This window comes from Passer montanus, unplaced genomic scaffold (genome assembly GCF_014805655.1).
Source record: "Passer montanus isolate IOZ18808 unplaced genomic scaffold, ASM1480565v1 scaffold2, whole genome shotgun sequence".
Lineage (NCBI taxonomy): Eukaryota > Metazoa > Chordata > Aves > Passeriformes > Passeridae > Passer > Passer montanus.
Genome location: NW_024366591.1, coordinates 517,628 through 651,780, shown reverse-complemented (window position 1 = coordinate 651,780; position 134,153 = coordinate 517,628). Strand labels below are relative to the sequence as shown.

Here is a 134,153-nt window from a genome sequence, read left to right as displayed (position 1 = left end):
TTCGCCGTGTTTTCAAACCCGGTGGGCGGGCGCGATTGGCCGGCGTGCGCGGCACGTGACCAACGGTCGCGGGAAAGCCGCGGAGTCCGAACGGCGCGCGCGGCGGGGCCGTTCGTGGGCAGCGCGAGCCGAACCGGCACCGCACGCGGGCGCAGCGCGGGCAGCGCAGCGGGAGCCGCACGCGCGGAGCGGCCGCCATGAGCTTCCTCAGCCTGCAGCGGGCGGCGCCGCCGCGGCGCGTCTCGGCCCGGCGGGCGGCGGCCCCGATCCGGCAGAAGCTGCTGTTCCTGAGCGGCCACAGCGACTGCGAGGAGGAGGAGGAAGAGGAGGAGGAGGAAGGCTGCGGCAGCAGCAGCGCCAACAGCACCGGCGAGGACTCGGCGTTCCAGGAGGCGGACTCGCCGCTCTCGGCCGCGCGCACCCCGGCGCGGAGCGACCCGCCCCTGCTGGAGGAGGAGGAGGAGGAGATGGAGCCGGCGGCGGCGCCGCTGCCGGACGAGGGGGACTCGTGGGAGGAGGAGGGCTTCGGCTCCTCGCCGGTCAAGTCGCCCGGAGCCTATTTCCTGCTCGACTCGCCCTCGCCGCTGGCCCCGCACAAGGGCCGGCGCTGCTGCGAGCGCTCCCCGCCGCACCCGGCGGCCGGCGGGTACCGGGGGGCGCGGGGCGAGGAGCCCGGCTCGCCGCTGCCCGACTACCCGGGCACGCCGCCGCACAAGACCCTGCGCAAGCTGCGGCTGTTCGACACGCCGCACACGCCCAAGGTGAGCCGGGGCCGGGCCCGCCGGTCCGTTATGTAACGGCGGCGGCGCCGCTCGGGACCGCCGGGGGCTCCGCCGGGGCGGGGCGGGGCCGGGGGCGCCGCCTCCCGACGGGACACGGGCACTTAGGTGGTAGTCGTGTAGAAACAAAAAAGCTTTCCGAGTCTGGCAGTGCTTTGTGGAAAGCAAAGTGCGAGCGTAGAGTATCGAAATTCCTGAAGTGCGTGCTGGAGTGGGCGTTGGTAGGGGTGTAGCCGGAAAGTTAAAGCTCGGCTCGGGGTGTGATCCTGAGCGTCTCTCGGTGAGCTGGCGTGTCCTGGGAGGAATTTCCTCACAGGAAGGGTGATTGCTCATCGGAATGGAGTGCCCTGGGAGGCGGCGGAGTCACGGTCCCCGGAGGTGTTTAAGGAAAGCCTGGACACGGCACTGAGAGCGGTGGGCTGGTGGCACGGCGGTGCTGGGTCATGGGCCGGGCTCACGGTGGTCTCAGAGGCTGCTCCAGCCTCGTGGGCTCTGCTGTGGGGCTGAGCGCTGCTGCAGCTCCGCACCCCTGCACCCTGAGAGGCTCTGCTGGGAAACCGATGGAGTCCGGAGTTTAGAGGGAGAGATGGATAGCTCTTAACTCTGTCAATAGCAGGCTTTTGGAAGGCGTTTCAACTTTTGAACTCTACGCTGTGTAGAATCCCGTATAGTTAATTTAAATCTAGTGATAATTGGCTTCCTTTCTTCATTACTTTTCGTATAGCCCTTTAGAAGTAATCCTGGGATAATCCCCGGGGATAATCTCCCAGGGGTCTATAGACTATAGATGGAAAACAACTGACTTAAGGTGCGAGGAAGGCTTCCTTCTTAATTGGTTTTCTACAGCTTCCATCTCTAGTGAGGGTTCATTGCTAAAAATCAGTGGTACAAGTTTGTAAAAGTAAAATTTGTGATGATTTTACACCTTGTCAGGAGCAGATGCTTCAGCGCTGCAAAAGTTTTGTGGAATGTGATACTAAAAACAAGTTCTTAACACAGCAGCTCAATGGGATTTTTAAATTGGGTGGCCAAATTCTACATAGGTTATCTTTAGAAGAATCAGTTGGTTCAGGTATCCAGTGGAAGTACAGAAATGTGTCCTGAGAAGCACAGCTCTTCATCTAGGGCAGATTTGAGGATTGCAGTTGAGATTCCCATGTACTGAGTGTTCTTCCCTGTGGTGGTTTAGGCTTTAGTCCTGTCAAATCTTTACTTTGTTGTTAGGGTAAGGTGATGCTCCTGTTTGTGATCCAGTCATCCTTGCATCCTCACCAGGGTGAAGGAGACTCGGGTGCAGATTTCTCAGTGTTACTGGGAGAAGTTTTGTTGTGTGCCTAGAAGATGCCTGGTCTGGCAAATTAGCACCCAGAAGATCAGTTTTGGATATTTAACTGACAGTGCAGCCATGCTGCCAATTCTTGAACCATTTTTGTAGGCTCAGAAAACGCACCAGTGCATCAATATTAAATGTTGCATTTGTTGCATTAATTTTTTAAGATTGTCACTTAAATTTGTAGAATCCAAAGATCATTTCTTGTCTGATCTAACTTCCACATCATGCATGTGCAAATCATAGTGATACAGTACAGGACTGTCTTCGAGTTTCATCTTTACAAAGATTTGTCCAGGAAGTTTAGGTGATGAAATGATTGAAGACAGAAAAAAGGTTACTCTCATCATCTTTACAATCTTTTGAAAATAATTTTAATACTTATTTGCTTGAACTGTTTCTGTGTAGAGTACAAAGCATAGTAGTTTCTTAGAAAGTCTTTTTGATGCAAATGCAGATATTTAAACGACTGATGCTAACTTTAATTAGACAATGCTGTAATGATGCCTTCAGGCATGACCTGACTGTTTAATGTCTAAGGCAATATCAAGGCTAGAAATGACTATAAATATTTTGGTTTTGTTTCTTTTTTTTCAATACAGAGTTTGCTTTCTAAAGCACAAGGCTTAGGCTCCAGCTCAGTCAAACTTCGAGGGGGCTCGCTGTTTATGAATGTTGGGAAATCAGAGAAGCAAGAAGAAGATTTTAGACAAACACCTCATGTGAACATCAATCCCTTCACTCCCGACTCCATGTTCCTTCACAACTCTGAAGGCAAATGTCGTAGGAGGAAGAGGATACACTGGAATGAGTGAGTGGCTTGTAACTTCCTTTATAAAACTTGTATTTAGAACTACTTTTGGCTGCAAAAATTTTGTTACAAATTGCTAAGAAAGTATTTTTGCTTGCAGGTTGTTAGTAATATATAATACAGCTCTTAAAGCATGTGCTTCAAGAGGCATGATATAATGAAATAATCATTTAGCACTAGATCTTTTGATTGCTGTACAGAGAGGACAGACTAGGCTGTGTGCTGGTCTTTTTTCTATCATATAATCAGCCATGCACAGCCTTCTCTTAAGGAGGAAAAAAATGTATTAAACACAAGTGTGAAACATGAAGAAAGAAATGACAAAGATATTAGCATGGCAATTTTATGAGTTTGTGTTTATAGATGTCTAGTGTTCAATTAGCTAACTAGAATTAGATAGAATAGGAGAACTAGATCTCAGAAAAATTCAACAGCTTCTGGGCTTCAGTTTTAAGTTTACTTAAACCATGTTATTTCTGGTGTGTATTTCAGCTCTTGTGGAGAGGACATGGAACCAAGTGATGGAGAGCCTGAAGAGGAAACCATGAGACCTGCTAAGGTACTTCATCTTTCAGCCTTGATACTAAGGCTGTGTATCTGCATTTGTGTATCTGCAGATCTAAATATTTTCCTTGCTAATCTTTGCAGAGGATAACAATAACAGAAAGTAACATGAAGTCACGGTATGCAACTGAATTCCATGAACTGGAGAAGATTGGGTCTGGTGAATTTGGCTCTGTGTTTAAGTGTGTGAAGAGGCTGGATGGCTGCATCTATGCAATAAAACGATCCAAGAAACCCCTGGCCGGCTCAGTGGACGAGTGAGTACTTCCTGCTCTTAAAACTTAAGTCTTCTCTTGGTGTTTTTTCTTCACATGGCTCGTTGTGTTGGTGTCTAGAGAAGGCATTTAAGAGGAAAGTATAAAACAAACATGAATTAAAGGTACTGGGGAGAAGAGGCTGATTGGCCTCTCTCCTGCCAGATGTTTGTCCCAGTATTCTGTGTGGAAACACTGTTCTCAAAGTGAGAATAACACTTCCTTGCAAGGGTGGTTCTTTGAGAGATGGAAGGAGGGCACTATTCCCAACTCAGTCCTCATCCTTGTCAGCTTGAGTGGCATGCAGATGAGTTAAGTCAGTTTGGGGGTATTTTTTGGTGTTTGTGAATGAGCCTGTGATTCAGGACTTCTCCCCATACTTCAATAGTGTGGGGAATAATTGTTCAAATAGTTTATATTAAAAGTATTTGAACACACAATAGTGTGTTCAAATAGTTACAATATAAACCCCACAAGTCTGAGTTGCACAAAAATTGAGTTCAGTCAAACCCTTGGTTTATGAGCACTTTTATTTTTTGCCTAGAACTTCAGTCATTCATCTCAAAGTTTGCTATTTCTACTGGCAAGTATGTAATGCAAGTGTGGCTCCCACACCAAACTGGTTTTTTGATGTTCCATATATTAAGTCTTTTAATATAATGTAAATTATTTTAGCTGTTTGGACATAAGTACAAATGCAGCTTAGGGTGCACAGAATTGAATAGGAGTATTTTAATTAGAAGTACCTACTGTAATAAGAAATTATACTAATTTCACCTTGCAATACTCACATGTGCTGTTGGTTTTGTGTCTAACAGGCAGAATGCTTTAAGAGAGGTCTATGCACATGCAGTTCTGGGACAGCATTCTCATGTAGTGAGGTACTACTCTGCATGGGCAGAAGATGATCACATGCTTATACAGAATGAATATTGCAATGGTAAGTAAAGAAGATATCTATATCTATCTATGTACAGGTATCTACAAGCTCTTAACACTAGTTAGGAACTGATTACCCTATTAATAGCTCATGCTGTCTTTCTCTCAAGTGACTGACATTCCTTTCTTGAAAAGGCAATTCAGATGGATGAAACAAAAACTGTACAAAGTTGCAGACCAAGTCATGCATGTTTAAGCATACTGGAAGTACCGTGAGGTGTTTGTGAGCAGAAGAACTGTTCTTTCTTCTTACAGTAGTACAAGCTGGATTGGAGGAAATTGCTAGAGTTTCCATTCAAAAGGAGATTAAACTCGGTTCTGAAGCATTTTGCTATTGTTGATGCTCTGACAGCAATTTGGAAGAGAGAGTGAGCCCTTTCTCTTGTGTTAATATCTTGTTAGTGTGACAATTACAGGAGAAAAGAATTTCATTTTATTGTTATATGGCTAAAAAGAGGATACACCACTATATTTTACACTCATTGTATATTGCCAGCAAGTTCTTTGTGATATATTAACTTAATTTTGGGAGCTAGTTGTTGTTACTTTGTCAGCTGTTTGATGCAAAAATATAACTTGTTTTCTCAATGTTTTTTTAGGTGGCAGTTTAGCAGATGCCATAAGTGAAAATTACAGAAATATGCGTTACTTTACTGAACCAGAACTGAAGGACTTGCTGCTTCAAGTGGCTCGAGGTTTAAAGTACATTCATTCAATGTCCCTGGTACACATGGATATCAAACCTAGTAAGTTTGTAACTACTCTACTCTCTATTGACAACTTGCTCAGTTCATTTAATCTGCTGTAGAAAAATGAACAGTTAGCCCCACCTTACTAACTGTAAATTCTTCCCTGAAGCTCTGAATAGGAGCACAAAGATGTCAGTTATAAAATTGGCCAGCAGACCTAAACTGTTGAGTTTATCTTGGGTCCTTTTTGTGTAATTGACTCTACTTGCATAACACTTGGCAGCCTTCCCAGCAGAGGGGCCACAGCGAATCAGTTATAGCTTCTCATTCTTTGAACAGGGTTTATATACAAATAAAACTAAAGCAAACTGTACTGAAACTAGGTCAAGTAGAAATGGTACGGAAATGTTTCTTTTAACAGTTCTGCTCTTTTTCAGGTAACATTTTCATATCTAGAACATCAGTCCCGAGTATAACTCTAGAGGAAGGCGATGATGATGACTGGTCATCTGACAGAGTCATATTTAAAATAGGTGAGAAACAGCACACTTGTGTGCAAAAGAATTGCATCATATTGTTGTCTTCTGAAAAGTAACTTTCTTTTCTCCTTGCAGGTGACCTGGGCCATGTAACTCGAGTCTCTAGTCCTCAAGTGGAAGAAGGTGACAGCCGTTTCCTTGCCAATGAAGTCCTACAAGAGGTAACTCTTCTGTTAGTGGGAAGCAGTGGTGTTAGGCCTGCATGCTGTTTCATTTAGGAAAAAATGCTGAATTTATTTTTCCTGTTTTCTTTTCCAGAACTACACTCACTTGCCAAAAGCAGATATTTTTGCTCTCGCTCTGACTGTTGTCTGTGCTGCTGGAGCTGAGCCACTTCCAACCAATGGGGACCAGTGGCACGAAATTCGGCAAGGAAAACTGCCCAGACTACCACAAGTGCTTTCTCAAGAATTACTAGACTTACTAAAAGTAAGAACTCCTGTACTAGTGGCTCGCTGATAAGTGTAATTTATTGTTTTGCTGGCCTTAACCAAGGATGCCTTGTTTTCTTTTTTCCCCAAGGTTATGATTAATCCTGATCCTGAGAAAAGGCCTTCGGCTGTGGCACTAGTGAAGCATTCAGTGCTTCTCTCTGCCGCAAAAAAGAGCGCGGAGCAGCTCCGGATAGAGCTGAACGCTGAAAAATTCAAGAACTCCCTCTTGCAAAAGTAAGTAGGTCCTTGGGGTCCTTCAACAGGACTTCATTTCTAACAGGTTCTCACCTGAGAGTGATGATAAAACAGGAGTGTCCTTGTTTGTGGGTGAGATCCACAAATCTGTATGCATGTGCATACCTGAGAGTACAAAGTGGGTCATGGAACTTTAAAAGGAACTTTGTCCACAGAAAGAACTGCTTGAACACTCTAGGGGAATCTCAACAGCACTATTAATATTCAAGGCATACAAAACATTATGGTTTTAAACCAATGTTTCAGGACAGCACACACTTTTGTGGCAGGTATAGCCTAGCTTACATCTGTGTGATTTGAGTCTGTGTTTTCCTAGGTCATTTGTACATTGAAATTTTGGAAAACTACTTAAATTACTTGTTTTGAACCTAAATGGAATGGCACATCAGGAGTGTTATGGGACTAATTTGACCTGTACACAGCAGTGTTACTGGGTCACCAGAGAATAATTTGTATCCAGAGGTCATTTTGTCCTACCCCTTGCTCAAACACTCACCCTGAATTAAAGCTTGGAAAAAGAGATTGCCTTTAGGGAAGTCTGATTTCTGCCTAAATTTCAGAGAAATAGTTAGTAAATTAATAAGCAGCCATCTGACTCTTTCACTACAGTTATCTTTGCATGTGTTATGCATAGTGGGCAGGCTTTTATGAGGGAATATAGATCACTGATTTCTTTTTGAGTGGTATGTCTTGAATGAAGATTTAATTTCATGTTCAAGTTCACTCCATTGTTACCTGCTTATCTTGCCATTGCTAGTCTGACCACAGACAGATGTACTAGATTAGGTGGTTATCTTTATAATATTATGAATTACATTGAAAGAATAATCAGACAACTTGTGCAGGTTGCTAAAGGGCAGATTTGCTGAGATAAGTTGCTTGCTTGTATGAAGACAACATATTTTTGCATCACTTGAAAGAGAAAAATGGCAAAGCTAGTGTTTTGTGAAGATTCCTTCTGGCCTGGCAACAAGGATACGTCCTTGTAAATCCAAAAATTATTTAAAAACAACACTTAGCCACAGTAATTTTTAATGTGTGGCATAGTGCTCCATAAAATACTTCAGGTAGTTTGGGGAGGACAGGATTTTTTTGGTTTGGTTTCGTTTTTTATTTCTGCATTTGAACCATTTATAATACCACTTCTGTGTATAAGGAATCTTCAATGAAAAGAATCTTTTTAAGGCAGCTCAGCTTTTCTACTGTGTTGTCCTCCTCAGAGGAAGGAAGAATTCCACATTTCTAGGCAAGAACTCAAGACTTCTAGGGAAGAGTGGAAGGATATTGTAAAACTAAATTTCCTGGTAATGTGGTGTGGTGGTTGGGCAAGCACTCGAGTGTGTATTTGTGACTGATGCTCACAAGGAAGAGGACTGAAAATTGGTTGCATTCTCTTCCAGGGAACTGGCACAGTGATAATGTGGGGGTGATTAGATGGGGCACAGGTGTTAATGAATAATACTCTGGTTTAAAAGAATGGGAATTGCTTATTAAACATGTAGCTTAAAACTGAATACACCTACACCAATGTGTAGCAAGCTTGTAAAATTTGATTTTGCTTTGCAGCCAGATATGAAGTGAGATTACAAATACTCACTCTTACAGTAGAGAAAGTTCTTTAATGGATTGTGGAAGGAAGAGAGTATGGGGGAAGGCTGAGGTTTAGCCATATGTCAGTATTTGAAGAAAGGAGAAAAGCAGTGTATGGGGGGGGATCTTTATAAAGATAGCTGTGCTCTTTAGTTGGACTATTTTATAATTTCATCCTGAGTTTGAATGAAATTTTTCCTCAGGCTGGATATTGGTAATTCTGTGAAACAGAACAGTTGGCAGAATGTTGCACAGGGGCAATGGCCCGTGCTGCCTTCAGTGACTCTGCCTTGCAGGCTCCCATTTTTGTTAGGCAAAAAATGTGGAGGTGGTGATCAGCTTTTGATGTGGGTATGCAAAAGGGAAAGGATGCTTCCTGAGCTGTCTGTTGCCAGTTACCCACACCTGTGCTCATCTAAGTATCTGAGTCTCACACAGAAGTTCAGGTGTGGCTGAATTTGCTTCCTTTGGGCAAGCCTCAGTAATGAACTCTGACTTAACACCTGCCTTGTGCTAGGAACTAAAGCACCCTCCTGAGTCCTGGTAATTGAAGTGCTGAGCTGCTTGTAACAGGCTGGATTTCAGAATCTGAGTTGCGTGAATTTTTCATTTCCTTCCCTTGCTTTTCAAAAGAAAGAACATCTAGACAAGTAATGAGCATCCCACCTCTGCCCTCTGGTTGGAAACAGGCAGATGCGAATCATAACGCTCTCAGTATGACCCAAAACTGATCTAAGTCTTGCTCTGTGACCTGCTGTAGCTGGTTGGCCATCTCTTGCTGTGATGAGCAGTTTCCCCGTGGGCACTGCTGGGTGTGACCGTGTCCTGTGTTGCAGGGAGCTGAAGAAGGCCCAGCTGGCGAAGGCCGCGGCCGAGGAGCGCGCGCTGTTCACGGACAGGATGACGACGCGCTCCACGACGCAGAGCCGCCCGTCGCGGCTCATTGGGAAGAAGATGAACCGCTCCCTGAGCCTCACCATCTACTGACCACGGCTTCCCTGCCACACCCTGCCTAAGGAATTGAAGGAAGCCTTCAGTTCCTGTTTCCTGTCCTGTAGTCAGTATCACCAGTTTTACAGCTATTGCTTCTGGTTTTTACGTGTACTCCATGGCTGGTTCTGTATTAACCTTTTGGGTTGATGGACTCGGTTACTCTCCGGTCTGTAGAGGATCCTGGATGTTATTCCATAAGCCTTTCGGTTACACTGTTAGATGTTATCTTGTCCCAGGGTTAACCACTATAGTGGTGTGCTGCTTTGTAGTGTTACAGCATTGTAAGAAGAAGCAATATCCCTAATCTTTTAAGAAGGAGGGGAGGGGGCCTTACTTTGATAGTTAATTTTTTTTTTTGGAGCAGAGGGGGAATAAATTTTAAAAGACAGGCTTTAAGGCCACCTACAGTCAATGTACCTGATGTCAGGTACTTTTGTTGTGAATTTTTTTGTGTATTCAACTGGGAGCACTTTGTAGGCATTGCATAAACCACAGCTTAGGAACCTGTGGAATTAAGTGCCATGTGGAACTGCTGCTATTTTTAGTTCAATGTCCTTGCTGTAAACTGTAGCATTAAAACAATCATTATTGTGTTAACAGGCTTCTTGTTAAAGCAATTAAGTGAAACAAATGTAAGCTGCATTTTAGTGAAGGCAGCATTTTTCTCTCAAAGCTAGTGCATTGTGAAAAAATGCACCAATTTAATATTTGGACTCTGTATTAGTGTAGTGCAATTGTTAATGTCTTTGCTATTCATGTTTTGTTCTACTTTCTAATAAGGTTCTCTGAATGTTCATATTTTCTTCAGTTGCCCATTCTTGAGGCTCTTGTATGTTTGTTTTTTTATGTTGGATTACTTGTAAATAGTTGTTTACTGTGTTCAGGTTGTTTTTCATTGTTTATGTACATAAGTTTGATCATGCTTATAGTGTACTATACAGTAACTGCAGTCTGGGATGCCAGCAGACACAACTTAACTATTCAGTTTGAAGTTCCAATATGTGGAACAGAATGTGGCCATGGAACCAGTGCTGATATTGAACCTAGGCTGACAGAAGAACTGTTCTGATTACTGGCTTGTCTCTTCATTCATTTTACTTAAAACAATGTTTCCCTTTTGTGCTCTATTTGTTCTTACTAGTGTTGAATTTGAATATTAAAGTTAAAAGTTCTGTTTGTTTAATATTGTGTAACACTTATTTAACTTTGTAGTTACAGGAATAAAATACTGAGTTGGGAATACCCTATGGCAAGTCCTGATGAGATCCGCTTCCCACTCATGCCTAATGCTTGTGATTCCCTCTCCTGAGAGTGGGACTGAGGGAGATAAGAGACTTGCTGATAGTTAGGAGAGAAGGATCCTACTCCATGTGTTAGTGTCCACAGCAGTCTGTCTCTGCAGCCTCAGGAATGGGTTTGCATTGGGAAAGAGGAAACCCCTGGAAGAAGTGGAACTCATGACTGATGCTGCAGGAATAGAAACTATGGGAGAAAATAGTTGGGTCTGAGGTAAGGGAAAAAATGCAGGAACTACTGAGAATGGGAAGAGAGCTGCTGATTTAGAAGTTGGGAAGAAAACTGGGAGGAGTTGGAATATTTCAGGAACACAATAATGGCATGGCCTGTGGCATGCAGGTACATGTAAAGAGAGACATAGTAAACAAAGGTTTAATAATTAAGATCAGTCTATTGTGGAAGTTTTTGCCTTGTGTTAGAGCCACAGGTGACTCAGAGAAGCTGTGCCTGAATTCTGTGGACTCAAAATTCAGCTTTGCAATTAGCAGAAAATAACTAAGAGTTCTCAGTTCTAGTCGTATGACAGTGAAATTCAGAGTACTGGTTTAAGGTATATGAATACTGATAACTAAGAAATGTATATGCTGAAATACCTGCTTTAGGTTTTTGCTTTATAAGATAGCCCTGTCTTGTTTGTGAGAGAGTTTAAAAACATGGGTTTGTTGCAGTGTTTTAATGTTCATCTACCTTAAGTGAGACCTTTAAGCATACTTCTAAGCAGTCAGAAATACCAGGTGGTGCGTGGTCAGTGAACTTAAGCCTTTCTGTCTCTACAGTGTAAAGAAGTTGTTATACCTATTACAGTTCTGTGTACAGTTCTCATCCCCCATTTTTAGAGGCCTGTACCATCAGTAGAAGCATTGCTGTGCAAACAAGCTGTGCTGGGGGCTTGGAGAGCTGTGCTGGTGGCTGGGGAAAGAATGGCCTGGATTACTGGGCCCAGGGAGGTGGTGATGGAGCTGTATCCTGCAGGAGGCCAGTCACCAGTGCTGTTCCTCAGGGGTCAGAGTGGGGCCAGTCCTGTGTAATGTCTTTGTCAATGACCTGGGCGAGAGGACAGAAGGCTCCTTCAGTGTGACACCAAGGTGTGCAGGAGCGATGATCTGTTGGAGGGCAGAAAGGCTCTGCAGAGGGCTCTGGGTAGGCTGGATCAATGGGCTGAGGACACAGCTGCAGGAGGTCCAACAAGGCCAAGTGCCAGATCCTTCCCCTGGGCCACAACAACCCCAGGCAGTGCTGCAGGTGGGGAAGAAGTGGCTGGAAAAAGGCCAGGAAAAGGACCTGGGAGTGCTGCAACACAGGCTGAAGCCAAGTGGCCAAGGTGGCCAGTGGCATCCTGGCCTGGATCAGCAATAGTGAGTCTGGCGGGAGCAGGGCAGGGATTGTCCTCTGTGCTGGGCACTGGTGAGGCCACACCTCGAGTGCTGTGTCTGGACCCCTCACTGCAAGACAGACATTGAGGGATTGGAGAGAGTCCAGAGAGGGCAACAGAGCTGGGGAAGGGTCGGGAGAGGCCTGTGAAGAGCAGTTGAGAGAGCTGGGAGTTTTTAGCCTGGAGAAAAGGAGGATCTGGCGGGACCTTACCACTCTCTACAACTGCCTGAAGAGAGACAATAGCCACGTGGGTGTCGGCTTCTTTTCCCAAGTAACAAGAGATAGGACAAGAGGAAACAGCCTCAAGTTGTGCCAGGGAGGGTTTAGATGGGATATCAGGAGCCATTTCTTCACTGAAACAGTTGTCAAGCATTTGAACAGGCTGCCCAGGGAAGTGGTGGGTGGTGTCACCACCCCTGGGGTTATTTAAAAGCTGTGTGAATGTGGCACTTAGGGACATGGTTGAGTGGTGGACTCAGAAGAGCTGGGTTAACAGTTGGATTCCATGACCTTAAGGGTATTTTCCACCTAAAAAATTCTGTGGGTCTGTTCTAGGGCTGGTCACAGGTTTTGTGTGCCATTGAAGGGGTGCCCTGCTTAAACCATAGGACTGAAGTGACTTTAGATGTTTTAACTTTTCCCTGTGTGCCAAGGACAGTATTTAAAAAGGTGTTTCAGATTTCTAAAGTAGTTTATAGTAGGAATCACAGAATTTTATCTCGAGTTTTCATGAGCCTTTCTGATGCAGCTGGTGAGGCAGTGAATCCTGGCTGCATCAATGGCTAGTGGGAAGGAGCAGAGAATTTGGGAAGTGTGTGTTAATGCTTCCCATGAATATTCTCAGCATCCAGTGATTCATGATTCAGATGTTTACTCAGTAAGAAGTGGTATCTATTTTTACTGACATTGAAGGGGGTTTCTTTTTTTAATAGAAACAATCTTACAGAAATTTTTTTTGGCAGCTTACAAATTATTTCAAAAAAGAAGACTTGGGCCAAACTTATCTGTAGTTGAGCAGAACTTATCTGTAGTTGCCCTTTGCAGGTGGAAGGAGGAGCTTCTCACCTCTCACAAAAATGTAGAGTTGGGTATTAGCTGAGATTCAACCAAGCATGGTGTAACAGGATGAGCTTCAGCACTTGGAGAGGAAAGCTGCAGCTGAACTTAAGAAGCAAGCATTAGAGTTGGGTGGAAAATGTGTTCTTCAAAATAGCTACATTTAATGTTTAACCATATTTCTCCTGAATTCATCTGGCTGAAATTTCCCAAGCTTAACTTTTTTTCATCAGACTACAGGACTTCATGAAGAACTCAAAGTGAATGTAAAAATACTTGAAAGCAGGTATTTCATACCCCCACCTCCTCTAGATATTCGTCTGCTCCTCTGTCTTCTCCATCTTCTAATGATGCATTACTGGACAACACCACCTGCTTGGTCTTGCTCAGTCTTTCTACATCTTCTGGCCAAACAGTGGGTGGTGTGATGGACTAAAGCTCCTACAGACTCAGTTGCCTGTAACGACACAACACAGAAAAATTATTTTCAAGTATCAAGGACTGATTCACTGTTTGGATAATTCATCTTGCAATTCAAACCTTTCCATTGTCTGTAGAAATACTGATGGGCTTGCAGGCTAAACCATTGAATTGAATCATAAATGGTATACTTAAAAAATATTGAATCACAGCTGGTGTTCAAGTACTACATGAAATTCTGTTTATGCCATTATTATCAAAATACAATTGGAGGTCAAACATTTTTGTATTGTTTTTTGGTCTTCTTTTTTGTAACCCCTACACAGCAGTTGTCTAGGGGTTTTTTCTAGTTTTTATTGGATTCATTTTTCAGTTTCCAAGTATCCTGTTGCCCTATCAGCTGGAATAGATCTGAATTACTAAAATCTAGAACCTGAAATCTTACTGTCAAATCGGCTTATTTTGGAAGTCACAGACAAGTTTTCCCTCCACTTAGAAATGGAGTTAGGCACTGCTTGTATATTCCAAAGTAGGATTTCAATGTCACAACTTGCATTACTTTATAACACTGAAAAGTTTCATGAATAGAAGTATACTTAGGCACCTGTCCTTGCTGACCTGGGGCACGGGAGCACCATGTGTTTCACACCCTCCCAAAAGCTGGCCAGCTGGACCTTGCCTGAATGTGTTTTGTAGTCTCCAGCAACACCTGCTGGACAAAACTGTTAACTGTGCATTGAATTTTGTCTTTGAAGTGTCTGTGTGCTGGTATGACACTCAACCCTGATTGTTAGAAGGCATTGTCTTGTTCTGCAGCAGTGACTCAGCACTCTTGCCAGCAGTAGCTCAGGTAAGAGTGTTTTCATTTGTCCATCCCCATCCCCCTTTGGTTGTGTAGGCTTGGAAAGGGCACCCTCACCGTGTGTCTGTGTATGTGGTTTGGGGTGTGACGTGTGCAGGTGTTTAATAAACCCCTGTGTGTGCTGCCTGCAAACATCCCTGCTGTAACTGGGCTTGGGGAGCCGGGTCTAAACATGGCCAGTGGAGTCAGATCAGGGCTGAGCCCTGCTGAGCCCTCCCTTCCTCCAGTGAAGCCTGGATCCCTCGAGGGAGCTGCTGAGCCGAGTGAAGGCTCTCTGCTCCAGAAACACGGCAAGAGAAAGCAGGAGGAAACTGGGCAGGACAGCACTCAGGAAACAGCTTCTGTCTGAGAGCTGGAACTGGATGGAGAGTCTATCTTCCCAGAGTATAATGGGATTGGCTAGGGGAAAGGGAGGTGCCCCGAGGAGAGAATATTGCTGGGCCTAATTAAACAGGAAGCAATTTATTATTGTTTAACACGTCGCTCAGAGATCTGAGCTTGTACACGCCTAAAAATGAACTTGAGATTCTGGATAGTCTTGAAAAAGCTGAAGCATTGGCTTCAAAGATCTTCCTTTTGCCTGTCATTTAACTCCCTTACAATACACAATATGAGCATTTAGCATGACATCTGAATTATCATGCTGGTCTAAACTGATTTCTCTTTGAGTCAAGATGAAAGCAGACTAAGTGGCCTGACTCTGATTAATGACCTCCTGTGTATTCCTCAGATGCTGCCAGACAAGGGAGCTAATGGACATAAAACCTGATGCTGTTGCTGAATTTATACACAGGAAGATTCTACGTGTTCAGCCTGCATCCTGATGGAGATCTTGTTCATCTATTGATTTACAGACAGCAGAAAGCACCACTAATGAAAGTATTTTAGGCAAGGTGTTTCACAGGATAGGGATGGGGGGACAGGAGAAACACCTGCTATTCCCAACCTTTAGCAGTCTCACCAGCCTCAGGTGATGTTTCTGCCTCTGCAGCTCTTTCCTCTTGCCTCTTTTCATTCTCATCTACTTAGATTCAGGGCAGAGTCTCCCCATATATTTGATCCATACCTTAGCACATGGGATTTTAAACTCCTTCTGATCCTGTAGGAGTCCAGGCTGGATTGATGGGCCAAGGCCACTGTATGAGGTTCAACAAGGCGAAGTGACAGGTCCTGCTCTTGGGTCACAGCCACCCCGGGCAGCGCTGTGGGCAGAGTGGCTGAAAGCTGCTCAGGGGAACAGGAGCTGGGTGCTGGTCCACAGTGGCTGAACACAAGCCAGAGTGGGTCTAGGTGGCCAAGAAGGCCAAGGGCATCCTGCTTTGTGTCATAAACAGGTGGCCAGCAGAGCCAGGGCAGTGATTATCCCCTGTGCCGGGCACTGGTGAGGCCTCACTCCAGTGCTGTGTCCAGACCTGTGAGCAGCAGCTGAGGGAGCTGGGGGTGTTTAGCCTGGAGAAAAAGAGGCTCAGGGAGGACCTGGTTGTTCTCTGCAACTGCTGAAAAGGAGGCTGCATCCAGGTGGGGATCAGCCTCTTCCCCCAGGTAACAGCAACAGGACAACAGGAAACGACCTCAAGCTGCTCCAGGAGAGGTTTAGATGGGACATCAGCAAAAATTGCTTCACTGAAAAGGTTATTAGGCATTGGAACAGGCTGTCCAAGGAAGTGGTGGAAGCACCATCCCTGGAAGTCAAAAAATATGTGGATGTGGCACTGGGGGAAATGGTTTAGTGGTGAACATGGCAGTGCTGGGTTAACAAGAGTGCCCAATGATACTGGAGGTCTTTTCCAACATTGAAGATTCCTTGATTTTGACTGACTTTCTTCTACATTAACCCTGCTTAAATGGCTTTTTCCACTGGTTATTTCTCTTTCCAGTTTCCACCCCATAAGATGGGTACTGCAGCACACATGGGATTGAATCTCCTCTTCCTCTCTGCAGGTAAGGTGTCTGTGGTATTTTGTTCTCTGTGGTGAATCCTGTAACTTGGTGAGAAATACCTTATCAGCTGAAAGTGTAGAGTAAGAAGTGTGTTACCAGGGAGGAACTGAAAGGTAACCTGATGTTTTACCCCTACATTATGTTTGTTTTCTGAAGTTTAAATAAAAATGCATGTATTGGGCACATGTGTATAAATAGAAAACTATAGTGAAATAGGTATGCCTTGCTGTAATCTCTTTAAAGATGACTCTGAAAGTCTTGGAAGTGAATGGAAAATTCTTCCCTTTTTTTTTTTATTTTTCTAGGGGAGACTAAACTGGCATTCTGATTCAGCATCTAATGCTGCTTGCTGTTTCACCTAAAACTACTGAAGTGTTTTAAAATAACAGAAAAGACAAAATCCTCATATGGCTTGAGGATTGGGTCATGCTATTATGTCAAATATACTTACTGCTTTTTACACTCTCCCCCAATGTTTCCTTGAGATATTCTATGGCAGGAGTAGTCTATTCAGAAACTAACACATAGATAATAAACCCCAGCATTTGCCTCAGTTTTATTTTCTCCTGAAACATTGCTGTGAAGTGGCAGACATTGGAAACACAGTTTGCTGCAAAGTTGCCTTAACGGTCTTCAATTTCTGTTTGCTTCCATTTCGTTTTCCTGTGGAGAATGAAAATGACTGTTCTAGCCAAGGCTGGGAAGATTTTCCCTGGGCTAACAATGAGCAGGGAACTGAAGTGCCGGAATTCTTTCCTTGATGTCAGTTTAACTGACTCAGTGGCATAAAACAAAATTAGTAACGGTTCAAGTGCGTAATCTTTCCTCTGGTTAGAACTTCCCTGACAAATACTTATTATTTGGCTAACAAGGAGTAATTAAGTTTCTGCAAAGAGGACCAAGAGAAAAGTGATTGACCCCTCAAGGCTGAGCCTCAGCAGGGTCTAACTAAAGCTCCTTCCTGAATCTGTGAGTCACTCTGTGAGACCGAGCCAGTCTTCCCTCCCCTCAGTCATGTTTTTAACTGTGGTGAGGAAACAAAATTACAATAAGCACAGACTTTAAATGAAGTTGCTGAGCTCTCAGATAACTTTCAGGAAAAGCAGAAGTATGTGAAGTTGCATCAGAACTTGCTTTTGTACCAGGAAAGCAATTTAGAGTTTATGTAGTGCTATCAAGGGTTTCTTGGATAAGTGTGATTGCTGTTAATTAATGGTTAGTGGAGTACATGTCAATCTTATTTGCAAAGGTTCAGATTGTAAAGTCTTTGATAAGCAAAGATCCAGATTAGCATATCAAAATAGAAGGGTTCCTTAAAATAACTCGCACTTTGGGTGTGGATGCAGTTAGTCCTGTAACTTTGTTAAAGCTATTTTGGGTAAGCATAAAAAACAAAGGTTTCATTCCACAGTAAATTTGCCTGAATATAATCTTCACTTAAATTGTTTTTTCTCAGTTTGTTCAATCCCATAAAAACACTGAGGATTTAAATATGAGTATGGCTATATTAAATAATGTGCTAGGTTTATGCACAACTTCTAAGTATCCTCTTGATTAACCTACCAAGTGCTGGAGCAGCTGAGACTTTATAAACCACTCATTTTAATGAAACATTTAAGTATGGGCTGCTAACCTAGTGACCTGAATGGGACTATTTATATTCTGAGTGGAAAACAAATCCTGTTCTGGCAAAGGATTTTAGCATGTCATTTAAATCAGGAGTAACAGAAGCCAGCAAAAAGAATGAAGAGAAAATGAAAAGCAGCACACAGGGTTTTAGTGGGTTGTTTTCTGGAAGATTTTTGTTTGTTTGTTTGATTGGTTGGTTTTTTTTGTTGTTGGTTGGTTGGTTTTTAGATGTGTGGGTGTGGTGGGATTTCATTGTTTTTTACAATTTGTGAAGCATTTAGTTTGGATTTTGTTTTTCCACTCTATTGTTTTTTACCAAAAATTCAAACTGCCAAAAAATCACTGAACTCTGTTCAAAGCAGATATTAAGTCTCTGCCATTAGAAGATTAATGTGTGAACTACATTAATTGCTTTTCTTTAGTGACTTTTCACAGAATCTAACTATATTTTAATGCACTTTAGGAAGGGTCTTCTGTGTTTGCTGGTGACCTTGTGGGTGCTCAGCTAGCAACATATCTGCATGTATAAAAGTTGTCTCTTTCCTTCTAAAGTGGAATAGCTGTCTTCTAATTGGAGACATGCCAATGTATTTTATGATGGCAGATGTTTCTGGCAATAACAGCAACTGTAATGTTAGCAAATCAGATTCATTAGGGAATTTTATCAAAATAATTTTATATGTTAATCATGTAGTTCAGAGTATCCATCTTGAGGAAAGAGCATAAACAATTATTTGTGGATTCCAAAGTCCTGAATAAATTATGGAGCAAAAGGTTAGGAAAAAGCAGGGGAAAAAGGCTGATAGGATATGCTCAGTGAATAAGGCAGACTGTTTGGGAACTCACTGTGCTACTTGGAGACTATAACATCCCTAAAGAATAAAAATCTGTGGATGATTCTAGCCTCCATCACATACAGAAAACCAATCTTATGATTTATCACCTATGAGAATTAGAATGACTTCCTACAGTGGGCTTTGCTGTCTGCTCACCTGCCCTGCTCCTGTACCCAGAGGATCAGTGGTCCATGCAAGTCAGGCCTGTGACTTCCCAGCTTGTGCTGAGCTTGTGCTGAGCTGTGCTGTCTGTCCAGCCCAGCCTCCAGGCCCACAGGGGACAAATTTCCCTGGCTGATTGTCCCACAGGATTTTTTTGGGCAGGTCCTATGTGGTACCTGCAATGACAACCCCTGCATGCCCTGTGCTTTGTCTAAAAATGGCAGCAAAGGGTTCTGGTGTGAACATGTTTTATGTTGGCCATAGAAAAAATGTACACGGTTATCTCCTTGTACAAAAATGCTGTAATAGCCTGAATGACCAAAATGGTGTAAATTTTCCATGGGCAGGATCTGTGTGACGTGCTGCACACCTGGTTGATGCTGGGCAGCCCAGGGTTCCTGAAGGAATGTAAGGTTATCTACACTGTTCTCTCCATTAGAATGCTGGCTGCAATAAATGGTATTTTAAGTGACACTTCAGAATCTGAGTGCCTTTTTACTGGAATCACAATAAATCAGCACCACCTGGTACAAAAGAGTTGTCAAACTGTACTGCCAGAACACTTTGAGTGCTATTTTTGTTCCAATGATGTAATTGACTGAAGACTAAAATTGGGCAAAACCTATTTTTTCCCCCTGATGTTTATTATGTGTCTTGAGCTTGGGATCCTAATGGTTCTGTGTGAAATCCGTGAAAATAAAACCTTCAAGTGATCATGGGCTGTGATCTGTGAATGACAGTCCCAGTGTTCAGAGCAATGTATGTGGGTTACAGAGAGACAGAAAAGTGTGAATTTTTCTATCAATTGCAGGAAATAGTGCATGCAGGAGTCCTATTTCTCATCCTCTGCCAGTCAGCAAGTGTTAGAGAGTTTTGTACCTTCTAAGACCACGTCCATCATCCCTCACTTCTTCTCCCCCATTGTCCTTTTCTGCAAAATAAGCACACAGAGATGCCCTCAGTGCATGGCTCCTGTTTGGGCCTAGGGCTTCAGTGCATTTGGGGTTTGGATCCTGGCTGTGTTGCTGACATGATTTATGGTATTTGCTGTTCAGACTGAAATGCTGAAGGCATCCATCAAGAGGTACAAAGAGGCCATTCCATTTCTCTCCCCAAAGCCGGTCTGAAGAGGTATTTTTGGCTAAGTAGACCAACCAACACACCACTTAGCCAAAAAACAGGGACTCACACGTGGAAAAAAGACCACTGAGATCACAGCGCATTCATCATAAACAATAATTTTCTTTTCCTACAACATGCAGAAGAAATTATGCAGAAATTGATTTTGTTTTAATAATCTCTGTTGATGTTCCTTCACAGCTGCTGCCCTCACCAGTGCTTATTGCCAACCCACAGCATTAAAGAAGACTGAGCACAAAAAAACTACACCAAACACCCAACGACTCTCAAAACCACCTTCCAACAACACAATTCCTTCCTCTTGATCACATTTTGTCTGGGTTCTGCCCTGGAGGCAGTGGAGCAGGAGGTTTTTTAGCTCTCCCCCTGCATTGGGATTGCACTACACTCTCTCCACCTGTGTGCAGCCTTCCTTCCAAGCTGTTTTTGGGGCAGAAAAATTCCAAGAGGAAAGCTGCTCTCCTTACTTATCCTGCTGGGAACATTGGACCTGACACTTTCATAAACTCCATTCACAGACTCAGCTGTGTTCCTGTTCTTGAAAACTCACAATTTTCTAGGGGGGAATTATTTGGAAAGACAGAATAAGTCTGTCAGTATAAGGCTCACTAATATATTCACAACAGCCTGTATTACCACGTAGTGCTTATTTTGTCTATCCAGTACCACATCACAACGAAAAGTCTGTTTTATTTACTATCTCATCTGAGGTGAAAACCCTGAACAGCGTCTTCACTGTGCTGAAGAACACTAAAGCGACAAACGTCAATTTATCCACCCACGTTACAGCGAGCCATCAGAAACAAACTGAAAGGGACAAGATCGAGCACTTGTCCATTTAACCGTGTGCATTTCCTAATAAGAATAAAAGGCAGACCTGCGGCAGGAGAGGACGCCGGGCAGGCCGCAGAAGGACGCGCTGAGGGGCGGTGAGGGCGCGGCCCGGGCCCGCCGCGTTGCGCGGCCGCCGGGGCGGTGCCAGCGGGGCCGGGCCGGGGTGGGGCTCAAGGAGGAGCTGCTCAAGTCCATCTGGCACGCCTTCACCGCCCTCGACCTCGACCGCAGCGGGAAGGTCTCCAAGTCCCAGCTCAAGGCAAGCGGGGGGCGGCCAGCCCGGTGGGGTGCGAGGGGCCGGTCCGCGCCGAGCGCTGGCACCGCGGGCACGGGGCGCGGGCTGGGACCCGCCCGCGGCCCCCGGCTCTGGGGCACACGGGTGCTCGCTTTCGGGGCTCTCCCGGCGCTGTAAATCGCGTTCTCCCCAGCGTTCGTCCCTCGGCATCGCTGTCCCTGCGGGCCCCCGCCACCTCCGTCCCGCGGGGACCCGTCCTGGAGCCCGGGCAGGCTGATTTTCATTCCGCTCCGTCCTCCCCGAGATGTCAGCGCACAAACCCTTGTTGTGCTTCTGGTCCGCTTTCAACCACATGTCCTTGCTACCCTTTCTGGCCAAAATCTTTTGTGGGGTAGCCACAAGGTCCCATCTATAGGGCTTGGCTGCGTCCAAGTGAAATTCACAGCTTGCCAAGGGGAGAGAGAGGTTCCACAGTGCCCTCTTATTTGGATATAAACAGGAGAATTAGTCAAGAGGCTCCAACTGTGCCATTCTTTCCTTAGCTTATACGCTGAAGTAGTGTTTGTGCTCTTAAAAGAGCTCTCAGGCAGCTCGCTGAATCCAGTCCCGTCTTGGCCCTGCTTTATGGGACCGTCTTGGCCTGGGAATAATAGCAGGAATCTGGCTAAATAAATATTTTGAATAAGAACGCAACACCTGTTGACATTCGAGACTGTGGGCCCTTGTGCTGGGTGCTGGGGCTGCGTGGGCAGCAGCAATGGGCCGAGGTTTGTGCCTTTTGTGGGATTAACTCCACCAGCGACGGTGGCCGTGCTGTGGGCGCTGTTTCCAAGCGTGGCTGCTCGCTCGTGGACTTTATTTTTAGCATTATGTAATGAGGGTCCGGACCTGGCAGCGTGCTGCAAGCAGCCTGTTCCTCTTCTCCTTTTCTTCTGCTGGGGTGATGGGGCTGTGAGATAGGGCCGGGCTCGGCCAGAAGTGGCTGCGGGGCAGGATTCGGGCCAGACGCCAGACCTGGCTGTGAACTCGAGCTGAAAATGTGTGCATGTCCAGGGTTTTTCACAGGGGGTGTCAATGAAAGTGAGCCTTTGTCTTCCAGCCTTGCAGGACAAACTGAAACAGGTTGCAGAGAAGCTTTTTTAAAAAATCATCCTGCTTTTTATAGGAATCCTGTTTTCCTGTCATGCTGCCTACCGCACCTGGTGTGCTCCATGCACTCACCTGAGCATGTCTGCAGATGTCATCGTGCAGGCCAGTGCAGAACCTCACGTGGGGGTGAGGTGATACAATGGTCTCTTCGAGCCAGGTCTTATAAGCTCTCGGAGATCCCTATCACACTCGAGATAGCTCAGCTACTTCAGATAGTATAAAATCAGCAGGATGGCTTCTGTGGCAGTCTTGGAAACAGAAAAGTTTTAATAAAAGGCAAAATAACAAAGCTCTTTACAAATAATAATAACAAAGCTCAGAGAAAAACCGAGCTAAGTGTAAGAGGCTCGTGCTCCTGGTGAAACACCTCACAAAAGTGATTAGTTCCTTTGTTGTCTTCTTTTTCTAGTAAATTGCTTAGGCAGGACTTTTTGGCTTCTGTGTAATTGGCTATCCATAAGTTTGAGGTGAAGTCCCTAAGGTCCTATGAGGTGTCTTTTTACCTAATGGACGAGAGAAACTACTGAGGTTTTTTTTTCCTTTTTAAGGAGACAAAATATAATTTTGTCACTCCGTCAGCAAAGGGCGCATTCCTACACTCAGGTTCTGGGCTGAATGAAATGGCCGAAGAAGCTGCCAGTGTGCTGGTGGGCTGGTACAGTGCCATCAAAAAATGCAGGGTTTTGTGTGTTTGTGCAGTTCTGTGTGTGACAGAAAGGCTCCTGTGGGAAGCGTCAGGTTGAGGATCTGGCAGTGCAGAAACAAGTCTGAAATGAGGTTGCCACCTTCTCCTGTGGCCACCAAGAATTAGTTTTCAGGAGGGAGTAGAGGGTGTTCTTACATAGACTTTTTGTGGCAAATGCTGAATATGGTGTCAAACTGAATGGTCCTGCTGGGGAGAAAAGGTGTGCAGGGTGGCAGTAGCCCCACATGGTTAAAAAGGGCAGACAGGACAGCAAAAGAGAAGTTCCTGTATGACAGAGATAGGACTGTGTTGTCCTTAGAAGGTATTTCCCAATGAAGTGTTTCTCATCATCATGAGGAAGATACAGCACTCCTGTAAAATAGAGTGCTGATGATGCTTGGAGAGCAACAGGTTAGTAGAGATCTGTGACATTAGAAAAATATGCTTAATAATTGAGTGGAATGGCTGTTTTTAAAACTGATAAAAACCTTTTTGTTTTGTGAGAATGGCAATGTGGTAACCTGCTGAACTCTTCCCTTCTCAGTAAGAAAACCTACTGGCCATGTGTCCTTGGTTTGTGTGATCCAGTATAAGGTGGTGCCATCACATTGCAGGGAAGTTCCTAAGGCTAATATATTTGGTTGTTAAAGGAAGTGATTTTTAGTTACTCTGCCTAGAAGTGACTTTTGATCCTTCCATAAAAATAAATAATTAACTTAAATACTATGAGAAAAATAAATATGTGTGTGTTCTGCAATTGAGGCCCTACTGCGAAGTGTTTGCATCACACATTTGTTTTCAGTAGATCTAGAGCAGATGGATGGAGGTGAGTCAGTTTGGTCTGTTTTGTAGTCCGGAGAAACAGCAAATGCTTGAGGGCAAAAATGGGACTTGCTTGGAATAATAAGGATGTTATGAGATGTCTTTAACCCATTTGTATCTTTTGTATATGTTCTGAGCTGTTGAGAGAGGAGACAGTCAAATCAGTCCTTGGTGTAATTTTGATTATTGTCTGCTTACAGTATGCATTGATTGGTTTGTTTGTTTGGGTTTTTCTACTGTTTTGTCAACTGGTAGTCTTCAGAAGTTCTACTGGTATGCTGGCTGCAGCTCTTAGTCTCTTTTTCTACATCAGCAGAAACATTTGTGTATTCTGTTCTTAAATTACAGCTTTAAAGCTGGACACAGCCATTGTTTTGCCAGTGTGTTTTTTGGCACGTTCAAACACTGATACAGCAAGGCTCAGGTGTAAGTTCTGTGTACACAGTTACAGCTGCTGCTGTGATTCCAGCACGAGCTACATCCAAATTGCTTCCTTTCCTACACTTAGATTCAATTTAATCTTTCTTACAACCTGCAATTTTAAAATTAACTTGTTTTTGAAGTTTCTGTAAGGGTACCAGCATTAAATCCAATTTTTAACTGGATCTAGAAACACTGTAGTTTTACATATGGTTCCACTTGACAGCCAGGAAAATTGCTTGCAGTGTGTGTATCTTGGAAAAATCCATCAATTAGTTTTTACACCCGCTCTGGAAACTCTTCCACTTGTTGCTTTGTGACTTGTCTCTGATTAGGCATTTTTGTCTCTTCCACTTGTTGCTTTGTGATTTGTCTCTGCTTAGGATTTATTTTGGTGTTCTTGTTTTCCATGCTGCATTGGGGTGTATTTTTTAAATCTTGGGGTCTTGGACTCCTGGGTGCTGTCTGCAGAATGTGCATGGTGAGCCACATGTGCAAATACTGTCTCACTCAGGCCTGAATTATAATTATTTTTTAAATCTTGGGGTCTTGGACTCCTGGGTGCTGTCTGCAGAATGTGCATGGTGAGCCACATGTGCACATCTCACTCAGGCCTGAATTATAACTTTGGGTGACCAAAACTACTTGTCAGGCTTAGGAAATTCATACGGGTCTGTTCCCATATCTGGGGTGTTACAGGCTTGTCATACCTCTTGCCTTTGCTTTGCTTTTCGCCTAGATGAGAAGTTGGTGGCCTGTGGGAAGAGGAAGAATGGTGTAATCAGGGGTGAGAGGGATGGTCTGACCACAGAGGAAGACCTTGAACAATGCAGTGAGGCAGGGGCAGGGGTGGGAGCCTGCGCTGAGTGGGCAGGACCCTGTCCGGACAATCGGCTTTGTGCAGCCATGCAGGGCAGTAGGAAATTAGTCACTGTGACTCACAGTGGGGGACAGGTCCTGCTCTGGGGCTGTCAGTGGGGCTCACAGTGTCTGTATTAGCACCATGAGCAGTGCTGTCAGTGAGGCGTGAGGGAGGGATGCTGTTGTGCCAGGAAAGCCCAGGCAGCCTGTAGACTAAAACAGGGAGCTTGAGGAAATGACAGGGCCAGGAGGCTGTCATGAGAGGAGCAGCTCCCAGTGGATCAGCAGCCTGTTTAACCTTGAGCCAGCCTGTGCCCAGGTGGCCAAGGCAGCCAGTGGCATCCTGGCCTGGATCAGCAATAATGTGGCCAGCAGCACCAGGGCAGGGATTGTCCCCTGTACTGGGCACTGGTGAGGCTACACGTCAAGTGCTGTGTCCAGTTGTGGGCCCCTCAGTTTAGGAAGGAAATTGAGGTGCTGGAGCAAGTCCAGAGAGGGGCAGCAAAGGTGGTGAGGTGTCTCGAGCACAGGTCCTGTGAGGAGCAGCTGAGGGAGCTGGGGGTGTGTAGCCTGGAGAAAAGAAGGCTCAACAGTGATCTTACCACCCCACAACTGCCTGAAGAGAGCTTGTAGCCAGGTGGGGATAGGTCTCTTCTTCCAGGCAATCAGCAAGAGAACAAAAGCTTAAGCTGCACCACAGGAGAGGTTCAGGTTGGACATTAGGAAAAATATTTTCAAAGGGGGGCTGATGAGATGTTGGAATGGGCTGTCCAGGGAGGTGATGGAGTCCCTGGAGGTGCTTAAGGAAAGGCTGGACATGGTTGGTCTGGTTGGCATGGTGGTGTTCAGTTGTAGGGTGGGCTTGATGATCTCAGAGGTCTTTTTCAGCCTGATGGATTCTGTGATTCTGTTTGCTCAACTGGTTTCAGGGCAGATGTCAAAGAAAGGTGCAGTACATGGAGTATGTTTACAAAGAGCTCTTCCTAAGGGCTGGGAGCCCCAGGACAGAAAGGCAGTTCCCTTGGCTACCTGGGCAGATGCAGGCTGACACCTGGATGTGACTGGAGGCCCGGGGGGATTGTGCAGATAATGAAGGCAAAAGGAAGGGTAAGGTTATTGAAAATAGTGATGAGGGGTGTGCAAGTGCCCAGGGGTGAAAGGAGCGAATGAAGGAATGGGAGCTGATGTGGGCAAAGGGCACAAGTGTCAGGAGCCTGGGCTGGTGGAGGCTGGGCTGGAATACCCTTATCCAGCTGGGAAAGAGGCTGCTGCAGTAACCCTGATGTTAAATAATGAGGTTGCAGACGGGATTTGTGCTACCTGAGTGTAAGGAAGCTGGACCTTGGGGGTGTGATGATGCAGGATATGGTGTACGTATGGTGTGCCCTGGATGAAAAGACCTGGTGCTTGTGACAAGGGCTATATGATGCTACTTTTAACACTGGTCATAAAAGAAAAAGGGAAAGGGCTTGTGAGTAGCCTTATTTTGGCTGGCTGGCTGGCTGCTGACATGGATGTTAGGGAGAGATGAGCCAAGAATGTCTTGGAAAGAATTCACACGAAGCCACTGAATGGAGCTGTCGGGATCTGGGATGCCAACATTTTCAAATCTGAAAAAGAGACGGGGAGTGGGAAGACCCCCCTGAAAGATGGAAAAGAAAAAGAGAAAATTACCAAGAAGCTGACAATAGCTGCTGCAGGATTAGTCTGCCCTGGTAATGCTCCCACTGTCATCTGGGCCAAATTTTTGTCACTGAGCAGTAAGTAGTTTACAGATCCTCCCTCTCCCTGTAGAAATGCAGATCATTTTTATGGGACATGGTTAAATGAAACTACTCAGATGGTAACAATTCAACACGTGCTGAAAGTTTTGGAAAATGGGAACTCAAGAGAGGAGCAGCTCTGGCAGAGTAGACCTGAAGATAAAGCAGCATGAAGCAGCATAAATAAAGTAAATCCAAAGTCTGTGATGACCTTTGGTGTTCAGCTTGCTTGTGTTTCTATTCGGAGCAGAGCACCTTCAGTGTTCCCAGGGAAAGATGGGATGCTACGAGGCATCTTTCTTACAGAACTTTTCCTTGGAAGTGAAGGAGTTGTTGTACCTGGAGTGCATTGGTGTTGTGAACCCCTGCAGGCTGCCTGTGCTGTCTCAGACCCCAATTTGGGGACCCCCACTGTGCCCATGTGCTGCAGCAGAGATGAGGGCTGGGGCAGGAGTTGGTTTTGGCATGAAGGTAAATTGTTCAACGTGGCATCCAGAGCATGACAAATGAGGAAGGAGAAAGCTGCCTGGCAACCCTGTGGGCACTGGGGGAATAATCCTGACTGCTGCAAAACTTCCTCATGGCTGGTGTAGCTTCTGCAAGGCAAGGTGATTCTTTTGTACCCCAGTTAGTCTAGTGCTCAGCTACTTGTTGGGTTTTTTTTTTTTAGTTGTTAATTAACATAGAGTATCTTCTGGTCTGGATAGTGTGATTTGAGAGAGCAAAACCAAACCAAACGAGACCTCAGGGCAGAGTTTTTCTTGCTTACCCTGCACGTGAAGAATTGAGCTGGCGCTTGGCCGCGTTCGAGAGCGGCAGGCTTTGGCAGGCGCCAAGGAATTTCCTGAGTTATGAAAAGAGAGCACTGGGCACCGGAGAGATCACAGATAAGGCAGATCTTAGAAAATCATTGAAAGTGGAATTCTTTCCTGGTAAGTTGGGTCACTTGGTGTGGAAAGCACCTAGGTTTCTGACAGCCCAAGCGCAGCAAGAACACCAAAAAAAGGAGAAGACAAATATGTAGAAAGCACATGATAAGAAAGTATTTTATCAAGACTTTTTCATTTACTTTGGTAGTAAGCTGAAATCAGTCATGCTTTGAGAATATTTGTATTAACTGAGTATTTTTTAAGTTATAGTATTAGCAACTCCAGTGTGGTTGGAAAACAGTGATCATCTCTCTCTCTCTCAGAAATTCAATAATCCCTCAGGCTTCTATAAATAACAGCAGAAGCCTTAAGTAGAAGGGGAAACACACATGATATTACATTCCCCCAACCCCACATGTAAATCACGTGAACTCAAATACTTGATCTGGTTAGAGACAAGGATGGTTTGAAGTGAAATATACTGTTGATAGTGGTGTGAAATGTGGTAACTTGTAAATGCTCTTTTGCTGCTTTGGGAAGTGCAGCTTTTGTTGTGCTATGACTGATGCTGTGGTTTAACTCTTCATGAATTTCTAGACCTTATTAGCACTAATGCCTTAGTGTTAGCATACATCTGTGAAAATATGTATTTCTCATGGAAATGTCTCTGAACTGAATATACATCTCAAACGATCTTTGTAATATTTTCTGCTAGCTAACACAGAGATTCTGCTGTTTCCTTATCATGCATCAGAATGGTGAATGTACATTTTCTTTTTTCTTGGGGGTAGGTGGGTGGGGGAAAGCCCAGACATTTTAAGTGTGTAGCTTTGGTTTGATTTCCTAGGCTTTGACAACTTCAGACTTTCACTTCTTCTTTTACAACTACTTCATCTTTGACCATCTTTCATGTCTATCCACCTAAATAGACATGCTTATAAGTTTTCTGCACTTTTTTTGTTTTTTTTTTTTTCCTGTTTTCTCTTTGCATCATTTTGGTCTGTTTTTTAAAATTCTGTATAAAAACCACAAAATTCAGTTGCACTTTGTCCCATGTAGTTGTTGATTTAAAAAAAATAAAAAGCACTGGCAGCATACCTTTTGAAAAGATGTGATCTGTTTTACCTTTGTGTAATTTTTTTTTTAGCTGTATTTTTTGCCTTTTTAACATTTTTTTCCACGCAAACTGTGGCAGGGCGTGTAATACTAAATCCTTAACCCAGTTCATGTTGGTGGTACACAATCTTCAGAGGCTCAGCTCTGCATCCTGCCAAGGGGTAATGTGGGCAGCCTGTTACAGGTGTGACCTGACCCCAGACAGTGTGAACACCCAGAGGAAGGGATGGGTTTTTAAACTGTTTTGCTGTTTTTTGAGAAGTGCTGGTGGCACAGGAGTCACTCCTACCCAGGCTTTGCCTTCCTGTTGGTAATGAGGTGTTGGTCTGTATTTGCAAAGCTCAGCTGAAGAAGTTGAGATGTGCTGGCTAGTTAGTTTTTAGTAATTCAGTACTTCCTTAAAATTAGTCAAGTGTGTAGTCTCTTCTTGAAGGTCATTTCTCAAGAACAGACATGAGTGTTAGTGGTTGTCAAGTTCGTGACATACTTCATGCAAATAGCTTTTTAAAATAAAAATTTGAGAAGCACACCTAAACCCTTCCTCTTTCTGTAACATTACTTTCCTTTGCCAACTGAAACATGGGGTCAATGTTGAGAAGCAGCCCAAAAGCAAGCAGATGAGAAAAATCCATAGTTCATGCTTTAATCTGAATAGTCTTTTCTTTGTAAACTAAAACTATGTATTGAGTTGTTTTCTTTGTTACTCATTTTCAGTAGAAATAAATATTTATAATTTCAAAGGCTAGGTGTTTGTGGTTGTTTTGATAGCTATCTGACTTCACTCTGCAAATATTATTTTGGTGTTCCTGAATGCCTCTCCTGGTTTTCAGCTGCATGGGGATATATGTACAAAGGGGAGCTTGTGTAGCTGCATTTGTAGCTCTCTGGGGCTGGATCTCTCTGTGTTCACATTGCTTCTGTAACAATCAACTCTCTGAAACCATCAAATCAGGATTTTTTTAGTTATGTTTTGCAGAACTTTGTGGGGCAGAACTTGTGGTGACATCAAAGTGTCACTTTGCACATGGTTTTGGAGTCACAGGTCTGCTCTGGAGGGAACACACCATGGTTAAGGCTGACAGCAGTGTCACTGGTTTCTCTTCTGTCCTTAGGTCCTTTCTCACAACTTGTGCACAGTGTTAAACGTTCCCCATGATCCAGTGGCCTTGGAAGAGCACTTCAGGGACGATGACGAAGGACCAGTTTCCAATCAGGGTTACATGCCTTATCTAAACAAATTCATCTTGGAAAAGGTAAGTTTTGACTTCTCATGTTCTGTGCTTTCTTGTATCAGCTTTTGTTGTTAGAGTGTCTTTTTGGTACCTGTGCCTGAAGGAGGCTGCTGCTGGTGTGAAGACATTGGTTGGGAATGTGTCTGTGGGGTCCTCACAGTGTGGCTACTCTGGAGAGCCTGTGCCTAAAACTGGAAGGGTGCACTGCTCTCTACATCTTCTGTCCTTGGTTTGTATTTCCTTTTACATCTGGCCGTTGCCTAAGCTGTGCTCATGCAGAACTGTGCTCATATTAATAACATATAGGCACACAGTTTGTGGGGATGGGGAGTGAGCAGTGTTGAAGGTCACGAGCCATGGGGAGCTGAGGTGTTACTGACCAACCCCAAAGGGAGCAGAGGGCACACGGGTGCAGTGCATCAACATGAGGGGTATGAAAGGTTGGGCTGGAGGACAAGAAGGGCAGAGGCTTGAAGCCTTCTGAAATTGTATGGAGATACTCTGGGTATTGTGGCCATCTCAACTGTGACATGTGCTGTGACAACAAAGCACCTCAGCTTGAATTTATCTGAAAGTGTCTGGGAGCTGTAGGTTGTCCCACTTTGTACTGCAGCTATAACAAAATATAGTCACAGACTCCTTTGCAAACAGAAATGGTAAAAATATCTTCAATGTTTTAATGAGTTACAGAGAGTTACAGTGGGTGACATTAGGGCATGTTGTGAAGTTTTGTCTTGAAAGTTCTTTCCTTTCATGTCTGAGCATTTTTCAGTCTTCTGTTGTGCCTTGTTTCAGGAGAAACTCTGGAAAGCCAGCAGGGCTCTCCTCTCCTCTCCTCTAATCACTGTGTTGGAAAGTTAGGAAGCCCCAAACAATGATCTTCCTGCTTTTTTTCTGTCTTCTGTTCATGTACTGGGCTAGACAGCAAAAGCAGCTCATGTGATAGTGGAAACATCAGCTTCAACACCACTGATTTTTAGTACACTTGAGGGCCAGGCCCAGAAACCCTCAGACTTTGATGTTGTGGCTGCAGAGATACAGAGTTGTTTGCTCTCTTTTGTTATGTGAAGAAGTCCTGAACTGATATACTGCCATGAAGTCTGGTGCAGCAATTCCAGATGATGCAAACTCTTCAGCCCCATTTGCTGATTTCTGCTCCTTCATTTAATAGTGATGGAAAATGTGATACATGTAATGCAGTCTGGCAGCTTCTATCTATCTTATCAGCTTCTATCTAGTTTATCAGCTTCTCTGCCTCTCCAGTCTGTGTTTCTCTCCCATCCAACGAGTATGAGAGACACCCAAGAGTGTCCTGTTTGATGTGTGGGAGTTGTTGGCCTTTTATGCACATAAAAGTACCTCATTATTGTCTTGATTGTTTGATGCTGAAGAATCCTGCTATGTCCCTAAGAAGTTGTTATAGCCTTTTTGCTTCATCTTGGCTATCTGAGATCCTGTGGAGACCAAGCAGTCTTTTTTTCCAAATTATGTGAAAAAAGAAAAGGCCTTAATTTATTTTGATGAAAGCATTACAGTGGGAGAGGCTGAACCACAGTGGGTTAATACTCTTTGTAGACAGTAGCAAGTCATTAAGTAAAGAAAACCCAAAAGAGATATGTATGGCTTTTTCAAAGGTAAAAATGCTTTATTGTTAAAGGGTGTTTCTAGGGAGAACAATTATGGAAATGAAGAGCAAAATGGCATTTAAGTAACACTTTTATATTAAAATGACAGACCTGGCTATGTAAGTAAGTAGGTGTGAAAGGGAAGAGCATGACTATGTATAATTCCTTGTTTTGTTTTATTCATATACTGGTCTGGCTTCCAGTGATTGCTTGATATATCCATATCATCAGTTAACTTTAAAAGATTAAAGTGTTAAGGAAGAGGATTAAATTATCTATAGCTTGATGTTATTTGATCTTGACTAAATGCTTGTAAATAAGAAAAGTAGTGAAGTTGTTTGGACAGAAGGCTATCTTTTTGAACAGGAAAAATCTTGTCTGTGACTTCTTTTAGAGATGAGTTTACATCAGTGCCAAAAGACAACATGCAGTGGGATGAAGTCACTGATTCATTGCGTGTCTCCTTTGTTTAAAACAAACAAACAAAAAAAAGCAAACAAGAAACTCCTTCTTTATTTTTCCAAGGCGTAATCTGTTATTTTAGATGGGGTGATTGTAGAAAAATTGCTGTTAGTATATTCTAGTAAGCACAGCTACTAAAGGAGGACTGATGCTTTATACCCTAGATACACAGGAAGTTCTCTCAATTTCCAGTCCTGCATCTTACATTGAATTAATTGATTCAAGAAGAGCCACTGGCTCAAAAAAGGTTTTTTGATCTTAAGATATTTTGCTTTAAGATATTAATAAATATTTTATGAACGATTTCTTAAATTTCTTTTAAAATAGTTATATAGCTGTGATTTAGAATTTTATTGAGAGGACTTTGTAACCTTTGGAAATAACTTGTGCTGTACTCTTAAATGCAGTTGTAACTTGTTTTTTTTGTGTGCTGATTTACCAATAAAGCTTCCTTATATAGAACCAGTGAATCATCAAGAAAGGGACAATTGTGTACAAAGACAAGGTAGCTAAGTGAGATACATTTGCTACGACTAATTTCCTTTATCCACATAGGTAATTTCAATAAATTATTTGAATAATTAGTATTGTCTGATTGATGATTTCCAGTGTTATGCATCTTGTTACTCAGCAGATAGATGTATCTAGAGTTATCTTGCATCAGAAACAAAATCTGTCTTGTTCTGTAAATGTCTCTGGAGGGAGCTGTGATTTGGCAATATAGTTGTCTTCATAATTTTTTTTACTTGGTTCCTTAACTATATTTTAGCATGTTCTGTTATTTACAGTGTCTACCTTTAAATACCAATTGGAAATGTTTCTCTTTCAGTGAAGGCAGTGGTGGTATTTTACAGGAGGCCTTATTTAGAGCAGGGAAGATTCCTGGTGGGGAGAGACAAAGAAGGACATTGTTCAAACCTCAGGTTATCTCATCTTCCAGGCAACTTCATGAATGCAAGTTACAGTACCAATGCTTGTTATATTTTTGGAACTGTTATTTTGGAGAGCCAGGGTTCAAGTGCTGATGTAATTATTGTCCTGAATAATTCCTAAACAGTGTCTCTGTTCTGGATGACACGTGGGCCCCCAAAGTCCATTTCAGAACCAAGTCTAGATTCAGAAAAAATTGCTTACATGTCTAAAGTGGGATTGCTGGCACTGTGGGACCTCTTCCCCTGTGGTAAAATGGTTCTGAAACCTCCTGCACAGTCCTGGTGGCAGGGACGTGCTGCAGGTGACTGGGCTTTGGCAGGAGTGTCTGAGGGACTGCAGTCCTGCTTTGCTGTGGTAGCACGACCCATGCACCACCAGGACATTTCCAAGGTGGAACTCCTCACTGTCAGGGTGGGAAAAGCACTTTTAGGAAAGAAGTCCTGGTTCATTGGGCAAGGTGGAGAGGACACAGAAAAAGCATAGGCAAGAGTAGCCAAGGAGTGAAGTGCTGATGAATAGAATGAAGAAGGAATCCTGACTTCCAGCCCTTTGTCCAGAGGGTGTTTGTTCATTCAGTCAGTGTTTTATTCAGAATCTGTGTTTCTTGTGCAAACAAGACAAATGCTGAACTTGTGGCTGGAGCAGCTCTGGCTCCTACATTTGCCACCTCATTCAAAGGACAGCTGTAGCCTCTTGCATCTCCACTCACATGGATGGCCTCTGCAAGCATGCAAAGTCTATGATTTTTGTTGATAGTCTCACTCTTATGCCTGGAGACTGTTCTTGTCATCAGGTTGGTTTCTTGTTTACTTCTGTTTTTCTTTTTTTATCTTTTTCCCGCTCTTTTTCCCCTCCACCCACATCAATTCATCAACTTCCCATGTCTGTCACTGACTGGGCCAGTGTGGTGTGGTCACTGTATTTGACTGCTCACCAGACTGGGTAGGAAATCAGACAGTTTGCATTGGTGTTCTTCAAGCACCTGAGATCTGTGGTTTGGCTTACCATTAGAAAAATCATTGACCATTACTGGTCTCACCACCACAAGAGGTACAAGAACCTGTTCCTTAGATGTGTCTTCCAAAATCTCAAAGGGGCTTCCATTACAGTGCCAAACATGCCTTAATCAGTAACACATTGGTAAAGAAATAGCATTGCTAAGTTATGGGGAGATAATAAATAGGTTTAATGTGTAACTTAAACAAGGGTTTAAAAATAGAACAGTAAATTAGAGGTCTTGCCTATATTAATAATTCACAGATCTGTAGATGCGGGTGCTAGATATGATAAAAGATAGTGAAAACAAGAGGAATTTTTGTATCGGTGAGGTGAAGGTTTGCAAACCCAAGGGAAAGCAAAAATTTCAAGTGGTTTAGCATTGGAGGAAAAAATTATTCCATATTTATGAATACTCTTCAAGAGTTAGTTTGAGTAATGTGAAGTACAAAACACACTGAAGGTCCTTCCCAGCTGCTGCTTCAGTATTGCTTTTAGCATATCCACATGTGGATTTGGCTATGCTGGTTTCCAAATTTGCTATATAAAATCTCAGTAAGTCAGTGCAAAAGGAGGGCAGCTGGAACTAAGTTGTGGAGATGGTTTGGAAGCTGATGTGGTAGAGGAAACACAGAGTTCACTGTAACCTCCTTTCCATGGAGTCAGAGTGTAATTAACTCAACCAGAAATTGGGGGTTGGAAGTCAGTTTTGCTAGGAGGAATTCCTTATTTTACCCCATGCAGGAAGTCAGACCAGGTTGTTACAGTGCTCTTTTTTGGGCTTTGGTGTTCCATGCAAATTACAATTTTCTTGCTGCTTTTTGTATGATGAAACCTGACAAACATTGTTTATCTGCTATTCTGTGCCATTTGTGCATATCAATTTCTTTGTTGTTCTTCCATTTCTTCTCTTTAGGTTCAAGGGAACTTTGACAAAGTTGAATTCAACAGGATGTGCTGGACTCTCTGTGCTAAAAAGAACCTCTCTAAAAGTCCTTTGCTGATTAGTGATGAAGATGCATTTAAAGTGTGGGTTATTTTTAACTTCTTGTCAGAGGACAAATACCCTTTAATCATTGTACCTGAGGAGGTAAGGAACAAAAACTTAAGGTCTTTAATACCAGTTTGCCGAATGTCTCAGTTGAACTGTGTTAAGTGTGGTACTCTAGAGATTTAAGAGGAAATATTGTTTAATTTAAAATTTTTATTCCCCTCTTTTAGTATTGTAAGGCCTCAGATGCATTTCTGTGTCTTCCAGGGTGCATATATGGGGATTTCCACAGGATACTTGAGATATTGATAGCTCTCTGTGTCTGTCAATTAAACAGCCTGGACTAAACAGGATAAACATGGGTGTGATCTTTAATCACTGCACTTGCTTAGAGGTGGTTACAATTTTACAAGGTCTATGTGATTCTGAAAAAAAAATGCCCTCATCTGTTCTGTGTTACTGTGACTTGCAAGATGACTCTTCTGTTATCTTGCAAGACACCTTCATGTCACCCTCCTGATGGAAAGGACAGTACAAAATTTTCTGATGGTGTCTGTTTCTGATAAGACCAGCCAGTCCCTGAACACTCTTGCTTGAATTGTCTGAAGGAAAAATACCAGAGAGATCTCTTTATACTTTCAGTTTGTGAACAAGTATTGGCAGCACTCAAATAGGTATTTTAACCCTAAAGCAAGATTTTGGTATCTCCACTGTTTTCCCCTTTGGGATGGGTGGGGAAGGAAGCAGAACTGTCAGCATAAATAATCCCTTGCAAAACTGTGTATGCAAATCCCAGTGGTTTGCAGTTCAGCACTGGAGGATGGAATAATAAATATGTGCAAGTTGTTGAACAGCCAGGGATCAAAACAGTCTGATTAACGTGCCACTAACATCATAACTGTTGGACTCCAAGGTGTTGTGCCCAACCCTCAAGTACAGATAGCTCTCCTATAAAAAAAAAAAACTCCTCAGTTTTACTTTCTCACTCACTTTTTAGCAGCGTGTTGTGCCCAACCCTCAAGTACAGATAGCTCTCCTATAAAAAAAAAACTCCTCAGTTTTGCTTTCTCACTCACTTTTTAGCAGGACACTTTCATTCTGCACATTTCTGGTTTTGCCAGACTGGCCCATGCCAGGGCCCTACCTGGAATGCTGTGTTCCCATGAGAAAGTTTTCTTGCTTGCTGTCCCATTTGTTTCTCTTGGTTCTGGGAAACAGGGATCATGGCTATAAAAGCTAAGACAGCTCCTTTCTTAGTGGGGCTATATTTGGCTTGGTAGGTCAGAGCCACTAAAAAATGCCAAAACTGGGACTCAAATCCATGTCTCTGGTTTGTCAGTGTGTTCTCTGCTGTGCAACCTGGCTTATCTGTGGCAGACATTTCCCATCTCCTGAACTGCTGGCATGGTTAAAAGCTTCAGCCCTGCCAGCTCTGGGGCATTGCTCCCTACTCCTTCTCCACCAAGGAAGCCCCAGACTGGTGCTGCCTTCTGTGGCTGCTGCCAGGTAGTGGCAACATGTCTGAGTGTTGGCAGATGTGCTGCAGAGTCAGCACTGAGTTGAGAATTTCCTGATTTCCAGATTTTGTATGTGCTGTTGTTTGCTTTCCTTCCCATCCTGAATGTCCAGGTTAGCCTGTACTGCTCTTCTACTTGGATTGTTTTAAAAATTCTGATTGTGGATCTGTGTCTGCATCTCCTTGATTACAGCAAGATTTAAATTGTGCAATTTGTTTAAAGAAAGCTTACAGAGCCTGACTGACAAAGAAAGGCTGCTCTGTTCTTATCATATACAATGCCTGTATTCACTCCACCTTCCCTCAGACCACACAGGTAATGTAATCAGGCACTGGAGGAATGCTCTCTGTTGAACACACTCCTTTCTGCTTTGCACTGGTCCTGCATTAGGTTCTCTGTATTTCTGGAAAATTTCCCATTTACTCATCTACTCACTGCACAAAATTCCCAAAGTAAAAATGCAAAGTCTCAGTTTCAGCCAGTTTTGCTTATTCTCAGATGTTTTGTATCTGCCTTTTTGACAAAATGCCTTGCAGGTCATGTGTACAGTGAGGGGATTTTTACGAAGTGAAGGAGAGGAGAAGGGGGATGGAAGCCCTGCTGTTTGTGCTGTCGATGTTTTGCTGAGTGCAGTGTAAACCTCTCGTGTGTGACTGCACTTCCCACCCAGGGAGCAGGCTCTCCTGCCCTGCCCGACCGCTGCTCTAATCCTTGGCTGAGAATATTGCAACACACCATCTACTGCAGTTCTGGCTCGGAGATCCAGCTGTTTGTGTGGGATCCAGCTGTTCCCCCTCCTCCCTCCCTCCCTCCCACATTGTTGGCTTTTGTTTTGGTTTTTTTTTTGTTTGTTTGTTTATTTTCCACTTTATAAGTAACCGAGAAATTTGCCACATGCTTTCAGTTTGGAGGGGTGATGCCTTGAATATTTTTGCATCCTGTCTTGAAAATTACACGACTTCTTTGGTCTCTAGTGAATATATTAACACAACTTGATGTGGCTGTAAGGATGCCTTTTCTTCCTCCTTGGAGCAGCTGCTCTTTGAGACATGCTTGGGAGTCTGAATTTCCTCTTTTTTTTTGCTTTTTGCAATTTTTAAAATGAGATAAGTGGTTTCTGCAGTCATTTCATAGATTTCATATCTCATATCTGGAAAAGCCTCCTGCTTGAGTGCAGCTTCACCTTATTTGCACTGTGCTGACTAAATATTGAAGCTACTGTCTTTCCTTCTTGCCTGTGTCATGTACTTTTGCACTGGTGCTGCTGTGCTGGGCCTTTCCTTTTGGACAGCTGAATGTGGCAGGGCTGTTACCCCCAGCTACAAAGTGAAAGTCTTGATTCCCTGCCCCAGGGTTCAATGGGCAGCAAATGACTGCAGCTCATCCAGAGAAGGGAAAAGAGGCTATTTCGGAAAGAATTCAGAGATGCAGGGCTGAGAAGAGCTTTAGAAGGAGCAAAGTGAGGAAAGGAGTTACCAGGAGAGAATCTGAAAGCAGTGGAGAGGTGATGCAAGGGCCAGAAGTTGCTTGTTCAGCAGAGGCCAGAAAGCCAGAGGCAGTGACTGGCCTGTGCTCCTCACCTGCCCTGGAAGGAGGGATGCCAGCCCTGCACTTGAGGGAGATAAGGTTTGTAAAATCTTGTGGGGAAGAGATTGGGTTGGGGTGTGCAATTTTGGAATGTGACTTCAAGCCTGAGAGGATCCCTCTGTGTTACAGGGAGAGTCAGGTGAGCAGAGACAGGAGACACAGACACAGAGACAGGGTTACAGGGAGCACTGGGCACCGCTGGGGATGGCTTTGCACTCCAGTGTTCCTTCTGCTGCCTACTGGTGGGCAGCTGAGAGCACTTGGAAGAGCTGGGAAGGAACAGAGATCCATGAATGTTTATTTTGCAGAGGTGCTCATGTGCCAAGGCAGAAAGCAGGGACTGTCTGGGAGCTCCTTCCCTTCCCCACAACCATATTTTCCATTAGATCATCTGAGATGCAGACATCCAAGTGTATGTTTCCTTCAGCTCTTGCAGGCATTACCTCTTCCATGAGAAGGAAATGAAGGAAAAAAGGTGGAGAGAACTGAATCCATAAGAGGAGAAATATTTGTTTTGTAATGAGCTTTTCTTTCAAGTCACCTCTCAGTTGTTACAGACTCATTTGTACGTCTTGGTATTTTTTAACCAGACATTTTCTGTTTTATAAAAAGGTTTTCAAGCACTTCCCCTTTCTTATTTCTGGACATGTGACTGCAGCCTTGGGAATGCTTTATCGCCTGAGAGCTGTGGTGTGTGGTTAGTTGTGTTTCTGGGCTGTTCTTTGTGGTGAAACTCAGAGATACACACACTGCAAGCTGCATACTCATGTTGTAATCCCATCTTCACAGTTTGTTTCAAGTAAGCCAAACGTATTTGCTGCTTTTGGCTTGATGAGGAAAGATTTGTACAGTAATTTTTCACTTGTCCTCTAGTCTTCAAATTTATTAACAGACGGCATTTCTAATCCTCCTGAGAGGACTAAGCCTTGTGTGGCTTTTTGTGCATGTCAAAATGAGGTGATGTTTTCTTAGCCTGGGGAGGTGACAATCTGGTGATTCTTCTGGAGTGTGTTTTTATGACCATGTTCGCTTCCTTGTTCTGCATTCTAGTACCAGAAACTGAAACAGTGAATGAAATACTGGGAATTGACCCTTGGCCCTTCAGAAATTACATTGAAACTGATGGAAAGAGAATGAAAGCTGCTTGTGTAGGGTTTTAATTGACCCATGATCTCTAAAAGTTGATGACAGTGGTTAGGAAGATTTTTAGTCTCTTGGTTAGAAGACTGGCATCAGTTCTTCCCATTTCACTGCCTTCTTCCTTGGTTGCTGCATGAAATAGTTTTCAGCTCACACAGCAGGGTTGTTTCTTCAGTTGACCTTTACTGCACTTCACTTAGCACTGATTTAATTTTGAAAAAAAAGAAACAAGGTAGTGGCTTACACTGGATAATGAACATGGTTTTGCTGGTGGAAAGGAAGAAACAAATATTGCACTTAAATGTAAGTGATGTTCTGATTGGATGAAGAAAAGGAGTTGATGATGACTGTGAGAGGGGATATGAGTGCTCTCATGGCTGTGGCCCAGTAACACCTACTCCCACAGAATTTTGTGCAATGTGAGTAGACTTTTAACATCTGCTCTGTTAATATCACAAACCTTATTTGAATAGTGTGAACCAGAATAGCCTTGTCTGCTGTGCTCTGCTGGGCATGAAGACCTCCTTGGCATTATTTTTCTCATTCTAAGAGACCCACTAGTATATAAAAAATATTTGTGAAAAATCTATGATGCTTCATTCCCCATAGAAGCAGAAATACCTGGAAGAGGAAAACAAATAGACACTGAAACATGGAGAAAAGAAAGTGCCCTCTGAAAGAAGGTCCCAAACAGACTCATGTTAGAGCTCTGTTCTTTGTTATTATTTTTGATTTCTCTTGGTAAAATTCTGGCTGGAAACTTTGAGATGGAAACTGGTTTTGGTAGTGTGGAGCCATTGGTCCCTACTGGTGTATGCAGTGTTAACAACTCCCTGGTAGTTTTGCACCTGTGTTTTGCCTACTTTTGACCTGAAAGCAAGGTCCTGTCAGAATAGCAGCAAACATCATTTCACTTTTGCTTTTTAGCCACAAGAGTAGTTTATATTTGAGACATGAGACTTCATTTGTCAGTTATTTGCTGGGTTGACATGTCTCTGTGGAGGAGGGGAAATGTCATTTGCTCTCAGGGGTTCCTCATTTGAGCACCTAAGGAGTGGTTGCCATTTGCTTTCACACTGGTGTAACTTATTTCTTTGTATTTACCTCATACTTCCATATTCATACTGTGAAAAAGTCACTGTTACTGTTGAGCAGATAGATCAGATAAACTTTTTCTGGGAACTTTGGTTAGCCATGTATGTGACTGAATTCAAGATAAACCTTTAATTTTTTCTTAAATTTTAGAAATTGAATTGTAACATGCACAGGTCATTTTTCAGTTAAGAAGAGTTAATGTACTTTAAAATAATGAGTATTTTATGTACTTTAGGAAGGTTGTAGGATATTTGTAGTCATATAAGTGACTTGTAGATGGGGGTTGACAGACTTAAATGGTTAAACCTAATCTATGAATCAAAATAAGATTAAATGTGTACAAATTACACTAAAGGAAACAATGTGTTGACTTATTTTTAGTGTATTCTATGATAACATGTACTAGCCAAGAGTTTTGCATTGCATCATTTCCAGACCATTAGTTTGATCCACATTTTATTTTTATGGCTTGAGCAAAAATGGGAAAAAGATTTATTCAGGTGTGCTCTTTTTGTGTGTGTTCCTTTGTCTGCAAGTGAGACCTGATGCTTTTAGATAATTAACCAAAGGAATTTGAGAGCTTGATGCCTTAAGTTGCCATGCCTCAGGCAGTGCGAGAGGTTATGAAATTGTGGAACAATGAATTTTATAGTTAGAGTTCATTTTTTATTGCTATTACTTTGTAGCATTTTGGCTGATATATTATCTACCTAATTAAGTCTGAGTTATTTTAGCTTTCCTTCCAGTTAAAGTCCAAGATCATAGTTCAGAATTGATGCTGTTCAAAGGGAATGAGCCGAGTGGCAGAATGTGTTTTGAACATGGGTGAAAAAATCAAGGTTGTAGGAGGTTGGAAACAGCTTTTCAGTGCTCCTGTTCCTGCACTCTGTGGAGGCTTTTTTTGGGTTGATTTTTTTTTTCTATAAAACATGTCTGCAGTAGGAAGTAAGCTGCTTCCTGCCTTTAACTGAATACTGAGGATTTATGGTAGTCAATGCTTGAAAGCCTTGAATTGTCTTTTTAACATAAGGATTTTGGAGAGTGAAAATCAGCAAAGCTTATTTTGAAGACATGAATTTGAATGCCCGTTAGACCGTATCTTTGCTAGTGAGAACTGCACAAGGAGCTAAATCTTGCTGAAGTGTCTTACGTGGTAACGCTGACATGAAAAACAATGCTCTCTACAATTTCTGAAGGCATATTCTGTGCCTGCCTGAGCTGTCTTCTCCTAAGAGAGACTTGAGGAGGATGTGACAGCCAAAACTTGGAGGTGTGTGCACTTCCAGTTCATTCAGGGGAGCAGGAACTTTCCTCCTGGTGCTGCTTTGCATCTTCTGCTTTTTCTGCAGCATTGCCCACACAGCCCTGGAGTAGGGGCTGTGACACCAAGAGTCACTGAGCTGAAATAGTGGGAAGAGCACATCCCTCTGCAGGGTGGATTTGGGATTTACTGTTCCACTGCACATTTGTGTTTCCTGACCACAGATATGGGGCAAAGGAAGGGATGTGGCTGTGGCTGTTGTAGGAGAGAGAAACAGCAGCCACAATATATTTAGCCTGAGAGTCCTTGTGGTGAAATGTGTGGGGGACAAAAACACTTCTTTATTTCTTTTTACTCCCAAATCTCTTGCACAGAGAGAAAAAGCCTATTAGACCAGCTAAAAGGTAACTCTGAGGCATAGCAGGAAGGCCCTCACCTATTACTTCATTTAGAGAGTCATTAAAAGCATTTAGCATGTCCTCAAAGCTGGGTTTACTTTAAAATACTGCAGATGTAGATAGTATAGATGGGTTTACTTTAAAATAGTGCAAATTAACATTGATAAAATTAAAACTAACATAAAAAAAAACAGACTAAAGAGCCCCAGCCTTCTTTGTTTCTTTTTCATTCTTGTGTTTGTTTTGACTAGTGTTACTGGTGTTGCTATTCTGTGCATGGTAATGCTTACAGAGTGATGAAAGATTAAAGGACAAGGAGAATTTATTTGGGAAACAGAAGCAGATGCGAAAGATTTATTCTTTTACTTCTTTTGATGCTGTCAGGATTGTGTCCAGGGATGGAGTGCTTGAGAGCTAGAGAAGAGGGGTCAGGTGTAGATCATACCTTGGTCGTTTTTCATTTCACTTCTAGTCCAAGCAGCCTTCTTTCTTTATTTTTTTTTATTTGTTTGCTTTTTGCTTACAAAATACTTTCTGAAACTTCTTGCTTTCTCACACTTCAGTCATTCACAGTTTGGAAGGCATTGCAGGGAGGGTCCCATGTGTTCTGTAGGAATCTGAAATATTAAATTAGGCTGTCAGGTTCAATTCTTTGTTTTCATGTGAAGAGAGTAGCTGAGGGATGGGCTTGGCAGTGAAGAATTCAGCTGAGACAGGAGCTTAAAACCTCTGTTAATTGAACCACCTACGTTTAGGGGCCTCCATGTGAGCATAGGAAACTCGCTGTAATGGGAGTCTCTGGAGAAACTTCCTTTACAGCTCTGAAACGCCTGATTTCCATGCCTGCTGCAAATGATGGATTTCTGCTTGTGTTTCTGCCCAGATTGAATATTTACTTAAAAAAATCACGGAAGCAATGGGAGCAGGCTGGCAGCAGGAGCAGTTTGACCATTACAAGATTGCTCTCAACACCAGCCGAGAGGGTCTCTCTGCGTGGGAGCTCATCGACCTCATCGGGAGTGGGCAGTTCAGTAAAGGAATGGACAGGCAGACTGTGTCCATGGCAATCAATGAAGTCTTTAATGAGCTCATCCTGGATGTACTCAAGCAGGTAAGAACCACAGAGAACTAATGTTTTAAAGTAGAATGTTTTATTGCTTTAATTAGAATATGGTCAATTTCTTTACCCTCAAATTTCTTTACCCTATTGAATGATGAGCAGGAGGAAATTAGGTAAATTGTCTGTAAGGGTTCTTTAATATGAGTTTATTTTTATAAAAGAAATTGTGCTGCTATTCAGATTGTTGTAATTGTAGCAGTATTATGAATGAGTTGCTTCTTGGGAGAGCTTGCTTTTAGAAAGAGAAAGAAGTGGGCTCTGACTTGAAATATGGCCTTCTTTACACTAGTACCAGCTGCTTGTTAGTTCACAGAATAGCTGCATCATGCTCTCAGTTCTGGTGACAGCTCTTCAGTCTTTGGAAATGCTTTTCTGTAGTTTCAGTTATGCTGTAGGAAATGCAGCTGTGCTGGGCACCACCTCTGTATTCAGACAAGGGGGTCTGGACCAGGGTATTTTGGCTTCTCAAGTGCCCCACTGCAACAGGGAAAAAAGGTGTGGAAGAGCTCCAGAGGACTGTCCCTTCTTGTTCTGCTTAGCAGGCTGCATGACTGACAACTTATTTACCTGCACTCAGACTCCAGAAATCACCCTGGCCTTTGTATTCTTACCAAACTTCTTCAGATTTCCGGTGACTGGATTATCAGTTTAGGAATGCCTTTAAAAACTGCATTTTCTTTCATGGAAATTGGAAGTACCACAGGGGTCACAGCAGAGTTTACCTAGAGAGTTCTTTAAAATTGACTTTTACCAGACAAGAGAATTTTTTTTTCATCTTTGATTTCTTGGTTAGGAGAGAAAAAAAGGTTTTCTTGGCAGGCTTTCCTAAGCTGTTCTGAAGAAACCATCAGAAGGTCTTGGCACAGGAAATTCTTTCAGAATACCCACAGAACAATGCATAAGTCTATTTTTGTTAACTGCTGGTTGCCTGTTGGAGGTGAGGGCTGGGGACACACACACGTAAAGTCAGTTGAGGGCAAAATGAAGTAATTCTGCTGTTTGATACCATGAAAATAAATTAACAGTGTCAGTTCAATCCTCCTTGAAACTTGTGAGGAAATCTGATTTCTGGGCAAAATGAAGTAATTCTGCTGTTTGATACCATGAAAATAAATTAACCAGTGTCATTTCAATTCTACTTGAAACTTGTGAGGAAATCTGATTTCAGTTTTGATATTGCATTGAGTGTCTTCCCCCACACCTTTTTGTTTTGTTTTGTTTTGTGTCTCCTTTCTTTCCTCTCTTGGTGCCTGGGCTTCTTTCTCAAGGATGTCTGAGTGCCTTTGAATGGTTGGTTCCTTGACACTTAAAAATAGTTTGTGTCAAGATTTGGCCCTGTGCCTCCTGGGCAGTTTGGACAGTTATTGGGCTGGTGGAGAGCAGAGTTCTGTGTGGTCTCAGTGTCCTGATACCTTTTTGATTCACAGAATTGTCCTGTTTATTGCAGTAATCACATCATTACTTCACAGTATTAATTAATGGCACATGGTCACATAACCAAGCGTTGTGCTACCCTTTTTATTGAACACATCCTGCATCTCTAAGGGGTACAGAGGGTAGCAGCAATAGTGAAATTTGTGATATTTAGTGTTCTGAAAGATGTGTCCTTTGTGTGATGATTGGTGTGAAAAAGCTCCCGCTTTTCAAGAGCTCTCAGTGGGTTCTTGGAAGGTGAGAGGCAGCTGATACTGAAGTAACAGGTAAAGATGGTGCAGAAATTGGAGGGGAAAGTATTAGTCTGACTTGTCTTTGAAAGCAAATTTGGTAAGTTAGGAAGAAAAAAAACCCTGGCTATGACTTAGACTGAAAAGCATGAAAGATTGAAGCTGCAGGAGTCCTTCACATGGCCTTGCAAGCACCCAGAGCTCAGCCCCGAGCATGGGGGCGGCAAACAAAGCTGTGCATTCCTGCTTTGGAGCAGGGGAGTGGGATGGCACCTGGGAATAGGCACGGCCTTGGCTCCTGACTGGAAAAGCTGAGCACAGATAAGCTGTGTGTGTAGGGGGTGGCTTGGGTTTTTGTTTGGTTTGGTTTGTTTTTTAAATAAAAAAGCTTCTTCAACGGTTCTGAATGTTTTCTTTCCCCTCAGACTTGTAGAGAAAGATATCTTTGGATTCAATATGCCACAGCACATTTCTTTACATACATATATATTTATTTAATGCAAGCACATTTGCGTGTATCAAAAACAGTTATAGATGAAAGCCATTACAGAAAAATGTTCTGTGGTCTTCTTTCCAACTTCTTCATCCTCTTAATCTTGAATACTCTGGATACAGAGTATACTTTCTATATGGCTTGTTCATAGCTTATATTGGTGTTGGTGTTTCAGTTTCGTCTGTGATTTGATTTTTTTTGGAAGTTAAATGTCACACAAAAGTATGTAAGTATTTGGGAAATATGATTACAGAAATGGAAGGTGCAGCTGAAATACTGGCTGACTTTAAAAGTATTTGGGGCTATGAGGTAACTTTTGTGTGCTCTGTTGAGTCTTCACACCTTTACATAACCAACAGACCAGGTGGTTCAGCAGTGGACGGCATTTCAGCTGCTCTGTTGCTTTTAACAGGGCTACATGCTGAAAAAAGGTCACAAACGGAAAAATTGGATGGAACGATGGTTTGTGCTAAAACCCAATGTTATTTCCTACTATGTAAGTGAAGATTTAAAGGACAAGAAGGGAGACATCATACTGGATGGCAACTGTTGTGTAGAGGTAAAACCACTCCAAAAACAATGTATGTCTCTAAAGATCAGGATTAATCCTTTTTTGTATGTGGGATTGACTCCTGGTGTCTTTTAAGAGAACTTTTTTACTTCATATGACACCATTTCATAAACACCCTTTTAATAAAGGCTCTTAGTGCTGGTATTTGTACCTCTGTGACACGTAAGTGCATAGATGCTGCTTGACTTTATAACTTAGATTTCAGTGTTTGCAAAGCTAATCTTTATTGTTACCCATTCTAGGCCTTGCCTGACAAAGATGGAAAGAAATGTCTTTTTCTCATAAAATGTCTTGATAAAACCTTTGAGATCAGTGCCTCTGATAAAAAGAAGAAGCAGGAATGGATTCAAGGTGAGGTTTTGAAAATGCTAGTTATGTGAAAGTTAAGGTTAGTGGAATTCTTGCAGCAGTGCTTTGCTCAAATTTGAAATTCTTGGTCTTGTGATTTTTGGTTATCTCTGTTTTGGGCACATGGATCTTTAAGGGGTGTGAGACTCAGGAAGAACTAAGGATCCACATAAGGGAAATTAGTTTTTGTCATGTAGGTGCCTCAATTCAGGCAGCCATAACCAAAATGAAATGGTTATTATTGTTCTTGTCTATATTGACTGTACTTCTAGGGACGGAGAAGGGAGGGAGCGTTGTAAACCATTGCTTTTGGGGAGAAAGGGAAAGCTTGTGCGTTGTGGCACTGTAAAATACTGCCTTTGGTTGTACAGTTCTGCTTAAAGTAGTGTGGTTTGGTGAACTGAGCATAAAGCTGGGAGTTAGGGCTTGCTTTTCTATTCCCATGGTAAAGGTGTTCCTCCTGTGAGACCGTCCCAGGTATGTGATGGGTACATCCATCTGCAGAGTGAGGTAGAAGCCCTTGCAAAGCTGTTGTTGCCAATGCCATTGAAGAATGTGCAGCAATTAAATATTTGAAGCTGTGGGCTTTCATTTGCACTTCCCTCTTTACCTGCAGCATGTGTTCATTGCACCAAAGTATGATGAATGATTCAAAAGGAGACTTTTTTCTCATGGTTGTGGTATGTGAATAAAATACCAAAATCATCTGCCACTCCTCAGCTTTGCTGTCTTAAATATTTTGTCACTGCATATAAGTGAATGAGAGTGACTGTCTTGCTGGGAGAAAGTTTTTCCAGTAAACTGGAAGAGTTTATAGATACTCCCTTGGAGTGTCTGTAAGAATTTAGGGTTTAAGGGTGGCTCTAGGGAAGATAGGTAACACCTCACTCCTTGGTTAGTCAGTGAGTCTAGGTAGTAAGAAATCCTCAAGTGTTGGGGTTTTCTTGCGCCTGGGTGTATGAGTGACTCATATGTCCATAGCCTGTTACAAATCAATATTGGAATTTACATAATGCAGTGGAATTACATTATGTCAATTGCATTAGACCTTATCCTTGTGGCACGCAGCCAGTAGGGCTTATAATCACTTATTCTAGAGTCTTTCACTTCTGTCAACACAAAGCTGTGCTGTCAACACAGCCAGCCTGATGAGAATTAGGACAACTGCATACAGCGCTTTCTGATTTAAAAATTCATTCAAAAATCTGCGACCCAACAGCCAGCACAGCAAATCTGCTCACAAAGTCTACCCAGAAAGTTCAGCGCTCCCCTTCACGGTGTCCCCTCGTGTCCCTGCAGCCATCCAGAGCACGGTGAGCCTGCTGCGGGCGGGGAGCGCTCCTCCGCACAAGGAGGCGCGGCAGAAGCGGAAGGAGCTGCGGCAGAAGCTGCTGGCGGAGCAGGAGGAGCTGGAGCGGCAGATGAAGGAGCTGCAGGCGGCCAACGAGAACAAGCAGAAGGAGCTGGAGGCCGTGCGCAAGGTGGGAGCTGCCAGCCCCAAGCTCGGTGCCTGTGGCTGGGCTGGGCTTCGTGCAGTGGAGCTGGGCGTCTCCTTGCTCTTCAGGCGCATGGAGCAGGCTCCTCCAGAGGGACTGTGCTTGTTCCAAACCCTTGTACTGGGCAGGGGATTGTCAGGCTGGTGGAGAAGAACCTGCCAGCTCTGTGCATGGTGTCTGGGGACAGGAGAGACCAATATTTTCAGTTGTTTTGGGTTTTTTGTTTTCCTTGACGTCTGTCAAACCTAGGGTTTCCATGAAGATTTTCTTCTACAGTTTAGCCAAGTTTTGTTATTTGTATGTTTATGGGAGCTCTTCTCTGCCCACAGATGAATTTCTATAATTTCTGTCTTTAAAAACAAAATATGTGGCTTTTCTTACTTTTAGTGTGGAGTGTGCCTTGAGAACACCTTAGAACCCAATATTCAAATTCAAGCCCTCCCCACTTGCTGTCTTACATTTTGGCTGCTGAGTCCCTGCTGCTAAAGCAGTCCAGGTCTTCCTTTGTTTACTCTACATGTCTCCACTACCTCCCTAAATTAATGGAAGATTTTTGCATTTCCATTTAGAACAAATCCGCATCATTGCTTGAGTATTTTGTAAATAAAACCCACCAGTTTTAGCCCTTAGGAAAAACTTCAGTGATCTTTGCAGCTATAAATATTGTGCGGGCATTTCCAGTTTTGAGTCTAGAAAGCAAATAAAATTTTAAAAACCCACTTTTAAAAAAGAAGTCTTGTCATTGTCACAATTCATGGCAAGGAGAAATTTGTCTTTTTAAAAATTAGTCTTGCACTGACAGTTGTGATGTAGGTATTATTCTGTTTGCCTTAAATGGAATCTGACAATGGAAAACCATTTTTAAATTTAATTTTTGCAATTAAATTTGTCTACCATGTGTAGACACACCATGTCTACATATGTTTAAGTCTACCATGTGTTTAAGATTCAGAATTCAAAATAGACAATATAGGATAGCCTATGTTACCTTCTGCTGGTAAGTAATGTACCCATTAACAGAAACCATAAAGTTGGATTTCTGCATTGTTTACTTTATGGGAAAATATTTAGGGGGGAAGACAACATGACAGCAACCCCAAAGAGCAGTAGGATCTTGGAAGGCTCCAGGGAGTTTCATAAAAGTCACAGTGGGTAAACTAAAGAGAGTTGTGGCCAGAAGTATCTTTTGAAGTGGGCTGGATTAAAATGATTGCTCAAGGAAGGTGTCTTAGGCTCTGACATGAGCTACTGCACTTTGCCTGGGTAGAACTAGGGAGGAGGTACATTGTTGGAGGAACTGAAAGGGTTTGATTAGTTAGAAAACTGTTCTTCAAGGAAAAGGCTTTGTAAATGCTTCAGGAAACTGGATTGTTCTGGGAAGCTCAGAGGTTGAGTTGCTGCTAATGGCAATGAGCCACCATTTATGCAGCATCTGCCAAAGTGCACTCTGGGACTGGTTTGTATTCTGGTAGCTCCTGCAGGATAAAAGAATAAATGCTTTTGTCTAAAATAGATTTTTTTTTTTCATATTTTTTACTGGAATTTTGACATGTGCACATTGAACAGACAGGAAGGTAAGTTTTTCCTTGTGTGAGAGCATGCACAGGACACGTGCGCTCCTTCTGTTCAATAGCATCTGCCAAAGTGCACTCTGGGACTGGTTTGTATTCTGGTAGCTCCTGCAGTAGAGTATGCCAAAAGAATAAATGTTTTTGTCTAAAAGAGATTTTTTTCATATTTTTTACTGGAATCTTGACGTGCTTATTGAACAGACAGGAAGGTAAGTTCTTCCTTGTGTGAGAGCATGCACAGGACATGTGAACCCTTTCTGTTTCAACTGGGGTCTTGCATGGGCTTTGGAGACTCTGTGCTGTCTGTGCCTGCTGGAATGGTGTGTTGCTGTTCTCTCCTCCCTCCAACACTTGTGGCTTTTCCCTGAAGTGCACAGTTCCCAGTAACATTACCTGCCAGGAGCAGCTTTGGTCAATGAAGCAGGAAGTTGCTGATACTGAGTGGACAAAGATCATTTTCTTGTTGAGGTCTCTGGCCATAGCCTGCACCCACCCTTGCCTGTGACTCTGCACTTTCACCCTCTCAGCTCAGTATTGGCAATGTTTGTTTAATTTCAGAGTGGGGAAGGAAATCGAGAGGAGATTTCACTTAAATAGGCATCTTGGATATTGTCTACAATGACATGCTTTTTAATGTCCTGGCAGAGGAAGAATGCTGCATTATAAAACACTGGCATCATTTAAGCCTTGCAAAGGAGAGCAGTTCTGTGCTGGGTTCTGCAACATAAACCCAGAAACCTGAACGTTCTTCTTCACTTCTTCCCATCTATTTGAGACCACAGTGGTACTGCAAGCATGTAAAAGAGTGAAAGTTGTGCTTGGCAGTTTTAATCATTGGGGTTTCTCTTTAGTTCATCTAGGTTGGTGAGGGAGCATGGTTTAAATGTGGTACCTTCAGGTGCCTGACAGAATCACAGAAAGGTGTGGTTTGGAAGGGACCTTAAAGATCATCCAGTCCCAGTCCCCCTGCTGTGGGCAGGGACACTTTCCACTACACCAGGTTGCTCCAAGGCCCATCCAGCCTGGTCTTGAACACTTTCAGGGATGAAGGGATCCACAGCTTCTCTGCACAGCCTGTCCCCAGTGTCACCTCCTCTGGGCTTGCTCCAACAGGACCCTGACATCTTTATGTTGTTCTCTGCTCGTACTAAAGGTCTGTGGAAGCAATTTCCACAGCCCAGCATATTTAAAAAAAAAAAGCATCAGATAAGTTTCTTAGAAAATTTTTGTGAAAAAATGCTTTTGTTTTCACTCCTGGTAAAGTTTAGGCTGGTGCCTGAAGATTTCTAACCTTGCAAGGATGGAAATCCTGATGAAAGGAAAAACTGGGACCATTTGTCTTTATTTGTAAAATCAAGATGCAACAAAAGTAAAATAAGATGCAAGAGGTGGAAAGGCCCTAGCTAATGTTCCTCCTAAATTCAAGTGATGATTATGGATCAGGATTTTATTTACCTTACTTGGCAGTTTAGGGGATGTTAGAGGGATGATTCACAATAGCACAATCACTTATTCTAGTCCAAGTTCCTGACACTTCTGCTTTCCCATGGCAATTCACTGCTTCCCATTTCTGTTTCTGTGTGAACTCCCTGTTTGCTAGCATGTTTTCCCTATTGGAAGTCCTATGCAGTCCTGCCTGAAATGTGGTTTTTCATGATAGTTTTCTATCCTATTGAGGTAGAGGGGGAAATACAGTGATTTCTCTCACTTGAGCAAAGCAGGACTCAGAGGAAACTTGGAGATAGTCAGGTAATTGCCTTTTCATTGGTAAATGTAAAATTGTCTTGCAAACAATCAAGACTGTAAATTATATTTAAAGGCTGTGAACAATGTCAGGCATTAAAAAATCCAAACTGGTGCTTTGATGCTTTTGAAGGCTTCTTCTATTTTTTTTTCAACCAAATAAAGTTCCATTCCCTCAAAATAATTTAATTTTGACAAATTGTTTTCTTCCTTCTTTTCTTCCCCCTACCCTCCACCCTTCTCTTCCAGCAATTGGAAGCAGCAGCTGCTCGTGCTGCTGAGGAGGAGAAGAAAAGGCTTCAGACTCAAGTTGAATTACAAGATCGCTTCAGTTTGGAGCTGGAGAGAGAAAAAATGGTGAGAAGTGCACGAGGGGTTTTGCTGCTATTACATATAGGGAGCCATGTGTTCAGCAAGGGCTTCCCTCCCAGGCAGCCACTGGAAGAATTCCACAGGTTCTGCAGGAGGCTGGAGGATGGAATCTGTGTTGCATTTGTTTGAGATGTAGGATTAAAGTATTTTTACTGGTGAATTCAAATACTGGAACAGCTTGGTTACAATTCATGCAGTATTCAAAGTTTAAATATGATTGGAAAATTGGGAGAAAAATAGACTGTTTGAAGGATAAATGCAGACTGAAGTTCTCCTTGCAGTTTTCAGAGATGGAGAACCTGAGTTCTATACTTGCTGTATGAATAAGAAAAATGAGTCAGGCATAATCAAAATGCATTTTATGTGTTCCTAGAACAGCTTTTTTATGCTGTGTGTTCTTTTACAGTTATACACACAGACAAATATAAAAATAAAGAAATACTGTTGCTTTACAATACTGTTACTATTCAGCTGCACTGAGGATTCCCCAAAGAACTGATTTTCCATCTTCAGGGGCTGTGTCAGGTTGTTCTGTTAGTTGGGGAAAAGAAGTAGAAAAAGTGATGTAATGGGACATCTCAGGATATTAATGCACACAGTGCTGCCTTATGGGCTGAGCATGAGTTCCTGAATACAATCCTTTTCTGGGTCACTGGGATTTGGGTCAGCTGAGGGGAGCAGCCTGCAGACCAATGGGGCAGGACATTCCACCCCCCTTTATCCATCCTGTGCCATCAGCCAGAGACATAAGTGTGTGAGATACACTGCTGCCAAGGAGGGAGTGAAAACGCTGCCTTTAAACAGCCTGACCTTCATGCCTGGCCTCTCTACAACATTTCTCTTCCTTCAGTTGTGTGTCTGTAAACTATGCAACAAGATCAAGCTGACTGAAATGAGGTTTGAAACCCTGTGCTGCAGGAAGTAGATCAATATAAGTAGCCTGTGTTATTATTTATGTTTTAAAATGCTCTTAGTTCCACATCTGCAGATCTAGCCTCAATTTTATCTGTTCTGCTCTGCAGTCAGCAGGAAAAGGTTTGCCTCTAAAAACATGGCCCAAGGGAAAGCTGGCAATTCTTTAAAAATTGGAAACCTGAGTTGAATGGTAGCTCATGTGTCCCAAATTTATGCTGCTAGGTAAGACAAAAAATGGAAGAGCAGGTTGCTCAGAAATCATCTGAACTGGAACAGTATTTACAAAGAGTACGTGAACTGGAAGAAATGTACAAACAGCTACAGGAGGCACTGGAGGATGAGAAACAGGCACGTCAGGATGAAGAGACTGTGAGGAAACTTCAGGCCAGGTATGGCTTTGACCAGGTGGAGAAGTGTTTCAGTTCCCCTGCCCACAGTGAGTACCTGTGCCCTGCTACAGTGACTGCTTGCCTCTTGGAATGGGGAGCTACCTTCAAGTCCAAACACAGGACAGATTTTATCTTAAGATACGAAGGCTGAAGCTGCTGTTTATGATTTTTAAAATATGTCTGATTAGCCTTTAGCAGAGGGCAAGGTCAGCAGTTTTGGAGAAGCAGGTGCAGTTATTTTTCCATCAGATGCTGTGCATGTCAGCATGTGAAAAACTGAGATCACTCTGTACAGGCTTTTCAGCTGTTTATTTTATAAAGCAATATATGTAAAAATTACTTTCTGCTGTATTTTATCACAGGTTTAAACTGTAATGATAAGGGGTTAAATTTCCTCTTACAGGGACTTTGTGGAATGTGTTTTTTTCCCTTCATACACTCAGTCCTCTTAAGACAATGAAGATAACTTATGCATGCCTGTTTCTTCTGGGCCTCTGTGTTGTGTATTTGCATTATTGACTACATTTTCTGAATAGCCCTTTGTAACAGTCAGACTGCTTGCACTGCTGGCATGACTAAAGGCAAGCCAACAAACAATAACTTTTTCCCTGCTTCCCAAGCTTTTTTAAAAACAATATTCTCTTTCCCCTTAAAAAAATAGGAAAGAAAAAATTCATTAATTAGGCTTCCCTGCATGGGTACGACTTAGGTTAAAGTGCAGCTAACATCACAATCCCCATTGCAGATTGCTGGAAGAGGAGACAGCAAAGAGAGCTGAACTGGAAAAATGGCATTTGCAGCAGCAACAGACCATTCAGATGACAGAAGCAGAGAAGCAAGAGCTGGAAAACCAGAGAATGATGAAGGAACAGGCTCTTCAAGTGGCCATGGAGCAACTGAAACAACTTGAGTTGGAAAGGAAGGAGGCCCTTGAGCAGTATGAGGTGAGCTGCTCTGGTCATCAGCCTCTCATCCTTATGCATAGATTCAATTTGAAGTTCTTCTGTGTTATGCTTCTTTAAGGGTTAGTATGGCACTAAAGTTATAAGAGGTAGGATAGTTGGGTTGGTTGTTGTTTTGTTTGGTGGGTTTTTTTTTCTAGTTTTTACTCTGGTTCTAGACCAGAAGATATACTTGAAGAAGAGGATCTGTTTCAGACACACCTCTGAACCTCTTTTATTTATTTTTGTCACAATTTGCATGTAGGCCGGCTCAGTCACATCCTGAAATACTCTGTGTACATTTGTTTTCTACTGCAGTCTCACTTCATGTGCAGTCCCACTGCTGCCATAACTGGGTGCATTTTGCTCCTGAGGTAGTAATTCTTGCAGGGGTTTGGTGATGTCATGGCACGGTGTTGTCTTCTACAGATGAAAAGTCAATGTGTAGGCACCTACTCCTCAAAAATGTGTTTAAGCACTGAATGGAAGTTAAGGATAATAATAAGGAAGTTAAGGAATTAGCTGAGCCTTGTGTCCCAAAAGCCAGGCCTGCTCTCTGCTCTACTGGGTGTTTTTGGGGAAGGTCAGTAACTGTTCATGGAAGAAATAAGAGCCAGAATCCAGCAAGTACAGAGGCTGAAGTGCTGCACACTTTCCAGGGCTAGAGAGGTGTTGATCCTGCATTTATTTAGGTCAGGAAAGAAAGCCTGGCTGGGTTTGTGTTCAGCAGGGGAGGGTGTTTATGGGGTGAGCTCTGAAGGACAAGCCTGTCTGCCTGGCACAGAACACAAATGCTGCACTCACTACAAGCAAGGGCCCAGCTGGGGTTGTTGTGGCCACTTTACAACTTCCCAGGGTGGTGTTACATCTCACATCATCACAAGATTGCTTCTGGCCAGTACTTGACTCTTTTTTTAGGTGACATCTCGGGCTTTTTGTATGGGAAGCATCATTTACTACTCCAGAGGAATTGCTGAATACAATAGACATATAAAACCACAAAAAAAAAAATCCACAAACCAATTATTTTAGAAATAATTAAATTCTGTCCTTCCATTTGGAATTGCCCAAAAGACAGGTCTAGGCTGAAGAATGAAGACTAGCTTCATTACACAGCTACAGAATATTGTAAAACCTTGTTATTTTGGGATTCTGGTTTGACAGCCTTTTTTTGGGGGGGGTTGTTGGTGGTGACTAAATTACTTAGGATGGTTCCACATTAAATAGAGGGCTGGGGGAATTAGCATGGTTCTGGCTTTTGGTTTAAAAGGTGTTGTATCTTTATATAAAAACAGAGTAAAGCTGTTGTTTTCAAGTGGGCTCTGTCCTATTTCAGGAGGTGAAGAAGAAGTTGGAAACAGCAGCTAACAACACCAAGAGTTGGAAAGATAAAGTAGCTCATCATGAGGGATTGATTCGACTAATAGAGCCAGGTGAGTTACCAACAGAAGAGTTGCAAAAATGTGTATATATTCTGTCTCATGCACTTATATCACTTGGTGGCTTACTGAAGTCTGCCTCTTCCTGTAGTTTACTGGTTTCACAGCAGCCTGTAAGTATCACCGACAACTTTGTGACAACTGCTGATAGGAGCTTCCAAGTCTTTCCCTCTATTGGCCCTACTATAATGATTTTATTATCATTTTTGTTTGTTTCTTTTATGTTTAAACCAAAGCAAGGATCAGCCTGAACACTGCATTGTGGGAGTGTGATGTCCTTGTCAGAACTGCCTGTCTCAGGTATTGCTCTCTGTCTTCCAGGCTCCAAGAATCCTCACTTAATCACAAACTGGGGCCCAGCCGCCTTCACTGAAGCTGAACTGGAGGAGAGACAAAGGAGCTGGAAAGGGAAGAAAGCCACTTCAGAGTGACAGTGGCAGCTGACAACGTGGCCCAGAACAGGAGCCCACCTCCCTCGTTCTGCTTTGCACAGAGCAGCCTCTTGCTTACAAAGTTTAGTTTGCTCAGCAGGTTGGGCCTTTCTGCTCATGAAATGCTGTTTGCCACGCTGGAGGGTCTGCTCAGAGCTCAGCCATTCCAGTGGGTGGATCTGACAGGATGTGCTGTTTTCCCTCACTTTTCCAAGAGTTTGCAACTGAAAGTTTATATTGAAACATAGCTTGTGTCAGAGTTGTTCCTGTATTAGCCTGTAACAATCTGACAGCAGCTAACCAATCAGGCAGCATCACCTTCATTCCAGAGGTGAGGAAAGCAGTTGTTCTGCTGCTTCAGTTTAGTAACATTTCAGCCCAGGATAAATCAGTCCTGGAGGTTGTGTCCAGCTCTGAGATGGAGCATTACCTTTCCTTCCTCCTTTCACTTTTGCTGTTCCTCTGTTGCTCTCTGCACACTGCTTAATGCTCACACGCATTCCCTTGGCAAGGGGGGGCTGCCATCAGTGGGTGCCTGCTGCCTGCTTGGATGTGGTGTCCTGTTTCCTTCTCTTTACAGGAATCCAAATAAAAGAACTGGAGATAGGCATGTAGAAAACACTGCTGTAAGACATTTGAAAAAAGTAGTTGTGCAAGACTGGTTTTGTACTGTCTCATACTTGAGAAGTGCTAAATTAAGCCTTGAGAGTTCTCCTCTTAGTATAAAAGATGAAGTTTTGGCTCACAGATTTCTGAAGCAGATCAATGGAAGGTGGTAGCACACACAGGGCAAATAGCCTCTGTGTCAAGGCTGTGTTTGTGCCAGAAATCTGATTGTAACATCCCACCATTTTTAGATGTAGCACTTCTGACTTACTTGTAATTGGAGGCCAGATTAAAAAAATGTAAGAAGAAATTTTTTAAAATATAAAAATGGTAAATGTGTAGTGATACTGCTTAAAAAAAAAAAGTAATTCCTGTCAATAAAATAAATTGAGTCTTTCTAGTACCAAGGCTTCCCAAAGAGCCTGCTGTTGTGCCTTACCATTCTCTCCTGGGGCAAAGCCAGTTATTTCTGTTTCTGTAGGGAAAAGGAACAAGCTGTGATTTTGCTTTGCAGATCTCCCACACCAGCATTTCTCTGTAAAACAGGATTCCTGCCAACTTGTACAGACATTTTGAGATCCCCGCTGGAGGAGCAGGTGCCCGCTGGTGTGGCTTGTGAGCAGCTTTGACTGTACCCTGGCCATCCATCCCTCACCTGCTTGTTAGTTCAGCTACATGTTAAATTATTTGTGGTAAATAAGAAGTGAATTTTTCAGGAGGATAAGCAGTGCCTTGGTGTGCAGCACTGTGATTGATACTTGGGTCTTGGAAGAGCAGAAGCTGTACAGAAGTGGTGTCCAGATTTGGAAGTCATAAATAGCATTTTATTTGCCTATTAACTAAGACTCACTCAAATACTGAATCTTCTCAGACATTTATTTTCTGGTTATATTTTTATACTAATTGAAATCTTTAATGTTTCATTAAATGGAGTGCTGATTAGAATGGCAGGAAAATCCAGGATCTTTGTATTTATACTCACTGTACAGGAAAACAGTAGTTCCTTAAACTTGATAACAGTGCATTTCTTTAATTGATCACTTTTACAGAAGCAATGTGAATAAAAAACCCAACCACCTGTAATAGAATTACTAATGTACACAAGGTTAAACTTCGCTAAAGGAGCTGGAACAGTATTTGTAACTACCAAACATCTTATGTGGAGAGCAGAAGAGGTATTGGGGCTAAACTTGTTTAATTTTTCTAACAGTCTGTTTTGGACAACATTTTTTTAAGAACACCAAATGATGCATGTTTTCGTATTTTTTACTGTTCTTTAGAAATTGCTGTTTAATAAAGTAATATAAAGTCATTTACATTTTGGAATTAATGGATGTTTTATTGCCTTTTATTGGGTTTCTTTTGGCCTGTTGGAATTCAAAATCCAGTGACTGTTGTGTGGAGGAAGTTTAATGATTGGATCAATGGGATGTTAAAGACATAATAAAGGTAGAGGTCACATGATAACACAAATTTTGTTTTAGCAGCACTCCTGCTCCTAAATGTTCATATTCAGTACTCCGTGCTGCAAGATGGGGCAAGGGCAGAGCAGGCTCAGCAGGGAGCTGTTGAGGCAGACACAGAGCAGCCCCTCACCATGCGTCAGCCCTATCTGTCTGTCTGTCTGGCCGAAGAGGAAATGAGATAACGTTCCTTTTAGTTTCGTCGTCTCTGCTTGCTCTGGCAAATTAAAAAATCTTTGTGTGAAGCTTTGCTCAGTAAAGCTGGGGGGAGTGGTTGGTTTAAAAATTAAACCATTTGCATGCTGAGCAAAAATACCACTTGAGAATGAGCCCCTTAGAGCGCCACTGAGCAGCATCCCAAGGGAGCACAGGGCTATGAGCCACCCCGGAGCACGGAAATCTGCATCCTGCTGTGCCATCATCTCCGGTGGGGCCGGGGTACTGCTCTCCTGTTCCCACAAACCAACAGCCTGCCCATGGTCAGGATATCCCCGCTGAACTGTGGGTTTGGGGATGCCACCGGTCTGCCCAAGGAAGCCCTAACTACACCTCAGGCTTACACGGAGGCTGGGGAAAGCTGTGCCTGCTGTTCCTGAACCCTCAGCAGATGCACTGGAGGGCTCAGCCCACTTGTTCTGTCTGCCAGATTGAGGTTTTATTTACCTGCTGCTGCTGGAACAGTCCTGCAAACCACAAGCCCAGTACTGTGCCGTTCCCTCTAAAAACAGGATGGAGTTTGGTTTAGGGTTTTTGTTTGTTTTTGTTTTCTTTTCCCTGTGACCATTTTATGGAGCTGATTTATGAGCCGTGCTCACTGGATCACACATCCCCAAACTGTAACAGGCTGGCTTCCAGCAGCTCATGTTACTCCAGTTTCACCGTCCTGCATGAGCATCAGCAAAAGCAAAGCCTCTGAGGGGAAAGAAACAGTGTCTTAGGAGAGAATCTGTATCCTGTGACAGGTGGGGGATTGAAAGCAGGTGATCATTAAGGTCCAAAAGAAGCACCTGTTTGGCCCTGTTAATGGCAGGGGGATTGGAAGCAGATTGGAAGCAGGATCCCCTGTTAATGGCAGGGGGATTGGAAGCAGGTGATGATGAAGGTCCCTTCCAACCCTAGCCATCCTGTGATGCTGTGTCTCAGTCAGGCAGGACACCTGGAACAGGAGCTGCAACATCCCGGTCAGTGACAGCAAATGGAAAATAACTGCTCTGATTTTTATCTCGAATATGCGAAGCAGTTACATAAACAATTTTTGAGCAAACCGGTGCAGGGCCAGGAAAGGTGATACCCACAAGGCCTTTCAGCCGCCTCGGGGCGAGAGGTCACGATTTGTTCCCAAAGGAAGTGGTGCTGAAGGGCGGCAGGTGTGCCATACGCTTGTCCTCTGAGAATGGCAAATTCCTTCCACACTTAAGATTTTAAGGGGCTTTCCTTGTCTGCCATTGCTTGCTGGTTACTTGATAATTGTGTGTCTCTATGCCTTTGTTCTTTTTGTGTGTGTGTTTTTGTTGTTTGTTGGGGGTTTTTTTGTTTGTTTAACAAATCTTTTGTGGTCAGTGGCAGCCCCGTTCCCCCCGGCCGGCTGCCCACGCCGGGACACGGAGCTGGGCACGGCGGGGCAGGAGCGCTCCGGGCCGGGCCGGGGCTGCCTCATCGCCGGGCTCCGGCTGCCACCTCGTGGTGAGCCAGCCCTCGCCGGTGATGCTGCGGTGTTCCCGGCTGTGGCGGTGTCCCGGGACAGCCACCCTGCCGCTCCCTCGCTGGTGCCAGGGAAAAGCGCTGTGCGGCACCGCCACCGCCTCCTGCCCCTGCTCCAGGAGCCCGGAGCTCCTCTGCTAGCTCAGTGTGCCCGCAGACATCCCGTCAGCCTAGGGAAAAATGGAATTGTTTTGTTACCACGGCCCTGTGAGCTAATTCAGACACATTTCCCGAACAAACCGCGGCGCTCCGCAGGACAATGTGCGCAGTGGGATACAGCATCCCGCAATCTCGCATCTGCGGGCGCAGCTGGGGCTGACATGCGGCTTTCCTAAATGCAGAACGAGGAAAAACGTGCGAGGGAGGAGATTTCCCTGCTCACAGCCTTTGCCCAGGTGCCGTGTACAGCCCCGAGGCTGCCGAGGACGTGCTCAGCATCACGTACTCCTCTTTTGGGAGCAGGACTGGGGCTCGCCCCTTCCAGCCACGAGCGGGGTGGGCGTGCGTGAGGAGAGGACATCAGCTCATGTGGCCGTGAGGGCCAAAATAAAATTAAAAAAATAAATGCAAAATAAATTATATCTATATCTATATCGAATAAATAAATTATATACATATATAATAAATAATATAAATATAAAAATAAATTAAAATATATATATACATTATAAAATAAAATGCAAACAGAAACTTCGTGAATTTAGAGATTACTGTGGCTTCCACACATTTATTCTCACTGTGAACTCCAGCTACCTCTAAATGGCAGGATTCAAAAGTGCAGAAAAGTGTTATGGCTTCCTGGCTTCCTGGGTGTGCCAAAAGTACCATCCTTCAAAAAAAAGGGAAAGGCCGGCGGTTGTTTTAACACATAAGGTGAAATGATGTTTGGCAAATGTAGCTGCATCTCACCTCCAGAAGAAATTAAGATTGGAATGGCATGATGCAAAACAGTTAAATCAGAAACATCCTGAAAGGCCTTGAGAGGGAGATTTAATGAGGCAGATTTTAACACCTGTGTGCACAGCCCTGGAAGAACCACTTAACAAGAGCCCTTCTCTTGTCTTTTTTCTCATATTTTAGCCTAATTGACAGAGGAAATATAAAAGTATATGAGCAGCAGGGTCAGAGGAAAGCCCATGGCAGACTGGGCAGAATATTGATAACAAGGAAAAAAGAAATTGCACAAATGATACACCCACTTTCCCCCATAAGCCTTTACTGAATAGGCTATCAATCCCTTAATGAATAAAACCACAAAAAACCCCTTTCTACCCTACTCAGCATGCTCATAGCTTGCATCACTCTTCTGCCTACCAAAGGGGCTTGATCTAGCACCAGATTTGCACACAGTCATTAAAGTAATTGCTAATTAATAGAGCTGCTTGCTGTGGCTGCAGCACACAAAGGCCTTTAACAGGATCCAGGCACAACAATGTCCTCATGCAAACACTCACCGGCTGTCACTCCTCTTGTTACTTTATTTCTGAGCACACCTTGATATCTCAGATGGGATTGAAAGCCCAGGCATAGACATGAGACAGTTTCAAAAGCAGCCTGGACTGGTTGTTGACACAAATTAGCTGTTTCAATGCCTACCCCGGCAGGGAGATCAGCCTTCTCACTCTGAAGAGGCTTGTGCAGCTCAGCCATGACTCAAGGGAACATGCTGGGAACATGCAGGTCCTCTGGGGTGCTGATTCTTCAGTCCTGAGTGAAAAAAAGTGCTGGGAACATGCAGGTCCTCTGGGGTGCTGATTCTTCAGTCCTGAGTAAAAAAAAGAAAAAAACAACCAAAACGAACCACATTTTTTTAAAAAAAAAAACAACCTTATTTGTGGTCAGACTTTGCTTAGACATTTTCAGAAAGTCCCTCTCACACTAGGGCTGAATTTTTGCATTTGGAGCAGTGCAAGGTTGTGTTCTGTGAAACATCTCCTTTGCCAGTGATGGTTAGGGCTGTTTAGTCTCTCCAAGCCATGAGGTGAACCACCACATCTCTCTGTGAGGATAGAACATGCCCCATTTTCCAGCCAGGCTTTCCTCCCTGCCAGGAAGATCCGTGTGGCTATGGACTGCTTATTCCTGGACAGGAGGTGGGAAATGATGGGAACAGAGCACAGCCTGCTCATCCTCCCAAAAGCTGAGTGTGGTGGCACTGCTCCCTGTGGGGATGGAGGTGGCACCTTCTGTGTTTGCTGGTTTGCTTAGCATGGCCACTGCCTGCCTGTGGCTGCTGCACGATATCCAAGGGGGTGTCTGCTGGCCCAGGGAGCTTCCTGGGGAGATGGCTTGCCCGAAATAACCAACTGCCCCAGCCTGCTCTCACAGGGTAGCTGTGCATGGCCATGTGGCAAAAGAGAGTGGCCCGGCCGTGCTCCAGCCCACGCTCCTCGCTGTCACCATTGCAGATGGCAAGTGCCAAGCCTACAGCCAGTCTCAGCCACCTCCAGCCAGCAAACCCTTCCTGCCAGCAGGAGAAAATCCAGAGGGTGCATTCCTTGAAATCATACTTCAAGGAAGGGGTATGAGAACCACTCAGAGGGGACGGGGACAAGGAAGCGCCACCAGGTGCTGGATAGGGCCAGGCTGGGCCTGGTTCCTCAGGACAGTCGTGCCCTGGGTGCAGAGCAGGGACCAGCCGTGCCCAGCTCAAGGCAGCTCTGCCTCTGCCCCTCGCCCCGCTCCGAGAGTCCCGGGGCTGCCAGCAAGCTCCAGGTGCTGTGTGCTGCCGGCTGGCACGGAAAGCTCCCGGCTGAGGAGGCTGAGCCCGGGCAGCCTGGGCCGGGGAGCCTTGCTGAGCCCACAGCACTCCAGGGCAGCGGAGCCGCACAACCACTCGCTGCTCTTCCAGCTTTCCATTCTTTTCTCATTTTCATCTCGCCCCTCCTGATGAGCCCCAAGTCCCTACGTGCCGAAGCGGGGTGAGAAGACTGACACGATTTTTCCAAAGCCCCCGGCGAGCCGTGGGACCCGCAGCCCAGGGCTCCGCCAGCTCCTGCCCCGGCAGGCCGGCCAGGCAGCGGCAGCTGCTCCCCAGAGACGGGGAGAACAATAAGGAATACCAAATCTGCCGCAGGAATGCGGGAGATACCGTGGCGGGGGCCCTGGGAGTCTGGGCAGCATTTGCTCACGGCTTGGCCGCGGCCCAGGGGATGGCACTCGGGCCGCGGTGGCGGGGGATGCGCGGGGGATGCGCGGGGGATGCGCGGGGGATGCGCGGCCCCCCCGGGCGCCGGACAGCAGATGGCAGCCGGACACCGCCGCACGGCCCCGGAGAGCCGCGGAGCGCAGCCCGGCTGCTGCTGGACGACATGTGCGGTGCCGCCCGGCAGGCAGGGCCGGGGGTGCGGCTCGGCGCGGGGGTTCCGCCGCGGCTCCGCGTACGTGCAGCACCGCAGCGATGCTGCTGCTGCTGAGCCACAGCCCCACAGCCCACAGCGGGCAAACTCTGCCCGGGGCTGCGGCCGCCCCCGGAGGAAGGAGGGAGAGGAGCGGGCGGATGCTGAGCGGGGCTGTCAGCCCAGGCTGGGCAGCCACCATGTCCCCTCCCTCCTGGGGACACGCTGGCCACCCCGAGCTGCTCGGGCACTGAAAGCAGGGTCTGCACCCGCCGCTGCCGAGGCCTGACACGCCAATTAGAGAGTCATTACTCTGTTGAGTAACATTTTCCCTCAATGACTTAGGAACTTTAACCCACTTTTGAAATGTAGGGGAGGCTAAGTTGGATTACCTTAGCTCAACTGCTCGTGTCATAAGCCCTTGAGAAGTGGGACTGGAGGGTTTTTTTTCCTCCAGAAACCTTTTGTTAGCTCAAAAAAATCCTTGTTTTTTTCTCAGCTCAGACACCAAGAGGGGGAGTTTTCAACTTCCAAAAATAAATCAAAGACACCACGATGCCTGCAGGGTATTTGTTTCTCCATAGGAACGTGAACCTGGTGGTTTAGTTTAAGGGAGGCTAAGCTAACTCTCACATTTTCTACATTCCTCTTTTTCCTGATAGATCAAGATCGACAGGTTCGAACTGTTGTTTTAATGAAAACCTACTACTCCTGAGAGGGTTTCCTGTTTTAGAAAGATGATCTTTCAGAGCTACAAAATTCCAAACAATTTGACTTGCTATCACCTTCGTCAGGTCCCTTAACCTCCTTGTGCCTCTGCCTTGTGCACTGATGAAAGATGGGTGATCTTTACCCATTAGAAAAGCGCACAGACATCTGCAAAACAGTAAACTGTCCCTGAAAGGAGGGTTCTTCAAGGGATACTCTGAACCTGTGTTCACCAGGTGCAAATCAGAGATTGCTGAGTGAGGCCTGGAAAGCCCAACTTAAACCAGGGCACCACCAGAGCTCTGTGGCACCAGCCCCTTGCAGTGTCACCTCCAGCTCCTCCACCTTTATTCCTGATCCCTGGCAGCCAGAAAACCTCCTTGGCGCTCTTGGGTAACAACCACAAATTGAAGCAGCCCTTAGCCTCTAATTAACTGGAGTTAAATCACCACTCAGCTGCCCCCAAAGTTTCATGGAAATTAGGCCAGCACTCCAGCCAAGCCCTCTTTTGTCATCTCTTGTTCAAGCTGCTGAATCAATTCCAGGTAGGTTTTTCCCTCCCCTGTGCATGTGGAGCCCTGACAACAGGCTGGGGTAAATCTAAACACAACCAACCTCAACAATGCATCTCTGGAGAGTTTTCAAAGCTTAAGCTCTGCATCTCAGAGCAAGTTTGGGGGTAGGTGCAAATCCCTTGCTGAAGGTTCAAGTATTTGTTTTAAAGTCACAAGTACGACAGGATTCCCTGAATAAATTTTTGGTCCAGGAAACTAAACTTCAGCTCTCAGTTTTGTTAATTCTGCAATCCAAAATATTTTCTTTGCTGAATTTTTTTTCTTTGATTTTTAAAGGCAATTAGGATTTTCCAACTGTTCTAACAATTTAGAAGCTCTAATATGTAAAAACACTTTCTTGTGTTACAAAAGTTTCTCCAAATTGTAAAATGCATTACAAAGAGGAGAGAGCCAGCCCCATGTACAAATGTTTGGGCTGCTCTTCTGGCAGAAAATGACCACTGGCAACATTCAAGGCATGGAAAAAGGACTTATCACCCAGATCCTTCAAACAGTCAAAACCGCCCTAGCTGGGCAAACCGGCCCTGATTTCTCAGCACTAATCCCTGGAGGTACAGGTCTGCTGACGTCAGGGCTGCTGTGGTTATTGCAGGGCTCACAGCCCTTCAAACATTCTAGCTGCAAGCCCCAGTCCAGCCCACTGCACAGAGAAGCTCTTCAGAAGCTTCTGATAGGGACGGCTGGGACATGGGAATGTCGAGGGCTCTCGACGCCTCCCCACTCACCTGCTCCAACTGTGCAGGCAAGGGTTTTAGGGATCTTTGAAATTCACACTTCAAGAAGCCAGTTGCTCTCCTGCTTGACTCAGAAATCCTCCTGGAACATTGCTGCTTCCTGTCTGAGCTCCTCTTTTAAAGCCAGGTTTTCTGCCTGCTATCTGAAAGAAGCCTATAAAAAAGAAGACAGCAAAGCTCAGGAAAGCATTTATCTGACATGTAGAAGCTCACAGGTGCAACAGGAAGGAATGCACATGCCCATCAGGAAAATGGGAAAAACATTAATGATTTTCAAAGCTAGACTCTCACTTGTTATTTCTCTCTGGCTATTATTTTTCAAGACTTGAGGATTCCTTTTATCAGGGAATGTTTCCTGAAAAGTTCTTGCAGAAAGAGTTTTGTTTTTGTTTTTGTTTTTTTTTTAAATCCCTCTGCATTTCAGGTACATGAAGGACTTCATAAGCTGTTCCCTGCATACTGCTCAAGGGCAGGAGTAATTGGGATTTTGGGGGATGCTGAGACTTATCAGCTTGCTGGAGGAGCTGGAGCAGAACCAGCAGCTGTGAGGAACCAGCGCTGTGCCCGTGGTGGGATGGCACATCCCTGCCCCACAGAGCTGCCAGGGAGCTGCTTCCTTCTGGATGCAGAGCTGCACGTGGGTTTATTTTCTGCTTCCCCCTGTTCTGCAGTGCAGACATACCCCGGGGTCCCAAAACTGCAGGATGAAAAACTCATCCTTCCTTCTGGCCCGGATCCTGGGCAGACATGTGCACATGCTTAGTGCTGAGCATGTGAGTAGCAACACCGATCTCCATGGAGCAATCCACATGCTTGAGCCTCTGCACACTTGGGAGCAGGGGAGAGGAGGACACTGGGTTCTCTGCTTGCCTGCTTTACATATCACTCCTGGAGATCCCACCCAAACGAGAGCAGCGCAGCAGGACGGCGCTGAGCTATACAGCTATTTTTATTTCCATCTCTCGTGGCCTTGCTGAGACCTGCTACGAATTATCTGGGATATCACACCCCAGACGAGTCCAAACAACAGGTCTTGCTGCAGACTGTCTGTGTTCAGAGGGGTGATTTAGTTACTACTTCCCCCCACCCCGTCTTCTTCTTTATTCCCATTAGTGACACGTTGGCTGCAGAGAAAACTTATTCATGCTCTAGAAATGTAATATTTACTCAAAACAATTTTTATTTGGCTTGGCTTCTTCCCAGTGCCATAAAGTGATAGCCAACCCCAAGTGCTTACATAGACAACATGTGCATCTGAGTCATATTTATGATCCCCGTTATAAAAAGCACACAACCTTGTTGTTTGGTGCAATAGGATGGGACTGAAGGCATCAGCACGTCTTGAGCATAGCCTGCCTCTGGAATCTGCAGAAATCTGCCATGCTCCAAATTTAGAACTTGTGGGTGGGAGCTTGGTCAGGAGCCAACTTTTTATACCATTACATCACAGGAATTGAGGGCTTCGTGCCAAGGATCCAAGGAAATTAATAAAGAGCAGAGGCTGTCCAGCTGCTTGAATTTAAAGTCATGGCAGAGAGGTAATTATTAATAAATACGGCTTTATTCGCAACATCTTAATCTCGCTGCTCAAATTGAACATATCCCCTCTCTTTGCTGCAGCTTACCGTTCTGTTAGAACTCGCAAAGACAATAGGAAGGAATTAACTTCTGTGAGGGGGAGGCCCAGGGAAGCAGGGATCCTTCTCCGCAGAGGCCAGGCTGCAGTGGTGGCTCTCCAGCTGAGCGCCGCTCCGAGCGCACGCGTTCGCCGGGGCATCGCCGCTTCCCCGGCTGCGGGAGGGGGCTGGAACGTGGCGTGCCTTCTTCCAGCTAAAACGCACAAGGTCTCCAATGGATCAAAGCCATAGACAGCTAATTAGAAGAGAAATTCAATTTGTTTGACCTCCCCGTGCTGGGGCAGCCAGTGCAAGCTCAAATGTCACAGTCTCCAGGGAGCTGATGGTAAAGCATGGGGCCGCTTACCAAGAGGCACAGGGCGACCTGAGCAACCTTCCATCCTGTTTGGGATGCACTGCGTGTGCCCACAGCCCTGGCAGGGCTTGGCCCTGGGTGCAGAGTGTGGCTGGAGCTTGGGAAAGGGTTGTGCTGTTGCTGGGAGGGGGCCACTGCCCCATGCCCCCACAAATTGTGGAGCCCAGGCGTGCTGCACGCCACTTTCGGCACCTCAAATGCACAGTGCACACCACAGGCACCTTCCCAGCTCCAGCCCTCAGCCCCAGCAGGACAGGCTCTGCAGGAAAACACCTGGCTCTGCACACAGAAAGGGGTCGGGGTCCCAGTGCTTGGTCTGCATGCCATGGGCTGAACACTGGCTTGCCATGAAACACACAGCCAGGAGAATACAGCAGTGTCTGTGGAAAAGGGGCTCCCCTGATGCTCAAACCACAGAAATGTTGGTATGCAGCTTCAGAGATTTACAGCTTATACTCGCCTCAAGGATATGCAAAAGCTATGAATAATTAAAAATATGGCTCTGGGTTCTCTAGGAAGTTCCCCATTTCCATTTTACAGATAAACAAGCTGAGGTAGAAAGCAACTGAGACCTGCTCAGTGGAATGATACTGTCAGCAAAGCAAACATTAGAGTTCCTGGGGAGATGCTCCTGCACCCACAGATACCTCATCGTGCTTGCACATGTATTTCTTGCAGCAGCACATACCAAACAGCTTTATGCATCCATGCCTCACCAGGAGCCAGCACAGCAAAGACCTGCAGCTTCCAACAGCCCCTGCTTTTGTCTAAGCACAAACACACATAAAATATTAAAAAATACTGTTAAAAACCCCTAACCAGCAGGTTTAAAAAAAAATAAAATAATCCCTTCAGCGGTGTGGTCACAGATTGACAATTTCCACAACAGAAAGAAGACAGTCACTGATAGGGACAGAAAGGAGAAATCAAGTCAGCTCAACTCAGTGATCTCAGAATCACAGAATAGTTTAGGTTGTGAAGACTTCTAAGTCATTCCTCACTTCTTAAACATGGTGTTTCCACCTGCAACACAGGCATGGACATGCAGGGGGTGTTACGAGAGGTCAGGCTGCTCTAGACTCAACAGGTTATATTACTGGGTAAACCTCTTGTATTTTACCTAGAAAAATACTATGCCAACCACTCATTCCTGCCAGAGAACCCACGGAGACATCCTGACTCCTGATCAAGTACACTGCTATGTATTTTTTTCTCCCAGCATGTAGCTGCTCCTGCTAGACTGTGTATTTCATGTTTTTGTGAACAGCTAAAGATTAGAAACCTCAGGTTTATTAAACATCCCATTTATGGTCAGGAGAAGCCCTCCTGTGATGCATGACTCACATAGAGAAGCTGGGACACTGCACAGGGGAGCCTTTGGATGCTGCTTCCCTGTGGGATGGGAGACCTCTCTGGGTTCTTTTTGGGAACCTGGAGTGGCTCCTGGAGCTGGCTTGTGCATGCTGAGAGCATCTCACATGCCTCTGAAGCACTTCCCCTCCTCAACAGTGGCATGAAGAGACTTTGAGGAGGGACAATGCAGGGTTTTCCTCAACTGCTAAAAAGACCTGTAATACAGGACTGGAAAGGATGAATGGACTTCAGTGATTGGATAATTTGCACAGAAATTAAAAAAAAATATTATTGAGGCAGAAAACACCCCAAAAAGATAAACCCCACACCAGATATTTGGCAGAGCAAAAAGGCAAAAGAGGTTTTACTTCCAACATGAGTGCCCCTGGTAGGTTCAAGTTGAGGAGTGAAGTGGCCATTTTACCTGCAGTTTTATGCTGTTTGGTACCCCAAAGCTTTTTGGAGTGTGGTCCTCTTGCATGAGAGAGTCTGCAATGGCAGTGCCACTGTTCCTTCCATGTGTGGGTAAAGGTGGAAGAAAAAAGTCAGCAAAATGAGCACTCTGAAGGGTACCTCCATGCACTCCAGAAGATGGGAATGCCTACCTGTCAGAGCCAGGCAGAGGATGCTCATTGTCCCCAGCCCTTCCTTTCAGATTGTTCAGGACAGTAACCTCACTTTCTGGAGCACTGCATTAGACAAACAATTGTAATTAGCAAGTGATTACATGGAAATAGCTGAAATGCTTCAAGCTATAGCCCAACAAATTTCTAACCCATGTCCAATCTCCAACTGTCTTCCCACTGAAGTCAGAAGCAATCCCTCCAATCCCATCTACAGTTCTTAGAAATGCAGTGAGCATTTAAAATTTTGGACACCTTGCTTGTTCTTATAACAGGGCAAGAGTCAGATTTCCAAAATGCTCCTCATGCTGCATAGAAAATTCCTTCCCAGAAGTCCCCTTGTTTCCAGCAGACAATCCCTTACTTCACTGCTAGCTCTAGATACAGCCAAGCATCATCCTGTTTAAAAGTCATCTTCCAACAGCAGTAGCAATGAACACACTTGGCCAGCTAATTCACCTTCTGCAGTCACAGAGCTGGACTCACAACCTGCTTTATCTCCTGGCAGTGTAGCTTGTAAAACCAACTCCAACTGGTAGCAGAGAAATATATAAAACATGGAGAAGGGTTTTATGACAAGGTGGGTTTGTGGCTTCTTATTTTGACTTGTTTCCATGAGATTCTTAAAAGTTACAAACCCTGGAATTAAGGAACCTTGGTTGCGCCTCATTTTCCAGCAGTTTCTTTATAAGATGAGTCATTTGGAAAGCACGGGAAGCATCAGAGTAATTGCTTTGATGTCTTTTATAGAAATTTGGGATGGATTTGAAAGAAATGAGGGAAGTGCTGTTATTTCCTCTTGGAATGGCAGGCTGACATGACTGGTGCTGTTATACAACGAAGCCAGCAAAGAGCAGCGCACACGCGAGCCCGCAGCGGCAGAGGAGCTCGTCCTCCTAATCAAGTTTGGGTCTGCATGCTGATGGACTCAGCAAACAAACACTCATGTTTATTATAACAGAATGAACAGAATGTACCACAGAGATTATGACTCACTTTTCCATAGGACGCCTGTCTGTTCTCCGGGTTTGGAGAAGGAAATGTTGCACCTCTCGCTTACGGTTTGTTGTAGAAATTTTTAATGAGCCTGCCCCGGCGAGCTGTCACCCTGCCACATAAAACCTGATTCATTTGCCTTTGTGAAAATAAGCGTGGCTTTTGACAGGACACCCTGCACTAGGCCCTACTAAATCAGCCAGCCAGACTCACTCACAGGTGGTTTGAGTCTGGAGTGCTTTCTGAAACAGAAATATGCGGCCAGCCTCAGCAGCGTGTCGGCTGTTTTCCCTTGGGTGACAGGCTGTCCTGCTGCATCCAAAGTACCCCTCCTCCTCCTCCTCTGTGGGACAGAGTCTGCCTTTTAAACTGGGCTTCTAAAACCACGGCTTTCTGTAAGAAGAGGGTTTGTTGAAAGCAGAGTTCGGGGAAGGGGCAATGAAGAAATGATCACATTTTTATTTCAAAACATGTAAAACTCAAAAAAAGCGCTGCCTATTAATTCACAGGAAATTCTGATTAAAGTAGGTGTCCTTACAAGACCCTCCTGCAAGAAATTCAAATGAAGGGAAGGGGAGGGAAAGAGATTTTAAAGTAAACAAGTGAGAAGAGCCAGGGAAAACAAGAGCAATAAGCAGAGTCTCAGGTGGCTGACTTGGCAGAGTGGGGCGTGAAGGAAGGAAGAGGCTGTGGGACAACGAGCCGCTGGCGTTTACAGTAGTCAAGAAGTCTCCAGAGTTTGTGACTTCAACCACAAGTTGCTTAACAATACTGTATGATCCTTCCCCTTCACATCCAGCCCCAGGCACACTGGTAAATCCCTCTCTGAGTCAAGAGGGGGGATGCAGGTGCAGAGTGGTGGTGTTGGATAAAGGACCAGGAGAAGGACTGGCAGAAGGGGTGTTTCACTGCCCCCTGATATTACAGGAGTCGTGATGAGAAAAGACAGCTCTTGGCTCAGGTCTCAGGCCCTGGTGAGTAACAAGTTTGGGATTGAGGGGCTGCCCTGTGGTGTAGACAGGGCCACGTACAGCTAGAAAGAATTTTTTTCCCCCCTGAAGTCAGTGAAGGCCTTCCAGTGCCAGAAGAGAGTCAGGAGAGAAGAGAAATGTTGTGTTTGTCCCTTTCCAGCGACGGGTGCAGGAGAGCAGAGGACCCACTAGCCAAGAGGTGAATGTGAACTGGCACTTCAGAGACCAACTTGTTGCTGTGGCTTTCTACCAGGCATTGAAAGTTACAGTGAAAGGCACCCTTGATTCATGTTTGTTATGGAGTTTAACTTAGCTAAGACTCTGCAAGTTAGAAAACCATTTCAGATTAAGAAATGAAATATTTCCCCAGGCTAAAGACTGCTCAGGCCATATATCTCAACCTTATGGGAATCTGCAAGGATCTGCAAATACATTGTTTTAAAGCTACCAGCTGCAAGAATGCAGAAATTAGCTGAATGACAGAAAATCAAACCCTAAAATAGTCACCATTAACCCCAGGAGGGAGGGGGGTGTGTTGAGCTGTGGTTTTCTGTGCTCGGTAGTGATGTGTCATCATAAAGAGCCTGCATTTAACAGCAGCACAATGCTGTGCATGCTGTCACCTTCCCAGGGGCTCACTGTGCAACAGCTTCTCCAAACTGCTCCATTTCCACTGCTGAAGCAGCTCATTAAAAAAAAAAATCAATCTACATACAGCTGGGAATTATAAGAGTCCTCAGGAGCCTGTGATGCCAAGGACCTTTATTCGGAGGCACACCTCTGTTCCCAGTGCTTTGGAAGCTGGTCTTTTCCAAAAATCTTTCTATAGATGCTCAAGAAAGGATGGACCTGGCCACAGTCTATTCAGCATAAGTGATTATATCTTAAAGGGATATTTCCTCTCTTTAAAATTTCCAGTTCTTCTTAAAAATTCTAACCCATCTTTGTGATGGGTTAAAAAAAAAAACCCATCACAAAAGAACCAACCCTTGTGCCTATGTCAGTGTCTTAGCTGTATACATTTAAACATTCCATTGTAAGCTAAGATTATCTTGCCTCCTGCCCACTGAGACATGTGGGTTTGGCTTTATAAGACTCATAACTGGCCTGCTTGAACCCTGTCCAGCAAGTTTTCATCTAAATTGATTAGGACTTGGAACATATTTTCTTGGACAAATTGTGTTCTAATGAATAGAACACTCCCTCACAGCTGTCCTGCCAGAAAGCCAAGATTTTTTCTGTCTAAAAATCATCCCAAAGTGACCCTTAGATAAAGTTCAGAATCCGTTTTCATTTTTTTAATTAAGAAAAGGTTTGCCTAATTCCATTCCATACATTTCAGCGCTAGGCAGCTGACACACAATTCCCCCTAAACATTTTATTTTAAAGAATTTGGTTGTGATGTCAGGTCTGCCACAGACAATACATTTCCAAACACACTGTTTACATTAAACACAAAGCATGAGGATGGTTTCAGCAGGAGGAGAAGCCTCTCTCACACCCCTACCTGTAGATGGCACATAGAGCAAACTCAAAGTCGGCTCTATTCCCCACATGATAAATTTAAACATTAATGAAGACAAGCAGGGAATGTCACTATAAAGCCTCACCCAAGCACCAGATATTTTCACAGTGCCCTTCTCCAGGGACAAGGCACCCCAAGAGACCCCTCCTCACCCCCAGTAAGTACCTTCATGAGCTCACCTTCAAGTCCAGGGGTGGCCTGGCTGGGAATTCCTGCCATTAATTATTGTTGGCCAAATGAACACAGCACTTCCCCTGGCCACTCTGGGGTAAAAGCTGTCCCAGTTAGGATGAATGCACCTTTTCTTTTCAGCATTTTGCTCCATAGCTGTTCTCCCAGATGTCCCAGCTTTAAACCTCAGTAAATGTTTGTGTTATGATTAGCCCATCTGGAATTTTTATTCTAGGACCACTCTTATGGTCGAGAAGGAGGATTTCATTCAATCCAGAATACCCAGGGGATGTCCATGGTTACATCATACTCCTTATCTCCTAGCAAGAGTATTTCTAGGAACCAGGAGTACAATTTGAGACAAGATCAGATCCTTTCTAGTCTTGCAAAAGATGGTTCTGACCCATGTGGAAATAATGTGTCTTCACCATGTTTTCAGGACTTAACTGACATGTGGCACTCAGAAATTAAATATGTATGCAGGAATTCAAAGGAACCGGTCTTTCAAGAAACACAACTTCCCAAGTCTTTAAACATTGGATATATCTTTAACAAGACAGGAAACTGAGGCAAAGTCACTTCTCCTCAGTCTTGAATGGAATTTGACTACTTAAGCTACCAGCCATGCTCAGAGAAAAGCAAGTAAATCACAAGAAATTGCTCTGCTGCAAAAGGAATGAATGTCATGGTACTGCTTGTGCAAAATGGGCCACAAAAGACAGAACATGCTGAGCTTCAGAAATTTACCTGGAATTCCCTGGAGAACATGGTAGCTGCTGCAGTTTTTCTCTAATGTCTTTACTGAAGGTTGGTTCAGTCACATCAACATGATTCATCAATGTGCATCATTGGATGGCAAGATCTTATTTAAGCTCTTATGCTGCTTTGACAGACTGATTCATAAAAACATCATGCACCTCTTCTGAAGTCCATGTCATCTGCTCTGAGTGAAGGAAACTGGGTACATCTGCAACCGTTAATTTGAGCCCCATTTTTACAAAATTTCTGTGTGCTCTTGAACCATTAGACCCTAAATATAATGACAGGGAGTGAACACGAACAAGACTTGCTAACACTTTATCACACTGTATTTGCAGCCTGCTATTGTCTGGAGATGTGGTTATAATGAGCAGATTATACAGCATTAAACCCTCCTGAAAGCATAGACAGAAAATATGATATAATCTTGCTCGGAGCAATTATCTTTAAACACAAGAACAGCTTCAGTGCCCAGTGGAGAGTGGCAAGCAAAGTTATGGGCCCAAGGCAAAACAATGACCAGCTGCCAAGAATCATCCTCACAAGCCTTTGTTAGAGTTTGCCTTTTTAAAGTCTTTGTGCAGCATAATTAGGTTGGTAACATGCAGATGAGAAAGTGGAAAAAAATGCGAAGACATAGGGAGATGAAATGCTAAAGCACTGAAAGATGTCACCTCCTCTGTGAAATGCTTATATTGTGAAATAAAAAGAGAAGAAAGAAGGAGTCATTTCAGGATAAGTCTGGAATGAGAGATAAGAAGATTGCAATCTTCTGGTAGTCTCCCACAAAACCTCTTTATTTGCACTCTACATCGCAAGGGCTGAGTGTGAGCACAAAGCAAGAGGGCAAGAGGGAGAGAACAGACAAGATGAACTGCAGCCTATGAAATGGGATTTCAATACATGGTGGCTCTTTCAAGATCCTGAGAACTTGATCCACGTGTTCCCTGAAATGGCAGCAACAAGAGCTGAAGGCTTGATCAAGCCTAAGGTCATCAGGGAATGAATAACTTGGAGATCACAGATGTACAATGGGATGGGAAAGCAGAAGAGGGAGCAGAACTTGAGTCAACCCTTGTGATCACCCTCTGGTGGCTCCTGTGTGCTACCAAGTTGATCACAGGCTTTAAGTCCTTTTTGGTTGTGCTCCAGCTTGTTAAACACATTCAGCTCCTCTCACTGTTTATATGTTTTGCAGTGTGGGATGTGTGAGTAGTTTCGTGACATTATTTAAAGCTTTTAAGCACAGATAGACAAAAACATTTAGACAGAGACAGCAAGCTCTTTCTGGAGCTGAAGAGGAGATTTCAGGCCAGATCCCAGTTATCACATCCAGGTTAAGTTCCCCTTGCACCATTTCCAGATTTGCTCCCCAGTCTTGGGGAGCAGCTGGGAATTTCCTGTTCCTGAGGTGCCCCACAGGTGGCACAAGGCCACACGAAGCCAGGCTTGTTCTGCCTGCTCCCTGCTGAGAAAGCAGGGGCTCCCCAGATACCTGGTGACAGGAGGGGACAACAGGCATCCCCTGCTGCTGTCCCCTGGCTAGGAGCTCAGCAGGCTGAAGCTCCAAAACTCACATGGGCATTTCTTGCCTTCAGCTCTGCTGTTTGAAGCCCAGGAACCGAAAAGGAGAGAGCAGGGAGCTGCTCCCAGGGTTTGTGCAGCAAGCAGAGGGCTTTGCCCTGGCTTGTGCTCCTGGCATGACTCAAAGGCTGGCATGGAGTGGCCCCCTTTTACAGACAGACAGACAGACAGGAGACTGGCAGCAAGACCAGGCATTGCATTCCCTTTAACCCTTACAGACCCAGCAATTAATCAGCACTCAGGAATTACATGGATTGCCAACATCCCCAAGCAGCCCTGGCTCAGGCTGGATTTCCATTCTGCTTAAATGACTTCTGCCCAGGGACTCAGTCACCGAAAAAACCCCAAAAAACAGGTGATGGACACCAGATACAAGCTCATGGTAGGTGATGTTTGGCAGGACCCATCCCTGCTGATGGACTGCACATTTGTATCTGTGGCTGGATGGAGGGACAGAAGGTTACAGGAAAGGCACAGTACAGCATGATATGGAATGAGCCAACATGTCAGTGCTAAGCAAGCAGAACAGAGAACCAAAGAGAGATGGGAATGGAGTAGAAAGATCAGAATTATGGACAAAATAATGAACCAGCAGTACTGGAAATGGCAACAAGCTGCCAGACCTTCCTCTCTTACAAGGAACAACGAAAATATCTTCATTTCTGGCGATCTTGATGGAAATAGAATTATGCAACACTGATATTGTTCACAGTGATTTAATTAAGAGTCTGTCAGCACGGTCAAGCCTAATTAACCTGGTATTTAGCCTTTTATAGGAGACAGTTATAAAAATGTGCCCTTCACTAAAGCCCAGCATTCTAGAAATGGCCCCAGTCCTAGAAGGGTCACCTTTTTGGCACAGCAGGCTCTTGAGACCATCCCACTAAGGTGTTAAGATATCTCTGGAAAGTGTACAAGTTCATGCTGCATTCCTTGCCTACACAATCTCTCTTGCAGTTTGTGGGAATCTGGGGTGTCTGAGGAATGCAGAATCAGGCATCCTGGCAGCATCCCATCACCAAAATTATTTCACAGAGAAGTAATCCCCAATCCTGACACTTCTTGTCGTGTGAGATTCAAATCTCTGCCTTTCCATGCTCATTACAGCTCAGCAAATGCAAAGACTAGACAATGGACTTGCACCACTTGTGAACATTTTGGTTTCTGGGCTGGATAGTGACAGAAGCAGTTCACTATGTGGAGGAACAGGCTCCTCTGGATGTCATCGAGAGCCTACGGGTAGAGCATGGCACAAACCTCAGCTGCTGTCATGTACAGCCCCATTCACTGGGGCCACAGCACCTCTAGCGCTGCCTCCTGCAGCTGTGGGACATGCCTTTCTCCTTGCCTTGTGGCAGCAAGCACACAGCAGCCTGGAGGCACCAGTGAAATCAGTTAGGTCTCTAGTGGGTTTTCTCTGAGGGTATTATAGATAAGATTCAAACAGAGGCTGAAAAATTAATATAAATGAGAGTAACAATCAATACTCCCAGAAAATCCCATGTTCTGCAACTGTTATTGCTTCATCAGTGACAGGAAAGAGCAGTGTTCTAAAATAGAAGTTCACTTAATTGAATTTCCCTTAAGGCACAGAAAATAAGCTTCCATGAAGTGGTATCAATTGTTGAACAATAACATGTTCTCCCAGCTGAAAACTGGGTTAGGAATTTGTATTGTATTTTCACAAAACATAATTCCTAGCTCAGTTTCTTCCTCCTCCTTGAGATAACCAGGCAGATTCCACCTCAGTCATCACTGAGTTAGACTATGTGGGTCAGTCAATGCGTAACCAATGTTCAGCTTCTCCACACTCCTTAACAGAGCCTGCTGGATCCACCATGGGGCTTTGGATGCACAAAGCCATTAAAGGAGCATTTTGCTTAAACACCTTGGTATTTAAGGGGTTTTTTTGTAAGTACCCCTGCATCTTTATTCTCTGTGCTGGGGCGTGAGGTTCACAACTGTGTGAAGCCCAAGTGAGATCAGCCACACACAGGACTCACATTCTTGTCCCTCCTGGGTTAGAGGGCAGGCAGAAGTGTACACCTCAGGATGCTGAAAAATACAAAGGAACACTCAAAAGCTATAGAGCAATGAGGACTCACCTTTTCTGGTAATACAGAAAGTGTTAACAACCAACACTCGCGTGTGAAATATTATCTTTCTGAAAGTTTGTCATAAATGTGGCTCAGAACGTAGGGATGGCCACGCTTTCCAAGTCTGTGCAGCAGGAAGAATATTTCCTAGGGAATAAGGTCAAAATATTAGCATTCAACTGAATCAGTAAGGGCCAAATTAATGAAGTTACTGCTCCATCACAGACTTCCATACGTGAAACCTGAGAAAGCGGTTGTATCAACAGCACATCAATCCATGGCACTGGTCAGTCAGAAAACCCAGCCTCCATTTCAAAGTTTCATCCAGCTTTGGCACAGAAAGGTTAACTGGTGTTTAAACAATGCTTCTGAACAGATAATGTTAATTAAATGTTTGCATTCAAATCTTATTACGCAGTGCAATAAGTTTGCTTTCTTTACAAACACTGCGCATCCGGCGTGGAGCACAAAGCTGGGGGGGCAGACATTAATAAGTGATAGTTCAACCCCATGGATCCTTCTAAAACTAAAGGCAAGGAGGGGAGAGCGTTTGCCATCTCCAGATTGTGTGTGTCTGCCTCTAAGTTTCCTCTTATTCTCCAGGGGTTTGCAAAATTATGTGTTTAAACATTCATTATCCTTCTACTCTAATACTGCTTAAAACTCCTTTTTCAAGCCCAAGGATGACATAGCCAGTGGATGAAAATTATATTCCGTAAAAACAGTCTTGTAGCAGCACTGGGTAAGTCAAACTCTCTGATGAGAAGGGAAGCAGCTAAATCATCCATCCAGATGGGAAATGTTGACAGTCCCTTAACCAGAGCAGCTCTGCATTACAGAGAGGTGTGCAATTTGGCTTTGTTAAGCAGACATCATGGAACTATTTCTCCTGTCCTCCAGCTGAGCAGGAAGTTTATTAAGCTCGCCTGTGGCTGGACATGTCACCTGGCTGCTGTGTTTGCTGTCGGAATGCAGAGCTGGATGGGCCTTTTCTGCACTGACGTCATGCACTGCCATGAGGAGGATTTCTCCACGAGCCTAGGACCTATTCCTCTGACCCCAGGAGCACATTGGATGTTGTGCATCCAATTCCTGACAGGAATGCTTCATTTTGCTCTTGAGCAACCATTTCTGAGCAAGCCAGGAGCAGCATCCAGCTTTTCTTGGCTGAAGGGATTGGGATGTCCCAAAATGGGGCTTTTTAAACAGATGAGTGAAAAAGCAGAGAGCCCAAAGGACCATTGCTCTCCAAAGAAAATCATACAAATCAACAAGGAAAAATTCCTCTCCGTAGTTAGGCTTTCTACGATGGTCAAACAGCTGTGAGCTGTTGGGCTTAGCTCTGCTCCAGCAGAGCCCTGAAAATCCACTCCACTGTCTGAGCAAAACCCCAGGAGACACAGCGAGGTCCCTGGGGCCTGCCTTTGGCAGAGGCTGGAAAAATCCACTCTGAGTGTGCCCCAGACTTCCTGTGGGACACTGCCTTGGTTGGACAACTGCTCCTTGCACATCCCTTCCTGCCAGCCCAGGGTCTTCCCTTCAGCCAGGCTTGGCTGGGGACCCCCTTGTGCTGCCACTGACTGTCCTGGCAGGTTGGAAAGCTGCAAACGTGGCACTGCTTGCCATGCAGGGCAGCTCTTACCTTCCCCCCGGCCCAGGGCGTTCATGGGGTGCTGGACAATGGTTGGGAGCACAGCATTCCACCCACATGGAGGGCCAGGGAAGAGAATGGGGGTGATGACCAAGCTTTTCAGACTTCATGTGGTGAGCCACCAAGCTCCCCTGCAAATGCATCAGAGAAAACAAGAACTACCCTGTTCTGTGCTTTTTCTGAGCATGACTATCCTCTACTCACCAGCACAGGCTGTGGGGCAGAATTGATTTTTTCCCCACTTTATTTGCCCTCCAGAAATAACTATCAGGTCAATATCAACCCCCAAATAATTTCCCTTTACCCTGATGAAAGTTTTCAGAGCAAACAGTGTTTTTTTCAGGCTGCTCTTAACACCTCCCAACATGCATGTAAATTTTTTCTGAATTTAGCCAGTGGACATCTTTTCAAAGAGATAATTTAAAAAGATGAGTTGTTTTCAGCTAAAACAGTTCAAAATACACTAGGTACTTTGTCCAAAGAATCCCTCCCAGATTTACAGCAGGCCAACTGGATTCATCAACTGTTCACAGGCAAGTAATCAAAGAGATTTAAAATAGGAAACATTTTCTCCTCTGTTTGTGCTGTTTTTTTCAAAATCAGATGGCAGATACAGCATCAGCAATGTTGTATTTATATGTATTTCTATTACATATATACATATATATAATATGTAATTTATGAATTAAGGCCCTTCCCTGGCACTTTCTAGCAGCCTGCAGAAGGTAAATCAAGAGGTAGGCATTTTTGGAAATATGAATAGAAATACAGTCATGCAAAGCACACCAATACTTTTGGCTTGTTCTTTAACAGCTATAAATATTTCCAGGAGGCTGGATATTTCCTGAGATGGAGCATTACATCTTCTCACTTCCAGCTTGGCATGGTGGAAGCAGGCAAACCCCAGCATCTGCACAGGCACGTGAACCCAAGTCCACCCCTCAACACCCCTTCGTGGCCTGGTGCTGCTGTAGCTATTCCTTCTGTTTCTGCACCCTGCCTGCTTGGCTGTGCCTTTGGTAGAACCTCAGGGTGGCCTCCATGGGCTGCCCCACAGCACAGCTCCAGTGGGTGTCACTGAGCCTCCTGCTCAGGTTCTGCTGCTGTCCCAGTCACCACCAGGAAGTTTTGGCATAAAACCCACGCCAATATTCAAATTTCAGCCCTGCCTGAACTGGTGAGCACTCCAAGGACCACTTGAGTCTTTACAGTCCTGGCAGTGGTCAGGAATCCTGTCCTCTGAAGAAAACTGTGTGGAATGAAGGTCCTCAGCTACACAGAAGTGAATATTGCTTCACCAAGCCTGACAACATTATGAATTTTTACAAACTGTAAAAACAACCATATTCCAAGCTTTGAAGTGGGGAGAAAAGCTAACTTTATGCTATAATTACAATTTATTTAGATTTCCTTTTCCATACACGAGAGCTGGGGTTGAAAGCACTTATTACAAAGTACAGAGGAACTTAAAGCATGCTTTTATTTAAACCAGCCTCCATCACTCTTGCTCAAAATAAATACACAACAGAGATAAAGTTTTAGTGTAACTGGACAATGCTTTCTAAATTGCTGTCCTGTCTGTACCCTTTCCAGAGGATTAACATCCACCTGTGCTGGCAGGAGGGGACAGGGAGAGGAAGACTGCACAGGACACTGCTCCTGATGTGTTCCTGCAGCCCCCGAGGGCAGGACTGGTACCTGTTACAGGAACACATCTCAGCAGGTTCCTCAGCCAGAGGATAGCCCCTGAGCAGCCTTCTGGGCAGGCCAGGTGCTGAGGAACAGACTTGTGACTTCTGACTGTGTGATGGCCTCATTTTGCTCTGAAGTTTCTTGCCATTAGTCATAAGTCCCACGCATTCCATTCACTTGCATGGTGAAAAGGCTTTTAGAGCAAAAAAATTCAGATACTTTCTGCAAGTTCATTGAAGTTCAGTAAGCTGTTTTATCTCAGTGGTAGGAACATGTCCACTTCAGCTGGAAAACTTCCTGGCAGAGTGCAGGTCTTTAACAGAGGAGTCAGCTCTTGTCAGCCATGTTGGAATTGAGAGCTCCCTTCTCAGCAAAGCTTACACCTTCCTCAGCATCACTGTGCCTTTGCTCATGCCTGCAACTACATGCCCCAGAACAAGATCCTGGTTTAAAAAGTTTTGGGGTTTTTTTTTTTTCAGAGTTTGAACTTTGGTTTTGTTTTGAAACCTTCCCATTTTTTTCCTGACTAATGCAGCTCATAAAGGAACACCTCCCTCAGGCCAAAAGCAAGGGAGATGCTTGTGATGATCTGCCAAGATTTTAACAAGGGTGTCCTCAGCACCTCAGAACTGCACATCCATGGAATGTGCCCTGTATTAATAATACTTTAACTGCTCTCAACACGCTCAGAGACAGCCTTGATGCCAACCCACAGGTTCCCAGGGGCAGAATGACAGCATCCACACAGGCTATTAACCTGAAAGACAAACGTTTGCGTTTTTTGTTAATCCCCTCAAGTATTCAGTATTTCGGAATCTCTTTCCTCATATTCACCCTCACAAGACCATGGAATTACTTATTTTAGACTGAAGCGGGCCAGTCATGTGCTGGCATTAATTGTGAGAGCTGTCACTGGTTTATGACACTGCTGGTGCAAAGACAATGTACCAGATTTACAGTTGAAGGGCTTTGCCCAGGAAATTGCTCAGACACAGGCAAAACCTCACCAAGAAAGAGCCTTTGGGGGATGTAGGTGTGAATCATTCACAGCATGCCCGGGGAGCATTCCTCTGCACATCCAGGAGCCAGCCTGGCAGGGATGTACCCTGCTGTGCACCCTGTCCCTGCCCTGGGGCCACCAAGGAGAGGAGCAGCCCTTCCCACAGGGCTACAAAGGCATCAGCTGCTTTCAAAACTCTGCCTGGACATTCCAGCTGCAGGAGTGCAGGTGACCACTGCAGAAATGGGCCAAGGCTTGGTCTTTCCTACAGTAGATGCCACTATGGCACCAGCAGAGATCAGGAACCTCTTGCTTTGCCCATACACTTTTGAATTACTTCATCAGAAGGAATATTGCAGGCAGATCTAAGAGAGTCACGTAGCCAGGGTGATTTTATGCTGCTCTTATTGGAAGATGTTGCAACAAGATCCTCTGTGCATTGTTTACATTTCCAAAATGATGAAACCAGAGGACAGAACAAATGAAACTAAAACCCTGGGATGTTTCATGTAGTTTCTACACCTTGGCAAATCGAGGTCAAAACAAAACCCCAGAATGTCTCCACATTTTCTCCCCTCTCACAAGGGGGTAAAGAAGGATTTTTAATTGCTGTTAAAGGATGAACTTTTAGCATCACTTCCTCATCTCCAGTTTGTTAAGAGAACACAGTGGTGACCCCCCCTGTGCCTGGAGAAGAAAGCTGTCATAGGAAGGTGAGGAAAATACCAGCAGTGCTGAGAGAAAGAACAGCAAGAAAGCAAGTTGAGTGCTACAGCCTTTGTTGCCAAGTGGAGGCAGATCTTTTCTTGCTGACATGACACAGGCTTTACTCTTGGGCTAGGTGTGCTGTGCAGGAAGGAGCTGGGATCCCCCCCAGCTGCTCCACTGCTCCTGGTCTGGTTAATCTCCACCAGAAAGACACTTGCCAACCCTCTCCCTCTTCCAACCATCCTAAGTATCGAGGTTAAAGATCAAAATCCACAACCAAAACATGTTGAAAGACTTGTCTTCTCTGCAAGTGGGAAGAAAGTAAGTCTAACTCTCCAGACTGCATGCTTTTCAGTGTGGGCATGCTGCACTATCAGAGTTTACACGACAGCTTTCATCAGGGCATCACAGCACACACTACAAACCAGCCACTCTGAAACCTTGCAAGGCAGCAATTAATGAACCTTTGCTGCATTTCACCCAGCAGAAGAGTGAAGAGCTAGAGAAATTTAGGGATTTGTGCAGGATCACATAGCACTGTGAAGGGAACATCTGACTGAAATAATGTGGATGCATAGGAAAAAGTCCAAATTCCAAAATTTGTCTGATTCTCATGGGATCACAAGCCCTAACATTTCACCAGGTCAAGCAAGTCATGGTCTGCTCAAGGATATACATTCCTTTTTTATCATGTAACCACTATGTGACCCTGACAAGAAGTTCAGAGGGTTCTTTTCTCTAATGTAGGCTCTTACTGCCTTTCTTAAGGGGAGGGAAAAAAAAGGGAAACAAGACCCAGGTAATCATACAACAACAAAGCAATTCCTCCAGCCTCACTTCATTGCACTTGCAAACAGCATCAGTACTTTTCTGTTCAGGTATGTATGTTTTTTGTATATACTTCATACATATTTCTCTGCTTTGGAATAATAATAATCTCTGTTCAGGGCACAGCCCAAGCAAGAATCTCACATTAGAAGATAATTATCTTGCTGCAGTCATGCACCAAGAAGCAGCTACTCCAGCATGGACTGGGAGTATCCCATCTAGGAGAAGGAAACCAGAGTTTGGGATTGAAGGTGCCATGGGGCACACACGCAGTCCAGAAGGACCTTTAATTCCCTTAATTCCCCTGCACCCCTGTTACCACAGAGCTGTGCTCCCCTGTGAACAGCAGCACTACACTTCCCTTTCCAGGCCAGGAAGGAGGAGGGAGGGAGGTGCAGGGGCTGGTCTTGCTTTTGGTTCTAGGAGCATTGCAAGATGAAAACCATGCCTGTTGAGCAGTACCAAAGGAAAATAAACTAGGCATCCCACAGAGTCATCCAACATGTCTATTCACACTCCTAGTAAGTGACAGCTTCTACCTTTTGCAGCCAGTGGCATCAGCAGATGTTATGAATTTAGCAATCCAACATTTCAGTGAAGCGTAAACAAATTATGGTGAACAAATGGTCCTGAAATCTGAACTCAGAGATATTTTCTTAGAACTTGATAGGGTGTGCTTACAGATCTAGTAGGGAACTTCCATCAGGCTTTGGAGGAGCTTATGGGAAGTGCAGTCCTCTCATTTGCAGCAGACATTCTTCTTGGGAGAAAACATTTTAGCCATTAAAAAACCCCCTTAACCTTAAAGCTAGCAGGCATTCTGACACTGCATGCAGAAGGCTGGGCTCTCACTCCTTTCCCAGGAGGCTTGAAGACTGCAGCCAAGCACATGAGGATGCCAGAAAGATGCCTCCCACAGACTTGCAGGAACCCTTCTAGCTTTTTAAAACCTGAGAAGACCTTTGGTCCAAAGCTTTGCAGTGTGGAGTTCCCAGAAATGGCAACATGCAAAGAAAAAAAACACCAAGCCCTGGAGAGCTAACCTTATTAATAATCCGCTTCTCCCTGCTTAAAGTTGGTTGGGATAGAAACACTGAATCCCAAACCCAGGAAATTATGAGTGTGAAGCTGTCATGCCCAAATAAGCATGGCAGAGCTCCCAGTGACTTCACACAGTCAGCTCTCAAGTTACAGAAGCTGGAGCTGGATTTACAAGTGGCACCAACCAAACCTCCAAATCCAGGTCCTGAGGTAGCTTCAAAGGCTGGGCACAAACCTTGCACCTTCTGCCATTGGCATGGATAAACATTCCAAGATGGAATGCTGCTCCCAGTCCACTTGGGTGACAAAGTGCACACTCACTGGAAAGGTCAGAGGCTGAGAGCCTGTGCTGCACTTTTATTGTGCTTGAGGAGGAGACATGGGTGGATGGAGAACTGGCTGCTGCCAATAGAAACATTGTTTCTTATTCACAGGGACATGCAGCAGCAAAACCAAAATTACTCAAAACAAATAGTACTGAAATTACTGGGGTCAGGGACAGTGGAGCCAAGAACACCCAAGAAGGGTGGGACACAGGTACCTTACATCATCCTGACATTTAAAAGGACTTTTTGTGGTTTAACTCTCCTGAAGAGAGCCAGTGGTGTGAGCAAAACCTCTCCTTTCCCCTTCTGGAGCTGTCTGAAAGGCACAGCCAGGGTCTCTGGTTACAGACAGACCTGTCCTGCAGGGGAGCTGCACAGCAGCTGCAAGGGCAGCCACACAGCACAGGACTGGGGCTTTCCTCCACCCATCACAGCCCTGCAGCAACTGGAGTTTGTGGCTTTGCAGTGGCTGTAACTGTGAGCCACACTGCTGAGCCAAGCCACGCAGGAGCCTGGCTTTGCCTGTGACAGTGACAGTGACAGTGACAGCACAGCTGGAGCCACGCAGTGCGGTGTGTGCAGGAATGCACCAACAGGTTTCAAGCTGCCATCCCAAGCATCACAGAAACGGCCCATCAAGGCCCCAAAACCCCATCCTGTTTTGGGCTGAGTGGCCCAGCCTGACGAGCACAGCTTCCCCTCTACTCCCTGTGCTACAAAGCAAAGCAAAGCAAAGCTTACACCAAGGCAGGCAGCTCAGAATCCCAGATTAGAAAGTGTCACCAGTTAATGTCACCTGATGGCATTGTTTAGCTAGGGATATATATGTATTTTTTTTAACTGCATGTTTATAGCACTCGTTTTGATAGAATAATCACAGTACTTAGTGTTGGCTTTCATCTCCCTCATGTGACTCACCCCTTCCATTTTCCAGGGCTCAGCTGTGATTGCTGGAGTGGTTCAGCTATCTGCACTGCTGCTGCACACTGCCTGTGCCACCAGGCTCAGATCTGGAGCTGGAAGTCGGTGGGAGTCCAGATCAGGAGGGTTTAATCACCCCGTCCCTTATCTCTGCAGCTGCCTCTGCTGCCTGTCTGCTGACTGCAAAGGGACAGGGCCAATCTGCGGCTTAAAAGGTAGATTTGGCTTCAGTCTCATCTCTAAATATGTATGGTCAGAGATATCTTTGTTTTACAGATACATATTGTTGTAAATATATCTATATGAAGGTATACTTTTGATTATATATCCAAATAAATACAAGATTTTGAAAGCTTCCTTCTCAAACAATGAGGGAGAAATACCATAGAAAAATTCTCACAGAAGTTTGGAGGAAATGTCCCCGTCTACCAACTCAAAAGCATCCAGAGAGTCCTTGAGGAGGATTTCCCAGGTGCCAGGGGCTGGCAGAGCAGAGCAGAGGCAACCAGAGCCCCCTGCCCGTCCCTGGCACAGAGGAACCCAGGGGTGACACAGTGGCTGTGCCCCCTGGCCCCAGTGACGAGCTGGGTGGCACAGCAGCTGCATTGAGCAACGTAAAGGTGTGGGGAAATAATTTCTGTTTCCTGTAGGGTTTCATCATTTTACATATTTTTACATAAGCCAGTATAAAACCTCTTGGCTTTTTCCAACAGCATTAGAAGCATAGATAAACATGCAGATTTCCATCAACACTCCTTGAGCTCAGTTTCTTGCCAGTTTTCAGGAAAAACTGCCCATACATGACTTGCCAATTTTTATGGAATTTTGGCTCAAATAATTTTTAACTACTTAATACAGATCACATTTATTATCACCATCAGTGGAAAATATTACCTTCCCAGATTTCCTTGTATCATAAGCAGTGGGAATAAAAGAAATTCACTCTGCAGTTATATAAATATGTAAATCCATTACAAATACAGCATTGAATGCATTTTCTTGAATTCCTGTGCTGTTTGCAGCTTTGTTTCTGGCAGCACCAATATCCTTCTGCTGTTGATTGGATTGCCCTTCAGCCTCAGAATGATTCCCGGAGTGAGCTTATTGATTAATGCTCTTGTGACATAGTAACTTGTATGGCATTAGGGAGCTGTTTCTGTTGCTGAGTCCATTTGTCCCTCGTACGTGCACACATTTTGAGTTCACACTGGATGCATCTCTCAGGCTGTCCTAGAGTTTGATGATATCCATCACCCCTCTGCAGCTCCAGCTCTCCTGTTAAATTCCATTAAGCACTAGGGGTCAGTCAACTGTATCAGAAACATAAAGCAATTTACCAAAGCATACATTTAATGAGGCTTCAGGGAGGGAAAGGATGACATGTACATGTTACAGTTTTAGGAATCAGACCTAAACCTGTAGTGGATAAAGTCTAAACCATGATGAGTCTCTGACAAATCCTCAGCATAACCCCATGCCAGGATTCTACCAGCAGACTGTATAACCTACACTGTATCACGTGTTAGGACTTACCTGCAGCTGTCATTTACCATGCTCTTTCTCTTTAGATTAGAAACCAACCCCAAAGAAATATAACAAATACCTCAAACACCCAAAAGCTGTTTGTGAATTCAAATTCTGTTGCTGCTGCTGAGGATCTTTCTCACAGTTGTGCACAAGGAGATGGGAGCTCACTTTTCTTGCAGTGAAGCTGGAGGCTGGTTCCCACCCCAAAAACCTGTGTGATTTTTGCTAGGCACCAGCCACTGTGAGGAACAAATACACAAAATCAGACACTCTGATGACAGTGCCAGCAGGATGAACAGAGCCTCAGGTGACCCCAGTGCTCACAGAAACCCAAACCTTCCTGCTTCCTGAGCTGTAAAACCCTTTCCTCCAGTACAACCCTTTGTGGGCTGCAGGGGACTGGGGAGCCAAGCAGGACCAGTGTAGCAGGAAAAGCCTCAGCACGTTCAGCCAGAGCAGAGGTGCTGAGCAGTGGAACAGGATGCACACTGAGCTGAAAATGGGAATGTTTCAGCTGGGTCAGAGCTCTCTTGCCTTACCAGCTGTGTCATTTAAGCAGCTTCGTTGCAGGTGTTCATGCTTTAACTAAAGGTGGTATCTCTAACTTGCTCCAAGTGGAGGCCAGACTGGAAAATGTTCAGGCTCTCTGGATTCCTCCTAATGATGGGAATGACCACTTCACTTGCTCTCATCCAGCACAATCCAGCTGCTCACACCACCTTCCTTTTAACACTTCCTCTGCCCCCCACCCTCCCCACCACCTAACTGAGGGCTGGAGCACTGCAGTAACTGGGCAGGAGGACAAGCTCCCACTGCACTGGCAAAGCAGCAGATGAGGATTGCAAAAAAACAGCCAGAGACTGCAAAAACACAAATGATTCAAGGCACAAGTAGGGTTTCACATACCTCTCCCTGGGCTGTTGGGTCACTTCACTGTTGTGCAATCCGTGCTGACTGCAGTGGTTGGGAAAGGTAAGAGAACCAAACAGCAAAAGCAACCTTAAGGAAATCTAATTTAGGGAAGAGAATTGCACAGCAGTGCAGTTCTCAAAGTGACTCATAACAGGCAGTACCATTCAGAGCCAGTGGTGTCCTTCCACTCCAGCGCAGGACTCTGTTTGTCCCATGCCTTTTGGAAAAGAGATACCTGCTTAAGTGAGGACAGCCAGTACCAAAGTGCAAACAAAGACCACCATGCCTCTGCAGGCAAAACTGTTTCCCTTTGCCACAACGAGCTCTGAAGAACAGATGCAGATTTGTGCTGAATTTTACCAAAGTCCTCTCTTTAAGGTAGACTGATGCCCCTCATTCTTTAAAGGCAAAAAACATTTGGAAAATGTCTTGCTGTCTCCAAGACTGGGAAGAACCAGAAAGCTAAAACAAAGGGGGAAGGGGGAGCAACCCAAGCTCTTTGTTCCAGTTGGCATGAAAGAATCATTCTTACAATAGCTCGTTTTCTCCTTCCCCCCAACAGCTGACAACTCATGGCAGCTAAGGACAGGGCTGCTATTGTCGTTAAGCAAATACTTGTCCAATCTACGTAGGAAAAAGAAGAGGTCCAGAGATGACGACATGTTCAAAATGCTCAAAATGCTCGCAAGGGCATCCCAGGAGGCAAATAAAGAGACAGAGCAGTGGAGGAAAGGGTTTCTGAAGTGAAAACAGGGGACAGAGAAGTGGCCTTGCAGATGCAGCTGCTGCAGAGGTGGAAGGGTCAGACTGCTTGACCCAGACAGGGACTCAGGCTCTAAGACTCACCACAGATGCCAGGCTGTTGTCATCCTCTGCAAGCCCCTGCTTCTGCAGCCACACTTTTGTGGGGCACACTGCACTCATCAGCATTCATTTCTGCATGAAGTGATGGCAAGGACAGTTCTGAGCACTGGGAGAGCCCCTTTTCCTGAATCCTACCCACAGGACAGCTTATCTCAAGCATTCAGTGAGCAGTGTGCACTGAGGATGCATACTTAGGATCTTTCACCAAAAATTGTTTTAAAAAACCTGTGAACAATCAAGCAAACAAACAACTCACCACACTCCCACACAAAATGTGTTTATTGTTAGAAATCTCCTCTTTCGGTACAGAGCCTGAACTCTCCCCCATACAAAGCATTTCTGCATGTTCACCACTCCAGCCACTCACTTCAGGGGAGGATGGGGGCTATACATCACAACCTGAACATGCAGGATGGCTTCCAAACAAAGCACAGCACACATTTTTCCATCAGCACTCCTAATCCTCAAAGCAGGGGCACGAATGACTACAGCCCAGATGTGGCAGCATTTGTTTTAGTGGTTGGAGTAAGGGCAAGTCTGCCTTCAAGGTTATCAGCCTCCTCCTCCCACATGTCCCACAGGGCTGCAGCCCTTCCTTTCATGATGAGTTGTACAGAAGAGGTCCTGCAGTCACACCAGAGCTCGCTGGTGACATGGGGACAGCAGGCACACAAAGGAGTCTCTCCTCTGCAGTGGCACTGAGGGACATGGCCTGCAAGGCCAAGAGTCACAAGAGAGGCTGAGGGAAGTCTGGCACAAGGGGCTTTTCATGCCTTTCCGTGCCTTAACAGGGCACCCTTCAGCTGGGCAGGCTTGGTGGGCTCTTCTTTATGGATTGCTCCAGGGGCTGCAAGTGTATGAACAGAATCAGCTAAATCAAACACCCCGAGGGCTCCCAAAGGCACAGACTCACAAGTACCTATTGTGGCTTGTTCAGCCCTGCAGAGGGCTTTGGGCACAAGGGATTTTACCCATTTGCAGTCCCAAATCTACAAAACCAGCCAGGCATCACTGACTGCCCAGACAGAGCACACTCCATGGAGCAAGGCTGTCTGCTGGGGGCAGGGGTGACATCCTGTGTGCCTGGTGCCAGACTCCTCCTTGGCTGCCCTCGCTGCCCTGGTCCTGACAACTTTGCATGTCCTCAGACATGCTTGCAACAGCCTGTTTATATTCATCCCCACGAACATCTCGGTGCTTGCCAATGTTTTCGAACTGGTGCTGGCTCGGCTGCAAAAAACAAGATGGATGTGAGGACAAGAAGAATCATGGGAATTTAAATTTCAACTCCAAGCCTCAAAATTCCATCTTCTTCCAGTTGGATGCCACAACACACAGTATGTAAAGTCCCAGGATTTTACACGGTGGTGGCAGCGCTGGGAAAGCCTGGCTCAAGAGCCCAACACTTCTTTGGTTTACACTGCAGTGCTGGACATCTGTAGTGATTTGCAGCTAAATCTGCTTTGGCTGCAGAATGGCAGCATTCCCTGCACAATGGCTGTGGATGTACAAGTCAACTCCACAAAACCACTGTATCTTGCTGCCAGCCTCATGCAAACCCTTCAGCAAAATGTTGGCTACACACAGCTGTGCTCTGGCAGCAGGGAAATGGGACATGCAGCACCACAAGAGAGCACAGCCACAAAAAATGGCTTTCATTATGCTGGCCCTCAGAGATGCTTTCACAAAAGGAGGAAAAAAAAACCCTCAGCTTTTTCAGTCTGATAGATTTTGTTTCTGAGAACATCATGCTTCAGTTCTCTTATCAACTACTGAAGAGTTTGGAGGTTTTCAGATTGTGAAATACCTAAGAAGCCACAGCAGACAGGCACTATGCAGATAAACAATCTCAGCACAAGAGCAGCTGCAGAAAGGCAGTAAACATGGCCTTCTGCAGCTAAACATTGTAGGACAAAAACAAGAAAGCATCCATGATTAGGGCAATTTATAGCCTAAAATAAACCTGAAGACTGATGAAGAACACAAGACCAAGAGAAACCATTCCTTCCATTTCACCAGTTTTGTAATTGCTTTGGAACAGGAGAGGAGAAGAACTTAAGAGATTAGGGGAAAGTCACTCTTCATTCCCCATGAGTCTGATCCAGAGCTTATGGAAGTCAATTAAATGAATCCTACTCCAGGCTCACTGGATTTTTTCAATCAGGCCACATGAGATGATTCCTAAAGTGGCTGAGCATGAAGGATCAAATTTATTTCAGAAAATATATATTTAATCAGCACTTTCCTTTAAGGTAATCACAGAGCCCACGAGGCAGCTAAAACTCAATGCATCTAGCCACAGCACACAAAGGTGGATTGCTGTGAGTAGCATCAATTTAAGAAAACAACATTTGTTTTCAACATTTTTTCCACTCATTTACTGCTGGCATGCCCAGGGTGACCAGAGGTGATAAAAGAAAATAGTATTGCTCTCTGCTCCTTCTCTCTAGCCCAGTGAACCTGCACATTTGAACTTGCACATTTGAACCTTCACTGTGTGCACTCAGGCTCATTCTTGCCTTGAATTTTTATGTTATTTCTTGTACAACAGTGAGGAAAACCTGCAACTGAGAAAAGCTGATAGTACATGACAAAAAAAAAAAAAAAAAAAAAAAAAAGAATCCATATGCAGATTTGACTTAAACTGCTCTTAATTTATCATTTACAGTTGTTTGGCTTGTGAGTGAATGATGACTCTTTAAATTGGAGTTTCCCCTGAAACTCTGATTTTACAAGCAAGTTTTTATTCAGGCCTCTGTCCAGAAGGGGGAAATTAATGATTCTTGCAGTCATTATCTTTTGGGTCACGTTTTTGCTTTGGTTTTTTATTTTTTCTGATAGGAACTTTCTGAAACAAAGGCCGAGTCAAGAAAAATACTGGTTTTTCAGCTTCCATTAGAGTAAAATGGAATGTTCTTCTTTAAGAAAACAAAGACACAAAAATATAAGCAAAAGAATCCCCCAGAGCCACAGTGTATGCAGTGAAGAAATGTTCAGCAGTTCATGCAGGTGACTCCACTGGGTCAACAGCTGCCTGTGCTCTGAAGCTCCTTGACAAACATTCCTGGCTTTAACCTTTCCAGGACTGAACTAACTTCTTGTTGTCATTAAAATTAATTAAGATAATTTTGATGATTTTGTTATTTTGGAAAATAAACATTTCTCTTCTTTGGAACAGGTGCTCTTCCAGATATAACCAGCCCTACAACAGAGATATTGTACAACTCCATCACTGCTGTACTAACAGACATGTTAATTTCTTCAAACCTGAAATATTCATAATTAATGTGGAGCACAAACTGCTTCCCATGTCTGTACTCAAAACTGGTCTTAGGAATAGTGATGCTTATAGAAGGAAATAATTTAATTAGGCCTATCTCAACAAGGTCTCTTTCAGCAATTAAAAAAGGGGGAAAAAAAAGAAAAAAATCCATGTTCTGTTCTTACTCTAAAGTTAGTACTGACTCGTGCTGCTAAGGTTGGTCTCAGGTTCCATCTCATCCAGAAAAACAATTGACAGAGCTGGTTTCTTGAGGCATGTCATGTGTACTCCACTATCAGGGAGCCTAATCCCTACCCACCCTGCCCACAATCTTCTCATCTTGCACATTCTAAACACACCTCTCCTGATGCACCCACAGCATCAGGAGAGATGTGTTTAGAGTTGTTACACCCCAGAGAGGGACAGCAGCTCATAAATATCCAAAAGACAAGTGATTCTTTGTGCCCACATGCCCTGTGCTCCAAAAGCTCAGTTGTGCCATGGCAGTGAGTGCTGGGATGCCAGGGGATCCTGAGCTGCTCTTGGCCCTGCTGGAGGGTTGGGGTTTGAGCTGAGGGGTGATGCAGCACGGTCTGCACCAGGAGCAGGGAACACAGAGTGCTCCTGCTAAGGTGTCTCTTCCCTGCTTTTAAATCCAAGTGCTCTCATAGTGGAACTCTATGCAGCTCCAGCTCCTCCACGGACAGCAAGGGAGCTGGCTCTGGTTTTAGGGAAGGATGAATTCACAGAGTGCTGCAGCTTTGATAGGTTTTGTTGCTGCTTTAACACAGTGGGTTTCTTCCCCCCTGCCCCTTCCCAGCTCTTGCCCAGCAAACCCTGACTGTATCCTCACAGGATACAGGAGCAATGAGTTTCAGCTCCTTCCACTGGCATTATTTGTGCATTCTTGACCCGTTCTACTTGGCCATTCTCACAGCAGTCACTGCTCTAGAGAGTAATAGAAAAGTTTTTGCTGTGTTCCCACTCTTTCTTTAAGTGAGAGCTCCTCTTAAGACAGAAGTAGCTCCTCTCAAATAGTGCAGCTAAGGACAGGCAGCAGGACTCTCAAGAACCCCTAAGGAAGACAAGGAGACCAGAAACATTCTGAGTCAGAATCTTGTTATTAATTCCTGACTTTTCCATTCTGGAGAGTGCTGTACATAGGTAGCACTGGAGCAAACAGTGTATCTGACTTTTGCTCAGTGCTACCAGGCCTGGCAATCACACCATGGAATCAGAGGTTAACTATTTAGCTCTGCATTAATAGTGGGCTGGCCTGCACATTAATTTTCAAACTGAGGCAGAAACCACAAATTATTAGGGCTGAAGTAGTTAGCCATTCATTAGCCATGAATGATAGGTCTTTGGAGCTTCCAAGTCCATTTTCAGTTGTTGTTCAAGATTTCTGGAAGACTTTTCACCGGTTGAACTAAGTCAAATAATGGTACATTTGTGTATTCCATGTGTCTGTTTTTTGTCAGTGTATTTGCACACATTTTGTTTTCCAGGACACGCTGGTTCTGGAGAGACAGCAGACATTTGAGAAGGCTGAACTAAAGTGCAAACTGACCAATATATTAAAGCAGCAGAAGCTGCAGAGGAGCCAAGTTCCTACAGAAGTGAAGACATAAGAGAGAAATAAAGAGAATAAAAAATGCAGTGATGTAGCCAGTTAGTCTTACCTATTTGGGTTGTTTAGGTTGCATCTCCTAAAGTATTTTTGCAAGAACCTTCTTGGGCAGGAGGAAGAGGAGGGGAAGAGCAAACTTGCTGGGTTGGAAGTAGAGGTTCTATGGAAGGATTATTCCCTAGACATGCCCTCCTGGAAGGAAACACACAAAGCTGCAGAGCTGTTCCCTTGGGAAGATGCAGCACTCTCAAAGCAGGTGATCAAGACTGATGTGGTGTGCTTCTGCCACAGCTTTTTATTTGCAATATTCCTGCCAGCACAGCCCTGTTATTGAGCTCCCTGCTGTCCTGATCAGGTCTGTCTGCTCTGATATTTTTAATTTGGAAAGTGATTTCTAAATCAGAAATAGTGAAGAAAGAGGGACATGCCATCAGTCTCCATGGCCTGTTTGAACTTCGTACTAGTCTGAACAGCTCCGACTTGCCAATAGGATTCCAAGAATGCATGGAGGCTGCCTTATTTTTAAATTTGCTTGGGAATATACTTCTCAGCTGCTACACAGGAAACAGTCAGCCCATCCATTACAATTGCTTTCCTGAGACCAGATTTGAGGTATTTTATGAACTCTATGAGGTATATTTGATTAATTATGCAAGATTGGGGAACGGAGTTTCTTTGAGATCCCACAGATGGGCACGTAAAGGACAAACAAAGTAAGCGCTGCAAAAGACAAACATAAACATGCCTGCAAACACAATTGTTCACTCTGCCTTGAATTACAAAACAGCATTTTTTACATGGCTGGAGTCTTAGGTCATAGCAAGTGTCAGTGGAGAAGAATTCAGAGAGGCGAGGATGCAATATTCTAGAAATACGTCTGGTAGGACCTGGCTTTGGAAGTAACTTTTCTCAGAGAAAAGGCTTTAATAACAAGCAAGTGTATCAGATTTCTGCAAACACACTGCTAAGGTCGGCAGAGCAGCTGGCAGCAAGGCGAGTTCTGTGACCTGCTCCTGAACCCTTCAAACTCATTTCCTGTCAAGCATCAGACCCAAGAGGACAAGCAAAAAGCTGTTAAGCTCTTTTCTAGAAGAGTCTGAGATTAGAATTCCAGTAATGGCTCAAATTCCTTTCCAGTTGTCCTGAACTGGCCACTTGCAGTGATCGCCGTGCCGGATGGCAGCGCTGTCCTCCTCTGGGGGATGGAGGAGGGAGCGGGGGTGGAAGGAGGAGCGAGCCCATGGAAAATGGGATCCAGCTTTCCCGACGGCAAACAGCGGAGTCAGATGTGCCTGGTTTATTGGAATCAGCGCTGCCTCCCGGGGATGGGAGCAGGTGGTGGGCATGGCCCAGGGGTCCTGGGCAGCAGAGGGAAGCCTGGATGCCCCGTGCCTCTTCCCAAAGGTGAGTGCCCAGCGGCCACCGTCCTCATTCCAGTATGGAAAACACACGGCTGCACAGATTCGGTGGAAACAGCTCTTAAGATCTCAAGTAATTCCAATCTAAGGTCTTCCTCTGTTCCAAAGTGGATCCAGCAGCTCAGAACACATAAATTAAAAGAGCCTAGCAAGGAATACCTATGCAGTTGCTTCTGCACAGAACCTTCCCAGTTTTCTGCACCAGCTCTGCAAGGGAGTCCAATTTCACGAAGAGTCACGGCAAACACCTCAGATGCCTTTTGGGTGTATTTGGCAAGACCATTCTGGAGCCAGATTCTTCCATCCTGTACCACATCTGTGGACAGAAAGGTACTGTTCAACACCAGGACACATCCCCTTTCCTTCCATCTTAAGGAATCACCAGTATTTGTCTCTTTCTCTTTTTTCTTTTTTTAAGTTTACTCAGCCATCATCAACCTTTCTGTCAGCACCTTCATCCCTACAGCAAAGAAACAAATATTATGATGAAATTTTGGTTTTTCCACATTTCAGAGTTAAGAGGCAGCAGGGATCTGAATTTTTTGTATCTCAGTATTTTTTGACCTTTAATTTTTTGTATCTCAGTAGCTATCTTCAATTTCATCTTCCTTTCCAATTATACTGTTATAAACTAAACAACATATCTAAATATATAGCAGACTATTTGTATTAAGATGTAAATCCAATAATAAAGAAAAATGTTAAGGAAACCAAGAGAAGTAAACTTTCAGCAAATTAATCAAAACATTTGCTTTCCATGTGAGTGAAAATGTGAATAAATCATTAAGGACAGGCTTGCTTGTGATTTTGTTTGTGTTTCTGTATTATTCTGTCTATTACTGGCCAGAGGCTTATATTCATTTCTGGAAATGATCCAGCCTCTGATAAATAGCACTTCCATAGCAGGTGTACAAACTGAACAAATTCTACCGTCAACAAAAAGTTAATATTTGGCAGGATTTTTGGATTTGGGTCTGTTTCCTCTAGTCAGTTCATTAATACAAAGTTTAACTGCCTTCCTTCCCTAACCCAGAAATAGCAAACAACCTCTCCTCTTTCCCCCCAAATCACAGAGCTCCTAATCACTGGTTTGTGTCCCAGGGACTCCAGTGCTGCACACAAATCACCATGGCCACCACACAATCCTTCATGTCAGAAAGGCTGGAGAATGCTTCAGTGGGATTAGATGTGTTTTCCAGATTTACTGCTGAAAATCTGGGAAACCTAGGCGTGAAGAGAGAAGCGAACATTTTAGTTGAGCTTAGTGGCTCTGAACTGGCCAGTGCAGCTGCTGGCTGAGCAGGGGCTGACCTGCAGCCAGCACGTAAAAATGCAGGGCTAAACAGAGAACAAATGAATGAGGAAAATGCCACCCTGGGAGAAGAAGGCTCGAGCTCCTCTGGACAAACCACAGCGAAACAAGATCAGCTCCCTCCTAAAGGGCACAGCTAGACTCTGCTTTCCCCTCCCAGGCCTTCTTTCCTGAAAGCAAAGGCTCTGTTTTGTGGATCAAGATGGGATTCCCACCCATGGAAGCAGTCTGGTGAGCAGCCACAGCCTTTACCTGTGAGTTCCACAGGGCTCTGACTGGGAATCTCTTTGTCCCCAGGGTTTATTGCAGGGCTCTCAACTGCTGGCTGCTCTTCCCAAGCATTTGGGTCTGAACTTGAGCTTCTCAGGTTCTCCCCCATGAAGCCCTAGATGTGTTCAGGAGTATTCCTGCACTTTGAAAAGCTTGGATGCACCTGGGGCACACTTCCAGCATTCACTTGACTGCAGTAAATTAAGAGTAGCTGTAGCCTCTCTCCAACAGAGGAGGTGTGCACAAGCAGAAGTTTGTACCTGTCGGGGTAGTCTGAAGAAGTGTACAAGGACAGAGATTTATAACCAAATCCTGTAGAATGTGCTGAAAACCATGTTCCCAAGATACTAATCACAGAGCATTGAGAGGCCTAGGACTCAGACAAAAACAAGTTTTTCTTTCACTTATATAAATCATTTTTTAGAAACCAAATCAAAAACTAAACTTGACAGTGCCAGGTCTCACTGACCTCAGTCCAGGACAGCAGTAAATACATGTCTTCCCTAATTAAGTTCCACTTGAGCTAACAAGTTAAAAACATATTTACTGCTGTTTTGAATGAGAACATTTGCATTTTCATCTATTCTTACAATTAGGGCCCTGTGGAGAGCTAAAAACAATTCCACATTCATTATCAAAGTATAAATAAAACAGAGCAGCACTTCCCTGTGATGATATGGCCAAGGCATTTATGCTCAATAAAGCACAGGATATGTGAAGTTTACCCTAGAAAAAAGGATATCAGAATAAAACTAGAAGCAAACTCTGCACTGCAGATGCATTTCAGATTGTGGCAGAAAACATTCTTGCAAACCACCAGGCTGTACTGGGTGAGTTTTTCTGGGAGGTGTTACATGCTCTGGTACCAGCTCACAGGATCAGCCCTGAAGGCACAAGTGAGCCCCAGGCCAGGGGCACAGCTGAGGACGGGGGCACAGATGGCTCAGGAGGTCAGCACAGAGCTGTGCACTGATCAAAACCAACACCAACAAGGCTTTCCCCATGCCTAGGCAGTCCTGCACCAATATGATTAATTTGACATCCTTTTTTACTAATGTCATAGCTCGACACGGGAGGAATTTAGGGAAGCGATGCAAGAGATTTCAGTGAAATTGATAATTTGTTTTTTTCGTGGTTTTTTTCAAGCAGCTTTTTTCCTTGAAAGCTGTTTTCTTGCTTAGCAGCTTTCAAGGAAGGGTTACACCTGGGGAGGCCCAGTTAGAGTTGGGTTTGTTAGCAATCACCAGAGAATGGTGCAGGAACAGCTTTGTGACACCCTGGAACTCTGCTGGGACATCTTAAGGGTTTGCTTGTTCTGGCTGACCATCATAGGAAGGAGCTAAAATAAAATAGCCATATGTGCGGGGTGACTGAAATTTAAGGGCTGCCTCAGAATTGGCTGAGTTGGAAGGGCCCCACAAGAGTCATTGAGTCCCAAAAGCAGGGGAAAGGAAGTGGAGCATGGCTGTGCTCCTGTCCCTCCTGCCCTTGGGCAGAGTGGGTGCCAGCTGCCCAGAGAACTGAGAGGAAGCTGGGCTGCGGGGGAGGCTTTGAAAGAAGATGGTTTCTGTCATGACCATTAAGGGAATTGCTGTGATAATCACTGGAGAAGGAGGGAGCTACAGCTAACCATGCATCCCAGCAAGAAACATAGCTCATTAAAGGAGGTTACCAAAAGAGGCAAAAAGAGGACAAGGTTAGAACACTGCAAACCAATGACTATTCATACATTGGAGAGTTTAGAATCATAGCTCCCAAACAAATTGAAAACAAGAAACCGAATTAGGTGCAGATGGTCTGCTCCTGAATAAACTTTGCTGTGGAAGATACCACAAAGCACATCAATATCCATACCCAGTGTAACAATACATTTATCTTTGGGGGTGGGGAGGAAAAACCCTCACAGGTCTAGACAAGGTTAGATCAGCTTTATTTAATATTATCAGTGAGAGCTAAACTCAATTTATTACCAAAGGCCACGGGAGTGTGTGAAGCCCTTCAGAAAAGATTCATGTAGTCCCTCTTTCCATCTCTCCTTCCCTCCCCCCTGCCCAGATTCGATGTATACTCTACAATAGCATTGACATTTTGGAATCCAGTCTTACAGATACCTCAAGGTTTGGCATAAAAACAAATAGCTGTCACCTGGAATGAGGCATCTGGGAAACTTGAGGAGCAAGTTAAATAGGAATTGGTTTGAGTCTTCAGAAAACCTTTTTTTTTTTTTTAATTACAAAGGTAGAATTTAGGATTAGTTGTTCCTATTGAACAGCATGCAGTGAATTTCCCTCACTAGTAGAAAGTTGTATTGTATCTGAATATTTAGCAAAAGTTTCTGAAGGACATTGTCCAACAATCTGAAATAAGTTCTAGGAATTCTGTTGAAAGCATTAAGAAACACACTCTGTAGTCCTAGGATTCATTTAGGAAGACATTTATGAAACCAACCTCTCAAACCTTTTGCTTTTAACTTCCCATCTAAACAGCATTTGTTACACCCAAGGACAGCGTAGTAAAACGAAAACTTCCAGCAGTATTTCAATAGAATTTTCATTTTCCAAAGAGCAGGAGTTTGGTTGCAAAGCAAACATTGCAGCATAATGTCATAAATGCTCAAAAGCAGAGATATTATTACAGCAGAGATATTATTAACAGCAAGAGGAATTTTTAGGTCAACAGTATCTTTCTAATAAGATTCCTAAAGACAAAACCCCCACATCAATGAAAACAAGAAAAATTACTCCTAAATCCTTCTCATCCAAGCACTCAGATCCTATAAGGTCATATTTGCAGTCCATAACTTGTTCTGCATTAAGGAAGGAAAAGAAGTCTCAAGAAGAAAAAGAATCAGAACCCCAAAGTGGCAGCCACCTTCACTGTAAATTAGGTGACCTCCTCTGTGTTTTAAACTAAAGCATGCAAAAAGGTAACTGTGCACAGAGTGAAAAAACATCCTACACTGTTTGTCCTCCTGGTCTTACTACAAAAAGGACCAGAAGATCTAGAACAAGGAGACATAAATAATTTTGAAATATGCCAAAACTTTGGAAATGCCCACCCAGAAAAACTAGACAAGAGTGTAAATTTTTGCTTTAGTCAAGCCAAGAACTTCCCCAGATAATGACAACAAGATGAGAAACTCAGGATAATCAGAATAAGTAGAACATCTGGATAACTACGAAAAAAATGTAGGAGTAAACTATCACATTGCAAGAGTGAAAGCCTGACCCTGGTGCATAATTTTGTAGGACTTTAGAGACTGCAAATACTCTCTGGTGTTATGGACAACAGTATTTTGTTATGGAAAGGCAGAAGGAGAGAGTATTTGTCGCTATCGCTGAGCAGCAGGCGTGGGATGCTCCCTCCTGAGATTGCTCTGTGCCTATGCATGGTTTTATCTTCCATGTCATGTTCCTCAGAACCCCCTGCACTGCTCCAGCTCCCTCAGATCTCATGCTGGACACAGATGTGGTTGGTTCCTGAGATAACTGACTGCTAAAATAAAAAGCACATAAAGAGGACAGAAGAAAAGATAAAGTACAATTCTCTGCTGTTTCTGCCTCTCAGTTCCCAAGATCTTCCATTTTTCCCACTCCAAAGCAGAGGTTTCAGTTAGCACTTCCAGAACTAACTGGTGTTAACTTTTAACATGGCTTAAAAACACAAATAATTCATATTCACCTCCAGGTTGTGCAGGCTTGAGCAAATTCTTTACTGAAGATAACACTATTATTCTGCTATGTGTCCATGCCTTGGTTTGGTTTGGTTTTGTTTTAAATCACAAAGTTGACCTCATGATGTTTCTGAATTTGTGTCTTTGGAAAAATGAAAGAAGTATCAAACCTGAGAGTTGGAGTTGTCCAGCCTTGGAGAAAAGAACACTCTGGGGAGACCTTAGAGCACCTTCAGTGCCTGAAGGGGCTACAAGAGAGCTGGGAAGGGACTTTTTCAAGTGCAGGTAGTGACAGCACAAGGGGGAATGGCTTTGAACTGAAGGAGGGCAGGGTTAAATTAGATATTGGGAAGAAATTCTTTACTGTGAGGGTGTTGAGGACCTGGCACAACTTGCCCACAGAAGCTGTGGCTGCCCCATCCCTGGAAGTGTTCAAAGCCAGCTTGGATGGGGCTCTGAGCAGCCTGGGACAGAGAAGGTGTCCCTGTCTGTGGTAGAGGGGATGTAACTGGCTGATCTTTAAGGTCCCTCACAACCCATTCTAGGACTCTTTCCAATGAACAGAGCCACAGACCCTTCAGGAGGAATGTTTATAATTTTACCAAAACCAGAGTTAAAAGGAAGATGTGCTACTGTTTCTACATTATAAATAGTGGATAGTGGGAAAAGGAAAAAAATGTAAATTAAATAAATGGTTCCAGAATGCTGAGCACAGATGCCAAAGACACAGAAGCATTTTTGTGGTGTTTTGACAAAGCAGTTTTGTCTGTGACACACTGTAACAATAGTCCAGAGAACTTGACTGGATCCCTGGCACCGGCCAACACAAAGCCACGTCCAAGCAGAGAGCAAAGCAGGATGTGCATTGCAAACCATACGAAATGCAACGCAAATAATTTCCCAGTGCAAACCGTATGAAAAGCCTCCATCTGAAGGCTCTGAGGCGGAGAAACAGTGGCAACACTGAGTCTGACATACTGCACCTCCCTGTCCCACAGCGCAGGCGTCGCCGGCAAACGGCGCTGGCAGCGGGGCTGGAGCAGGGCACGGCCCTGCAAACACCAGCCAGCTTCACTGAGGGCCTGCAGTGCTGCTTCTGTGCCATAAACACTGAGTTACATCACGTTGTGGGTTCTCTGCTTCCTTTTTCTACCTCCGTCAGGGCTGGGACTGAAGGCACTTGAGAGGACGGTTCCTGTTCAGACTCAGGTGTTTGTTGTTGCTTGCTAATGCTGCAGCCCCACAGCAGGGAGTTCTGCAGTCTTTCATTAGCAGGCACCAAATGGCTAACTATCTCTTGTCACAAGGTCTTTAAATCTAAACTATCCAATTAAGAAATGACACCTAGATTATTTTCCCTTTTAACCCAATAACTGATCACTCGAAACCTGCAATGTGGAGTTTTCTGCCCAATTACAAAACACCACCCAAAGCCATGAAAAAGAAGGAAGAAGGTAAAGAAGAACAACCTGCAACCTGTCTCCACCCTAAAACCTTCATCTTGCTTCATATTTATTACTATATTCTAAAAGCCCAAACTCTAAGTTTTCCACCCTGTGATATTACACACTTCTAACCAACTCCACGCCCATGATCCCAGTGCTATCAATCAATTTTGGAAGCCTTCTCCACAGCCTCAGGTAAAATGCAGTGTTCTCCTGTGGGTCTGTGCCTTTCAGCACCAAAAGTCAGAAATTCTCAGCATCCAGGGTTCCAACATCAGGTGACTTCACTGAAGCTTGGTTTGAACCAGAACAGTAGATCTGCATTTCCTGCCCTTTTAAAGAATTCCTTGGCCTGCAGCTCAGCAGGAGGGAGCCATCAAGCTTGGCCTGGAATTGTGACACGAGGAAATGTCTCTGAGTTTCTTCTCCAGGTGGATCTCTCACAGCATGGAGGGCAAACAGCCCTGCTGAAGTTCCTCTTTAGCTGTGAGTAATTGTGCCCACTCTCAGAGGCTGCACAGGAGCAAAGAGCTGCCCTGTCCTTCCCTTCAGGAGCAGCCTCCTGTCCTACTTCCATTTCCCAGTACTGGAGCTGTCCATCCTAAAGTGTGCAGTGACACTGAGAGTGGCACCAACAACACCCTGCTGCTTGTTGCAGGAAGCCAGCACCACTGGACATTCTTTTAGGTGCCTGTGCATGCAGCTTGGGAAGGAAAGAAATTAAAAAAAAAAAGAAAGGAAAAGGAAGAATTAGAGGTCTGCAGGCAGTTTCAGGGCTCTGCTGACCCAGGGGCAGCTGCTCATTACACACAGCAGTGAATCTCATACACCTCATTCTATACCTGGCAGCCAGTGCTTTGTATGACATGTGTTTTACTTATAAATACTTTACATTACAAATAATTCCAGAGATAATTGGGAAAATTCTGTAGCCAATACTATAAATTATGGCTCTACAGCAGCTTATTCTGATCTGTGTCTTTAAAGGTGAATGTTGAAGGACTGAGCCCCGTTTAACACAGCAAACATAACCAGCCCAAGGCAGATCTCTCCTGGGGCTGTGCTCTCAGGCTGCTGAATGCTGTGACATGAAAGTTTTCCATTATTTTGCAGACCACAGTGCATAGGAAGCACTGACCAGTTTCTATAGTTGCTGCATAGTTCTGAAGAGCTACAGTCCAGCCAGCTGACTCTGCAATAAAATAATTCCTGCATCATATATTCATCTTGATTACTGCTTGTAACAAACAAAATCTCATCACTTTTTTTCTGTGAAATCATAAATCCACAGAATTAAAAGCAATTTATGGTGTCACTTCCAAACCCATGTGAAGTTTCCCAGCATCCCATGGTTATTAACATGTATTATTTTTGTTCTTTTTCCAGAACACAGTATTTTGGAAATTATGATGGTAAATCCAGAGAGGACAGAAACATGGTTCCAAAGTACTCTGCTGAAAGAAAAGCAGCTTTAATAACAACAGCAAATGCTGGTTTCCATGTGACCAGAGCTCAAACTCAATTTAACAGATATGATAACCTTCATGAGGGATGGAACCTCTGCTTTGCTGAACTCAGGAGGAGCTTTGCCAAATAGTTAGTCCATAATGGCCAAGCAGGCCATAATTTCATCCCCCAAAAATGACTTCAGGAGTAACAGTAAAGAAACAAAGGAACTAAGAATAGCCCTTTTCCTGGTCCCACATACATGACAGCTGTTCAGCTGCATGATTTCCTGAATTTTGCTACCTATGACAGCAAAGGAATGGGCCTGTCAAACAACGTGCCAAGACAATGGAGAGCTCCAAATATTTTTATCGTTGACAATGCTGTTCAGGAAGTTAGTTACAAGTCAAACTAAGGGCTGCAGTGTGCAATATATGCTGTTTGTATTCATGTAATCACTGAGAAATGCTCTAGCTGGCCACGGTATCACTCAAGAGCAGAGCAACTGATCCCTCCTGAGAGTCAGCTAAATCCAGAAGTGCTGCAGCAAAGCAAGGAAAGATCCAGCTCGTGGAAGATGCTTGGCTTGTCTGAAGTTACTGCTACAGCCATGAAAACACAGTAGCTGGGGGATCTTTAAAAAGTGCTTTAGGATGATGTATCCATCCTATTGCACAGGGAAAGAGCTGGCTGCAGGTTCCATCCTATTCCATGCCTCCCAAAATTCCATCTAAATGGAATTCACCTGCACCTTACAGATAAATTATCCAGTTTGCCACACACTAATTCTTGTCATAGTTTCTAGCATGAGCTGTTTAAAAGATCCTGCCTCAACTGGCATGTCAATGACACGTGTAATGGACAAAATGCAAAGTGGAAATACACCCTCCCTGGATCAGAATAGAGGAATCTTATCTCTTCTTCTGAGCACAGGAGATTTCTTGTTGCTCCTAATTGTAACAGAATTTAAAGAAATAAAATATTTTATGACATAGCAGAAGTATGATTTTTTTTTCAGATAAAATATAAAATATAGTTAACAAGAGGCAAACCTATCACTGCTTTCTAACACACTGTACTGCAAAATGAGCCAAGACTCCTTGGTTGGGAGATGGAAGTGTGTGCATCTGTGAAGAGTCAGTCTGACTTCAGTGCCTCATGCAGCAATTACTTACACATGCTTTTAGAGCAAATTACAACATCAAAATATTCTCCATCACATTAACAGAATGTCCAAACTGTCTTTTATCCCCCACAACTTCAACACGTTCAGCATATGTGCAGATTTGGTATTTTATTTTAATGTGGAAAAATTCCACTGACATGATCAGGCTCAGAGGTATTTCTGATCTGCACCAAATCCTCTGGGAAGCTGGATTGGATACAGAAAGGCTCTGGTGTAATGTACAAATGAGATGCTGAAGGTGGGTTAACTTCACTTATCTTCTCCAGTTTGTTTAAATTTTATTTCGTGATTCTGAAGCACTTCTTTTCCACAGAGGCACATATGGAACCAAACTGTGCAATGAGGTAGTAAACAACAGCTGCAGGCACCTTTTGGCTTGTTTCTATTTCTATAGCATATTAGCAGCTTTTGCTAGGGCTTGGCAAAGCTCCCGGTGTTACCACTCAAAGGGAAGGGAAAGCACCTCTGAATTTACCTCAGATCAGCCCCAGCAGGATGCACCATCCACAAACTCCATCAAATGTGCTGTGAGAGACCAGTGCAACACATCCCAAACACTCCATGAGTCCTGCAGCTGCTCTTGGGACAAGGATTTGGGTAATTCATAGAAGCTTCCCTTCTCAGGGCAGAGTTCAGCACCTGGATCCTGGCATCTCAATCTTACCCCTCACCCTTCAGGGCTCCCTGTGAAGCTGGCTGAAGGTGACATGTTAATGGCACACAAAAAAACCACCAGGAAATCTCTCATTCCACATACAGGAATCCTTTAGCACAAGAGACATCAGTGAACATCTTCCCAATGCAGGCTGCAACAAACCATCCAGAGCAGAGCACAGCCTCAAGCACATATTCCCAAAATATTCCCAAAATATCACGCTAAAACACTGCTGCAAACCGAGCTACTCCTGTTCAAAAGCCTTCCATATTTTAACAGTTTCTAGAGGACTGCAATTCCTGGAATTGCACCATCAATCCAAACTTCCAGCACTTCCCTCCAACCTCTACAATTACCTTTGGGAGCACCAGAATCCCATTTAGAGCCCTGGTGGCTCTTGGTGGCTCCAGCCATTCCTTCCTGCCATTTCATCCATCCAGAATGTGCTCCTGGCAAGGGCATGAATCACCTGGGATCTCATGGCAATCCTCTTCTCCCTTGCAGAATAACAAAAATATCAATTTAAATAACACATACTAAAATGATCAAATTAATGCAAATTGCATCTTTTTCTACCCCAATTTTGTTCTCAGTCTTTCTCTTCAGAAGAAAATGCTGCCGTGCTCCTGAAACATAATTCAAAGGCACTGACAACAGATAAAAACACAGTTTGTAATTTCTATCCTTCCTGGGTTGGAGATTTTTAGTCTTGCATTCTCCCAGGGGCTCTGCCAGCCTGTGCAATTCCAAGCAGTCTGGCAGCCTTTTTCAAGTTGTGTAATAAAGAACAATTTTCCCATTTTCTCCACTTGCCTGGCTGCTGCCCTGCCCACTCTCCTCATCCAATGCCACCTCGGGTAACAAGGCAAAGGCAAAGAGTTTTAGGATCTGCTTTAGACTTACCTTATTTTGCTTGTGTTGTGTCTGTAAACACCTTCTCATAAAGGCCTGGACTTTGCATTTCATAGAGAAATGCAGGATAACACTCATAATTTAAAAGTATTTTGTACCCTATTAGTATTAATCCAGCAGTGATAAATTCAGATGCTGGCTGCTCTGAGGGTTTCTTTCCCAAGTACTCACCTCTCTTTGTAACTGCTGTTCATGTTTGGTCTCAAAAATGACTGCAGGTTCCTCTCCCCTCTCCCACTCTCTTCTAGCCTTGCAAACCAGAGTGTGATGACATTAATTTCTGATTTGGCAAGAAATCCTGCATATTAACTGTCCTCTTTTTCAAGGGCTCTGTGACTGTTTCTTGTTGAAGTGCACAGTGTCACTGGGCTTTTGTCTTTAAAAGGAACAGCTTTACATAAAGCAGCAGAAACTCAGATTTGTTTTAACCAAATGTTAGCAATCCAAAAATTAAGTGTTTATGTTACCAAGTTCCTTTAAGAGCAGCAAAGGTAAGAGTTCTAAGTAGCATTTCTTTCCTCAAGTATTTATTAGCACTGATATTTGAGCCCACTTTTATTGCCATATCATATATTTTTCTTTTTCCCTATGCAGATGAAATGGAACAGGCATGTTTGCTACGTGGTTTCTGGTTGAAAAAACCTTCAGTGGATGTACCGAGGGAGACTTTGTTTTAGGTGTGGTGTTGGTGTTTCAAACTGCTAGGAATTCTGTCCTACAGAAAATAACAATATTGATTACATAATATCTCAAAATAACATTAGCAATAATTAGCAATAGGACACAGCAATGCAGTAGCAATCTTTGGACAGCTCAGCTACACTGAAAAAAACCAAGAAAATTTATAAACAAACTGGTTTGGTTAAAGCAATAAACAGAAGGCAAAGGCACCCATATTTTACTGTACAGACAAAATCCTATATTTTAGGTTATTCCATGTTTGAGAGTACCCATACAGCAGATAAGTGTGTTACATCATGGAAAGAATGGCCCAAATTTGGAAATTCAAGAAGAGACTTGACAGTGCATCCTTTGTACCCTCTCCAGCAGCTGATAATAATTTGGCCCAGTGGGCTCTTGATAAACAAAGCTGTGATGTTCTCCTGGAAAGGCACTGATAGCAACATTAGCAATGGTATTTCCAAAGACCAGAGTTCAGCATTCTTGATGCTGGCTTCACGTTGACCTCTTTCCTCAGCGCTGTTAAATCTAATTCCAAAGAGTGATAATCACATGTCAAATGCTGAGGGTGTTTGAAATCCAGGCTCAGATCCAGTGTTATCCCTCATGGCAGCCCAGCAGAGCACACTCAGCTCCCCAAAATTCCAAAATACACATGAACAACTTGAACCAGCCACTGGTTTCAGAGCACTTAGAGAAACAAAGACCTTTTCCCTTTTGGCTTGCAGCACATCAGAGCACCTGCAAGTATTCAAGACAACGAGCTAACATGGATCATCTTTGCTTCTCCAAAATTTCTCAGCTGAATTTAGACCTGATCAGACAAGAAAAGGTCAAAAACAAACCAGAGAGTGAGACAAGTTTGGAGAGGGGTTTTGGGGAACAGCTAAAGCAGGAGCAAAGGAGATGGGAAGCCTTCCTGTGCTGTGAAGGTGTGGCTGCATGGGATCCCCTTCCAGGGCTGCTCACCTGCAGCTCTTCCCATTTGCTCTGGGAGCTTTCCCCACCCCAGGCAGGGCCTTTTTCCTGTCCCTGCTCTGATCCTCTGTCTACCAGCTGGACATGCACTGAGAAAATGTGCTGTTTTCCTTTCTGCTGTACCCTGGCATCAACTCCTTTCTTTGCCAGGCACCAGCAACCAGCCAGGGCTTGCTTTTCCTGTGCCCTTCTCCACTTCCTGACGTGCAGTTTCCATAATCTCAGTTCACCATGGCTCGGTGAGAAGACTTTTATCTGAAATCCCAGTTTCTAATGTACTCCAGTGAGAGCAGTAATACAGTCACTTGTAATTTGGAGTGTCACTAGAGGCCTCATCACACCTCATGGAACTCCAATTGATAATAAAAATTAAATGAAATTGCTGGGCTGCAATCCCAATATGAACTGAAGGAACTCTGTTTGGGTTGCACATACATATTTTTCAAATAAAGTTATCAAATTTCTTGAGATACTATCATGGAATAAGGAAAGCTCTCCTTATCTCAAGTATTGTATGAATTTAATTTAAAAGAATTAAATATTCATAACGTTTCACTGTGAAATGGGGAGCAGGTCTGAGGAAGGATAAAGTGGGAAAGTTGCACTGAACTCTGTTTCCAGGAAATGCTTGAACAGCAAAAGGCAACAGGCATGCAGTGACCTAGACCAGGGGAGAAATATTTTTTCAATTGAGGCTTTTCAGACAACAGCTAAAAGAATTTAGTGGCAGTCCACAGCAAGTTGCTGGGATATGCATGGCCTTAGTGACAGCAACATTGATTTCTGATAGCAAAAACAGAAAATCTGCTTGCATACAAAAACCTGTGTGCAGCAGTCTTTGAAGTAAAACTCACTCAGCACCACAGGAAATATCTACGTGTTTGGGTTTTATTCTTAGGCTGAGAAACTTGTCTCACCTGCCACTGTGTGCTCAGCTGTGTGGTTTTAATGACTGAAATAATAACTGATAAAACCAGCTTATCTGAAAAAATTATTTTTCTCTCCAGAAATTTGTGTCACTGAAGAAACAAAGTCTCAAAGGCCTATGCACAAGGAAGGGCATGCAAAATGTAGATTTCCAGTTAAAACCAGATGTCTGATTGCTGTAGCAACAGAATGACACTTTCTGAGAGTGTCAGAAGAGCTAGAGCCTGCCCTGCCACTGCCAGCACACATCACACTCGGTGGTCAGTGACACCATCCCACACACCAAGAGCAGCTCCCCAGCTTATTCCTGGCTCTGGCTCATTAGCACTTGATGGGATATTTCCCAGCTTTTCATACTCATACCAGAAAAAGACTTTCTGCAAGCTTTCCTTTCAGTCAGGGGTCTAAAGTGGAAGAAATCAAGTTAATTTTGACTTAAATTTTGACTGATTTTTGGTCAGAAAACAGTTTTAAAGATGAAGAAAACTAGTTGTTTTAAGTACAAAAATAGGAGAGATTTTTGAACTTAATTTTGCTTTGAAGCAAATACATGATTTACCCTAATTCAGGAAGCACTGAAAATGAGAGCTCTTTGAAAATTAAAAAGAATATAAAAAGAATCTTACCAGCATCCCAGAGAAGCAGGCTGCCCAACTTCATCAAAAATCAATGGCAATTCCAGGACCAACCCTTCAACAGTATTTTGTTTAAATTCCAAATCGTTTGACTGCATGAAATAGTACAAAGATTTAAATGTTTTATACTAAATAGTCAAAGCATTCTTAATTGAAAACTTAGTGCAAGCACTTGCTTCAACTACTGCATCAAAACATTTAATGTGAGGGATAATGTGAGCACAGCAGAAGTAAAACTAAGTTTTAACTATTGTGATGGCTCAAAAGCAATGCAACACAAGCAAATCCTGTGCATGCAATTAATTAAACTTGAGAGCATTCTACCTGCACTATTGCCCATTATAGTGAGATTCTCTCATAATTACACACAATTTTATGGTATTATCAGTTTGAATTTACTGGAGGTCTTGACATGAACAGGGATGTTGCACCTTGTATAACTCTTGGACAGTTAATAGAATTCAGATGGACACTACAAATTTTTGGAGCTCCTGTTTGGTGACAGGTTTGAATTCCAAGAATTCTGAGTTGAACAGCAAGAGAAATTAATTAAACAGCAAAATATTCACTGATACTTGCTGAATATACACTGATAAACAAGGCATTTATAAATAAAATAAATTAAGACTATGCCTTATGTTTTTCTAGGTGAGCAAAGGGGCAAGAAGGAGCACTATTTAATACCTGAAAGAACTGCTACCTTTGCATCTCCTTCCAGGATAGTACTGTGGTGATTTTAGCCTAATTTTAACATCTCCTGCTATTGCCTGTTTTACAGATAAAAGTATCAGTTCTCTGTGAGTCTCCCCTAAGACACTCAAACACATCCTCACCAAAGAACAGACAATGGAAAAACTGAAAACAGCTAAAATTACCAACATTTCCTATTCTGAGTGGGCAGATTCTGACTTGTAAGCAAAAGTTGAAGAGGAAGAAATCTTGAAGTATACGATGCAAGGCTGAAACTGGACAAAATGTGATTTCCCACTGGATGTTGACTGCTAAGTGAAGAGAGGAAACAATACTGAACTTGCAGCACCCTTACTGACAGTCAATTAATGAAAAACCGGATGTGGAAAAACATAAAGACGAAAATTTCCTAAACAAGAATGTGGATGCTACCACTGCCCTTGGCTTGCACAGCAGCCAGAACTGGGGAAGAAACGGATCAAATACAGACAAACCCCAAAAAGTAGGTGCAACAGTGATGCTCAGCATGAACTTCAGCATAACTGGGGAATGGGTAGATTAATTCCATTTTTCTGACTCTCCAAAGCAACCACAGGGTAATCATGAACAGACAAAATATTTGGATGAACACAAATATGAAAAATGAGAAATGTGGTACAGCCACTTCAATATTCTCCAAGAATATTACAGGATGAAAAGGCAAAATGACAGTATTTGGACAAGATCACTGCATTTTTGTTATGTCTGAAATTCACAAAATATCAGATACAAATAACGTGTGTGGGATGTGACACAAAATTTTGAACATTTGTTCTTGGGTCTGTTAGCTGTTTGTGTACCATTACATAACCAGTGACCCACACGTGTGGCATGCTAAGTATTTTATTTTTTAGTGTAGTAATTCTAAGGCTCCATCAAAAGAAAGGGCTTTTATAGAAAACACTTGTTAGATAGGAAAGAGAAATCACTGACAGAAGACCCCAGTAACAACCCTTCAAAGCCCAAACTCGCCCCATTCCTCCACCTACGCCATGGATGTTTTGTTACTGAGCACAGAGGACAAACAATCCTCTCCCCTTCTGTACGACCTGCAATGTTGCAATTCTCTTTTCTACAGTAGGAATGTTGTGATACACAGAGTGGGAATAGTGATGTGACACAGCAGAGGGAGCACGTCTGCTCATCCCCAGCTCCTGGGTGGATTTTTCTAGAAAATGTTCAAATATGAAGTTGGATCCCTTTGTACACAGCATTTTTTCCAAACAAATTCTCGGTTCCTAATTCTCTGCTGCTGCTGCTACAGCTCACAGTGGCAAACCCTGTAGCTTAAGCTATGCTGACTTGTCCACATGTTCTCCAAGTCTCTGTTGGAATCTTCATTTTGCAGAGAGCCCTCCAGGGACACTGCAAACTTTGTGTCCTCACACCGAGAGCCTTTTCTACCGTTCCCCTGTACATTCCTCACACAGACACCACAAACACCACGTCTCTCATGTCAGCTTTTATTGGGGTATTTTTAAGTTAAGTTGCTCAAGTCCGTTTTCCATCAATACAGACACTAAAAACTGAGATCAACATTTAAGGCAACATTAGCATCCATGCCAAGCTCAATATGCAAACCACGTCCCCCAAGCACCGCAGCACCCCAGCCCTGCCACGGGTCTCCCCTCTGTCACACCTTCCCTTCCCACCTGGACTCTGCTGTCCCACGCCACACTCAGCAATTCCATTTACATGCACAGTCTCAAGTAAGATCTTGCCATTTGTTTTTTTTAATAGTTTCTTTTTTAGGAACTAGATCATTTTTGCATAAGGTGATATGAGTGAGATACATCTCAGGGTGAAAGAATGCAGTTGACTTATGTTGGCGATACCATACAGAAAGTTTTTCTTAAAAAATATATTTAACAACAGTATTCAATGACTTTAGTATGAACATTACGCGTATTTAGCCTTACTTTTGGTAAAGCTATACATTGAGACTTGTTAGAATGATAATTTTGCTTTAAATTCTGATTTCTTTAGTGTTACTGTTGACAAGTGTTTGAGTTAGGGATGCCCAAGTGCAACTTTTAGGTAAGAATATTTACAAGTATACAAAAGACCAGGTAGTTTTGAATACACCCACTATTCTTAATACAGAGTAAATAAGGATTTGTCTTGTGCCCTTGTGGAATATTTCAATAGGTGGGTCTCGCTTTTGTTTCTCTTTTACAGTAAAAGGAAAGTTTTTACTTTTCCTTAAGGAGTGTATTTATTACAAGATGGTTAGCATACATATAGCACATAACATACAAGCATTAAAATTGACCAGTTACAAAATAAGCAGTGGTATGTATATCTTCATATAACCTAAGAACAGGATCAGTATTTTACAAAGTACATATAAAAGTACTTCATATACAAAGAAAAATACAAATGTGCAAACACCATTGTCACAGGTGGAAATTTGTCAATTGAAAAATGCTAGAAAAATCCTTCATATTTTTGTTTTGAAATTGCAATTGCATTAAAAACAGTTGCATTTCCTATTGTGTGTGGTGAGAAATCTATGTTCCTTTCTGACAAAATACATTAGTTATAAAAAAACCCACAAAGTTTAATAACTGAAAAATCTTGTAAGTATAGTCAGTTTGGTTAGCCTGACATTAAATTACAAGCAGAACGTCTGGAAAAATGAGAAAATAGTGAATCATATTTACAGACCTTTTGTAATATTAGTGTGCTATTTAACATATTAACATTTCAAAGTAAAAACAATGGCTTAATTACCTACATATTCTACTCAAAGTCCTCATTATTTGTAGACTGTAAAATTTCAACTAATTTGGGGCTATTAAAAATGTTTTGCCAGGATTTTAAGCAGAACAAACACAAGTTCATCAAAAGTAAAAATCTATAAACAGTCTCCCAATTAATGTGCAAAAAAATGTTTAAAAAGTATCAAATCACAACACCTCAAACTTCATTATGTACATAGCTAATATCTGTAAATGCTGTTAACTAGCTAGTTTTGTTTTGTTCTGCTACAAATAACTTACCTCTGTCCTGCAAAATGTCTGCATTGTAAAGATTTCAGTGCAAGTGCTTGCTTCATTGTTTAGTGCATTATCATGTTCGTTATTTTTTATTTTACAGTGAGCAGAACAGCATATAAATTAACACATACAACTCACACACAAGAGATCCTTCATCTACTGAATTCCTAGTTTGTTGTTTACCATTGCTCCAGAGTAGTGTCAGCCAGTTTTCTTTCGTTTATCCCATTGGAATTGCAAACAGAATCTAAAATAAAAGTGCTATCTATGGTCTTCAGGTAATCCCTAGATTTTGAAAATCCATAACAACATTGCAGAAGCACTCAGCAGAGCATGAGATTAGAGAATGACCTGCACACTGAGAAGACACTTGAAAGTCTGGCATTAGGCAACTTTACTTTTTTGGTCTTTAAAAATATTGACTGTCTATAAACATTGGCAACTTGGTGTGTATGCCACTGGACTCACAAGCTTCACTTGTTTATCTGTTTTTAGGAATTGTAGATATGTTCCCTCTTATTTATGACTAGCTTGGAAATAAGACCATTCTGCTTAAAAATCTAAATAAAGTGGAAATACACTTCTTATTGAAAGGGAAAATTTCTACACTTTCCTTTGGACAGGTTTCCTAACAGAAGAGCTCTGAAATGAGAAAACCAGGATCAGATGCTAGTGCAAATACAGCCCACTTTTCTAGCTAGGAATTCTACTGAAGAAAGATGAAATTCAGGATAAATGGATTATTATTTTTTCAAGTCCTCCCCGCAGAAAAAAAAATAGCAGTTACAGTGGTTATAATTATTAAACAGAAAAGAACTTATTATGAACTTTAATGGCTGAAATGTAAGAAAGGCAGGTTGTGTGTCAGTAACGTTCCAAAACTCAGTTTCTTCCAGGATGAGGTGCTTTAAATGGGACTTTATCATGGAACATTTTTCTCCTTTCTATGCATCTGAAATGCAGCTCTGGATCCTGTCCATCCATTGCTGAGCACTCTGTGCATCTTGGGCACAAAAGTTATACACACGTTTATTTGTCTTCAGCTGCAAAGGAAAAACAAGGACACACATGTCAGCACATGGAAAAGAAAACCTGCAGACTTTAAACTGCAATACTCAAGTGGGTCTGAATGTAACATTTTTGAGCTATTGCTGCTGAGAGTGATGCCAGCTACATAAATTTTTTTTGTGTTGAGATGGCACAACAGCTCTTTCCTAGCTCACACCTTCCAGCAGGACTAGAAGCAGGAGCTTAAACACACCAAGGGAAGGAAGTTTCACATAAAGATCAAGTAAAGACCAGATATATTTACATCAAAAAACGCCTTTTCACTGGCATGTTTTGGAGCTCCAATGGTTGGAGAAGCAGGAATCACAGTTTCCACTTCTGCAAGGTCTATGTGTCCCTTGCAGCTTGTATCCTCCCCAGAGTCGTAGTATCGCAGCTGCAACAGAGAGAAAAGAAAACCCAGACATGCTTTTAGATGGACATTTCAGATCAATTCCCTTTTCCTGGATACAGCCTGGGGGCATTGGCTGCTAAGGGTGGGAGGCACAAAGATTACTAGGAGCTGAGGAGGTGGGGGAAGAGTATTTTGTCCCCAGAGCTCCAGAGCAGAGAAGCAAATAGGCATGGGTTGCTCTGGGCAGAGGGCACGTGAGGCAGAAAGCAGAACCATTTCTTCACTGGTCATTACATAAAACCAACACAAAGAGTTTACTTCACTGAGGCATTGATAGAACACTTACCCTCTGTATTTCAAGAATTTAAAGTGATCAGCAGAAATTTAAGTGTAATTTTAGGTAATTATGAACCACACAGAAAGCTCATATTTTCCTGTACTGCACATAGAGGTTGAATGAAGTCTGTGCTTTTTTTTCCTCCTTGCAAAGATACTTTGATATGGATATTAATCACTCTGTAAAGTGAGTTCCAATATGCAAACAAGTTACAAAAAAATCCCCCACAACAAAATCCCAACGAATTCCCATAAGCCAATGCAAAATAGCAACAGAAACTTTCACAGCAAAAGTCAAACAACAGAATTCCAGCTAGGATTGACCTGTATTACTCCCGCATCTATCATACTCAGAAGGTCATTTGGTTATACAAAAAATGTAAAAGTTTCTTTTCCTCCTGCAAAATGAACCTTTTCTCCTATATATAAGATATACAGGATATATTAGGAAGAACAATTATAAACAGCACATCTGTTGGTATTTACCACACTGACATTGAAGTACTCAGTTAGCATTTCAAAGGATGCCTGTCTTTATCTATATTACATGTTTTTAAGTGTATGGTCTACAATAAATTAATTTTTTTTAAAACAAAAGCATACATGAGTCTCAGAAGTTATAACCACCACTTTGTGGGATATTGGGCTCTGAATATTTTACTGCAGAATTCCAGCATACATTGTAAATTGGATAAAAAATTTAGACCACCAGATGTCTATTTTTGGTGCTCCTTTTGTACAATGATTAGGTAGAACACTTATGAATAATTTTGCTACTAAATTTACATGACTGACTAATCTAAAACACTCCTATATATTTTTAAAACACAATCATATATTTTTATAAAATACTCCTAGATGTCTCTTTCTAAAAAATAAAAGGCAAAATACTGAAACCCCTCTGTCCACTCAGAATTCTGCATCAGCTACAAGATACACAAGACATTGATAGGTCATGAATGATGTAGGACACATCACATCTGAAAATCACCCTTACTAATATTCTTTGTAAGACAAAGAATCTATACAAACCCAGTCAATAAAATAGAAGCAACATGATAATAATAAAAATCCATTATCTAAAGAAGTTTTACCTGGTGTTTTGTCACATCCAGCACAAACCAGCGAGGTTTCCAACCTTTTAGCAAAGCTCCTCTTTTGTACAGCGTACCTTCAAAAGATCTGAGAGGGACAGAAAACACAGTGGCATGTGACCCCATAGTATGGATACTGCTAAGAAATAAAAGCCCCAAAATGATACATATTAAACACTTACTACATCCATATGAAACACTTATCTTCCTGCGGGAAAACTAGCAAGATTTAAACCAATGGTTTAGCTATTGGTAACTGTGACACACAGATTAAACACCCTTTTAGTACTTTGGATGCATCAAATGTACAATTTGCTTGTGCATCTAATGGAAGGGAAGGGTGAAGGATGCTGGTAGGAGATAGAGGCCCACATACTGAGACAACTAAATGTAATCAAATCCTAAAAGAAGGAACAAGGTAGCCACAAAACGTTCTGTGCACATGAAAGTTTCATTTCTTCCTAAGGCAGAGACTTTTACCAATCTAATAAAATATTACTAACTACTGTCTGATTATTCAATGATATTCAGATATACTATCTGATTATTATCACTAACTACTGTCTGATTGTTCAGTTTACCTATTTTCATCATTCTTTGATGTGAAATGATTGTACAGCGTGGTTGTTCTTCTGTCTACTCCATTGGAGGGAGAGATGCTTGAACTCTGCTCCTCACCCAGCCCACTGTCAGGTATTTCCAACAAAGACCTCTTCTGATAGGAATGCAGATTAGGTGACATCATCCCTGAGGAGCCAGAAGGATGTCTCCGGAGCTGAAAAAGAGGGAAATGGAAGAAAAAAGGTAATGGAATGCGTCTTGCATTGTGAGATGGTCTCAGTGCTGTACTGATAATAAATACATGGTACAACATCTAAGTTGGGAGCTACTGTGAGGCCAAAAAAAAATCTTCCTAATGCAAGTCAGTGCTGCCTCAGAGAAGAAGCCAGAGGGATGGCAATTCCCTGCATTTCTTAGGCAGAAGGGTTCACAAGGTGTGAGAAATCAGTATTTCAGAAAAGCTTCATCTATTCCAGTGACATAATACTGAACAGTGTTTGCCTTGCTTTCTCAGAAGCATCTAAAACTGAACAGACATTTGCATACAATAAAATTCCCTGATTTCAAAGGGAAGAAAGGGGGGAAAGGAAAAACTGTGGCTTCCAAGAGCTACTTTATAGATCCATATCATTTCAGCAGAATCTCAATAACCTGGAACAAGAGGGATCCTGTATTTGGTCCTAATCTAAATGACAACACTCTACAGATACAGTCTTGAACTGGTAACTCAGTGTGCAGAGTTCAGAGGCCAAGCTCCCAAAAAGCAGCATCCACCTTTATTCCTGGTGCACACAGAGAGCAAAGAGGCAGCCTTTGACTTAGAAAGTATCTATACTGTCAGCTCTTCTTGTTACCACACTCAGGAATTGGAAACACAAGCATGAATATTCCTTATCTCTACTTAACAATTCCATTTAGCCGTGAAAATGTCTTGACTCATCTCTGAGAATCCGTGATATCCTTTTGGCTACTTTCAGGAATTGAGCTTTTTTAGTACTTCAATAATCTTTAAATGTATAAATCATACATTTGTGCATTAATAAAATGCTCATTTTATCTGTATGCCTTAAACTACTTTGGAAAATCAACTAGATAAACAGCACCAGTAAAAATACATTTTTCAACATGAAGAAATAAAAAGCCAATATCATGGGTTAGAACAACATATTCAGTTTTTCAAAAGCAGTATTTTACTCCAAGAAATACAGTGATTTTGTCAGTGCCTCAGGTAGCCTATATAGCAGGAATGGAATTATTCCACTGGACAAGCTCTTTTCTACTTACATTGTCTTGTCTGGTGTCATCCTTGAGATTCATTTTGACCCTTTCCCACAAAAGCTGCCACCTCTCTGGGCTCTGATTTAATTTACTTTCCAACCTCTCGATTTCCTGAAAAGAGTAACAAGGGTTTCCTTAAGAATAAACATTTCTAACTGATCACTCCATGGCAATCATTTTTATACAACCATTCTCCAGTCAATGTTTTCACCCAGTGAAGTTCACACCCCTCTGTCACAAGAACTATAAAGTGAGAGCCATCAGAATCAGGAGTCAAAGGCACCCAAGGACAGCATCAACCACATTTTGCTCTTCCTGCATGTCCCAGGTTGGAGGAGCCACCAGCTTTCAATTCTCCCCCAGTTCCCCTGAACACACAAAATTCAACACCCATTGCCATAACAGAAACACAACACTGATAAGGACAGGCTGTATTTTATGAAAATATTTACAGAGAACAAATTCTGTGCTGCGACACCAACATTGTACACTGCCAATATTAACATTTACCCTGGTTTATAAAATGTGATACAAAGCTGTAATAAAAGAAGGAAATGAAACAGAAAGATTTATTCAATCTGGATGCCAAACTGTAACAACATGTTCTCGTTGTGGAACTTGGGAATATGACCTATGTTGATAACCTCCAGTTAGGGTTATTTCCTGTTAATAAGACAGTGCAAAGTTAAGTAAGAAGAGGCAATTTTATGAGTTTATGTTTACTTGTGAACACTCATTCATACATTTGTCAAGACTTTGAAGTGTGGTCCATATTCTTTGCCATGCTTCCTTTCTCCATTTTTACTTTCAACAGCTATATTGTTATGAAAATTTTCTTGCTAATTAAATAAAATTAGAACCTCAATTTTGCAAATTCAATTAAGAATTAATGATGGAATAAAAATTTGCTACAGGATATAGGCTTCTCATGCTATATAGAAGCTAAGTATCTAAGACTATATTTTTGAAGTAGAGGAAGTCTCTACTTACTTCTGCCATACTTAATAATGAAGTAGATTTCATAATATTGTCCAATTCCTATTGATATTTTGATTGACATTTTTTTCAGTAAATTGCTATCAATTGAAAGACAGAAAATTATTATACTTTTAAAGTAAGAAAATATTTTCATAAGGAAACTAACTTCTGAACTAAATTTTGAACTCTTAGGTGAAAATAAAAAGCCAGTATTTGACAATGTAACAGGAACAAAATATTTCTACAAACTTTTCCTTGCTGAAGATAAATTGGAAAATTCCAAAGTGAAACTAAATATACAAAATGGCTTAACAGCAAGAATCAAATGAGAAGCTTTAAATACTGAAGGTAGCTGAAAGTCACATATGCTCTCCTTCTGCTAAGAAATAAAACCGGAACACTTTTGTTTGGAGTATCTTCAGGTAGATTAAAAAATAAGGGATGATGAACACAAGTCAGACTAAAGCCTTCTCTAGATGACTTGTTTGTCTTTGAAAGAGCTGAATGGAAAACACTTCTGGAGGCATAAAACTGAATCAATTTAACAGACACTTTTTAAAGTAAAATCCTTTCCAAATTGCTGTAAAGGACATAAGCTCTTTATTGCCCTGAGTTAGGCAGTTTAATCTGATCATTCTCTTTCTGCCCTACTCTTGACTTCTGAGTACGAGTCCTTCTCTGCAGAATCTGGAAGTAACTGAAACTTGTTACTTAGCAACTGGGTCACATTCCTTCTTTTTTGGCTCCATAGTGAGTAGTGCTTCCAGAACTTAAAATGAAAAACTTTCACAAAAAACTTTCAACAATCTCCTGCATATAACTTGAAAAGTTAGGACTAAATTCTCCTTTAATAGACCCCATGTAACAAAACATACATGGCAATAAATCACTGATATTTACTCTTGCCTCTTCAGTTTTAAATTTTACGGAAAGCAGCAGATTTTTTTTTTTCCTTTCCATGTGTGAAATGGATTCAGAGTAGATGCATTTCCTTGAAAGAAAAAAATATCTTTAAACTGATCTCTCTGGTTGATCTGCTGTTGTCCAGGCTTACAAGAGCAGAAATATTTATATATCAAAAGAAAGGTTATAACAAATTAAATTATGAGATGATCCATTTCCTGCAATTAATAAGCAGCAATTAGCCTTACTGTGCCTTCCAGAGGATCTGCTAAATAACCAGCTTTGGAATACCTGAATGGTAGAGACAGGAGTTGCATCTGCAGCAACTCCAGAACCCTGGAGGCTGATCCTTTGCACCCACAGGATGTCTGTGAATGCACACAGGTTCATTTCTCACCATTCTGAAAAATACCAGGATCTGATCCACTCTTAAAAGAAGAGCATCACATTTCTACCCTGAAAATTCTGAATTAAGGCGCTCAATAACTTCTCTGTTTCAGCTTTACATCCTGAAGTGCACTATCTAGTTTTCAATTGAAAAATATCTTTAGAACAAACAAATTTGGGCTTATCATTATAAACTAAGCAGGACTCAATCTTCCCCAGAAATTTACGATGCTAAATATGGTCTCAGTTGAAACATTTTTTGGATACCAACACATTCTCAGTGGATTTATGATTAAAGGAGGTCTTTCTCCTATATCAGCAATAGCCCTAAATTAACAACTTGTTTTAAAAGAACGTTCACTTTGCTTTTTAAACTTAGAAGAATATTTTTGTAACCTTTATACAACCTCTCCAAAGTTTTCCAAATGTTCTCTCCATTGCTATCTTTTATTACTATAATCTAATTCACAAATAACATTTAAACTCTATAAAACCTGACCCACATTTCTTTAGCCTATAATGTGGCTGATTTCCCTGTTACATGGCAGTTTCTCACAGTTGTGGACATGAATAGTCTGGCACCCACCCCGGGAAGAAAAGCAGGAGAACATTGTTGTGTTCCTGATGTGCTCCTGGCCTTGGTTACCTGACACAAATCTCTCTGTGCTTTGCTGAACAATCCCCAAATGTCCCCTGCTGCTCTTCCTTTGCCTCTGGGATGTTAGAAGCTCTAAGAAGCTCTGACCCTCTTATTCTGAGTCAAGTGGGGGTTTTATGTGAGATTGTCTTTATTTTTTTTTTTTTTTTTTTTACCAGGCATTGTTCCTATGTTCCATCAATCAGGATTGGCAGGAGCAGACCAAAAGGAATTCCAGGAATGTGCCAGAATAAAGCTAACTCTCTATCAAAATCTTCAAGGATTCACATCCATTCAGAAGCTTCCTGCTTTAAGACTTGCTAAAAATCATCTTTTAATCAGGAGCACTGGGGGCCTAGAGCATATCCTGATTTTCCAAGCATTGCAATAGTGGGCTCCATAATCCCAGCTTCAATTTAAGGTAAAGTTTGCAAAGAGTTTTCAAAATAAAACTGCTCACAGGGATGTGTACCTGGACATGCAAGTGGCTCAAAACAATGGAAGTGAAGAGTGCCCTTGTCATTTTCCTGCACTATCAATTATGATGACAACCAAATGTTAGCCTGTTAATTAATTATAATCAACAAGCATCTCCATCTTTAAGAGAAGACAGATGTTAAATCACTCCAAATAACTACAACAATGATGATAATGGGATAATTTTTCATCTTCTAATGAAGGACAAAAACTAAGCAGCCTAAGTGAGCCCAAACAAGAAAAAGCCAAAATCAAGCATCTATTTCAAGTACCAAAATATTTTGAAGAAATCTAAATTTATCAGTTTGCTTCTAGTAAACATGAATAAACTAAGAGCAATCATGGCAAGCTTTTTTGCGAAATGTGGGCCAAGATGTTCAGCCCACATGTTTGTGTATCTGCTTCCCAATGTTTAAAATCAACAAGTGTCAGATTGTATTTTCTGATTTGTCCAAGAATCTGGGTCATTATTTTACCACACACCTACTTTAAAATGAGGAGAAAGAGGACAAGAAAGCATGATTCACCTTTTGCCCAAATGAAAATAGCTGCTCCTGCATTTCCTATGAAAGGCAACCTAAATTTTATTTATTCTTTAAAACAGACAGTGACAAAATGAATCCATGAGTAGCTGTTGACTACAATTAAAGCACACTCCCAGGGAAGGGTGCATTCAGAACAACATCACCTTTGCAGGAAGTCTGGTTGATTCCCAGAACCTCCACCACATCTCCAGAAAAACCAGTCAATCTTACTAAAGACCTGTTTTGAATCTATCATGATCCTTTAAAACAGTACATCTGTAAGGCCATAACTTCAATAAAAGTAAATATGAATTTCATGAGCCTAAGAGAACTCACTGCTCTGTGCAACACAAGTACTCACATTTAAAAGGCTGGTGATGGCATCAGGCTGTATTTTTTTTACATCATCATAACATGGCCACACTATTTTCCTCTTGGTCTGAGAGACTGAACCATCTGCTTGGTCATTTTCTTCTGAAACACTGCATTTTGCAGGTACCATGCTCCAATCATAGGAAGGACCTGTAGCCAAAATCTCTTCTACATAATAATCCCACTTTTTGAGGCTGGACATATTTACATTTGGCTTCAGTGCCTATTTGAAACAAAGTGTTAGTATAATGAAGGAAGCTTTTGAATTTAAGATTTGCAACACAATACCTGTATTTTCCAGATTATTCTAAATTGAATTCTAGAATGGTGAGTGTACTGTGAACTTTCTAGAATTATTCAAGCCCAGTCTAGGGGACAGACATTGTCATATAAGACAGAGATGAAGATAATGTGATTCAATCAGGTTGCTGTGAAATGTATCCCATTATGACTCTAAAATCAGTTCCCCTTTAAAGACAGTTTTAATAATAATTCGTATGATTTAATGACATCAAACAGGGAACCTCATTTAGTTCACCAGGATGCAAGAACACATGTTCCAGAACTTGGCCCTTTAAATTACATTTCCTTGCCTTTCAGATACTGCTCCAATCAATCAGGTAAGGTCAATTCTGTCCACCAAATACTCAACTCAGTTCAGAACAATTAGGATATCAAAATGTACTCAAGGAATCACTCAGAATAACAAACCACCTGTATTCTAAGAAAAATCATACCTCAATTTCAGCAGGGGCATAGAGGTAATTGAAGAAAATAGGGCTCCTTTTGTGCATCTTTTCAATACATTCCCAAATACAAATTCCCTTCTTGGCATGCTTATCTCCTTTATCTTCAAACAATGTTCCTGGGGAAAAGAGGAGCAGCAAAAAGATGGCTTTGGGATAATGCTCAACAAATGCTAAAGCACAGTCTAAAGGAATTTCACAGATTGAAGGTATAGCAAACTTTACTATCAAATGCCACTACAAGAGGAAATAAATAAAGAAGTTAAATAATAGACTTTTTTTTAAAAATAAAATGGTTGCTCAAGCCTAATCTGCCCCACAGCCACAACAGTTTTTAAGAAAGCATTACAATTGATCCTATGCCATGAGAAGCAGCCCACAAAGCAGAGAAATTTGGAGCATGTTTGAGTGGACAAGTCCCAAGAACAGCCTCAGCTGGGGTGATGCATCCTCAGTAAGATGGCTCTGAGGGAAGCTAAGGTCGTGGAACCAGCCAGGTTGCACATGACAGATGGAGTAAAACAGAAAATATAAAAGGAGAAACACTGAGGATAATGCAACAGGAAGAAGTGGGAGGTAATTGATGGAAAGGCTTTTCTTTCTTGAAACTTTGTGCACACTGATGGACTCACAGAGACTTTGTTTCTGTTAAAAGAAGGCATTTAGTAGGGAAAATGGAACTAGGTGGGAAAATTGCTAAAAACGCTGAGGCATGGCACTAATTTCTTCTACTTTCTCTTAGGGCCATCAGAGGCATGGCTCAGGAGTCACTGATGCAGGAAATACTACATGTTCTTCACCTCCATTTTCCTTTCTACATCTGAAATGTAATTTCATGACAAGGAAATTCATTATGTGGTCACCACACAGCTACTGGACCTTCTTAACCCAGGGAAATTTTTGTAGACCAAATACTGATGAGAAAAATATTCAACAACTACACAAGCAGTATGCAAGACACAAAGATCACACATACCATGTTCTAGTCTCTCATAATCTGAATCCAGAAGAAATGTTTTAAATCGATTTGATATGTGATGAAAAGCCAGAAACTTCAGATAATATTGATTGAACTCAAACTCTGTCGGGTATTGGTTATGAATCTAAAAAATAAAATTAAAAAAATAAAAGGAAAAAAGTGGATATTGAGGATAATACAAATAGATATGTAAGAAATAATAAAGTGAAATGACAGCAAAACAATTCCCCTATGAATGCTGAAAACAAATTGCAAGTGTCACAAAAATCCTTCTAACATTTTGTCCTAGAATATTTTTTGGCTAAATAAGTTCATGTATTGTCTATGCTGCAAGAACATTTCAGAGCAGATAGAGTGAACTGTGTAATAGCAGTATCATACTCTGCACAAGTGATTCCATGATTCTTCCAGGAAATCCAACTGGATATAAATCTTCTGTGATAATTCTTGAGTGACCACATAACTTCACAGGTAAAGATGCTATTCCTGGATGTGGCTGGAATTCAACCTTTAACTGAAAGGTTTCACATTGAATTTCTGGCTATTGCTGAGAACCCCACAAAGCAGAAAAGTACAGAGACAATGCTGCAAATGAGATTCCAGCTACCACTCCTGAAACAGCCAATTTCTCAAGTACTTACTAGTCTACATATATTTCCTCCTTTTCAATATATGACCAAAAATATTAGAGTACGAAAAAAACCCCACACTGAGGAGGTGTCTTACCATTATTCTTTTAAAACAGTAAAAACTGTGTAATTCCTTAAATTGTTACCCTCATTAGGCTGTGGGTCTGTCTAATGCAGTGAATAACTCCAACATGAGTCAGGAGACTTTATTTAAGAAAACTGTATTAAATTATCAGAGTACAGCACTGTGAAATTGCTGGTTATTCACAGCAGCTTCTCTTTAACATTATCATAAAGAGTCTGCTGTATGATTTTAAGCACAAAGTTTAATATTCATGGCAAAAAGTTTGGTAATTACTGATATTTCTACTTGATATCCACACAAAATGAAAGATTCTAAAAATCTTGATGAGATAGTGCTTCGAGAAATTTGATGTGTTAATTTAAAATTTACTCTTCAAATAAGCTTATGACTCATGTTCTTTATTTTCAGAATAAACACAGCAATTAATTGAAAATTCCTAACTGCAGTGGAAATAAGTACAGCTTGCAATTGAAAAAGAAACTGCTGATTGAATTTTGCATTTGAAGTAAATCCCGCTGTTCTTTGTCTAGTTCCACATCAAACCTGTAACACACCTTTCGTTCTGCAAACCACACCTGCCTTGTTTTCTGCACTCCCACCACTCATTTTTCTGTTCCATATTTTCTCTCTCATCTCTTATCAGTTTCTCTCAACCTGCTAATTACGCCATGGGGTTTTTTCAGAAATTATGGTAACTGTTACTAACATTACCTGAAGCTCCTTACATTTATATTTCCACACAGACCAGTTAAATAAAGGCGGAAATAAGTGTTTAGCAAAGAGAAGTTTTCTACTGAACATACAACAGTGACAGGAAAATCTCTTGAAAGGACCCACAAACACCCACACAGCGTTTAAGCCAGAGAATTTGCTGTTATTATATCCAATATTATCTTGGGGCTGGGCATTTCAAATGCTCAGATACTTTAAGACATGTCAGTTCAATATACCCACTCTTATTTAATCCCCATTTTTCCCCTGATACAAATACTACATTCCTGCACTGATTTGTAGGAATAAAAGAAGTAAGAATAAGCAATTTTTTTCTATGATAAATTTAGGACTTCAGTTTTATAGACAAATTAAATATTTAGCTCTATTTATAAAAAAGAGGTCTTTTTCCATATCTTCTTTAGTACATATTTTCTCCTTGTGTTAGGAGAAGGTTTTTTTAATATACTGCAAGAAGGAGAGGCAACATTCTGCTATTTGACATGAAATATATACAGGGTCTTAACTTCTACTTATGGTCCAACAATTATTTTAATACATGTAAGAGTTACAAGAACAAGCTGCTGATAAAATCCTGTCACGGCTCTAAATGTTGTGGGTGATTCCATTTCTGAGATTTCTGGATGCAGAAGTATTGTAATAACGATAAGTTATCATGATTATAATTTCCTTTTAAAGAGAAAACACCTATAAAACATTTCTCTGATAGAGGTAAACAATGGAGTAATTGTTGTTGTCTAAATCTCCATAATACATGAACATTTAAAACCTGATTAAACCTGTATGTGTTTCTAATATTATGATTAGAGTAACTCAGCATTTTGGAGTTGTTTTTAAAATTACCATGTTCCCACAGAAGTAACTCCTAAATGAATTTAATAATCTTATAGATCTACCAGCTTTCCTTAGTTTTTTAATGCATTTTTGGTTTTTTAAATCAATGTTTACTTAGCATGAATGAGGAATACAGCACTCCAAAGGTCCTGTAATGGCTACGAGGTTTTCCTGCAAAGCCTGGAATAACTGAGCACACCTCCCATGGGAGCAGCACTCACCTCCTCTTACACAGGGTGCTGTGACAGGGCTCCTCACTGGGCTTAAAAGAAGTCAGGTCTAGAAAATCATCCTGTTTTAATTATAGTTAATAAATTTCCAAACAGATTCAGAAGAAAAATAAGAAAAGCTTCCTCACTGACATCACTTGCATAAACTGCGTCTCCCTAGAAGCAGGGAAAGTATCTGCCAGATGCTGCTATTGTGAAAGACTGATTTTGCATTAATAATTCAGCTGACACCTGGAGATATTGGCATAAACAATGACTTTTTATAAGATGATGCAGTTCTAATTTAGGAATCACTGCTTCATTTGTTTTCTCTGTATCTTTAGTTTAACTCCTGATATTTAATGCATGTACTGGCTCTGTGGTAATTTTCTTACTGCACCTAGTATATGGATTCTAAAGGTTAAAAGTACTTTGAAAGGACCAAATGTTTGCTTCCAGTGAATGGGTAATTTTAAAAAACTCATCATAATATATTACCCTCCAGGGTTAAGTTGCAAATTCTGTAGTTGTGTAACAATTTGCACAGAAACCAATGAAAATTCATAAAAATTTTCAAGTACAGATGTTGAGAAAACTTATTTTCTATGGTAAATTCATATGAAATTTCAACCAATAATTTGACTTCAATTTCCCTGGAAATTACAACCACACTGTTAGAATTTGGTAACTCAATACTATGAGTTAGAAGAGTTATCATGAGTTAGAAGGATAACCCAACTCTAGTTCTGGAAAAGTTACTCAGAATTGCATTCTCCATGGGACAGTAGGTCATTTAGCTTACAGACAAGTCTGTATTATCAATATTAGACTGATTGTGCTTCCCATGCCCTGTCTTGGATGAAGATAACACTGAGTAAAATATTTATAACCCCTTCACAGCCTTATCTTTCCTCAGAAGAAGTTACTGTCTCCTTCAGATGGACAAGCTGAACTGCTTCTGATGGTCTTTTCTACCAAATTTCCCCAACATTTTGGCTGGAAAAGCAGGCAGGCTGCCAAGAAGCCCTGAGCAGAGGGACAGGAGGTGCTGTCTCCACCAGAGCAGCAGTAAGCAGCTCCTGGAGGGCAGCAGGAGGTACCGGTCCTGCTGGCACAGCTGCACCCAGGGCACACAGCTCAAACTCAAACAGAAAATGCTCTTCTTTCTGCAACATGAATCTGCTAATAACCTGTGTATGTCTATAAGAAGAAGGCAGATACCTCCTGAGTGACTGTGATAATTCACTTGGGGGGAATTTTGGAAGGAATTTGGGACCTCTGAGTTGTTTTTGATGATGCAGTTTATTTTTTTTTATCTTCTGCACAGGCAGGAAGGGTGAATTTGGCTCACATTGTTACAGCATGGTTCAGAAGATCCCAAGACCCTTAGCTACAAGACCTTTTAAGGAGTTACTGACCAATAAAACACTGCCAGAAGGATATTCATGGTTTTGACCCAATCCTTAAATATTTTGTCTTATGGACCCATGCTACAGTGTAAGCTTTCTTAGCCAATCATGTTATAACACACACACCTACAGTGTGTTCATCTTATAAAACCTACTGCATTCTAAACTCCTTGTTTACCTCTGTAACTACTTTTATATTTTCTATATTTTAAACTCTTCTGTCTCTGTTTTAAACTATAAATTCACATTCTCACTTCTAGCAGCTAAGTTTGGAAGCCTTTTCCAAGGTCTCAGATCAAACAATGTGTTAAATTCTAAGCTTTGGCTTCCAGGCCCAAAGTTCTGAGAGCTCCTTGCATTCTGGAGTCCAACAAGCGACAGGCACTGAAGCTGCTCCCTGAGGTGAATGACAAAGGTGATGTTCCTGTATTTCCTTGACATATTTACATGCGTGCAGCTTGAGGCTAAACTGCACCTGACAGTTGTCAGCAGCAGGGATTTATCCCATTTTGCATTTCATTCTAACTTTTAAAGGTGGGATGACTGTAATCCACTATTCCATGTCCTTAGAACTGCAGATTTCATTAAACATAACTTAAAGAAAAACCATGAAGAAAACATGGTCCATTCTATTTCATGACAATGAACCCAAATCCTATTTCATGACAATGAACCCAAATCCTTGAATTTAATTTAATTTCATTCTAACTTTTAAAGGTGGGATGACTGTAATCCACTATTCCATGTCCTTAGAACTGCAGATTTCATTAAACATAACTTAAAGAAAAACCATGAAGAAAACATGGTCCATTCTATTTCATGAAAATGAACCCAAATCCTTGAATTTAATTTTTAACTTTCTTCTGGATAACCCATTTGTTTCCAAAACCTGTGTCACTTCTGAATCACTTGAGAAGGAAATACTGCATGGGCATGTGAGGATAATTTCCTTGTAATGACAACTTTCTCAGATTTATTACAGTAAAACTGAAGCAAAGTGTTTCCAGGGGCACAAACAGGATGCAGGCTATGTCTACATTAGCAAGAAATGAGAAGGAACCCAGAGTAGACAAACAGACTGAGGCAGCTGCTGCTGAGGTCCCTGCAGCCAAACCACACACCTGTGGTTTTACCTGGACTGCATTTAGTCCAGTTGAGTGGATGACCCCACTTTACATTGATGACCCCAATGGTTTTAAGCTAAGTGAAAAATCATTGGTGCAAATTCAAATTCTTCCCAAAAAAATTTAGTGCACATGCACCAGAACAGCATCAAAAAAAATGGTAAGGGGAGATGCTGGGAGGATTCCAACTCCAAATTTACACTACTGCTTAAAATCAGAGGTAGGTTGACTCCATTCTACTATGGATGGTGTTATCCAATCAGTCAATTTAAGCTTAGAGAAGACACCTGAAAGCAGAGAGAACACAGCACCATGACCAGGACAAATTATTAATTTACAGAACTGCATGAACCACCAGGAAGATGGGTTCCAGTATTAGAGCACACAGCAATTCTGTCCTGTTGTAGCCACTGCAACCAAGGTTTTTTTGTACTGCAGAAAAGGAGCAATAACCCTAAGTCTATTGGAAGAAAAAGTGTGACACTTAGGCAGATCCACTTATATGAACAAAAAATGCAGTACTGATTCTCTTTAGAGAAATCTCCCAGTTTCAAATAAAAAACAACCTTACAACTACAACCACTGGGAAATGGATGAAACAGAAGATGACAAATATTCCAAAGGTTTTCATAAGGGGAATGCTGTAGGAATTAATGCAAATTCCAAGATTATGATTTATTAACTCCTGAGACAGCAATAATGATGGCTGTTTGTGTTTACCACTGGGACACAAAAAAGCTGGGGATATTTTCCATAACATGTTTTTCACTCCTCTTCTTCTATGCTCATTCATGATCAATCTCACACAGATATATCTGAAGATTGCTTTGCATTGGTTTAGCAAATTATTTAATCTGTGGGTTTTCTTCAGGTAGCAGAGCAGAACCTGCTCATAGACTCCTCTTTCATGCAAGTATTCACTATGAATGTGTGTTCCCAGTAAAAAGGCTGGTGCCTTAACAGTTAATTTTCTGTGATACACAGTCATCCATACATTTTAACACAGGTTAATAATGTTAAGGAAACTTTCAGCTTTTTCAGTGAGAAAAATCAGAGAAGTGGGAAAAGAAGGACACATGTACAAGAGGAACTGTGCAAGAACCCCTCTTATATTTGCATACACAGAATCTCTGCAAAGAATTTACATTTAGTGGTTTGAGATGAAGAAAAGGACAGACTGCAGAATTAACCCAAAATGAATATAATCTTCTTAACCTAATTTCCTCCTACACAACACAATTGTTGGTGTTCATTGTCTTCTAAACATGTACTAGACATAAAAATCAGCTGTCATTGTTTCCAGAACTGGTGCAGTACAAGGCCTCTTCAAGGCTCATCATCAGGCACAAAGAATTAAAAACTGTCTAGTCAAGGTAGTAGAAATCAGTCCCTTCTTCCTTCTGAATAAAGCACTCTAAAAGCCACTCATTGTTTAAAAACTTTCTAATTGAAACCTCTACATGAACAACCTCAATAGAGCAGTATCACCAACCATCCCTCTGAGTCTGCTTTGGGTAAGTCTTCTCTATGTATGCCAAAAAAGAGTAACTCCAGTGCTATCTGCCCTCTAGACAACCATTCCAGCTCTTCTTGGGGTGAAATCCATCCACTCTATTTAAACACCTCGGAATGATGTTACTAATCTTCTCCCAAACCTGTACCTATAACACCTGGAATACACACATTTCTTCATGAAACCTTCTTGTAAATGGCAGTTAGAGACTGGCTTACCTGATGCACACAGTCTAAGAACTGTAAGAAAACAGGAGCAAATCCACTGCCCTGGCAGTTGAGGGTGAGATTGCTGCGCTGGCTGAATTTATGGCCAAAGGAGAGCCACTCCTTCTCCACCAGCATTCGGAAGCCTTCCAGGGTCCTGTAGAAGGGGTCACTGAGTAACTGCACCAGAGACACCACCTGGATCACAGGACAGGACATTTGTGTTACACAAGTTAGGAGAAACCTTAATGTAAGCATTCAGTAATCTGTTCACTCTTCAAGAAAACAAAAGCTTTCGTATAAACTCAATGACAAGTGTTTTATCACACACATTTTTATGAAACAAGCCAAATAATATTCCACATGAAAAAGCTCAAATTACATTGAGACTTTATGGTATCTGTAGAAGTAGAACCTAAGCACCTACAGACTTGGGATGTGGTTACAATGTTTACTACATTTAAATTATGTTTGAAACAAAACCCCTTTTATAATAAATATTTAAAAGATAATATCTACTACAGAATTGGTCCTCAGGGTGACTTTAGAGTTTTTGTCCCAGCCAACTGCAGTCTGGTTTTATACACAGCATCTCAGGAGACTTTAAAATGCAGCACAGCCTTCTTGCACTTCCAGCTATGTATCTCCCCTCTCTATTCTTCATTGTCTGGCAATGATTCCAATAATTATGGTCACACTCTTTTGTGTGCTTGTTTACCTCGTATTATGATGCTGGCTGCACATGAAGTTTTTATTTTATAGAATTATGGATATCTGTGATTCTCTTCTGAATTATGAAGCAGCAGCATGGACACAATGCATCTATTAAATCAGGCAGCAGATCTTGATTCACCTAATCTATAGTTTGGGATGATCTGTCCTTGCAGCAGGTGTTACAGGCACTTTGGCACAAATTCAGTTTTCTCCCTGTGTGGTCTCCTAACATTACTTATGGAAATTGAATGGAAGATAAATTTCTCCCATGTTTAAAACATACAGTGTTTAAAATGATAAATGAACAGTTGTGGCAACTTTTAGCTTTCATTCTTACACATGGTCAGGTGCAAGAATGCAGATCTTACATCTAAGCCTTAGAACTGTTAAGACCATCAGGACCTTTGGAAAGAATTCATTCTAAGGAACCATGTAACGAAATAAATTGCAAATGAATGCAATGATTCATGCATTCTGGTTTCTTCTTGAATTTATTAATGTCATACCAAATTATCTGTCACTTGTGTAAAAAAGCATTGCCTTTTTTTCTGTTTTTTTCTTAATATTGAACTATTTCAAGGTTTTTATAGCAGCTTACTTGAGCAGTAATATCCCAGCCATCTTCCAAACAAACCATAACAGAGGAACCATTTTCCAGGAGTTCAGAGATGATCACACCCAGTTGCATAATCCTGTGAAGCTATAAAATATTATGAATGAGTAACATACTCTAGATAAATCTTTAGATATATAAATAAATAGAATATTTTCATATTTAAAAATGCATTCCTGGATCCACATATAGTACAGAGAAATACACTGATGCAACTGATTAGGCAACAATTAAATGTAACAGTCTAAGGATTTCCATCTGCACTATAATAAAACTAAGGGAAGTTTTGAAGATAGGAACTTAAAGTATTAAAGCCAATGAGTACTGTAATAAACTAGCTGTCATAAAAAGGAGAATGGGAACGACACAGTTGACAGATTTACTGGAGAGAAATTCCATCCTGGGCTTAACACTAAAATAATTTCCTGTGAAATGCTAAGATTCCATAAAGTCACTAAGTACTTTGATGGGAGAACCCATGCAGTATATTTACAAGATAATATTACTAATATTCAGTACCATGGAAGTTGGAAACTAATGAACTGAACAATAATAACAACAACAGAGAAACAGTTTAGATAGCTGGCCAGACAGGCTGAAATATATGAAGAGAGGACACTTTAATGATTTGCACTTTAATACTCATTACACAATGATGCTAAAATAAGCAGGTTAAAGAAGTTCAGGTGAATCTGGGCAATTTTATCTTGCTATGAGACTTCACATCATTATTACTAAAAAGAAAAATCTATATGATGATTTTACCATTTTTGTATACTATGACAGCACTCTTGGTAAACAACACAATAGGTAATACATAAACAATTCAGTTTTTTACAGCAGAGTGAAACTGTTCTTTGTGCAGCACTGAATACAATCCAACCAACAGAAGCAATGGGAAAGATGAAAGTCTGAAAGAAGGAAGAAAACAGTACAGGGAAACAAACAAAAGATGGTAAGAATCATCCAAGATCATTTTTGCAAGGAAAGAAAGTAAGTTCAGAAAGTACACAAGGCACAGGAAAGTGAGAAAAAAATAAATTGAAAAAATAAGAGGAAGAAAGAGCAACCAAACAACACTAAAACCCTAGAAAATTCATCCTTATTCAAGGCAGTCTGCTTTCTTCCTCTTAAAAATTTAATGAATATTGCTATGGAAATTGTGATAGAAAAACCTTGACTCCTCTGAGCATTCACATAGCCATTATTATTTAGAAAAAAACCCCAACCCAAACAGACTAATTTTCCTGCATTTTTTTATAAGAAAAGACTGAAAAGAGAACCACTTTTAAAACCAAGCTTGTTTATTCTTCTATGCTTTCTTAGGCAATTGAATAGAAGAAAGGCTTTTTCTTCCCATCTTTAATGAGGAAACTGATATGCAATCTGGTTTTACAGATTCATTGTTAAAAATGCAAAGCACTATTTTTTAAATTAGTGTTCAGAACACAGGGCAGTGTTCAGTTTTCTTCTATGCATTCATATTCTTATAAAGAGAAAGTCCATAGAGTGTTAAAATCTGTAATTTAATCAGTTAAACGTCTATTGCCCAGAAGAGGAAAGCATAATACAGTGAAAACATTTCTGAGATTACAGATCTATGTTCTTTCATGGGAATAGTAGAAAATGTGCCAAATCAGTCATAAATTAACTTTATCAGTCATAAATTAGCTTTATCACATAAGTCAGATATGACATGATTTAAACCACAGAAATGTGGTTTAAATATAACAAAGATAGTGTGTGACATATGTCCTAGCCCTCAGCAGAGTGATGCACTCAAAGCAAGGAATGATCCTCTGAAATATGCCAGAAAAGAGAATTGCAGTGTTATCTGCCCTGCATCCCTGGGCTGCTGCAGGGGACAAGTTTATTTCATTAATTCAATGATGAAAGGACATTAGAGTCATTTATCTACACTTATGAACTTGCTCAAGCACTCTGTGATGGAAAATGTTCACATGATGAGGAAGTCAGGTGTTTTTCATGCTCTCCCAACTTCTCCCCTTCCTGGAAACCTTGGTGGGCAGCCCCAGCCATGAGCAGCTCCTGCTCTCACCCCAGGGAAGAAGCTGAGCCCTCCTTGCAGCAATTTCCACCAGGAGTGCACTTCCTGAGGTGTCATAACTGACAAGTTACTCACAAGTATTTCCTCCTTAAGAAATCAGCATTATTCTATTCTGCTTTCTGTGATTCTATTCTATTCTGCTTTCTGTGATTAATTGCACTTGAGAAAAGTATATTCTGCAGGGGTTTCCAAACATAACAAGCAGCTGGTAAAAACCATTCACTGTAATTAAAGTGGTTTTAGATTTACAAAGAGCTGGCTTTCTCACATCCTTCTTAATTTGAATCTTGCAAAGTTTGCTTCAGTCTTGCCTTTCTTTGGTTAAATAATAAATAAATAAATAAACAATTTATGCAAAGGAATATGAGATAGGGAAATAAAGGTACAGATTCAGAGAGAAGAGAGTAACACACGTAGAATCCTCTCTTCCCCATAAACACTCCCCCATATCCCACAACAGATATTTGCTTCTTTTTTAACTTGTGCATATCAAAATCCAGGGTGGGCACACATAAGAAGAGTCAAATATTTGTTTTTAAATAAAAAAGCTCATTTATTGTCCCACACTTTCTTTTTCTGATTTTTAAAATATATAAAATAAGAAAAATAATTTAAAACCAAGACCATGAATTTATACAGATAGAAAACCCAGTCACCTCTCCTTGCATGTGTTCCATGTTATAAAACATAAATTTTATTATAAAAATGCCTCCCCTATTTGTAAATATTATGATGGCATTAAAATAATAGTAATGCCTGTGGAATGGCAGAATAGAGAGCATGCAAAGTGCTTACAATGAGCAAAGAACAGCTGGTCAGAACACAATAGTCCTCTGTCACAACAGCTTGGAATTTATTTTGTGTGAGCAGCACTGCATATAGATTATCAGAAGTACCTGTCAGATCAATTACCTGTGGGAACCACTCTGACTCCCCAAGAGCTTTGAGGAATGTTGCCTCAGAGTCAGTAGGAATAGTGCTGGGAACACAAGCTCTCATCAGCTTCTTAAAGCTTGCCTTTGTCTGCCGGATGTCACTGAATTCAACAGGAACAAATTCACAATTCAAAGCAAAATCTAGTTTGAACCCCTGTATGGAAAGGACAACAGCAGATGTAATTTAAAGGGGAAGCATATTTTTCAC

At 42.8% G+C, this 134,153-nt stretch overlaps 3 protein-coding genes and 1 long non-coding RNA gene across 11 annotated transcripts in view; 2 read left to right on the top strand and 2 right to left on the bottom strand.

Annotated features, from left to right (window-relative positions):
- The first annotated feature begins 197 nt into the window (after positions 1-197).
- On the top strand, positions 198-10,360 carry WEE1 (WEE1 G2 checkpoint kinase). 3 transcript variants are annotated; one of them, XM_039706938.1, is made up of 11 exons: positions 198-761; positions 2,712-2,920; positions 3,413-3,479; positions 3,569-3,741; positions 4,557-4,678; positions 5,277-5,423; positions 5,804-5,899; positions 5,981-6,066; positions 6,164-6,334; positions 6,428-6,573; positions 9,021-10,360. In XM_039706938.1, exons 1-11 carry the CDS (start codon positions 198-200, stop codon positions 9,169-9,171), a joined length of 1,932 nt encoding a protein of 643 aa, XP_039562872.1. In that variant the 3' UTR covers positions 9,172-10,360. The 3 variants fall into 3 exon arrangements, with proteins under 3 accessions (XP_039562872.1, XP_039562874.1, XP_039562873.1); XM_039706940.1 differs by lacking the exon at positions 198-761 and adding an exon at positions 881-1,059 and having other exon boundaries at positions 9,021-9,171; XM_039706939.1 differs by lacking the exon at positions 198-761 and adding an exon at positions 1,070-1,193 and having other exon boundaries at positions 9,021-9,171.
- A 2,241-nt stretch (positions 10,361-12,601) lies between these two features.
- On the bottom strand, positions 12,602-20,863 carry LOC120501137. The gene is made up of 3 exons (XR_005627231.1): positions 20,771-20,863; positions 19,633-19,684; positions 12,602-13,360 (listed from the first exon to the last, which is right to left on the bottom strand). It is a non-coding gene; the product is annotated as an uncharacterized LOC120501137 (long non-coding RNA).
- A 2-nt stretch (positions 20,864-20,865) lies between these two features.
- SWAP70 (switching B cell complex subunit SWAP70) lies at positions 20,866-57,301 on the top strand. Its single transcript, XM_039706941.1, has 12 exons — positions 20,866-20,986; positions 29,760-29,900; positions 34,812-34,985; positions 42,768-42,995; positions 45,574-45,720; positions 45,975-46,083; positions 47,380-47,561; positions 51,140-51,247; positions 52,400-52,566; positions 53,312-53,510; positions 54,844-54,940; positions 55,268-57,301. Exons 2-12 carry the CDS (start codon positions 29,868-29,870, stop codon positions 55,375-55,377), a joined length of 1,554 nt encoding a protein of 517 aa, XP_039562875.1. The 5' UTR covers positions 20,866-20,986; positions 29,760-29,867; the 3' UTR covers positions 55,378-57,301.
- A 53,349-nt stretch (positions 57,302-110,650) lies between these two features.
- Positions 110,651-134,153, bottom strand: part of SBF2 (SET binding factor 2) — a 232,705-nt gene continuing 209,202 nt past the window's right edge. For all 6 annotated transcript variants that reach the window (XM_039706765.1, XM_039706769.1, XM_039706763.1 and 3 more), the window contains 11 exons: positions 133,923-134,099; positions 130,928-131,029; positions 129,628-129,813; positions 122,872-122,998; positions 121,887-122,014; positions 121,139-121,372; positions 116,878-116,982; positions 115,614-115,807; positions 115,033-115,120; positions 113,513-113,644; positions 110,651-113,243 (listed from right to left, as the gene is read on the bottom strand). In XM_039706765.1, the coding sequence (XP_039562699.1) occupies positions 113,145-113,243; positions 113,513-113,644; positions 115,033-115,120; positions 115,614-115,807; positions 116,878-116,982; positions 121,139-121,372; positions 121,887-122,014; positions 122,872-122,998; positions 129,628-129,813; positions 130,928-131,029; positions 133,923-134,099 (1,572 nt within the window). In that variant the 3' untranslated portion in view covers positions 110,651-113,144. The remainder of the gene's footprint in view (positions 113,244-113,512; positions 113,645-115,032; positions 115,121-115,613; positions 115,808-116,877; positions 116,983-121,138; positions 121,373-121,886; positions 122,015-122,871; positions 122,999-129,627; positions 129,814-130,927; positions 131,030-133,922; positions 134,100-134,153) is intronic.

Excerpts from the sequence above, each read along its gene's own strand:
- SWAP70 (XM_039706941.1), top strand. The coding sequence starts at position 29,868 with ATGCCTTATCTAAACAAATTCATCTTGGAAAAG. Across the intron at positions 34,986-42,767 it reads TAATCATTGTACCTGAGGAG|ATTGAATATTTACTTAAAAA; the intron begins GTAAGGAACAAA and ends GTTTCTGCCCAG. Across the intron at positions 47,562-51,139 it reads AGCTGGAGGCCGTGCGCAAG|CAATTGGAAGCAGCAGCTGC; the intron begins GTGGGAGCTGCC and ends CTTCTCTTCCAG.
- WEE1 (XM_039706938.1), top strand. The coding sequence starts at position 198 with ATGAGCTTCCTCAGCCTGCAGCGGGCGGCGCCGCCGCGGCGCGTCTCG. Across the intron at positions 3,742-4,556 it reads CTGGCCGGCTCAGTGGACGA|GCAGAATGCTTTAAGAGAGG; the intron begins GTGAGTACTTCC and ends TGTGTCTAACAG. Across the intron at positions 6,067-6,163 it reads CCAATGAAGTCCTACAAGAG|AACTACACTCACTTGCCAAA; the intron begins GTAACTCTTCTG and ends TTTCTTTTCCAG.